General features: G+C 47.7%; 1 long non-coding RNA gene and 1 pseudogene across 4 annotated transcripts; one reads left to right on the top strand and one right to left on the bottom strand.

The window, feature by feature from the left end:
- Window positions 1-2852: 2852 nt before the first annotated feature.
- On the bottom strand, window positions 2853-64534 carry LOC308618941. Of its 3 annotated transcripts, none has more exons than XR_014016103.1 (4): window positions 64344-64534; window positions 63099-63195; window positions 18334-18410; window positions 2853-3142 (listed from the first exon to the last, which is right to left on the bottom strand). It is a non-coding gene; the product is annotated as an uncharacterized lncRNA (long non-coding RNA). The 3 variants fall into 3 exon arrangements; XR_014016104.1 differs by lacking the exon at window positions 2853-3142 and adding an exon at window positions 11098-11158; XR_014016105.1 differs by lacking the exons at window positions 2853-3142; window positions 18334-18410 and adding an exon at window positions 49090-49538.
- Window positions 20782-26679, top strand: LOC308618939 (putative ATP-dependent RNA helicase DDX28; annotated as a pseudogene). Its single transcript, XR_014017888.1, has 2 exons — window positions 20782-22520; window positions 26485-26679. The product of XR_014017888.1 is annotated as a putative ATP-dependent RNA helicase DDX28 (transcript).
- Window positions 64535-121896: the final 57362 nt, after the last annotated feature.

Below are 121896 nucleotides of genomic sequence, written 5' to 3'. Positions count from 1 at the left end.
TCGGGCGACCAGAGGTCCGAGGCTTAGGGGAGACCAGTGGGGGGTTCTGTAGGAAGCAAGGTGTAAGGACCGAGGAACATTTGGTTTGTGGCCACCCGAGAGACGTCCTCCATGCGCCTGCGAAGGAACCTAAGAAAACGGGGCAAACATGAGCAAGATACAGATGAGAATTAAGGGGCCTAAGATTGGTGTTAGCCAGGTATAGAGGGTGGATCGCCACCAATCGGGAATTGGGGAGGCGGACTGTTGGTGTTTGCGTTGGAGTTCTTCTCTTAAGCGATGGAGGGCGTTTACAGCAGCATTCCTCCTGTAGGAAGAGGCAGGTACCTCCTTTGTCGGCCGTCAGGAGATCCAGGGCTCGTCGATTCTGGAGAGCGACTCGGGCTATGGAGGTGATTTGGCGCTGGAGAGAGGAGATGGAGGCGGCGGAGCCTTCAATGGCTAGCTGGAGTTTATGTTCTCAGTCGCGGGATGTTGAAACACTATGTGTTAGAGCTCCCCGCCCACCCCCCCCCAGGCCTGCAGCGACCAGGGAGGAGGCGAGAGAGATGCCTGCGACTAGAGGAAGAAAGATAGCTCTTTTCTGTCGGGTAAAGGGCGGCGTGATGAGCGAGGAAAATTTGGCTTGGCTATACAGTGTGAGTTGTGGGACGAGAGTAACGGGGATACATGGGAAGGGGGAGGGAGAATTGATCTCTTTTGTGAGGGAACCATTGCACCAGAAAAACATGCCTGGTGGTGCTTCAATTGATGTGTTTACCGTGAGGGATGGGTTGCAAAGAAACCCAGTATCAGCTAGATTTGGGCGGCTGCCGTAACAGATGGTGAGATTTTTGAATCAAGGAATATGGGGACTTTTAACGGGGAAAAAGGTGAGTTTGGGGAGGTGTAGGAAGTAGAATTGAAGGGCTGGTCGAGTGGGATAGCAGCCAAGGGTGGCCGGCCAAGCGAGGCACGTAGAAAGCAGTCGGAGATGTTACCTATTCCTGTGTGGTTGAGTATCTGTAGTGTTTGTTTGGTCAGTTCGGCTGCTGCTGCTAGGGCCCGAAGGCATGGTTGCCATCCCTGAATGGTTGGGTCTAGCTGTTTGGAGAGGTAAGCCACGGGGCGGTAGGAAGGCTCTACAGGCTGGGCAGGGAGTCCAGTGGCTATTCCGGCCCGTTCATCCACAAAAAGGTGAAAAGGCCGGTTTGGGTTGGGCAGAGAAAGGGGAGGAGAAGATATCAGAGCGTTACGGAGGGTGAGAAAGGCCTGTTGAACGGCGGAAGGAGAGGTGAGGGGTCCTTGAGGGGTTTCTTTAGCGGCTAGATATAAGGGTTTAGCGAGGAGAGCAAAGTTAGGGATCCAGTGTCGGAAAAATCCTATAAGGCCCAAAAAAGAGAGAATTTGTTCCGCTGTTTCCGGAGGCTGGAGTTCACGGATAATCCGGGTGCGATCGGCTGTTAGACCTTTGGTGGTGGGGGTAAGGTGGAGCCCCAGGTAGGTTACAGAAGATACAGATAACTGAACCTTGGCTGGGGAGACCCAATAACTGCGAGAGCCAAGGTAATTGAGATCTGCAGTATGTTGTCTTGAGAGGCTGAGAGATGGGCTACAAAGGAGGAGGTCATCTACATATTGAAGGAGTGTGCTGGGGGTAAGGGAGCAGGAAGTGAGGTCCCGTGCCAGCGCCTGACCGAAGAGGTGAGGACTGTCGCGGAAGCCCTGGGGAAGAACTGTCCAGGTGAGCTGACTGGAAGTATGAGTATCCGGATCCGTCCAGGTAAAGGTGAAGAGGAAATAGGAGTCGGGATGTAGGGGGATAGTGAAAAAGGCATCTTTGAGATCCAGAACCATAAACTGGGTTGTGGATGGGGGGATATGGGAGAGCAAGGTGTATGGGTTTGGTACTACTGGGTGGAGAGGAATTATGGCCTCATTGATTAGTCGGAGGTCCTGGACCAGGCGATAATCCCCAGAGGCCTTGCAGACAGGCAGGATGGGGGTGTTGCAGGGAGAGTCAGTGGGGATAAGGAGTCCCTGGTTTAGGAGTCTGGTGATAATAGGTCGTAGGCCCCTAAGGTGAGTCTCAGAGATGGGAAATTGGGGCCTTGATGGAAATTTGGAGGGGTCCTTTAGGCGGATGAGGACGGGGGAATGGTGTGTTGCTATTATGGGCTTAGAAGTATCCCAGACTTGGGGATTGATTGGGTTCAGTGTGATTGGAAGAGGGGGATAGGAGGGGGAGGGTTCTAGAGACAGGCCGAGAAGAGGAAGCAGGAGTTGGGAGGGGACCTTAGGGTCAAGTCTAACCAGCTGGAGGGAGGCCCCTAAGTGGAAAAGGACATCTCGGCCTAGCAAGGGAACTGGGCAGGTTGGTATGACTAAGAAGGAATGAGTAAAAGGGAGTCCTTCGATATGACTTGGGAGTGGACCGGTCTGGAGTGGGAAGGATGGTTTGCCATCAGTACCCATGACCGAGATCTGGGAAGGAGAAACTGGCCCGGAATAAGTAGGCAGGACCGAATAGGTAGCCCCCGTGTCCACCAGAAATGAGATGGACTTACCCGCTACCTGTAGCATTACCCTGGGCTCGGCGATGGTGATGGGGGCCTTCGAGTCCGGGTGCCGTCAGTCGTCAGCCAATCCCAGCAGTTCGAGTGGTCATGCCGTTGGGTCGGCCTGCCCCCCGCGTGGAGACGCTGAGGGAGGGCCAGTCGTAGGGCAGTCACTCTTCCAGTGGCCCGTTAGCCCGCAGCGGCGACAGGGCTTAGAAGGAGGTCAGGGATTGGGACATCGGCGAGCCCAGTGGCCTTCTTTTTGCATTTGAAGCAGGCCCCCGGTGGGGTTGCCTTTTGCGGACCCCGTGGATGCTGTGATCCATGGGAGATGGCCGGCCTTAGGGCGGCTACAAGAGCTTGGGTTTGGAGGGCCACCTTCTGGTGCATCCGATCCTGTCAGCTGGATTCTGCCAAATCCTCACGGCCATTGTAGACTTTAAAGGCTATCTTTACCAGATCTCGAATAGGGGTTTGAGGGCCGTCTTCTGCTGGTTTTAATTTCTTTCGGATGTCCGGGGCTGATTGGGTGGTAAAATGGGTGGCTAGGACCGCTGCCCCTGCCGGGGTGTTGGGATCCAGCCGGGTGTAGAGAGTTAAGGCCTCTGTAAGGAGATTGAGAAAGATAGCTGGATTTTTGTTAGGTTCTTGGGTTATCTCTTTTAGTTTTTCAAAACTGACTACCTTATGAGCGGCAGCCTGCATGCCAGCCAGGAGGCATTGGATCATGAGGTCGTGTTTACGACGGCCATCTTGGCCATCCTGGTAAGTCCAGCCTGGATTGGTACCAGGTACGGCAGTCACTCCGACAGGCATGGAGTTGTCGGTAAGGTGAACCTGATCTGCATGGTTTGAATTCTTTCCCTCTCGTCAGGGGTCAGAGTAGAAGATAGGATCACAGAGATATCATGCCGGGTTAGATCATAAGCTTGAGAGAGGTAGCGAAATTATTTGATGTAGCGGGAAGAGTCGGCTGAAAAGGAGCCTAATCGTGTTTCTATTTGAGAGAGATCTTGGAGGGAAAAGGGAACATGAACTCTAATCCTTCCGCTCCGCTCCTGCTACCTCCCTCAGAGGGCAGAGGAGATTTGGATCTTGGGAGTCGTGAGAGCGTGTATGTGCACTAATTGGCGAAGCAAAGGGCAAGGGAGGAGAAACCGTTGAGGGAGGTGGGGGAGCGGTTGGATGGGCTGGAGCGGTTTTGGGATGAGGAGGGACCACCTCAGGGTAGGGTGGAGGCTGGAGAGGAGCTCTGGAGGGGGGAGAGGCGAGAGATTCGGGTGGGTCGCCTAGTGGAGAGGAGTCATCATCAAAGGAAATTAGGGGCTTGGATGTAGGAGATGTCTGTTTGGCAAGAAAGATCTGGGAAGTGGAATAATCGCTACAGAGGGAAGGGCGGGAGCGTAAATACCAGAAGGCCTGAACATAGGGGACCTCGGACCATTTGCCCGTCCTGCGGCAGTAATTATCTAGATCACGGAGGATGTTAAAATCGAAAGTCCCTTCAGGAGGCCATTTGGATTGATTGCCTAGAGGATATTGTGGCCTGGCCACAGTGGAAAATAAGCCGTCGGCAACGGAGATCTTGGGAGAAAGATCTTGGGAGAAAGGGCTGTAAAATTGGCTAGGAGACACCCCAGGGGGTGTCTTAGAATCTGGTTTCGATTCTGAGGTTCCCATGACCCCCAGTCTGTCCCTGAGTGAATGGAGAAGGAGAGGGGCGTGCCTGGTCTCAGTCTCCAATTCATGGCAGGTCGGAGGGCGGTCAGGCGATTGGGACGTCTCCACAATCACCCGAGGCCCGGCGGGTCGGAAAGCGGTCAGGCAATTGGGACGTCTCCACAGTTCTGTAGACCTCACTTGCTATATGGTCGGTCTTTTGATACAGGTATTTAATAGGTATTTGTACACGTATGGTAACCCTAATCTTAATTTTTCCATTCACCCCACCTATCCTTTTAGATAAGCATACTTCTAAGTCTATGAGTGTCTTTCTCTGTGGAAATATGTTCATTTGTGTTAGTTATTAGTTAACGCCTATAAGTGATATCATAGGATATAGGTCTTTTGCTTTCTGACTTCCCTCATGTTCTGTGATTATCTCCAAGCTCATCTATGGTGCCTAAAATAGCAGTGTTTCACTGTTTTCCATGGCTAATATTCTGTTGTATACATAGACCACTTCTTCTTTATCCATTCATCTGTTGATGGACATTTTGGTTGCTTCACTGTCTTGGCTATTGTGAATAAGGCTGCAGTGCAGCTTTTGCAGCCCGGGTCTTCTCGACTCAGGTCTCAGGTGAGAGGCCCAGTGGTGTGACTGCTGGATTGAATGGTACCTCAATTTTTATTTTAATTGCAGCTCCCTTCTGTTCTCATTATTGGCTGTTACCACTTTACATCTCACCAGCAGCTAGAGGGTACACAGTTCTCTAAAACCCCTTCAATATTTATTGTTTGTAGGCTTTTTGTTGATGGCCAGTCAACTGGTGTGAGTTGAAACCTTTTGGTAGATTAGAGTTGCATGAGTCTAATAATTACTGAGGTTGAGCTTTTATCCATTTTCCTTTTTTTTTTAAAGAGAGTGAGCCAAATTTACCTCTTCATATTAATTTTCTTGAAAAATTTGCCAGTTTTGAATTTTTCTGGCCATTCCCTACCTCCGCACAGTTGTTTAGGGCAGGTGTCCTTTACAGCCCTGAGTCCTCGCGAATGTTAAGTGACCATTAGATGTGGGTTTAAAGCCGCTCTTGTGGGAAACGGCCACAAGGCGACAGCATTTCTACATTTCCAACTCTGGGTTTTTGGGCAACAGAGCTTTCCTGGAAATCGTGTTAGTAAGCTTCAAATTAGAGTGGAATGTGCCAGCGCAAACCCCCAAGAGCTTATATCTCCTAAATTGTTGTTTGCTTTTTAAATTTATTTTTTATTAATTATCAGAGCAAATTTGATAAAAATGTAGATTCTCCTAGGTGTACAGTTTCTGGTTCATCCTATCAATGTATCTGTCTATTCCTCTTTGGATTCTTTCCTGTGTATGTTATTATAGAGTGTTGAGTAGACCTCTCTTCGTATTCCATAGGTATTTTGTGATTATATGTTTCATATGTATTAGTACATGTCTGTTAACCCCCATATCCTAATTCATACATTCCTTGCACCTTTCCATTTGGTTAAACATAATTTGGTTTTCTGAATCTATGCGTGTCCTTCTCTTGGAAATTATTTCATGGGTATCAATTTTTAGGTAACACCTATAAGCGATGTCATAGGATGTCTGTCTTTCGGTTTCTTTCTTACTTCAAGTTGGGTGATTATCTCTAGATCCTTCTATGGTGGTGCCAACGGCACTGTTCCATGCTTTTCCATGGCTAATATTCCATTGTGTACATGGACGACTTCTTCTTGATGCATTTTTCTGTTGATGGACATTTTGGTTTCTTCCAGGTCTTGGCTATGGTACATGTTGCTGCAGTGCAGGATTGCCGGCCTGTGTCTTTTTGATTCTGGTCTACTCAGGTGATAGGCCCATGAGTGGGCCTACCAGATCACATGGTAGCTCCATTTTTACCCTTAAACGCACCTCCATTCTGTTCTCACTACTGGCTGTTACCAGGTTACATCCCACCAGCAACTAAAGGGTACACAGTTCTCTAAAACCCTTTCAGCATTTATTCTTTGTAGACTTTTTCTGCTGATGATCATCCTGAAGGCTGTGAGGTGAACGTTTTTGTACACTGGATTTGCATGGCTTTATTAATTCCTGATGTTCAGCCTTTTTCCATTCCCGTTTTTTTTTTTTTTTTTTTTTTTTGGCTGTATGTGGGCCTCTCACTGTTGTGGCCTCTCCCCTTGTGGAGCACAGGCTCCGGACGCCAGGCTCAGCGGCCATGGCTCACGGGCCCAGCCGCTCCACAGCATGTGGGATCTTCCCGAACCGGGGCACGAACCCGTGTCCCCTGCATCGGCAGGCGGACTCTCAACCACTGCGCCACCAGGGAAGCCCTCCCGTTTTTTTTTAACAAAGAAAGAAAGAAAGAAAAAGAAACAGAACACAAATGTGCGTAAAATATGCCTCTTGAGACTGTCGTTTTGAAATGTAGACGTCTTTTGAATTTTTTGGTCGATATACGACCCCAGGATTTGTTTTCAGGGCAGGTGTGATTTACAGGCCTGCAATTATTTTGAAGCGCTGGGATTAAAGCTGCTGTTGCGTGAAACGGCCACAAGGTGGCAGCAGTTCTCCTTTACCAAATCTGGTTACTAGGGCAACAGAGCCTCAATGGAAGTCGTGTTCTAGGTTGTAATTTAGAATGGAATGTGCCAGGAAAAAGCCCCTTATGTTTATGTCTCACTACTTCTTGTTCGTTTTTTTAATATTTATTTTTTATCACAGCAAGTTTGATTTCAATGTTTGGTTTGTTCTAGGTGTGCAAGATGTCGTTCTTGTACACATAAACATATGTCTATTCTTCCTGGGATCGTTTCCCATGTACGTTACGACAGAATGTTGAGTAGTCTTCTCTTGGTATTCCGTAGGTCTTTGGTGATTATATATTTCACCTGTGTTTGTATATGTCTGTTAACCCCAATATCCTAATGTATCCAATCCTCACACCTTTCCATTGGTGAACCATAAGTTTGTTTAATGAATCTGTGATTGCCCTTCTCTGTGGGAATATTTTCACTGGTATCAATTTTTAGGTAACACCTATAAGTGATATCATACGATATATGTCTTTCTCTTTCTGACTTACTCCAGGTTGTGTGATTACCTCTAGACTCATCTACGGTGCTGCATATGGCATTGTGTCCTTTTTTTCCTTGGCTAATATTCCGTCGGTACATGTACCAGTTCTTCTTTGTCCACTCATCTGTTGCTGGACTTTTTGGTTACTTTTATTAATTATCAGAGCAAATTTGATAAAAAATATTTTGTTTCTCCTAGGTGTACAGAATCTGGTTCATTATATCAATGTATCTGTCTAGTCATCTTTGGAGCCCTTCCCGTTTAGGTTATTACAAAGTGTTGAGTAGACCTTCCTTGGTATTCCATAGGTATTTTGTGATTAAATATTTCATATGTATTAGTACATGTCTCTTAACCCCCATATACTAATTCATCCATTCCATACAACTTTCCATCGGGTTAAACGTAATTTTATTTTCTTAATCCATGCTTTTCCTTCTCTTGGAAATAAGTTCGTGGGTATCAATTTTTAGGTAACACCTATAAGTGATGTCATAGCATGTCTGTCTTTCAATTTTTTTCATACTTCAAGTTGGGTGATGATCTTTAGCTCCTTCTATGGTGGTGCAAACGGCACAGTTTTATTCTGTTCCGTGGCTAATATTCCATTGTGTACATGGACCACTTCTTCCTTGTCCCTTTTTCTGTTGATGGACATTTTGGGTTCTTCCAAATCTTGGAGATGGTAAATGTTCCTGCAGTGCAGGATTGCCAGCCGGTATCTTTTTCATTCTAGTGTGCTCAGTGATAGGCGCATGAAAGGACATACCAGATCACATGGCAGCTCAATTTTAACCTTTAAACGCACCGCCATTCTCTTCTCACTACTGGCTCTTACCAGTTTATCTCCCCGCAGCAGCTAGAGGGTACACAGTTCTCTAAAACCTTTTCAGCATTTATTAATTGTACACTATTCTCCGGATGATCATTCTGGTGGCTGTGTGTACGGTAAAAGTTTCTGTAGATTGGATTTGCAATCTTTATTAATTGCTGATGTTGAGCATTTCCATTCCCTTTTTCTTTTTAAAGGAAAACAAGAAAAGACAAAATGTGCATAAAATATGCCTCTTGAAATTGTCTTCTTGAAATGTTGACATCTTTTGAATTTTCTGGTCGAGTTACGACCCCAGGATTTTTTTTGATGGCAGGTGTCTTTTACAGGCCTGCAATTATTTTCAATATTAAGTGACCATTAGCGCTGGGTTTAAACCTGCTGTTGTGTGAAACGGCCAGAAGACAGAAGCATTTCTCCTTACCAAATCTGGTTACTAGGGCAAGACAGCCATAATGGAAGTTGTGCTGTAGGCTGTAAGTTAGAATGGAAAGTGCCAGGAAAATCCCCTTAAGATTATGTCTTATTCCTTCCTGTTCGTTTTTTAATTTAATTTTTACTTTTGATCACAGCCAGTTTGATCACAATGTTTTCTTTGTTCTAGCTGTGCAAGATGGGGTTCTTTTACACATATACATATATCTACTTTTCTTCAGATCCTTTTTCCATGTAGGTTATGACACAACGTTGAGTACTCTTCTCTTGGTGTGCCATAGGTCTTTGGTGATTATATATTTCACATGCGTTCGTATATCTCTGTTAACACCAATATCGTAATGTATCCAATCCTCACACCTTTCCTTATGGTGAACCCTAAGTTGTTTAATGATTCTGTAATTGCCTTTCTCTGTGGAAATATCTTCATTGGTATCAACTTTTAGCTAACACCTATAAGTGATATGATAGGATATGTCTTTCGCTTTCTCACTTACTACAACTTGCGCGATTACTTCTAGACACATCTATGGTGCTGCAAATGGCATTGTTTCATTTTTTCCCCAGCTAATATTCCATCTCTACATGTAGCAGTTCTTCTTTGTCCACCCATCTGTTGCTGGACTTTTTGGTTACTTCCATATCTTGGCTATTGTAATACTGTGCAGTGCACATGTGCCCTCCTGTGCCTTTCCAATTCTGTCTTCTTTTGTTATAGGTCCAGGAATGGCCCTGCTGAATGATATCGTAGCTCAGTGTCTACCTTTTAAAGGCATATCCATTCTGTTCTCATTAGTGGCTATTTCCAGGGTACGTCCCACTGAAAGTTGAGGGTTTGCATTTCTCCACAACACCTTCAGCATTTATTGTTTATAGGTTTCTTGCTGATGGTTATTCTGAGGGGTGTGAGCTGATACCTCTTTGTGGTTGAATTTGTGTGTGTCTCATAATCCACTGAAATTAAGCTTTAATGCATGTCCTTTTTATTTTTCAAACTGTGATTACAGCTTAGCTCTTCAAAGTGTTTTCTTAAAGTATGTGTCACATTTTGAAATTTTTTGGCCCTAACCTCCCTCAAGACATTCTGAGGGCAGGTTTCATTTACAGCCCTGCACTACTTGTTCACATGAAGTGACCATTAGCACAGGCTTTAAAGCTGCTTTTGCAGGTAACGGCCAGAGGGTGGCAGCCTTTCTACGTTCCCCACGCTGGTACTAGGGAAACAGACCTTCCTGCCAGTGGTGTTCCTCGGTTATAAATTAGAGAGGAATGTGCCCGGATAAACCCCCAAATGCTTACGTCTCCTTACTTATGTTTGTTTTTAAATTTAAGTTATACTTTTTATTGGAGTAATATTCCATTGTGTACATGGACCACTGCTTCTCGGTGCATCCCTCTGTTGATGGACATTTTTGTTGTTTCCAAGTGTTGGCTATGGTAAGTATTGCTGGAGTGCAGAATTGCCAGTCTGTGAGTTTCTGATTCTCATTTTCTCAGGTGATGGGTCCAGCAGTGGGTATGATTGATTGACTGGTAGCTCAATGTTTCCCTTTTCAAAGCACGTCCATTGTGTTTTCATTAGTGGCTCTTACCACGTCCCCCTTAGAACGGAGGGTACGCACTTCTCCACAATCGCTTCAGCATTTATTGCTTGAAGCATTTTTGCTAATGGCCATTCTGACTGCTGTGAGCTGATAGGTTTTTGTAATTTGGGTTTGCATGTCTTTATAAATTCCTAAAATTCATCCTTTTTCCAAGCCCTTGGTTCTGTTTAAAAAAGTGGAGAAGTGTGCATACAATATACCTCTTGAAATTGTCTTCTTGGAAGGTGGCCCTCTTTTGAATTTCTTAATCGATTTTCGACACCAGGAGTTTTTTGGTGGACAGGTGTCATTACAGAACTGCACGTTTGGTGAATAGTTAGTGGCCATTAGCATTGGGTTTAAAGCTGCTGTTGTGTGAAACGGCCACAAGGAGGCAGCACTTCTCCATTCCCCAATCCTGGGTAGTAGGGCAGCAGAGCCTTTCTGGAAGTCGTGTTCCTAGGTTTTAAATTAGAATGGAATGTGCCGGGAGAAACCCCCATAAGTTTATGTCTCATTACTTCTTGTTGGTTGTCTTAATTTTTGTAATCAGGGTAATGATTAGAATATTGTTTGTCCTAGCTGTACACAATCTGGTTCATTTGTACCTTATATATGTCTATTCACGTACAGATCCTCTTCCCATCTAAAATATTACACAGTGTTCCATAGACCTCCCTTGCTATAGGGTCGGGCTTTTTGACATATGTATATAATATGTATTGGTGTACGTAACACTGACTTTAATGTATCCATCCCCACCACCTTTCCTTTTAGATAAGTATAGTTTTCTCCTACATCTGTGAGTGTCTTTCTCTGTGGAAATATTTTCATTTGGGTCCGTTATTAGGTAACGCCTATAAGTAATATCATAGGATATAGGTCTTTTGCTTTGCAACTTACCTCATGTTCCGTGATTATCTCTAGGCTCACCTGTGGTGCCTCAAAGAGCAGTATTTCATTGTTTTCCATGGTGAATATTCCATTGTGTACATGGACCTCTTCTTCTTTATCCATTCACCTGTTGATGGACATTTTGGTTGCTTCACCGCCTTGGCTATTGTGAATAAGGCCGCAGTGCAGCTGTTGCAGCCTGTGTCTTCCCGATTCTGGACTTCTCAGGTGAGAGGCCTAGCGCTGGGCCTGCTGCATCGAATGGTACCTCAATATTTACTTTTCTAACGCAGCTCCCTTCTGTTCTCATTATTGGCTGTTACCACTTTACATCTCACCAGCAGCTACAGGGTACACAGTTCTCTAAAACCCCTTCAGTGTTTACTGTCTGTAGACATTTTGCTGATCGTCAGTTGACAGGTGTGATTTGTAAACTTTTTGTAGATTAGAGTTGCATGAATCTAATAATTCCTGAGGTTGAGCTTTTATTCATTTTCCTTTTTTTTTTTTAAGAGAGTGAGTCAAACCTCTTATACTGTTTTCTTGAAACATTTGCCTCTTTTGAAATTTTTTGTCCATTCCATACCTCAGGACAATTTTTTTAGGGCAGGTGTCCGTTACAGCGCTGAGTCCTTGTGAATGTTAAGTGACCGTTAGCTGTGGGCCTTAAAGCCGCACTTGTGGGAAATGTCCACAAGCCGGCAGCATTTGTACATTTCCCACTCCCTTTTTGGGCAGTAGACCTTCCTGGAAATCGTGTGGAATGTGCCAGGGAAAACCCCCAAGAGCTTATATCTCCTTTCTTCTTGATTGATTTTTAAATTTAATTTTTATTAATTATCAGAGCAAATTTGATAAAAAATACTGTGTTTCTCCAAGGTGTACAGAATTTGGTTCATTATATCAATGTATCTGTCTATTCATCTTTGGAGCCCTTCCCGTGTAGGTTATTACAGAGTGTTGAGTAGACCTTCCTTGGTATTCCATAGGTATTTTGTGATTAAATATTTCATATGTATTATTAGTACATGTCTCTTAACCCCCATACCCTAATTCATCCATTCCATACAACTTTCCATCGGGTTAAACGTAATTTTATTTTCTTAATCCATGCTTTTCCTTCTCTTGGAAATAAGTTCGTGGGTATCAATTTTTAGGTAACACCTATAAGTGATGTCATAGGATGTCTGTCTTTCAATTTTTTTCATACTTCAAGTTGGGTGATGATCTTCAGCTCCTTCTATGGCGGTGCAAAGGGCACAGTTTTATTCTTTACCATGGCTAATATTCCATTGTGTACATGGACCACTTCTTCCTTGTCCATTTTTCCTTTGATGGACATTTTGGGTTCTTCCAAATCTTGGCGATGATAAGTGTTCCTGCAGTGCAGGATTGCCAGCCAGTATCTTTTTCATTCTGGTGTGCTCAGTGATAGGCGCATGAAAGGACCTACCAGGTCACATGGCAGCTCAATTTTTACCTTTAAACGCACGGCCACTCTCTTCTCACTACTGGCTCTTACCAGTTTATCTCCCCGCAGCAGCTAGAGGGTACACAGTTCTCTGAACCCCTTCAGCATTTATTGTTTGTAGACGTTTTGATGATGGTCACTCAACTGGTGTGAGTTGAAACCTTTTTGTAGATTAGATTTGCATCAGGCTAATAATTCATGAGGTTGAGCTTTTTGACAAAAGGATCCAAAGAAGAATAGATATATGTGTACATGTAAAAGAAACACATTTTGCACACCTAGAACAAACAAGAGATTGTAGTGAAATTTGTGTGATGAAAAATAAAAATTAAATTAAAAAAACAAACCAGAAGTAAAGAGACATAAACTTCAGGGACTTTTTGCTGGCACATTGCATTCTAATTGACAACCAACAACACAACTTCCATTATGGCTCTTTTGCCCTAGTAACCAGATTTGGTAAGGAGAAATGCTGCCGCCTTTGGCCGTATCACACAACAGCAGCTTTTAAACCAGCGCTAATGGTCACTTAATATTTAAAATAATTGCAGGCCTGAAAATGACAGCTGCCATCCAAAAAAATCTAGGGTCGTTAATCGACCAGAAAATACAAAAGATGTCAACATTTCAAGAAGACAGTTTCAAGACGCATATTTTACACACATTTTGGCTTTTATTTTTCTTAAAAAATGGGGGAATGGAAAAATGCTCAACATCAGGAATTGATGAAGCCGTGCATATCCAATCTACAGAAACGATCACTTCACAGCCGTCAGAATGATCTTCAGCCAATAGTCTACATACAATAAATGCTGATGGGGTTTTAGAGAACTGTGTACCCGCCAGCTGCTAGGGGGATGTAAACTGGTAACAGCCAGTAGTGAGAAAATAATGGAGGTGCATTTAAAGGTAAAAATTCAGCTACCATGTGATCTGGGAGGTCCTTAGATGCGCCTATCCCATGAGCAGACAAGATTGAAACAGACACAGGATGGCAATCCTGAACTGCAGGAATATTTACCATAGCCAAGACTTGGAAGAAATCAAAATGTCCAACGACAGAAAAATGCACACAGAAAAAGTGGTCCATCAACACAATGGAATAGTAGCCATGGAAAACAATGAAAGAGTGCCGTTTGCACCACCATACAAGGACCTACAGATAATCACCTAACTTCAAGTAAGAAAGAAACTGAAACACAGCTATCGTATAACATCACTTCTAGGTGTTACCTAAAAATTGATACCCACGTATTTCCAAGAGAAGGAAACGCATGGATTAAGAAAACAAAATTATGTTTAACCAAATGGCAAGTTGTAAGGAATGCATGAATAAGGATATGGGGCTTAACAGACATGTACTAATACATATGAAATATATAATCAGAAAATACCTATAGAATACCAAGAAAGGTCTACTCAACACTCTGTAATAACCTACATGGGAAGGGATCCAAAGATGAATAGACAGATACATTGGTATAATGAACCAGATTCTGTACACCTAGGAGAAGCAAAATATTTTTTATCAAATGTTCTCTGATAATTAATAAAAATTAAATTTAAAAAACAATCAAGAAGTAAGGAGATATAAGCTCTTGGGGGTTTTCCCTGGCACATTCCACTCTTATTTGCCGCCTACTAACACGATTTCCAGGAAGGCTCTACTGCCCAAAAACCGAGTGGGAAAAGTACAAATGCTGCCGGCTTGTGGACGTTTCCCACAAGTGCGGCTTTAAGCCCACAGCTAATGGTCACTTAACATTCACAAGGACTCAGCGCTGTAAAGGACAACTGCCCTAAAAAAATTGTGCTGAGGTAGGGAATGGACAAAAAAATTCAAAACAGGCAAATGTTTCAAGAAGATAGTATGAAGAGGTAAGTTTGACTCACTCTCTTTAAAAAAAAAGGAAAATGAATAAAATCTCAACCTCAGGAATTATTAGATTCATGCAACTCTAATCTACAAAAAGTTTACAAATCACACCTGTCAACTGACGATCAACAAAAAGTCTACAAACAATAAATACTGTAGGAGTTTTAGAGAACTGTGTACCCTCTAGCTGCTGGTGAGATGTAAAGTGGTAACAGCCAATAATGAGAACAGAAAAGTGCTGCATTAGAAAAGTAAAAATTGAGCTACCATTCAATGCAGCAGGCCCACCGCTAGGCCTCTCACCTGAGAAGTCCAGAATCGGGAAGACACAGGCTACAACAGCTGCACTGTGGCCTTATTCACAATAGCCAAGATGGTGAAGCAACCAAAATGTCCATCAACAGGTGAATGGATAAAGAAGAAGAGGTCCATGTACACAATGGAATATTCGCCATGGAAAACAATGAAATACTGCTCTTTGAGGCACCACAGGTGAGCCTAGAGATAATCACGGAACATGAGGTAAGTTGCAAAGCAAAAGACCTATATCCTATGATATTATTTATAGGCGTTATCTAATAACGGACCCAAATGAAAATACTTCCACAGAGAAAGACACTCACAGATGTAGGAGAAAACTATACTTATCTAAAAGGAAAGGTGGGACGAATGGATAAATTAAGATCAGTGTTACGTATACCAATACATATTATATACATATGTCAAAAAGCCCGACCCTATAGCAAGGGAGGTCTATGGAACACTGTGTAATATTTTACATGGGAAGAAGTTCTGTACATGAATAGACATATATAATGTAAAAATTTTGGTTGCTTTAAATTTACAACCTAGGAACGCGACTTCCAGAAAGGCTCTGCTGCCCTACTACCCAGATTTGGGGCTGGAGAAATTCTGCCTCCTTGTGGCCGTTTCCCACAACAGCAGTTTTACTCCCATTGCTAAAGGTCACTAAATACTCATCAGAGGTGCAGCTCTGTAAATGACACCTGCCCTCCAAAAAAAATCCTGGGGTCTAAAATCGGCCAAAAAATTCAAAGGAGGGCAACCTTCCAAGAGGACAATTTCAAGAGGTATATTGCACTCACACTTTTTTCTTTGCTTTCCTTTTAACAGAAAAGAAAAAGGCGTGGAAAAATGATGAATTTTAGGAATTTTTAAAGACATGCACACACAAATTATAAAAACCGAACAGCTCACACCAGTCAGAATGGTCAAGAGTAAAAATGCTGCAAACATTAAATGCTGAAGGGGCTGTGGAGAAATGTGCACCCTCGGTTCTGAGGGGGACGTGGTAAGAGACACTAATGAAAACACAACGGAAGTGCTTTGAAAAATTAAACATTGATCTACCACTCAATGAAGCATACCGACTGCTGGTCCTATTATCTGAGAAAATGACAATAAAATAGTCATAGCCTGGCAATCCTGCACTCCACCAATATTTACCATAGTCAACAGTTGGTAGCAATGAAAACGTACATCAAAAGACGAATGGACAAAGAAGTGGACGATGTACTCAATGGAAGAGTATTCCAAAAAATATATATAATTTAAATTTACAAAACAAACATAAGTAAGGAGACATAAGCTTGTGGGGGTTTATCAGGGAACATTCCAGTCTAATTTATAAAAGTGTCCATCGACAGACGATGTGGCACATACATACAATGGAATATTAGCCATAAAAAGAAACGAAATTGAGTTACTTGTAGTGAGGTGGATAGACCTAGAGTCTGTCATACAGACTGAAGTAAGTCAGAAAGAGAAAAACAAATACCGTACGCTAACACATATATATGGAATCTAAAAATATAAAATGGCTCTGATGAACCTAGGGGCAGGACAGGAATAAAGACGCAGACGCAGAGAATGGACGTGAGGACCCGGGAAGGGGGAAGGGTAAGCTGCGACCAAGTAAGAGAGTAGCACTGACATATATACAATACCAAGTGTAAAATAGCTAGCTAGTGAGAAGAAGCTGCACAGCACAGGGAGATCAGTGCCTTGCGCCCACCTACAGGGGTGGGGTCAGGAGGGTGGGAGGGAGACGGAAGAGGGAGGGGATATGGGGATATACGTATGCATATAGCTGATTCACTTTGTTATACAGCAGAAACTAACACACCATTGTAAAGCAATTATACTCCAATAAATATGTTAAAAAAAAAAACAAAAGCAAAACAAGGATCCGCCTGCCAGTGCAGGGGACACGGGTTTGCTCCCTGGTCCAAGAAGATCCCACATACCTCAGAGCAACTAAGCCCATGAGCCACCACTACTGAGCCCATGCGCCACAACTTCTGAAGCCCGTGTGCATAGAGACCATGCTCCGCCACAAGAGAAGCCACTGTACTGAGAAGCCTGTGCACAGCAACCAAGAGTAGACCCTGCTCGCGGGAACGACAGAAAGCCCACGCACGGCAACGAAGACTCAACGCGACCAAAACTTAATTAATTAATTAATTAAAATGTAGATTAAAAAAAAAACAAAGAAAAAATCACTGCTGGGAATTCCCTGGTGGTCCAGGGGTTAGGAACCCGTGCCTCCAGTTCATTGGGCCTGAGATCAATCCCTGGTTGGGGAAGTAAGATCCTGAAACCCGGCATCACAGCCCAAATAAAAACGAAATAAAATAAAATACATGAAAATAAGAAAAAGAAAGAATCTGATTCAAGGTCTAAAGGGTGAGAAGGTGTTTATCAGGCCAATATGTGGGGAGAAAATCTTTCCCATTTCAGTAAGTAGCACCTCCATTTACCCAGTTACACACCATTAACCCACACTCCCCACATCCAATTCATCACTTACTCCTATTCGCCTCCAAGCCATCACTAACCTTCCAAATATGACTCTAACCTGCCTGCCTTACTCCACCTCCAAGGCCACCACTGTGCACAAAGCCAGCCTCCTAATGAGTCTCCCCAAATCTTCTCCTGCCCGCTCCTATCCATTCTCTTACAATAGCCACTATGGTGTCTGAAAAAGGCATCTCTGCTAACATCACTTCTCTGTTTATACCCTGCAATGGCTTCCCACGAAGTTTAGGATAAATCCCGAACAGATGATGGACTGGAGGTTGAAAGACCAGAAGGAGGTAGGGTGTTGGGTTAGAAAGAGGGATAAAGGGTCTAGGCAAACAGCGAAAAGGGCTGAAAAGAAAATGATCAGCACTTGTACAACAGTCCTGCTGCAGGCAGGAGAATGCAGGAATAGCGAAGGAATACCAATAGCCACTTTTTATTTCTGCAGTGCCTTTGCAATTCCCAAAGTGCTTCACTTATGACTGTGATGCTCAAACCTAGCTGTACATTAGAATCATCTGGAGAGATTTTTAAAACTACCAATGGCCAGGCCTCACCCGAAGCCAATTAAATCAGAATATACAGTTCACTAGGGCAGGAATTTTGTCTGTTTCGTTCACTGTCCATATGAAAAGTACCTGGCCTATACATGGTACTCAGAAAATATATACTGAATGAATAAATGAAGGAAGGAATGTACCACTATCACCTGAGATCCAAAGAAGAATTCTTTTCAAAACTGAGTAACCAGGCAACGTCAGTTACCATGGCAGCCCTGGGAAAAACATTACCAAGTGACACTAACACTCCCAGGGGCCTACATTTGTTTCCACAGTAAGTAAACTTTTCTCATTTCTAAAGTACTATACTGTGAAATATGCATCTCAGTCACAACTAGAGGTTACTCAATGTCTGCTGTGAGCAGGAGGAAAAGAGAAGGGCCTTACACAGTATCTAAAGCAATGACACGAAGAAACTAGGGGCCACGGGCAGAGACACACAGGCTCAGACAGGCTCCAACCTCTATGACATGCTGAGGAGATTCACTTTGTAAGGGCTCGAGCACGAGAAAGCAGCCACTAACCAGCTACCCTGTCTCAACTATGTGGAGAAAGTCAATGTAAATGCTTACCTATGTATTATTCTTTTCTGATCATTCTTTCAGTGTATCCCTTCTGGCTTTGTGCAAAGCGATTCTTCGTTTTGTACCTGAAAAATGAGTGGCACATGTAAATGGATGAAACTTGTCAGAGCAGACATCCAAGGAGCTCTTCAGCTAACGAACGAGGAGCTCCGAGTTCTGGGAAAGAATCGCAAAAGTGGTGTAGAATCACAATATCTTAGAGCATCCTTTATATGAAATCCCCTCTTTCATATCACCAGTCACTGGTCATCAGCCTATACATGAACTTTGCAGTGACAGGAAACCCAGCACTGTCTAGACAGGTCTAGGCACTTCTAGTTGCTACAGCAGTCTATATCAAGTTCAGAATCTGACTCCCTGTCACGCATCAGTCCCAGTCTGCCTTCTGCAATGGTACACCCCATGGCACACCTCATCTCTTTTCCACCTGGCACATTTCCCAAACACATGAGGACAATTTTGTTCTTCCTAAAGCTCTCTTCTCCCACGTCACCCTCCTAAATCACTCCTTCCTTCCTGTGTTTATGACTTTGAGGAGCCCCCAAGGTTTTCTCATCCCAAGGCCGTGACAAGCAATGGCATCAGTGTGCCTGCTACAGATTCTAGGAAAGGGGCAGGGCCACACAAGGGTCTGGCAAATGTGACTGACAACCTGAAGGGAGAGTACATGTGAGAACCTCAGCCTCTCTTCAGTCCTCAGCCTCTATCCAAGGTTTCTCCATAGCACACTATTGACATTTTGGGCCAGATAATTCTTTTGGGGTGGTGGGGAGGGCTGTCCTATGCCTTGTACGATATGTAGTAGCATCCTGGCCACTACCCACTCGATGTCTGCAGCACCGCCCCACCCGCCCCCACACCCCGGATGTGACAAAGAAAAATGTCTCCAGCCATTGTCAAACGTTCTGGAGGACGGGTGATGGCAAAATCACCCTCACTCAAGAGCCACTGCTCTATCCAATGACTCTGTTCACCCATGAGTACTCAAAACTCTCTCCTCGGGCTTCCCTGGTGGCGCAGTGGTTGAGAATCTGCCTGCCAATGCAGGGGACACGGGTTCGAGCCCTGGTCTGGGAAGATCCCACATGCCGTGGAGCAACTGGGCCCGTGAGCTATAATTACTGAGCCTGCGCGTCTGGAGCCTGTGCTCCACAAGAAGAGAGGCCGCAATAGTGAGAGGCCCACACACCGCGATGAAGAGTGGCCCCGCTTGCCACAACTAGAGAAAGCCCTCGCACAGAAATGAAGACCCAACACAGCCATAAATAAATAAATAAATAAAAATAATTTAAAAAAAAAAGAACTGAATTTGTAAAAAAAAAAAAAAAAAAAACTCTCTCCTCTGCTGGCTTAACAGGTAACTCTCCAGAACGTCTATCGTATAGCAAAATGCTATCTGAAACTTAATAGTATGTATCTCTATAACGGTATCTGATGAAAGTAAAACTCTTTCTCCAGATGTTAAGAACCTCCCAGGTGGTTAATCCACGTTAACCTTATCTCCTACCCCAGGCCCTGGAAATTACAGAAATGATCAGACACCCATTTTCGGGATCCGTTCAAGAAGGACCAGTAGTGTAAGGCTTTTTGGCAACCTGAACAGCTGAATTCAAGTAAAATATTCTGCCTGACCATGGCTTTGTGAGACAGGCCACAAACCTGTCGCAGGACCCTCCTCGCTGCTATTTACAGAATTGTGCTATCTGACTGGGAAGCCGGTGGAGGTGAACTACCCAAGAAAGCAGTGGGTTCAGGATGAGAAGTTGGAAAGGGTGACAAGGGAGGGGAGAATGAACCTCAGCTGAAAAGAAAGGGGAAAAGTACCAAGAGATGAGTTCTCTTGACTTTAGAGAAGATACGCTGAAAGCCATCAGCTTGCCCTCGGGGCCCTCAGCTCTCTGGGGAGCTCTAAGGGAAGGGTGAGCCTGGACCTACGACTCCGGACTCCTGGTCTCGGCCCCCAGGCCTGACCATTCACTCAGACTCTCAATAAATACTTGTATTCAAAGACCTTACACGGGGACCACATCTGGGAAAACATCGTCGCACCCTCATAAGTCACAGCGGGAGACCCGAACTGGCCAAGCCATGACAGGAGCTGTGAGGGCGACAACAGAGCATGGCAGGGATCGGACATCAGATCGCCAGAAGCCCTCCTCCGCCCTCCTGGTTCGTAATGCCAGGGCCCCATCGCCGCATATCGCCGGACCCCGGTCCTGCCTCCGTCGCGCACCCTTCCCCAAGGTTGGCCGGGGTCTGGAGTCACCATCCCGTTCGGACCTACAGACCTCGCCGCTGCTGAGCTCTACAGATACCGCTCCTTCCACACAGTTCGCCGATTCCGCGGGCCTTCCTGAGCCACGCCAGCCACCGTCCGCGAGGCCTTGGCGCGCCCGTGACGTCACTGTCGTGCGCCTCTCCCGCAACAAGGGGAGTATGGCTCTGGCAGGGCAGCTGTGGCTGTGGTTGCTCGCGGCTCGTTTGCTTCTGGCGCCTCGCCGGGACCTGATGGTCTGCGGTCCCAACGAGCCCCTACCCGTGGTGCGCATCCTGCGGGATCTACAGCGGTGGCAGGAAGAGAGGCAGAGTGGGCAGCGGAGCCCCCCGCGGCCGGTGCTGGCGCGACCTGGGCTGCTGCTTATGTCAGCGCGGCGACCGGAGTTGAACGAGCCGTCACACCTCACGCTGGGCCCTTGGAACCCGCGCCACTCTCTTCGCGCGGCTGGAGGAATCCGCGCACCCACGCGGACCATTTCTCCATCGAGTGCGCGCAACATGAGACTCCAGCGCTGCGGAACCTTTCGCCCAAGGGCAGCTGAACCGAACTGGGTCTGGAGCTCCGCGTTCTGAGTGCACTACAAGAGGCTGCTCTCGAAGTTGTTCGGCCCACAACCGTGGAGTCGAGTACCATCCCCCCACTCCTTCGCAGCCGCCACATCCTCTGCGCCGCAGAAGCCGGCAGTGGCAAAACTGTCAGCTACATGCTACCTCTCCTTCAACGGCTGTTGGGCCAGCCAAGCCTGGACCCCTGTCGTATCCCTGCTCCTCGAGGCCTGGTTCTTGTGCCTTCTCGAGAATTAGCCGAACTGGTGCGTGCCGTGGCCCAGCCCTTGGGCAGCTCCTTGGACCTCCAGGTGCGGGAGTTAGGGGGAGGCCATGGCACGAGGAGGATCAGGCTGCAACTGTCCAAACAACCTCCAGCAGATATTCTGGTGGCCACTCCGGGGACTCTGTGGAAGGCCCTGAAAACTCAACTGATCAGCCTGGAGCCGCTCTCCTTCTTGGTGTTGGATGAAAGCTTCCTGGAACTGGTGGATTACATCTTGGAGGGGAGCCATACAGCAGAAGGCCCAGCTGACTTAAAAGACCCCTTCAATCCCAAAGCTCAGTTAGTGCTGGTGGGTGCCACATTTCCCGAAGGTGTAGGCCAGCTGCTGAGTAAAGTTGCCAGCTTAGACTCTCTAACCCCCGTTACCAGTGACAAGCTCCACTGCATCGTGCCTCATGTCAGACAGACATTCATGAGGCCGAAGGGAACAGAGAAGGTGACTGGGTTGGTACAGATCCTCAGGCAGCATGACAGAGCATATAGGACTGGCGCCACAGGAACTGTTCTGGTGTTCTGTAATTGCTACAGCACTGTGAACTGGCTGGGGTATATATTCTGGATGACCACAAAATCCAACACTTAAGACTGCAGGGACAGATGCCAGCCTCAATGAGAGCAGGCATCTTCCAGTCCTTCCAGAAGGGCTCCCGAGACATTCTTCTCTGCACAGACATTGCCTCTCGGGGCCTGGACAGCACCCAGGTGGAACTAGTCATCAATTATGATTTCCCTCTCACCCTGCAAGACTACATCCACAGAGCAGGGAGGGTGGGCCGGGTGGGGAGCGAGGTGCCAGGCACCGTCGTCAGCTTTGTGACCCATCCCTGGGACGTGAGCCTGGCTCAGAAGATTGAACTGGCAGCTCGCCAGAGGAGAAGCCTTCCAGGACTGGGGTCCTCAGCGAGAGAGCCTTTGCACCAGCAAACCTTATTGCAGCAGGCTTATATATGATGCCATAACAGGGACCTTTCCCTCTGTGCTGGATGGGTGAGCACACTTGTCAGTAGGGTGCTCTGGGCTGCCTAGTCACCTTCTGAAGACCCGGGCTGCTGTCTGGCTTCAGAAGGTAAGTTGCTGGCTAACACTTGAGGGTGAACTACTGAGCTTGGCTCTCTGTAGTCTTTCACGTGAAGAATAATGTCGATCTTGGCTCTGTATTATGTCATGGTTTCTAACAATAAGAGATGTTTCTATGGGTGTCCCTTAATAACAGTTTCCAATGGGGCAGAATTCAGTAGACTCTGAGAAGATTCACACTCCAAACTACCACACTTAGGACGAAGGCTCTTTCAATTGATGTTTTAGTTTAAATTTTGTTTCCTGCCCCCAAACATCCATTAAGCCTCCAAGAGAAGGAAAAGGGGATGTGACTAGCAATAAAGAGAATTTTTCTTCACAACAATGGCCATGGCAAGCTTAGGCACTTTTGGTGAAATCTCTCTGGGAAGTACTGGCAGAGGAATAAAAGGCAAACTGACACAGAAATATTGCTTGGTGTGCATTTCCAGGCTCTGCCTTCTTTCTCATCTCTTGGTGGCAGGTGGAGGAAGAGGAGAAAAGGTTAAACTTTTTTATAAACCGGCAGAATAAGCTTATAACGTCCTCTCACTATCTCTGCATAGGTTCTAGTCTCTGCAGCATTATATAAGCTTTGCCCAAAGTAATGAACTGTTGAAAGTCAAAATGTAATACTCCACCAAACAACTTAAAAATGCTTGCGCACTGGAAAGGGTTAAGTTGCAGAGAACACAAATGGACCCAGAGCAACCTTTGCCGAAAGAGAATATTGTGCTAAATGTACAGTCATAGCTCTTTTCCATATGAAGCAACAGTCAGAAGGATAAAAGAACTTGGTCAAAATCACACAAGTCAGTAGGAAAGAATCTGGTCTGTCTGTCCTAAGGGTTGTGTTCTTTAACCACCAGGCTAGCTTTTCTCAAATCTGATTCATGCATAGAATAACTATACACCTCTGCTTGCCTTGAATATTCCGTTTATACATATGCCTGCTGCAGTTTTTAATATTGCCCACTTTGACTCCCAAAAGCAACCGAGAATACACAATAATTTGGTCTCTCTATCCATGGACCACTGTGGTGGGACTGCCCAGGAAGCTTATTAAAAGTGCAGCTTCCTGAGCCCTACTCCAAATCTAGATAAGTTTTCTGAGGGTTGGCTCAAGAATCCAGGTACAAGGCTTTTTAAGTGGTTTTGTGGAACCCCCAAGGTGATTCTCTCGCTCTCTTAAGTTAATAAACCATTTATTCTGCCTCCCCCAGATGCCCAGCCAGGTCCTGTTAAGGTAGGAGTCCCCACACCACATCAGAGGGATGCTCCCAGCCAAGTAATCTCTGGAGCCTTGGAGATTCTGAATGGTCTCATGCTGGCCCACCTGCCGTGACAAACCTCCGCCAGAGCATTCCCCTTCACATTTTACCTTCTACCACTCCAAAAGGCAGTCTGCTCCAATGAGGCCTGACTTCGTCTGTCCTAACGGGCACCCACTGATTCAAGCAGTTTAGGGATAGAAGGTGCTGTGGTTCTCAACCAGGGTGGCCCAACCTCTAAAAGGGTAGTCCAGTCTCTACCTCCTGGGCACATCCCCTCTGCAACAGCCCCAGTAAACGAAGGTCCCATCTTTGCTTTTTCAAGGTCGGCAACAGGGAGTCTCCTCCTAAAGAAGGTTCTCTCTCATTGCCACACTATCAAAAGCTGCCCCAAATGTGGTTCCTTCCTGTGGGCCTGATCAGGCTAAGGGCAGAGTTGTCTATTTCCTTCTCTGAGTCGGACCAAGTCGTCTTACTAACCCCTCTTCACAGTGTTGACCATGATTTTCACGGGGGCTGCTGCTGAGCCTTTATCTCATCCTTTCATGGTGGAGAGAGAGAGAGGATTATAATGATTTTTACTTCTAGGGGAGAGGGGAGTGTAATGATTATGTTGTCATTTTGTATTATGTCCTTTTGTCATGAATTTGTTTTGAATTTCATATTAAAATGGGCCCACCATTCCCACTTTATGAGGTCATTCAGCACCCTCATTTTGCACCTTTAACATCTCTCTCAGTATCACTTGGAAATGTTTGAAATGGCATGAGCTTGTCCTCACATTCCTATCAGCTGTAAATCCGGAGCCCCGGCATGAACGTAACCATTGAGCAGAACCCCTCTCCACTAGCTGTGTAACACTGGGTAGGCTCCTTAACATCTTGGTTTTTCTAAGCCCTCAGGTGTAAAAATGTGAGGGTTCTATGAATTTATATTTGGGGCAGGACAAGGTCGAGAAGAGTGTGTCTTTGCTTGTATTCTTCCAAACTGGAATGTCTTCCCTCTCTTCCCCATGGGTCCAAATCTCACTTGTCCTTCAGGCCCACTGCCAAGGAGCCTTCCCTGACTCCCCAGTCCACACAATTCTCTGCCTCTTAGGGTCAGTGCCATATAACCTAGCTGTCTCTTAACGTTAATCTTGCCTCTCAAGCCAATTTCAGAATGTGGGTCTCTCTTGCCCTCCTGGGGCCCCTGGGGCTGTACCAGCCCACCTGCAGGCCCCACGTGGGGTGTCTACTAGACTAGGGCATGGGTGGGCAAGCCCAGGTGTGAGGGACCAGGCAGAGTACCTCTGCCTCCACCCTGCTCTCCTCCACAAAACTGCCCCTCCTCCTGAAGCCTGACCCGCAAGTCACAGGTTCCTTATTATGGCCTCACTGGGTAGTGATGACCTCACAGGCCTTCTCACAGTTTCCATGGCAGCGTAACTATGGAAATGTGCTGCCCTCAGAGAAACTTCCCTACCAGTTCTCCACCAGATACCAATCTCTTTGGTTGTCTGAGAGAGAGTGTCTGACCGGATCGTCTATATTTACTCAAACCTGTGCTCTGTTCCCTGGCTGGGCAGTGCAGCAGGTACACCGAGACCGGGCATCTGTAGAAGAGGCATGGTGTACACACAACCTCACCTGGCTGCCACATGTTCCTGTGGGGCTTGCCCACTACGTAAACCTCAGCACTTTCCCAGCTGTAAGTAATACCAGTGACCTGGGACACCTTCAGGGTCCCACAGTGCTCACTGCTGAGGACAAGTGAAAGGTCATCCCTGAACTAGTGTTCAGGAAGCTTCTGATCTTTATAAATGTTGCCTTCTGCTTTGGGCTACAGGATGCTTCCATTCAGACCCTTTCCTGATTGGCCTCTTAGCAAAAGACAAGCGCATTTTTGTTGGCAGATGGTAAACGGAGCAGTTTGAGGAAGAGGGCCACTCTTGAACCGCACCTTCCAACCCAGGCGCCTCTGTGCTGTCCTGTACACATCTATATCGGTCCCCTCAGACACATCCCATACTGAGCTGCTGAGTACTAGGGGAGAGGGTGGTGCCCTATTCATGGGAAGACCGGAAGGACCAAGGGGGGTGATGAAGCGCTAGTGAGACTGGAGGGCTGAGCAGACGGTGTCCCAGGAGGCTGGGTGGATATGAGCCTACACTTGGTACCCAGAACCCGGTTCTGAGTCTCCTGATCACTTCTGCCTCAGTATTTGGCCTTGTTCTAATCTAGATAAAAGTATCAGAGGGCTAGAGTTCAGTGTGGTTGTAACAGGCATTATAAATGGGGCCCAAGAGGGGTTGCCAAAGTGGGAGGGGTCCTTAACCAATTTATATTAGATTATCTTTTTCCAAAACTTGAAAGACGTTTCCATTAAAGCTTCAGAAGTGACACACTGCAAGAAGTGTTTTCCCTGTTGTGGAAGGGAGAGATGGAGAGGATCATGGTTGCAATTTCTTTCGGGTTCTACTGTTTTCCCTGGAAACAGTGAAGAGACTACCTCACCTGATGCAGCCGTAGGCTCTAGGAATTGCTTTTGCAGCCAGTGTCCCTTCTCTAGGGACTCATAGAGGTGATGGGCCAAGTCTGTGTTTTGGATGCCAAGTAGATTAAAGGTCTTCAGCCAGAAACTGGGAGAGACATGAGAGAGGGAAATTCTGGCAGGAGACTGTGTACAGCAGAAGTGACTGATCAGTTCTGATTTTCTTTGCAGCAGCTGTGGCTCCCATTACTCCTCCTACACCTGGTCACTACCATGTCCTCAACCGAGGGTGTGGAGAAATGCAGTTGGGCCGGCATGGGGAGACATACTGCCTGGTTGGTGGCTACCGGGCCTACGGGGATGCTCCTTTGGCCACGCCAGCAAAGGCGGAAGCCGAGAAGCCAGTCCCCAGGTGTGCTCCCGAGAGAAAGCATGCTCCAGAAGAGTCGGATGAAGATCTCGGTTTCTCCAGACCCCAAATCCGGCGATTGTAGCATGGTGCCAGGAGGCGGACTCCACAGAATCTTGCTGGCTGAACCATTCTGAAGACAGGGCAATGGTTTAACTGCCTAAGACAGCGAATGCCTCTTCCTGCAGTGACCCCTCCCGCCCCCCTCAACTGCCCACTGCCACAGATTAGAACCTGCGTCATTCTGTCTGAGTCTTTCTCAGCCAGGAGCCTCCTTGCACACTCAATGGCCATAAGCAAGGAGCCTCAGAAACTGAAGTTTGAAATGAGAGTCTGCCCTGAACATCCCAGGGCGGAAGCTGGCCTGGAAGAAAACCTGACATTCCTCTGCTCAATCCTCAGGGGCCCCTTTGTGAGCTGAAGAAAGTCAAGTCTGCACTCTGGAAGCCGAGGAGGATGCAGGAGCAGATACAGGGTGCAGAGAAGCCTTAGCAGTCTACCACATGGGCTCCTGCCCTGAGCCATTGTCAGCGGCCACCACCACAAACCAGGGGGGAGCTGGGCTTTTTGAAACTGAAAGCAGCAATCTGTGGCTTCCCAAAGAGCCTCCTGCCTGGGGTCTCAGGAGGCAGGATAGAGAGGCCCAGGAAGCCCTGCTCCCTGAAGCAAGAACAGGATGGAGAGTCGAGCAGCACGCACCCTGCCCCGAGGTTCACATGCTCCTTTATTGCCAGCCCTTTCCGTCCCCAGTGGGGTCCCTTACTGCTCAATAAAATGTTTCTCTGTAACAGATTTCTAGGGTCGCCAGTGCTCAGACTTAGGTCACTACCCCTGTACTAGGCACTCCTGCCACCCGGCAAAGATTCCAAAGGTGGAACAGCTCCAGGGGGTGCCAGGGATCAGAGCAAAAACTTGAGAGGCTGGGGATGCAGGAGTTTGGGCACAGTCCCTAAATCATCTCAGTGGTTGAGCTTCTGTGAGAAGGCACATCCCCAGTGTGCATGTGTGTGTGTGTGTGTGTGTGTCGGGGGGAGGGGGTCCCTAGAGGAGGCAGCTAGCGGGAGGGCCTGAGGCTGGAAATGGGGAATGGCGTGTGGCCCCTGAGCAAGCACAGGCACTTAGCCCTTGAGGTTTCTGGGAAAGCTAGAGCCACAAGGGCCACGAGATAAGGCAAGTGTAGCAGCAGAACCCAGGTGCCAGGTCTTTCTTCAGAACCTATACTTCTCCACGAGGCTGGGCCTTCCACGCTGAGGTAGGAGGGATCCTGGCCAGAAGGTCAGCCAGCAGCTCTGGGACAAAGCTTGCTGCGGCGGGGGCTCTTCTGCCATGGAAGCGACTTCATTTCCTTCCACACAAATAGCCTACTGACTGAGTTCCTGCTCTGTTGAGTAAAAGGGTCGTTGACTCTCCCCAGAAGGTTGTTCAGTTCACATCCCAAAAGTCCCTCTATTCAGGCCCTGGGGAGGTGTAGCAACTCCTGATGGCGCTCTTTCATGAGGCTGGCTGACAGAAGTGGGGGAGGTTCCTGATAGTTCCCAGGTGCTGGTTCAAGTCCCCAGAGAATGGTCATGCAGGCTGCGGAGTCAAGTAGGTGGAGAGAAAAGGTCGGGGGCAGAAGGCCCCTCCCTGAATCCAGAGCTCAAAAGGTTACCCCCCCCCCCATTTCCAGAAACTATCTCTTCCCCCACACCAGCCCCCATGGCCCAGTACCGGGAAACCGGGAGCCCAGAGCACTTGTGGCTACAGAGACCCTCGCACGCAGCCCTCGGTGTGGGCGGGGCCGGCTGCAGGCAGATGGGGATGAGGTGTGCTCCCGGGAGGCCTCGGGCTGCAGGTGGCCTTCTGAGAGAAGCACCCCAGCTTGGACAGGAAGGTTAGAGGCGAGGGAGAGCAACCTAGGGCGAACCCTCAGAGCAGTGGGTGTGGGAAGAGGGGCGGGGGCGGAGGGAACCCGCGATGGGAGGCGAGTGGGCTCTCAGCAGAGGCCAGCTTAGCCCGCGGGAGCTGCCTCTGAGCAGGGGGCGGGAGGGCAGTGCCGTCCTGTGGCTGCCGGGCTTCCCGGATCGCGGCTCTCCGCACACGGGTCGCAGGGTCCTGTGACTCTGTATCCCCTCCCTCACCCCGTCCCCCTCACGAGGCCGTGCCACTGGGTGGCCTGTGTCGACGGGCAGAACCCCATCGCCCGCCCCTCTCAGACCCGCCTCTGCCCGCCTGCCTTGCCCTGCGCAGCTTGCGGCCCGGGGGCCTCGAAAGTCCCCGTGCACGCAGCCAGCGGCCTCTTCTGTGCCTGCTGCTCCTGCTGGGTCTGCTGCTGTGATCGGTAACCCGCGTGCAGACCATGCCGGGCACCTCCAGCACCCCAAGTCCGCGGGAGCACACACAGGCCCTGATGCGGGACTTCTCACTTGTGGAAGGGTGCCTGCAGTGTGTGTGGGCTGCTGGGGGCCGGTGGGGGGCTAGCCTGGTCCTGGGCAGGGGAGGAAGTCCGGAGTATGCAGCGCTAGTGGGGAGGCTCCCTCACACCACCCCTGGATGTCCTCTCCATTATCTATGGATGCCCTTCCCCTTCTCTGTCACCCCTCCCTGGTGGGAACCCCTCAGCCCAGGCCTCAGCTGCTCCCAGTATAGTCTGTGTGACAGTGTGAGGTGGGGGACCCCCAGGCTGGCCCAGGCCAGGCCATGTGTCCTGCCTGATCCCAAGACCTATGGAGCCCACCCATTTGCCTTGACCTCCCTCCAGCCACACCAACATGCCCCTGGTCCTGAGGCAGTTTTACCACAATGGGCTACAGCATGTTAATCTGCGCAATTTCAGCCATGGCTAGACCAGCTTGGACAGGCTGAAAGATGGTCTCGTGGGTAGCCAGGTACCAAAGGGACACACAAGGTGCCACCATGGCTGCTGGGGAATGTGGGGCAGTTTGGGGGCCACAGAGACCACAGGTTAGTCACATTGGAACAAAGTTACCACAGTGGCCTAGAAAGTGCCATGCCATGGATGCTGGGGGCTACAGGGGCCACAGTGAGCCCACCTGATGGGCTTCCAAGTACCACAGAAAAAGCAACGCATTACATGTGACTTATGGGCACAGTAAGTGCTGTGCCAGCTGAGGAGGCTATGAGAAGCCCAAGGAGTTCCAAAGCCCAAACTAAGCCCTGGCCTTCCCTCAGTTCTGGTCAGCCTACGTCCCATGCCAGACCCACGAACGGGATGCTGTGCGCCTCACCCTGGAACAAATTGACCTCATCCACCTCGTGTGTGCCTCCTATTCTGAGCTGGAGCTTGTGACCTCAGTTAAAGGTAGACGGGGGACTTCCCTGGTAGTCTAGAGATTAAGACTCCACGCTTCCACTGCAGGGGGGGGTCAGGTTTGATCCCCGGTGGGGGAACTAAGAGCCCTCATGCTGTGCAGCACGGCCAAAAAAAACAGACTGGTGGTGGTGGGTGTTAGGGACTTCAGTAAGCTACCCCTGCCTCTGAAAATGATCATCTGACCCACGTGCCCCCAGCTCTCAACAATACCCGGAAGTTGGCTTGCCTTACTGGTGTGGAGGGCAGCCACTCACTGGACAGTAGCCTCTCCATCTTGCGTACCTTCTATGTGCTGGGTGTGCGCTACGTGACACCTGCTACATGCCCTGGTGAGCACCTGAATATATTCAGGAAAAAACGCATTTGCCCTTTTTGGCCAACCAAACAAGCGGGCAATGCAAATCAACACTGCAAAGAAGTCTCACTAGGCATTGGTCAAAAGGGCCATGCTGAAAAAGTGTAAAAACCAGAAATGCAGGACAAGTCAAGGAGAAAAGGGAGCTTTTTTACGCTGATGGGCGGGATGTAAATTGCCAACGGCCACTCTCGAAAATTGTATGGTGTTTCCTAAAACATCGAAAAAACAGAGCTACAGAGCACAGGGCACTTCCACTCATGGGCGTATATCTTGAGAAAACCAAAAATCGACAGGACACAGGCACCCCAAATTTTAGGGCTGCTGTGTTCACAAAATCCTCGACCCGGGTACACCTTAAGTATCTCATGAAAGAGAAAAATGGATAAACAAGTTGTGGTACTTATGTACAATGGAATATCACTCAGCCATGAAATCAATGTCCTAAGGCTAGTAGCAGCATAATGAGTGGATTTAGGTACAAAGATTCTAAGAGAAATACGTCACACAGATAAAGAAACTTATCATAAGATATCAGTTATAGACGGAATGTAAAAATCGCTACATGAACTAAATTACAAAATAGAACAGAGTCACACATTTAGAAAACACACTTATGGCTGCTTAAGGGGAAAGGTGAGGTGGGGTGATACATAAAACAATAGTTTGAAATTAGCACAGATACCGTTCCATCAACCAAATATGTAATAGAGAAGACCTACTCATTGCTCAGTGAACTGGACTCAACACACCCTATTCACCACAGAAGAATATATCCGCGTAGTAAGAATCTTAAAAAGTATTGATATTTCTCGGTAAGTGAATATAGTGGGTGTAAAGGGGCACAAACACAGCACTGAAAATCAGCTAAATCCCATTATAAATACAAATTACACAAAAAGCAAAGATAGTGAAAGAGAGAAATTCTTACAAAATTCGTTCAGTGGCTGTGATGCAACCTGGATTGACCACATCTAGACCCACAGCTGGAAGAGACATAAGGCTGGACACTCTTGGGGGCGACTGGATTGGTGAGGTTGGGTGAGCAAATGCAGACCCTTTAAAGTAATACTGCGTGCTACCCATTCCATGGGTCAGAAATCTCCAGGTTCAAGGGACTCTTCCTACAGCTAAAACATGCATGGGAAACCCAGAGGATGGTACACCGTATGATCGGGAAACGTTTCTAAAACGCACCTCATTTTTCATCTCGTAGTGCTCGGGTTCGCCATTCCAGCTGCTTTACCAACAATCTCCCCACTTGGAGAATCAGCACCTTTAACCTCCTGTTTCGTACAGTTTGCAATCTGTCCAGAGGTTGAACGGGAAGAGGGGGAACCAATGAGAGATCAGCTCTAGGTGTTTGGACAGACACATGTCACTCTAATTTCCAATCAGGAAGAAGAATTAACCAAAGGCTCAGCCTGCCCCCCAGAATCAGAATAGGGCCTGAAGCAATCCTGCGGTTTGGAGGCCAGCTCCCAAAAAGGAGAGCTGAAAAATGGATCTCAGGGGCACTAAAATTCACAAACCTGCAGGATAATAAATGATAACTTTCGTACCTTATTGAGGTAAGGCAACAAAGAGGATTTGAAAACAAGGCAGAATTGCAGGAAACCGTTTTCAAGAGGTAGATCGGAGTCGCCTTTAAAGCACATGAAAAGCGGCAGAACTTCGACAATGATGCAGTTGGCCAAAAAGGGCGTACGTTTTTTTGTCCTGAATATATTCAGGAAAAAACGCGTAGGCCCTTTTTGGCCAACCAAGCAAGCGGGCAATGCAAATCAGCACTACAAAGAAGTCTCACTTCGCATCGTTCAAAAGGGGTTTTACCATGTTTGAAATTCCAATATTTTAGCCTGACACGTTTTTGCATTTTAGAAAAAAAATATTTTAAATGAGACAAAAAATCTTTTTTATGACCCCAAAAGACAGCAATAGTTTTATATTTTTATCTATTTCACTTGCACACAAAAGTCTCATGGGGTTATGTAAAGCAGTCCTGTTGGATGCTGTGCATGGTGCAAATATAGATTAAAGCTTTGGAATCTTAAGCTTCACTCACCTGAAACTTTTAAGTTAGGATGCAAGCAATCCTTTCCAACATTTGAACAGAGAAAGACACTGTCTTTATTTTATTTGTCAGGTAATTAATCTGTCTTTTGCCCCAAGGAGAGAAACACCTGGCACTTCTATCAATGTGTTGTACAAAAATCTTTGAACACAGAGTGCAAGCAGAGGCTGATACGAGATGTGAAAAAAAAAAAAGAGAGACCCCTGGGGCATTTTCTCCTAACTTACTGCAATCTCCCATTTAAAATGTGGGAATGATCAATCTTCTGAGGAAAAAGGCCCAAGGAAGCTTTTTGCTTTTGTGGAATAATGTGATGCCTAAAGATTTCACGAGGCAAGAAGAATTAATGAGAATGACCATGAGAAATCAAGAAAAGTCAGATCGATGGATGAAGTGATGTTTACCTCTGTGAATCAATGAGAAGTAGGAGCAAATGAAAAGAAAGCTGAATACAACATTTTCTGAATAAATGTAACCTTTCAACTGTCATAGATAAATTAATGCTCACTATGATACAACATATTTAGTTTAGAAAGTTAACTTAAATTTAAAGCTTAATAATTAGATTTATTGAAGAAACAAAAACATATTTGTGGTTTAGAATATATAATGTGTTCTGCAACAGATAAGAAGATTACATAAATAAATAGAAATAAGACTAAATAGAGGAAAATAACAAATTAGATGTTATTAACATTAAAAACTGACACTCATCTAAAGAAAGAGGAGAGAGAGAAAGAGAGAAGAACTTATATCAAGCATATATTTAAAACTCCTAAATAAGAAGTCTTCAGATGTTAAAAAAAAGTCTTCAATAAGAAGATAATGTAATAGCAAAGATGGGAAAAATATACCAAAAGATATTTCAAGAAAGAGAGTACAGAATGTTAAGTAAACATATCAAAAGATGCTTGGCTTCCAAGTAGTCAATTAAATGCAAACAAGTCATACCTGGAATTATCACTCACCAACCAGAAAGTTCAAATGAAAATGACAGGTATTATCAAGTTTGACAAGAACGTGTGTAATCCTTGAATCTCATTCACTGCTGCTGAAGATGATAAATCATACAAATGTTTTGAAAATATTTAGAAATATCTAAAAAGATAAACAGATGAAAGCTATGAGTCAAAAATTTTACTACTACATGTATATTGAACAATAATTTATACACATACCACCAAAGCTCAAGTTCTAATATTTATATACAAGTGCAATTCTCAATAGACCCAAACTGAAAATCACTCATATTGTAATACACTTTGGAAAAAAATAATTAATAGTTAAATATTTACACTATGGAATCCTATGCAACGGTGTCAATGCATGACAACAACAACAGGCAACCATATAGGCATATTCATAAACAACATAAAATAAAAAAGCCCAATCCAAAAGTGATTTTACTGTGCCATTACATTTATATAAAATACAAAATACAGGTAAAGTGATCTTTTTGTTAGATACCAGAACAATATTAAACCTTAAGGGGAGTCACTAGAATTGGACAAGGGGGGCTCTGAGTATCTGGCAATTTTCTGTGTCTGTATCTAGAAGCTATGTATAGAGTGTATGCAGATTCAGAATTTTCTGAAATTTGTCATTTCCTTACAAACCATGCATGTTTTTAGTTGTTTTTTATACATAACAAAAAGTAAGAATGATAGAATAGGGAAGGTAATTATATTAGCACTTTAATATCCATGCTTTTCAAGGTGGAAGTGAAAGGTATTAAATACTTGACATTGTGATTACTTCTTAAAAGTAAGGTGAAAATTTCAGATTAATAAATAAGACATACTTCTTCATATATAATCCTCAAAGATGAGGGGTAGAAAAGAGTATTATTATTTTTTATTTAATATAGAATAGTTAAGATAGAAAATAATGAAAACAGACTAGGTTTAAAAAAGAGCACACTGGACTTCCCTGGTGGCTCAGTGGGTAAGAATTTGCCTGCCAATGCAGGGGACAGGGGTTCAATCCCTGGTCTGGGAAGATCCCACATGCTGCAGAGCAACTAAGCCCGTGTGCCACAACTACTTGGCCTGTGCTCTAGAGCCTGCAAGCAACAACTACTGAGCCTGCGTGACACAACTACTGAAGTCCATGCACCTAGAGCCCATACTCCACAAGAAGAGAAACCACCGCAAGGAGAAACCCGTGCACCACAATGATGAGTAGCCCCTGCTCGACACAACTAGAGAAACCCTGTGCAGCATCAAAGACCCAACGCAACCAAAAATAAATAAAATTAAGTATTGTGACTTGTGAGATGACTCACTCATGTGGCTGTAAGTAAGAGGCCTCAGCTCCTTGCCACATGAGTCTCTCCTTAGGGCTGCTTGAGTGTCCTCATGACATGGCAGCTGGCTTACCCCAGGATGAGTGATCTAGCAGAAACCAAAGCAGAAGCTCCAATATCTTTTATACCTTTGGAAGCTGCACTTTGTCATTTCTGCAATGTCTTATTAGTTAAAATGTCAGCCCTTTTCAAGTGTGAGGAGGCACACAGGTGCATGACGACTGGGAGATAATTAGGCTATGATTAGGGCCATCTTGGAGGCGGGCTACCAAAGTGGCTGACTCACCGAACACTGAATTTTGTTTTCTTCGCTGATGGAGAGAAAATGGTGAGTGAATCTCATTGGTGTTCTTTGAGATGTACCAAAGCTAGCTCTTGCTCTCACCCCCAGCTGTGTGGCTGAGAGGGTCTTGGTGCTCCGACCGGGTGTCAGGCCTGTGCCTCTGAGTTGGGAGAGCGGAGTTCAGAATATTGGTCTACCAGAGACCTCCGGCACCTTGTAATATCAAAACGGCAAAAGCCTCCCAGAGATATCCGTCTCAACGTTAAGACCCAGCTCCACTCAAAGACCAGTAAGATCCCGTGCTGGACATCCAATGCCAAACAACTTGCAAGACAGGAATGCAGGCCCACCCATTATCAGAGAGGCTGCCTAAAATCCTAATAAGGTCACAGACACCCCAAAACACACCATCGGATGCGGACCTGCCCAACAGAAAGACAAGATCCAGACAAACCCACCAGAACACAGGCACCAGTCCTCGCCACCAGAAAGCCTACACAACCCACTGAACCAACCTTAGCCACTGGGGGCATACACCAAAAACAGCGGGAACTACGAATCTTCAGCCTGTGTAAAGGAGACCCCAAACACCGTCCCCAAAGCCAAATGAGAAGACAGAGAAACACACAGCAGATGAAGGAACAAGGTAAAAACCCACCAGACCAAACAAATGTAGAGGAAATAGGCAGTCTACCTGAAAAAGAATTGAGAGTAATGATACTAAATATGATCCCAAATCTTGGAACTGGAATGGAGAATATAAAACACACGTTTAACAAGGACCTAGAAGAAGGAAAGAGCAAACAAACAATGATGAACACAGTAAATGGAATTAAAAATTCTCTAGAAGGAAACAATAGCAGAATAACTGAGGCAGAAGAATAGATAAATGACCTGGAAGATAAAATAGTGGAAATAACTACCACAGAGCAGAATAAAGAAAAAAGAATGAAAAGAATTGAGGACAATCTGAGACACTTCTGGGACAACGTTAAACACACCAACATTCGAATACAGGGGTCACAGAAGTAGAAGAGAAAAAGAAAGAGACAGAGAAAATATTTGAAGAGATTATAGTTGAAAACTTCGCTAATATGTGAAAGGAAATCGTTAATCAAGTCCAGGAGGCTCAGAGAGTCCCATACAAGATACACTCAAGGAGAAACATGCCAAAACATATATTAATCAAACTATCAAAAAATAAATACAAAGAAATAATATTAAAAGCAGCAAGGGAAAAACAACAAATAACATACAAGGGAATCCCCATAAGGTTAACAGCTGATCTTTCAGCAGAAACTCTGCAAGCCAGAAGGGACAGGCAGGACATATTTAAAGTGAAGAAAGGGAAAAAGCTACAACCAAGATTACTTACCCAGCAAGGATCTCATTCATATTCAACAGATAAATTAAAACCTTTACAGACAAGCAAAACCTAAGAGAATGCAGCACTACCAAACCAGCTTTACAACAAATGCTAAAGGAACTTCTCTAGGCAGGAAACACAAGAGAAGGAAAAGACGTACAATAACAAACCCAAAACAATTAAGAAAATGGTAATAAGAACATACATATCAATAATTACCTTAAATGTAAATGGATTAAATGCTCCAACCAAAAGACATAGACTGGCTGAATGGATCTGAAAACACGACCGGTATATATGCGGTCTACAAGAGACCCACTTCAGACCTAGGGACACATACAGACTGAAAGTGAGGGGATGGAATAAAATATTCCATGCAAATGGAAATCAGAAGAAAGCTAGAGTAGCAATTCTCATATCAGACAAAAGAGACTTTAAAATAAAGACTATTACAGGAGACAAAGAAGGACACTACATAATCATCAAGGGATCAACCTAAGAAGATATAACAATTGTACATATTTATGCACCCAATAGAGGAGCACCTCCATACATAAGGAAAAGGCTAACAGCCATAAAAGGGGAAATCGACAGTAACACAATCGTAGTAGGGGACTTTAACACCCCTCTTTCACCAATGAACAGATCATCCAAAATGAAAATAAATAGGGAAACACAAGCTTTAAATGATACATTAAACAAGATGGACTTAATTGATATTTATAGGACATTCCATCCAAAAACAACAGAATACACTCTTTCTCAAGTGCTCGAGGAACATTCTTCAGGATAGATCATATCTTGGGTCACAAATCAAGCATTGGTAAGTTTACAAAAATTGAAATTGTATCATGTATCTTTTCCAACAACGCTATCAGACTAGATATCAATTACAGGAAAAAATCTGTAAAAGAATACAAACACATGGACGCTAAACAATACACTACTTAATAACCAAGAGATCACTGAAGAAATCAAAGAGGAAATTAAAAAATATCTAGAAACAAATGACAATGAAAACATGACGACCCCAAACCTATGGGATGCAGCAAAAGCAGTTCTAACAGGGAAGTTTATAGCAATACAATCCTGCCTCAAGAAACAAGAAACATCTCAAATAAACAAGCTAACCTTACACCTAAAGCAATTAGAGAAAGAAAGAAAAAAAAAAACCCAAAGTCAGCAGAGGAAAGAAATCATAACGGTCAGACCAGAAATAAATGAAAAAGAAATGAAGGAAACAACAGCAAAGATCAAAAACACTAAAAGCTGATTCTTTGAGAAGATAAACAAAATTGATAAAACCATTAGCCAGAGTCATCAAGAAAAAAAGGAAGACTCAAATCAACAGAATTACAAATGAAAAAGGAGAAGTAACAACTGACACTGCAGAAATACAAAGGATTATGAGAGGTTACTGCAAGCAACTATATGCCAATAAAATGGACAACCTGGAAGAAATGGACAAATTCTTAGAAATGCACAACCTGCCAAGACTGAACCAGGAAGAAATAGAAACTATAAACAAACCAATCCGAAGCACTGAAATTGAGACTGTCATTAAAATCTTCCAACAAACAAAAGCCCAGGACCAGATGGCTTCAAAGGCAAATTCTATCAAATATTTAGAGAAGAGTTAACACCTAACCTTCTCAAACTCTTCCAAAATATAGCAGAGGGAGGAACTCTCCCAAACTTATTCTATGAGACCACCATCTCCCTGATACCAAAACCAGACAAAGATGTCACAAAGAATGAAAACTACAGGCCAATATTACTGATGAACATACATGCAAAAATCCTCAGCAAAATACTAGCAAAAAGAATCCAACAGCACATTAAAAGGATCATACACCATAATCAAGCTGGGTTTATCCCAGGGATGCAAGGATTCTTCAATACATGCAAATAAATGTGATACACCATATTAAAAAACCTGAAAGATAAAAACCATATGATCATCTCAATACATGCAGAAAATGCTTTCGACAATATTAAACAGCCATTTATGATAACCCTCTAGAAAGTAGGCATAGAGGGAACTTTCCTCAACATAGTAAAGGCCATATATGACAAACCCACAGTCAACATTGTTCTCAATGGTGAAAAAGTGAAACCATTTCCACTAAGATCAGGAACAAGACAAGGTTGACCACTCTCACCACTATTATTCAACACACTTTTGGAATTTTTACCTACAACAATCAGATAAGAAAAAGAAATAAAAGGAATCCAAATCGGAAAAGAAGAAGTTAAGCTGTCACTGTCTGCCACTAGATGACATGATACTATACATAGAGAATCCTAAAGGTGCTACCAGAAACCTACTAGAGTTAATCAATGAAGTTTGTAAGGCTGCAGGATACAAAATTAATGTACAGATATCCCTTTCATTCCCATACACTAAAGATGAAAAGTCTGAAAGAGAAATTAAGGAAACACTCCCATTTACCCATGCAACAAAAGGAATAAAATACCTAGGAATTAACTTACCTAAGGAGAGGTTTATTATAAAGAGTCTTTATAAAAGACTTTTACTCAGAAAACTATAAGACACTGATGAAATAAATCAAAGATGACACAAACAGGTGGAGAGATATACCATGTTCTTGGATTGGAAGAATCAACATTGTGAAATGACTATACTACACAAAGCAATCTACAGACTCAATGCAATCCCTATCAAAATACCAATGGCATTTTTCAGAAAACTACAACAAAATATTTCCCAATTTGTATAGAAACACAAAAGACCCCGAACAGCTAAAGCAATCTTGAGAAGAAAAACAGAGCTGGAGCAATCAGGATCCCCGACTTCAGACTATACTACAAAGCTACAGTAATCAAGACAGTATGGTACTGGCACAAAAACAGAAATATATATCAATGGAACAGGAGAGAAAGCCCAGAGATAAACCCAGACACATATGGTCACCTTATTTTTGATAAAGGAGGCAAGAATATACAATGGAGAAATCACGGCCTCTTCAATAAGTGGTGCTGGGAAAACTGGACAGCTACAGGTAAAAGAATGAAATTAGAAGACTCCCTAACACCATACACAAAAATAAACTCAAAATGGATAAAAGACTTAATGTAAAGCCAGACACTATAAAATTCTTAGAGGAAAACATAGGCAGAACACTATGACATCAATCACAGCAAGATCCTTTTTGACCCACCTCCTAGAGAAATGGAAATAAAAATAAAAATAAAAACATGGGACCTAATGAGACTTAAAAGCTTTTGCACAGCAGAGGAAAACGTAAACAAGACGAAAAGACAACCCCCAGAATGGGAGAAAATATTTGCCAATGAAGCAACTGACAAAGGATTAATCTCCAAACTTTACAAGCACCCCCTGCAGCTCAATATCAAAGAAACAAACAAGCCAATCCATACATGGGCAGAAGACCTATTAGACATTTCTCCAAAGAAGATATACAGGTTGCCAGGAAACACATGAAAGAATGCTCAACATCACTGATCATTAGAGAATTGCAAACCAAAATTACAATGAGGTATCATCCCACACAGGTAAGAATGGCCATCATTCAAAAAATCTACAAACAATAAATGCTGCAGAGGTGTGGAGAAAAGGGAACCCTCTTGCACCACTGGTGGGAATGTAAATTGATACACAGACACTATGGAGAACAGAATGGAGGTTCCTTAAAAAACTAAAAATAGAGCTACCATATGACACAGAAATCCCACTACTGGGCATATACCTGGAGAAAAACCATAATTCAAAAAGAATCATGTTCCACAATGTTCATTGCAACTCTATTTGCAATAGCCAGGACATGGAAGCAACCTAAGTGTCCATCAACTGATGAATGGATAAAAAAGATTTTGCACATCTTCAATATAAAATGGAATATTATCAGCCATAAAAATAAATGAAATTGAGTTATTTATAGTGAGGCGGATGGACCTAGAGTCTGTCATACAGAGTGAAGTAAGTCAGAAAGACAAAAACAAATGCTGTATGCTAACACATATATATGGAATCTAAAAAAAGAGAAAAAAATGGTTGGGAAGAAACTACGGACAGGACAGGAATACAGACGCAGATGTAGAGAATGGACTTGAGGACATGGGGAGGGGGAAGGGTAAGCCAGGATGAAGTGAGAGAGTGGCATGAACTTATATATACTATCAAGTGTAAAATAGATAGCTAGTAGGAAACAGCTGCATAGCATGGGGAGATCAGCTCAGTGCTTTGTGACCACTTAGAGAGTCGGGATAGGGAGGGTGGGAGGGAGATGCAAGAGGGAGGAGAAATCGGGATATATTTATATGTATAGCTGATTCACTTTGTTATACAGCAGAAACTAACACACCATTGTAAAGCAATTATAGTCCAATAAAGATGCTATAATAAATAAATAAATAAATAAATAATTTATACCTCCCCCAAATTAAATCTTTTTAAAAATAAATAAATAAAAAAGAGTACTCAATAACATGGTAACTCTAAACCTAAGTATTTTCAATACTACAGCAAAGGTAAATGGATTAATGTCTCCTATTAAAGTGTAATTTTTTATATTATGTGCAACTAAAATTTTTCCCAATATACAGGTAAAATAAAAGAATTACTTTAGAAAGGTGAAAACATTCCATGTATTTAAAAACAGTAAAACGATAAGCATATGATATGCATCTTAGATAAAGTAGTGTTTAATTTCAGAACAATCTGTCATTATTGTAACTAGTATTATTATCCCAATTTCTTTTTTTTTTTTTTTTTTTTTTTTTGTGGTACGCGGGCCTCTCACTGTTGTGGCCTCTCCCGTTGTGGAGCACAGACTCCGGACGCGCAGGCTCAGCGGCCATGGCCCACGGGCCCAGCCGTTCCGCGGCATGTGGGATCCTCCCGGACCGGGGCACGAACCCGTGTCCCCTGCATCGGCAGGCAGACTCTCAACCACTGCGCCACCAGGGAAGCCCTATCCCAATTTCTTAAAAATATTTTAATACTTTTTCTATTTGAAAAAATACTTTAATATTTTTTTCTTTGCTCTTTTGTGGTCTAATACATGGTAAGTATTTAGCTGCTAACATAACTTAAAAATATATGTTGTTTTTTACAGCCAAACAAAACTGAATCAAGAAGAAATAGATAACTTGAACAGACTGATCACTAAAAGCAAAATAGAAACTGTAATTTACAAAAACTCCCTACCAACAAAAATCCAGGATCAGATGGTTTCACAGGCAAATTCTACCAAATGTACAAAGCAAGACTTACACTGATTCTTCTCAGACTCTTCGAAAAGATTGAAGAGTAAGGAATACATCCAATGACATTTTATGAAGCCACCATCACCCTGATATCAAAACCAGATGGGGGAGACTTCCCTGGTGGCACAGTGGTTAAGAATCCATCTGCCAATGCAGAGGACATAGTTTCAAGCCCTGGTCCGGGAAGATCTCACATGCCGTGGAGCAACTAAGCCTGTGTGCCACAACAACTGAGCCTGTGCTCTACAGCCCACGAGCCACAACTACTGAGCCTGACAGCCACAACTACTGAAGCCCACACACCTAGAGCCCATGCTCTGCAAAATAGAAGCCAGTGCAGTGAACAGCCCACACACCACAACGAAGAGTAACCCATACTCGCCACAACTAGAGAGAGCCCGTTCACAGCAACGAACACCCAATGCATCCAAAAATAAATAAAGAAAGAAATTTACTGAAAAAAAACCACAGATGGGGACTTTTCTGGTGGTCCTGCAGTTAAGATTTCGCCTTCCAGTGCAGGGGGTGTGGGTTCAATCCCTAGTGGTGGAGCTAAGATCCCACATGCCTCACAAATAAGAAACCAAAACATAAAACAGAAGCAGTACTGTAACAAATTCAATAAAGACTTAAAAAAAAACAACACAGAGAAAGACACTACCAAAAAAGAAAATTGCAGGCCAATATCTCTGATAAATATGGATGCAAAAATTCTCAACTGAATATTAGAAAACCAAATCTGACAACACATAAGAGGATCATACACCATGATCGAATTTGATTCACCCCCGTGTCACAAAGTTGTTTCAACATATGCAAATCAATCAACATGATACACTCCATCAACAAAGGAAAAACACAAAACAAATGATCATCTCAATAGATGCCGAAAAAGCATTTGAGAAACTTCAACATCCATTCATGATAAAAACGCTTACCAAAATGGGTATAAAGGAAACATATCTCAACATAATAAAAGCAATTTATGACAAACCCACAGCCAATATAATACTCAATGCTCATGACAAAATATCAAAGAAGCACGGAAAAGTGATGGAGGAGATGGAGAAACTTCTCAGTGTGCAGGTGCAGGATCAACATCAGTGCTAAATCCTGCTCAGCTTAATGGTGATTCAAGAGAAAGCTAAAAGCCTTTATGAAGACTTGAAGAAGAAACACGGGAAAGAATCAGAGGGCATATTTTTTAATGCCAGCCATGGCTGGTTTCATCGGTTCAAGGGTAGAGCCAACCTCAACAAGGTAAAAGTAAGTGGAGAGGCAGCAGGTGCAGATAGGGTAGCTGTCCAGGAACTTCCTGAAACACTTTGAGAAATTATTGATAATGGTGTGCATTTACCCAACCAGGTGTTTAATGTGGATGAGACACAACTGTACTGGAAGAGGATGCCAGACCGAAGTTACATCAGTAAGAAGGAAAAGTTGATGCCGGGCTGTAAAGCAGCAAAGGATAGGCTAACTGTTGTTTGGTGGCAATTCTTCCAGTGATATGAAGCTGAAGCCTCTCTTAGTTTATCATTCAGAGAACCCAAGAACCCTTAAAAACATAGCCAATGACTCTCTTCCTATTGTGTGGAAGCGTAACCTCAAATCCTGGATTACACAGGACACGTTCCAGGACTGGTTTTGCCAACACTTTATCCCAGATGTAGAGAAATATTGCTCGGAGAAGGACGTCCCAGAAAAACATTCTTTTGCTGCTTGACAATGCTCTGGGCCACCCCCCTTTCATGGATGACTTTTCCCAACGTCAAAGTAGTGCATCTGTCACCGAATACTGCATTGCTCATCCATCCTATGGACCAGGAAGTTATAGCGACTTTCAAGAAATATTATTTATGTCACACTTTTTGTCAGGCAGTAAAGGTAAGTGAGAAATCAGGAAGAACCTAGGGACAATTTTGGAAGGACTATAACATCTACAAGGCCATAAAAAACATTGACTTTGCATGGTGTGAGTGTATGTTGGTCACCATGAATGGGGTTTGGAAGAACCTTTGCCCACAGTTTGTTCATGATGTTTGTGGATTTGAGAAGGCAGATCAGAAGTCTGAAGAGGTCTTCAAGTGACCCTCAGCGAGAAGCTGGAGCTAGATCTGCAAGAGGACGATTTCATTGAACTCCTTGCTGTGCAACATGAGGAGCTTACTGATGGAATTGGAGGCGCAGAGAAAGGATGAAGAGGGACAGGAGGAAGAAGAAGTAACTGAAGAACTGAAGAGATTCATGACACAGAAAATGCCAAGGGAATCTTCTAAATTTGAGGAGGCACTGTTAGTTTTTGAGGCACAGGGCTCGAACCTACAATGGTACCCAAAGGTGGCAGCAGCCATTCAGAACGCAAACCAGTGCTACCGTGTCATCATCTATGATGAGAAGAAACGAGCTACAACCCAGACATCAATGGATCAGTTTTTCAAGAGGGTAGATAGAATTAAATCCAGCAAGGAACCAGAACCTGTGTCATCAATGTCAGGTATGAGTGAAATTGGAGCTTGCCCCCTGTCTCCCACTGCTGATAATCCTTCACCTCTACCACCTCCCACCTCCTCTCCCTCCTCCAATCAGTAACTCTTCTCGCCTGTTCCCTCGACGCCAGCCCCAGTATCCCAGCTGTTGTACTGTATTACTGTACTTTTCAAGTTACTGTACTGTAAGACCAAAAATGTCTTCTTTGTTTTTGTGTTTGTTTCTTATATACTGTTTGTGTGAAAAGTATTATAAACCTATTATGGTACAATACCATATAGCCGACTGTGTAACCTGGGTACCTCGGCTAACTTTGTTGGACTTACAAACAAATTGGACTTACAAACGCACTCTTGGAACAGAACTTGTTCATACGTAGCGGACTTACAGTAAAAGCAAAAAAGAAACAGGAACTAATCAAACTTATAAGCTTTTGCACAGCAAAGGAAACCATAATCAAAATGAAAATACAACCTATGGGCTGGGAGAAAATATTAGCAAATGATGAGACTGACAACGGCTTAATTTACAAACTATACAAACAGCTCCTACAACTCAATAACAATATAACAAATAACTCAATGGAAAAATGGGTAGAAGACCTAAATAAACATTTCTCTAAAGAAGACATACAGATAGCCAATAGGCACATGAAAAGATGCTAATCATCACTAATTATTAGAGAAATGCAAATCCAAATTACAATGAGGTATCACTTCACACTGATCAGAATGGCCATCATTAAAAAAAATCTACAATTAACAAATGCTGGATGGGGTATGGAGAAAAGGGAACCCTTCAGCACTGTTGGTGGCCATGTAAGTTGGTGCAGCCGCTATGGAAAACAGTATGGAGGTTCCGCAAAAAAACTATAAAGAGAGTTGCCATATGATCTAGCAATCCCACTTCTGGACATATATCTAGACAAAATTATAATTCAAAAAAATATATAAAACCCTATGTTCATAGAAGCACTATTTATAATAGCGAAGACATGGAAACAACCTAAATGTTCATTAAAAATGAATGTATAAAGAAAGTGTGGTATACGTATACAATAGATATTACTCAGACATAAAAAAGAATGAAATAATGCCATTTGCAGCAACATGGATGGACATAGAGATAATGATACTGAGGTAAGTCATAAAGAGAAAGACAAATACCATATAATATCACTTACATGTGGAATCGAAAACAGGACACAAATGAACATGTCAGCAAAACAGAAACAAACACACAGATATAGAAAACAGAGTTGTGGTTGCCAAGGAGAGAGTGATGGAAAGATTGGGAGTTTTGGAATAGCAGAAGCAAACTATTCTACATAGGATGGACAAGCCACAAAGACCTACTGTACAGCAGAGGAAACTATATTCAGTATCCTGTGATAAACCATAATGGAAAAGAATATATATATATATATATATATATATATATATATATATATATATATATATGACTGAATCACTTTGCTGAACAGCAGAAATTAATACAATAATGTATAAAGGCTGCAGAGGGTGTGGAGAAAAGGGAACCCTCCTGCACTGTTGGTGGGAATGTAAACTGATACAGCCACTATGGAGAACAATATGGAGGTTCCTTAAAAGCTAAAAATAGAACTACCATATGACCCAGCAATCCCACTACTGAGCATATACCCGGAGAAAACCATAATTCAAAAAGATACATGTATCACAATATTCACTGTAGCACTATTTACAATAGCCAGGACATAGAACCAACCTAAATGTCCATCGACAGATGAATATAGAAAGAAGATATGGCCTATATATATAATGGAGTATTACTCAGCCAGAAAAAGGAATAAAATTGAGTTATTTGTAGTGAGGTGGTTGGACCCAGAGTCTGTCATACAGAGTGAAGTACGTCAGAAAGAGAAAAACAAATACTGTATGTGAACACATATATATGGAATTCAGAAAAATGGTACTGATGAACCTAGTGACAGGGCAGGAATAAAGACACAGATGTAGAGAACGGACTTCAGGACACAGGGCTGAAGGGGACACAGGGACGTAGTGAGAGAGTAGCACTGACATATATACACTACCAAATGTAAAAGAGCTAGTGGTAAGCTGCCACATAGCACAGGGAGATCAGCTCGGTGCTTTATGTCCCCCACAGGGGTGGGATAGGGAGTCTGGGAGGGAGCCTCAAGACGGGGGGATATGGGGATATATGTATACATATAGGTGATTCACTTTGTTGTAAAGCAGAAACTAATACAGTGTTATAAAGCAATTATACTCTAATAAACATGTATTTTAAAATACCACAACGTTGTAAATCAACTACACTAGAAAATATTTCTTAAGTGAAAAAGATTTTTTGAATGTCTGTTTTATTGTGTGTGTGTACCACAGGTTCAATATATATGAATTATGTCAAATTGATTACATTGTTTTTCAAAATAAAGAATTTTTGATATTCTACATCAGCTGCATAATATAAATGCAGAAAAACTATATTATTTTTTTCTAAAGTTCAGAAATACCCATTTTGCTCATTCGGTATACTACAAACCACTAACTGTTAAAAAGGGATTCATGACCTCTTTCTTCCAAAGAAATATTTCTGCACTCACACAAGTTTAATAGAATGTTCCACCATGAACTGGCTTCCCACCTTAGAGACACGAGATTTGCAGCCTGAAATCTCTTTCTTGCAAAAATGTCCAATTAGCATCCTAGCATTACAGAAAAGAAATGCTTTTTGCCAGATCTCAAATTACATACAACTTTATCACGACATCATGTATGGTTTTTTTCCACACACACAGACTGCATTTTATTTTTACAAGAGAAAAATCAACTGACACCAAACATTGTAAATGGATGACCACAGCAAAAGCAACAATGATTGTAATTACCAAACATGAAACACACTCATACTATTGTCATAATATTGACATTCATTCCAGGAATCCTCCACAGCTCCTTTATTTTGCAGTGAAAGACACCATGTTTTTTTGTTTGTTTGTTTGTTTGTTTGTTTTGCAGTACGCGGGCCTATCAGTGTTGTGGGCTCTCCCATTGTGGAGCATAGGCTCCGGACGTGCAGGCTCAGCGGCCATGGCTCACGGGCCTAGCCGCTTCATGGCATGTGGGATCTTCCTGGACCGGGGCACGAACCCGTGTCCCCTGCATCGGCAGGCGGACTCTCAACCACTGCACCACCAGGGAAGCCCGACATCATATATATTGAAATTATCAGCACTCACCTGAGATCTTCAAAAATCAACAAAAACATAATTTTGTGCTCTCTTTCATTTATTCTGGTTCTAAGTGGTCATTTCTAAACGAAAGTATTTAAGTATGTTAACGTCATCTTATAACATCATATTTCAAATGACTACCGTATCTCCAAAGATGCAATATGAAGAACTCATAATTAGGCTCTCCAAAGTTTTACTCTTTGAATCTGTATTACACTTCTGCTGAACTTCACACTGTTCATTATTCTCTGAGAATATTCTTTTTCTTGTATGCCCATCTCACATGCTCTTTCATTTCATGAAGTTTTTTCCTACAATTTTATGCCTAGTTTATTTCTGAGAAAATGCATTATTCCAGATTGATAATTATAGACACAAAGACTTCTATATAATTCCCTGAGAGTTTCAAAAACTACTTCTTTTTTTTTTTAAATACCTAGATTCTGAAGCTCTCCACAAAGCATCACTAAAATTGCATTTACATAGTATCTACATATTAATCACACATTAATGCATTTACAATTGTATTATGCTTTATTGCTAATTTTGGAGCATAAACGTAGCTGTCTTATTTACCACCCTCTTGGAAATCACTTTAATATTTGCACTTAGGACTTGAAAGAGAATGGATAAATAAAAACCTGAAGAATATGCAAATACAATTTATATATTTCTCATAAAATTAGGTGATTATCTAACCTTTATCCAGAAAAGAGAAGAGCCCACATACTCTGCAGTCATGATACTCGAGAATGTGTGGTCTTCCAGCAGGAAAACATGCAGTAATCCACGTGGCAGAGTTTACCTGTGACCAGCTGGGGTTAGTGTCCTATGCATTCCTTACATGCAACATATCAGGAGTGGCCAAAGTGAATTTGTCAGTTGTGGCAATAAGTATAATGAAGATTTGTAGCAGGTCATGCTCATATATGCAGCACAGGTACAATCAACATTTTGCTCAATTCTGGTAGATCTAAATCTGTATCTGTTACCTTGTCTTTAACGAGGAAATGTCAGAACTGACTTACCAAAAAAAAGTGTTTTGTTTGTTTGTTTGTTTTAATTACAGTCACGTTGAGTAAGACATAGCTCAGAACAACTAATGTGACTTAGTGATTCTCTCATCAGGAAATGCAGTTTCTACTTCCCTGTTTATTCTCCACATCTTGTAGTAAGTTAAGTTTCAGTGAAAGATAAATCTACAGGGTGAAAAGAAAAGAAAACTTACATGTGTTGATAAGATCATTCTGACAGGTTTTACCACGTATGTCAGTGTTTCTGGTGATGGACACAAGCTAGAGCTCCCTACTCTGACATTTTCACTGATGTCATTCCCCTTGATCCTCAATTTGAAAGTGGATAAAAATGTTTTCTATGTTTTCTTCTTTAAGAAATTAAATAAAGAATGCTGTCTAGACATGATCCTCTAATGACTTTCAGTCAGTGGTCATCAAGAGAAGAAAAGCACAGAATCTCATCCCCACAGAAGGGTGACATTCAGTCAGGTAAGAAAATTCTCCCCAAAATCAGAGCTTCATCTTTAACATGAAATCAGAGACTTTCACAGGTTCTTCATCACTCTGCACCCAGCCTTACCATATGGGATTGGCTCTGAGAATCTCACACCAGATGACTGACCAACATGTCATAGTACACTGATCTGGGACCAGATTCTGCCTCTCTTAATGATCTCCCGCAGGGACATTGCAATATTCTAGGATATTTCCTGGAGCCATCTACTCTATACAGGTACACTTCCAAGTAGAAACAGAAGCTTTGATTCTCACTGGGACCCCTGCTCTGTCCCACCAACCTCTCTAGAAATATGATGTTCTAATCTCTCCTGATTAGAACATTGCACGGTCTCTCACTGTGCTAATTTAGTAAAGGTAAAAGAGAAACAAGAAAGAGCAAACTATGCAGGGAGCAATATATAAGATTCCTTTACTTAATGTATTTATCTGATATACACAAATATTGAGAAATATAGATTCATTTCATAATGGTCAAGAAAAGAGGAGGAGGAACCTCCATGCCAACAGTATATATAAATTGGAATCAATCCTGCATAAGCTCCAGCTAAAGCTTAGCTACGAGGTACTAACTCTTCTCATAAAGAAGCAATAGTTCTCCATCATTTGAAGCACACTGAGGACTCAGACAGCTGGATGCTGAGGGTGTAGTCTCCTCACTCGAATTCTGTACCTGCATCACAGAGCAATGAAATATTCCCAAAGAATTATTAAGGATGAGGTGGGGAGCCGAAATAAAAAAGATGAAACCACAGTCTGCCCTACCATCCGTTCTGCTGGATATTACCACCATCTTGGCCCAGTATGACCTTCCCACTTTTCTCTGGGCCTCCCTACTTCCCACCTCCATCCTCTCATTATATCTTACCTACACTTGGAAACGACTCTAGTTTTTCCACTGATCTTCATCAACAAGCAATCCAAATAGCAACTGTGTATATAACTCCTTAGAAACCTCAGGTATGACTCAGTAATACATGACCTTCGAAGTCAAAAGTTTTCCTAATTCCCTTTATTATTATTTTTTCCAATTTCCATGTACTTACACTCTCAGGACCTCCACTGTTCTCAGGTTCGTCTTCCTTGCAAAATCTGTCAACTTAGACATAGACTTAAGTACCACCCTCTAATTATCTCCTAGGGAATCCAGTTTTTAAAAAAGCCTCAGCAAGCCTTATGGACTTTATTAAAGACTCTTAAAGATAACCCATGGGAGATAGCAGTACACCCACAGATATCTATTTAATACACCCTCAGAGGAATTTTTTTTCTTTTTTTTTTTTTTTTTTTTTTTTTTTTCTTTTTGCGGTATGTGGGCCTCTCACTGCTGTGGCCTCTCCCGTTGCGGAGCACAGGCTCTGGACGCGCAGGCCCAGCGGCCATGGCTCACGGGCCCAGCCGCTCCGCGGCATGTGGGATCCTCCCAGACCGGGGCACGAACCCGTATCCCCTGCATCGGCAGGCGGACTCTCAACCACTGCGCCACCAGGGAGGCCCTTTTTTCTTTTTTATAAAGTCTCTTCTGTCCAATGAAGACTCTCAGCTCTTCTTCTTCAACATATGCAGTGTCTCACCCTTCTGATTACTCTCTGCTGTATCCCAGGGCCACTCCCTTTCCTGATATTACATTCTTTCCCAATTTTGTATGTTATTAACATCAAATAACATAAAGTATAACATGTTCATTATTATAAAGTGCACCGTTCAGTGATATTAAATACATTCATATTATTGGGCGATCAACATTGCCATTTATCTTTCTAATTCTTTTCTACGTTTTAAAACTGTAACTCTATATCCTTTAAACATAACTTTCCTTTTTATTCCATAACCACCTGAAAAGCATCATTACCCTCCCAATTTCTATGGTTTTGACTACACTAAGTACCCCATATAATTGAAATAAGTAGTTGCATTGTTATGACTCACTAAAAGTCACAAAAATCGCATATTTGGTAGCTAAATTTCCTCAGGATTCATCCATGTTGTAGCATATTCCTAGATGTTTTCCTTCTTAACACTGAATAATATTGTATTATATGGGTATACCACATTTTGCTTATCCAGGAACTAGTGGATGAACATTTAGGTTGCTTTCATATTTTAGCTACTGTGATTATTACTGCTCTATACACTGGAGTACAAATATTACTTTAAGACCCTGATTTCAATTCCTTTGGGTATACCTCATAGTAAAAACTTCCTGGATCATGTAGTAATTCTATTTTTCAATATCTGAAAAATTGCCGTACTCTTTTGCAAAGCAGCTGTATCATTCTACATTCCCACTGACAGAGCACAATGCTTCCAACTCCCTCACATCCTCACCAATACTTGTTTTCTGCTTGTGTATGTGTGTGTGTGTATGCATGCACACAAATATATAAACATGCATTTAATGATATGGAGCATCTATTCAAGTGCTTAGTCATTTGTACATCTTTTTGAAGAACCATCTATTCAAGTCTTTTATCCATTTTTGAATCAGGGTGTTTGCTTCTTGTTGAGTTGTAGGAGTTCTCTGTATATTCTGAATAGAAATCTCTTGTCAGATAGATGGCTTTCAAATATTTTCTCCCATCTTGTGGGTTGCCATTTTATTCTGTTTACATTCCTTTGATACACATTTTTTTAAATATGTACTGCAAATTGTTTATTTCTTTGTTAGCTGTACCTTTGTTGTTCCTTCATTTCATATTGAGGAAATCACTGCCAAATACAATGTCATGAAGCTCTTCTCCTGTGTCTTCTTCTAAGACTTTTTATTTTATTAGGTCTTATATTTAGTTTTTTGATATGTTTTCATTAATTTTTGCATATGATGTTAGGTAAGGGTCCATCTTCCTTCTTTTGCATGTTGACAACGAGACTTCTCAGCATCATTTGTTGAAAATACTATCCTTTCTACTTTGAAAAGACTTGGCAACTTGTCAAAACCCATTTGGCCATATATCAGGGTTTATCTCTGGGTGTTCTATTCTATTCTATTGGTCTTGAATAAGGGAAAAAATAATATAACCTATCCAGGTTGATGAAGAACATAAAGAAAGACCAGGACTGAGAATTAGGAGGGCAATATAAAAAAGCAGGGAGTAAAAGACAGTGTGAGAGAAGATCTTGTACTTGCAAGTTCATGGAAATATGATCATGTTAAATCACTAAACGCCTGACTTTGAACAATACCGTAAATGTGCTAGCAAGAAACGTAACACTTACCCATCTCTGGGAAATACAGTATGGGCAAAAAGATAAACTACACACAAATATATTAAAAAGGGAAGGGTTTTCATGGTGTGAGAATATTGTGGGATTTGAAATACAATTTACTTCTGTTCTACCATTGTCTCTAAAATTTATCAAAGTGTATATACAAGCAATTCCAATTCTGGTAATGTGCTTGACAGGTTTAATATGAACTTCAGCAGACCAGTAAATGTACATTCATAGTAGGACTGTTCCCTAATCCAAAAAACAAAACACAAGAACTGGAAAGACTAGAGTTCACTTTGTCAACACACGTACAGATGCAGCGATGGTTAACGGTCCAAAAAAAGAAGGTGAGCATGGGTGCAAGAGGTTAATCCCCAGTCTGGTGTGGGGTGCAGAGTTTGAGGGTAAAACCGGTAGAAAATGCTTTTGTTCTATCCTTGATTTTTGAGGTATGGAAATTCACAGGTCACTACCTTCATTTCAAAATGAATGAATGCACTATTCAATTTTTTTTAAAACAGGAGAAGTAAACATGAGTGATAATAAATTTTAAACTGTTGCTAGTCAAATAAGATACTAAGAAAAATTAAATCATATGATTTAAGAATGAAGTGGAGAGATTGTCTAAGATGGTAGCATTCAAAGACCCAGAGCTTGATGCCTCTCATGGGCACACCAAAGTCACAACTGTTTACAGAACAGCAATTGATGAAAAAGGCCGGGACCTACCATAAAAGATGTTTTAGAGCTAAAGATACAAGGAAGGCACCTCGGCAAGACAGGAAGGAAGGGCAAAATCTCAACAGAGTCAAGACACATCCCCCCAGGTGGGTGGCCCACAGATGGGAGAATAATTACAATTTCTGAGGTGCACCCAGGTGGCAAGGGGTATGAACCCAACATCAGGCTCCCAAGCCCAGGGACCCTGTGCTGGAAAGAAGGGTTCCTAGAAAGTTGGGCTTTGAAGACCAGTGGTGCTTATTTTCCAGAGAGCCAGAGGGTTGTGGGAAATAGAGATTCCACACTTAAAAGATGCTCACAGGGCTTCCCTGGTGGCTCAGTGGTTGAGAGTCCACCTGCTGATGCAGGGGACACGGGTTCGTGCCCCGTTCCGGGAGGATCCCATATGCCGCGGGGCGGCTGGGCCCGTGAGCCATGGCCGCTAAGCCTGCACGTCCGGAGCCTGTGCTCCACAACGGGAGAGGCCACAGCAGTGAGAGGCCCGCGTACTGCAAAAAAAAAAAAAAAAAAAAAAAAACCTCACAAAATCCCACATGACCCGAGAATCAGAACAGAAGCAGTCATTTGAACAGACCCTGGGTCACACCTACCTCCTGATCTTGGAGAGTCTCTCAGAGTCCAGAGGCAACTACAGCACAGCCTCAGGGACATAGACACTGGCAGCAGCCACTTGGGGGAGCTCCTTCTACCTCGTGGCCACTGGTACCAGCAAGCATAATTTCAGAGTCCTCCCTCTATCTTTTTAGCCTCAGGGTCTAGCCCTACCCATTTCCACCAGACTATAGACACAAGTACTAGGATGCTGCAGGCCAAGCAACTAACTGAGCAGGGGCATAGCCCCATCCACCAGCAAACAGGCTGCTTTCAGACCCTCTCAATGCACAGCTGCCGCTGGACATGGGCCCAGCAACCAAAAGCCCCAGGACCAGCCTCCACACCTAAGTGGAGAGGCACCAGCCCCAGAGTCCTTGGCCCCTCTGACAAGTGAGCCTGCTCTGGCCTTGGAATCAGTCTCACCGTCGGCAGGTGATTACTGCACAGGGACTGGATGGAGCTTGGACCTACCCAACAGCAAATCTGCTCTAGCAGTGGGATCAGCCTCATACACCAACAGGCACACACCAGCTCCAGGAATACCACAGCCCAGCAGCCTGTGTGACCAGAACACTCACTTGCAGGCCAGAAGCAGCCATGGACTCACTTGGGTCTTGACCCTGCCCATCAGAATGACACCACAAGATTAGGGATACCCCAGACCCTGCAGATAGCTGTGTGAGGAACAGTGATCCAACACCAACTCTGAGACTCCTGGGCCCTGCAGCCAGAACTCAGGACCTGTGTCTTCCTCCCAGTAGCCAGCATCACCCCAGTGACTGGGCACTAGCCCTGATATCACCTGGACTGCAATTCTACCCATAAGTGAACCAGCACTAGATTTGGTGTCCCACAGAGTCGTGCAGCCAACTGCCTTATGATTTAGCCTCATCAAGCAGCACAGACAGCCTCCATACAAGGCAGAGTCTGTCAAACAAGCAGTCTGGGGCAGCCAAGCCTACCAGACCACCCACAGTAGTCAGCCCACCACAATAGAAGAGCCCAAGTAGCCAACATAGGGGGTACACCTAGAACAAATAGTTCTAGTGACCAGGGGACAGTGGGCTTCTGGGACACATAGGACCTCTCCTACAAAAGGCCACTTCTAGAAGGTCAGGAAATGTAACGAACATACTACATACATAGCAATAAAAACAGCAAGTTAAGAAAAATGAGGTGACACTGAAACACGATCCAAATGAAGGAACAAGATAAGAACTCAGAAGAAGATCTAAGTGAAGTGGAGGTAGCCAATCTCCTCAAAAAATAGTTCAAGGTAATGACTATAAAGATGATCAAAGAACTCAGGAGAAGAATGGACGACCAGAGCAAGAAGGTAGAATTTTTTAAAAAAGAGCTAGAGCATTAAAGAACAACAAAACAGAGATGAGGGATACAATAACTGAAATGAAAAATACACTAAAAGGAAACTACTGTAGACTAAATGACACAGAGGAATGAATCAGAAAACTGAAGGACAGAGTACTGGCAATCACTGAAGATGAACTGTAAAACAATAGATTAAAATGAAATGAAGAAAGTTGAACAGACATGTGAAACATCAAGTGTACTAATATTTGCATTATACTGGTCCCAGAAGCAAAAAGGAAAGAGAAAGCAGTGTAGAGCATACCTGAAGACATAAGAGCTGAAAACTTCCATAACCTGGGAAAGAAAACAGACATCCAAATCCAGTAAATACAGTAAGGCCAAAACAGGATCAACCCAAAGAGGACCACACCAAGACTCATTGTAATTAAAATGGCAAAAAAATAAAGATAAAAAGACACTATTAAAAGGAGCAAAGGAAAAGCAACAAGTTACAAACATGCGAACTTGCATTAAGTTATCAGCTGACTTTTCAGGATAACCTCTGCATGCCAGAAGGGAGTGGCATGGTATATTTAAAGTCATGAAAGGGAAAAGCCTATAACCAAAAATACTCTACCCAGCAAGGCTCACCTTCAGATTTGATGGTGAGATCTAAAGTTTTACAGAGAAGCAAAACTAAAAGAGCACAGCATCGCCAAACCAGCTTTATGAGAAATCTTAAATGGGCTTTTCTCAGTGAAAAAGAAAAGGCCATGACTGAAACATAAAAATTAGAAAAGGAAACTTACTAACGGAAGAACCTCATTGGATAAGGCAAATATTCAACAAAGGCAGTAAATCAACCATGTACACAGTTAATAGGAAGGATGAAAGAAAACAGTAATAAAATCATCTATATTCACAATAAGAAGTTAAGGGACACACAAAACAAGTAGATGTAAAATATAAGGTCAAATTCAGTAACTGTGGGGGAGCAGAGTAACAATGCAGGGTTGTTAGTGTCCATGTGAAACTAAGAGCTCAGCAACTTAAATAATCACACACACACACACACACACACACAACTGAAAGAAATCCAAACATCATATTAAAGATAGTCCTCACATCACAGATGAAGGGAATAAAAGGGGAAGAAAGGAACACTGAAGAAATTAAAGAGGGATTCTAAAAATACCCAAGAGAAACGAAAATGAACACACAGTGGTCCAAAATCTATGGGACACAGCCAACACAGTTCACAGGGGGAAGTTATAGTGATACAAGCTTATTCTTAGGAAACAAGAAAAATATCAAATAAACAACCGAACATTACACCTGAAGGAATTAGAAAAAGAAGAAAAAAACAAAACTCAAAGCTGTCAGAAAGAAAAAAATTAAGAAAACAATACCATATGCAATCACACTAAAAATAATAAGATACCTAAGAACAAACACACCTAAGCACGTAAAAGACATGTACTCAGAAATGTATCAGCCATTGGTGAAAGAAGTTGAAGGCAACAGAAAAAGATGAGAAAATATAGCAGGTGTATGGACTGGAAGAATTAATACTGTTAAAATAACCATACTGCCAAAGACAATCTACAGATTTAATGCAATCCCTATCAGAATACCAAAGCATTTTCATAGAACTTGAAAAAGTAATTTTAAAATTTGTATAGAAACACAAAGACCCCAAATAGCCAAACAATCTTGAGAAAGAACAGAGCTGGAGGCATCAGGCACCTTTACTTCAGATTATACTGCAAAGCGACAGTAATCAAAGAGCATCGGACCGGAGCAAAAACAGACACAAAGATCACTGGAATAGAACAGAGATCCCAGAAATAAGCCCACACACGTATATTTAATTGATTTATGACAAAGCAGGCAATATGGAGAAAGAACTGTCTCTTCAATAAGTGGTACTAGAAAAACTGGTCAGCTACATGGAAAAGAATAAAATTAGAGTATTTTAGCACACCGTATATAAAATTAACGCAAAACTGAATAAAGACCTAAATGTAGGACCATAAAACCCCGAGAGGAAAATACAGAACATTCTTCAACATAAATGATAGCAACAGTTTTGCGTTCAGTCTACTAAGGCAAATGAAACAAAAGCAAAAATAAACAAATGGGACTTCACTAAACTTAAAAGATTTTGCACAGCAAAGGAAACCAAAGACAAAATGAAAAGACAACCTGCTGAAGGAGAGACAATATTTGCACATGATAAGAGGTTAACACCAAAAAGATGACCAAGCAAGGGTTCATATCTAAACTACAGAAACAGCACATACAACTCAATATCAGAACTGCACCCAAAATATTTTTTTTAAAAAATGAGAAGACCTAAATAGACATTTTTCCAAGGAAAAAACACAGATAGACAGCCAGAATGCACAAAGATGCTAAACATAGCTAATCGGCAATAAAATGCAAATCAAAACTATGAGATATATCACCTCAGTCTTGTCAGAATGGCTGTCATCAAAAAGGTCACAAATAACAAAGGGTAGTGAGGATGTGGAGAAAGGGAAACTCTTGTAAACTCTTGATGTGAATGTGAAGCAGTGCAGCTACTGTGGAAAGAAGAATGGAGGTTCCACAAAAAACTAAAAATAGAACAATAGAGCAATTTCCCTCTTGGGTATATCAGAAGAAAACAAAAACACTATTTAAAAAAAAAATAACTGCACACCAATGTTCATAACAGTGTTATTTGCCATAGCCAAGATATAGAGTCAAACTAAGTGTTCATCAATAGGTTAGGGGATAAAAAATGATATTTATGATGACTTCAGCAAAAATGAAATTTTGCTATTTGCAAGAACATGGATGGACTTGGAGGGTATTATGCTTAGTAAAATAAGCTGCAGAGGAAACAAGCCTGGTAGGTTATCACTTACACGTGGCATCTAAAACATTGAATACAACAACAACAACAACAATGAAACAGACTCACAGATTAAAGAACAGACTCGTGGTTACCAGCAGGGAGAGACAGGGTGGAGGAGCAAAATAGTGGTAGGAGATTCTGAGGAAGAATCCACTATGTATAAAATCAATAATCTACAGTGACGTTCTGTATAGCATGGGGAATAGAGCCACTCTTTTATAATAAGTATAAATGGAGAAGAACCTAAACATTTATGAGTCACTATGTTGTACCTCTGAAACTAATATAATAATGTAAATTAACTATAGATCAATAAAATATAAAGAAACAATAAAGGAGAGACAGATTATTAGATAGAAATCAATTAAATAAACACAAGTTTTGGAAATCAAGGAATTAAAAAACAACATGTAAGACAACATTGGCCTTTAAAGTGTACGATCTATTCATTTAAAAGAAATCATTTAAGTGGTGAAAAATGGTACCCATTCTCACAATTTTGTATATCTAGGATAAATTATTATCTACAAAAATATGTTACAAATATTCACTCAAAAAGAAAGAGAAAATTTGGATTAACCCATTTTAGTATACAAATTTAGTATCAAAGTCTCTATGTAACATTGATGTGAATAAGTTCTGTTAGCCACTTCTAGTTTCTTTGTGATGTAAAACCTTTTAAAGCATAAAAATCAGCCTTTCTACATCATTCCATTAGACATACATAGAAGTTAAAAGAAATGAGAAGACAGAAAAATCAACCAGGAAGGTGAATTTACTGAGAAACAGCCATTCGTTCTCCCTCCTCCTTTGCTTTTCCTCCTTTTCCAGGTCTCTTTCGGGTCCAATCAAGAGAAGTCCTGAGAATTCTGAGAATATTTCTTTGAGGGCTTCAAACCACCATACCTACGTCCTCTGCCACAACTACACACACGGGAACAAAAATAAACCTCTGCTATCTACTCGTGTAGGAGAGATTCACGCAAAATAAACTCCTACATGGAGACCAACAGGTGGGTTTTCTACCTGTTCTTTATAATGTCCTTCCATTATAGTAAATCCCACACATTATGAGGCAGAAGGGGTTATGTGAGCTCTTCCTTGAAGTCAAAAACCTTGCATTCATTTCCAGTACCTGGTGATCATAGGGTACAGCCAGGGAAGGTGCCATCACCCTCGGGGGGGCCGGTGAATGGGCTTCTGCAACCATGCACCTCCTGATGAACAGATTCTGAAGAAACAAAGGGCGGTCACACCGCAGCGAGCCTGTCAGACTGTCGGGCCACTGGGCAACCCCACCAGCCTGGAAGTGCCCCATAAGTTGCTCAAAGCAAAACTCTGCCCCCCCGTGAAGCCAGGCAATTTGGGCCAGAGAGTCAGAGGAGACCGGTAATCAACTCCTCCTACTCTGCTCACCTCCTTGGGGTTACAGCAACCCCATCTCCAAACCCAACTCTGATCCTGGAGTGCCAAGGTGGGAGCGCAGGTGGGCTCTGCCGGTGCTTCAGCACCTTCTGGGAAGCCCCCTAGTTTGAATATGATTTGAGTTTGATCCTGAGAAACCATTAGAACTTCCCACCAGAGATAAATGAGGAGATTCTGGCCTTTATTAGTGTGCACGGTGAGCCTGGTTGTCCTGGCTGTACTTGCCAACCCTCCTATTTTACGCATCTATGTTTATCCACCTTCCTCCCTGTGAGTACCTTTGACTAACCCTGAGCTCAGACTCCTGACCTATTACAGTGACTTTTTCAGTCTTTCTTTAAAAATGTACTGGTAGGGCTTCTCTGGTGGCGCAGTGGTTGAGAGTCCGCCTGCAATGAGGGGGACACAGGTTCATGCCCCAGTACGGGAGGATCCCACATGCCGCGGAGCGGCTAGGCCCATGAGCCATGGCCGCTGAGCCTGTGCGTCCGGAGCCTGTGCTCCACGACGGGAGAAACCACAACAGTGAGTGGCCCACGTACCGCAAAAAAAAAAAAAAAAGGACAGGTAATAAAATGAATTTAACCTAGAAGCAGCAGCTCAGTAAGGGAAATAAAATCATCAGAAGTTATCTAATCACAGCCACAGCCATCCAGGGCCCTGTCTTATCTGCTGGGGCATAAGAATGGGACCTTCCTAAACTTGAAGGGCATCCAATCAGATAAGTTGATTACGCTCACCTCTGGCTCTTAGAGGGACTGCTAGGCAGTCTACCCAGTGTATACTGACTGCAAAACACGGTCATGGTTTTGAAACACCTATGCTCCAGGAAAGATTTTTGCAGTGCATGGGGAAGGTTTCTTTTTGACATCAAGCAAAAAATAAGTCACCAAGCCCTTTGAGCACAGGGCTTCTTAAGAGGGAAGTAGAAGGAAGGAATGGGCAGAAAACATGATCTCGGAAGTGCAGGGCGTTTTCCCAAAAGAGTAGGATTTAGTCTCAGTTTAAGGAGAACACCTTTAAATACCTGGGACAGCTCCAAACTGCAGTTTAGGGAACGAGTGCTCCAAAAGAACAGTGCTTTACAAGTCCTGGCCAGGCAGCAAGAGGATGAAGAGTTGGTTTTGCATAGTTTTGAACGCAGGAGTAAAGAAACCGAGGCATCTCTGACTAAAAGGGCCTGAGATCCTATGGCATCAGTGCGTCAGTCAGTTGCAGGGGGCAGGGGGTGTGGGGGGCGATATTTCTCTCTCAACGTCTCCCAGGGCAGCCACCCCTCCCAACCCCACCCCCCTACTCCCTTCACCCTTCCTCCCTCCACTGTTGGGTCCCCAGGGACAGCACTTCTTAAGCTGGAGCGCTCAAGAACCACCTCTGCAGTCTGGATTCTTCCTGGAGCCTGGCAAGTTCTGGGACAGGAAGCCAGGTCTGCAAGGCCGCTGGGGTGCAATCAGCCCTGGAGGTCTGGAGGGGAAATGGAGCCCTGAAGCCCACCCAGGTCCTTGAAGCTGAGGGAGGAACACATCCTTCTAACAGTACTTCTCAGGGGTCAGGATGCTCCCCACCCGACGGTGATCCATACTCACTTGAGGCAACAAGGACTGCCTCTAACTGGCCCCCTCGATTGCGCCTTAAGGGTCCTCGCACATGTGTGATAGCGCAGGCCCTGGACCTCTTTAGTCAGCCTAGGCCAGTGCTGCCGGGGTCCCTCCAGTCCCATCCCCCAGCCCCTCCCTCTGGGACTGTATCTAATAGAAGAAAGAGCACAGAGGAATTGGCTAAATCAAGGGACCTGGGAGCCTGGGTATGAGTTTGAAGACTGAGAACCTAAGGCACAATTACATATTATTGGAGACTCTTGTGGGGTGTGTGGGGTGAGGTTAGGAGGCTGAGAGGCTGAGTCGACCTGGTGAGTCCAGCCCCAGGACACCACACAGCCCCGTCCCCCCTTCCCTGCCATCAGACAAGGGGTGCCGCAACTCCAGCCGGGACTCTGCACTTCCCCCTCCCTGATTCTCCTCCAGAAGAGCAGGTGGTCCCGCTCTGAGGGCAGCGGCAAGACAACGGACCAAGTCCCCCCGCACTAAGGCACTACTGGAAGCTCTTCCTGCACAGCAGTGCTGGCTTGGAGCAAACCCGAGCAGCGCCAAAGTTGGTCTCGTCCTGTAGCGGAGGGACGCAGGGTTTAAGCCAGCTGCCCTGGCTTTAAAGCAACCAGCCCCGCCTTTAAGTCAGGTGACCCGACTTTAAATCACTGTGTGCCCCTCAAGCCTGCAACTTCAAAAGTTGGGAACTTCACTTTGATCCCAGCACCTCACATAGCTGAATGCACACTAGTCACCCCCAAGCCTGGCTTAGAGGCAGGATATAAGGTAAGGGGATGGGCGTGCACTCATGGTGATGAGGGTGTACTTCATGTACCAGAAGGGTCTAGGCACTCTGGGGTACAGCGAGCAGTGCACGATACAGCAGCTCCCTGGCAAAGCTGGTGAGGCCCAGGGAGAGCAGACACACCCATGCGTGCAGAGGTTCCAGGATGGGAGCTGGGGCACAGCCAGCCAGAAGGGTGTGAAAGTGGAGGATCTGAGCCTTTTGTGAAAGGCAGACACAGAGGATGGATGAGAAACAAAGACCAGATGAAATATGGATTTGAAAAACACACCCTGCTCTTGAAATTGGGGTGGGGGGGCACCCCAGACTTGAGACTTCTTACTCCCCAGTACCTAGTGCTTTGGCCTTTGCCCAATTACTTATAAAATTTACTGATAATATCTAACCCATAGAATACTGCATTTGTAGTGGTATTGCATGTTAATGTTTCTGTAGTGGAAAAATCTTTTCTACAAGAAACATGTACACTATCTGAAATCAATTAAAACCCCTCTTTATAAAGTACTATATTGGACTTCCCTGGTGGCGCAGTGGTTAAGAATATGCCTGCCAACGCAGGGGACATGGGTTCGAGCCCTGGTCAGGGAAGATCTCACATGCTGCGGAACAGCTATGCCCATGCGCCACAACTAGTGAACCTGCAGGCCACAACTACTGAAGCCCGTGTGCCTAGAGCCGGTGTTCCACAACAAGCGCAGCAAGAGAAGCCACTGCAATGAGAAGCCCGTGCACCACAACAAAGAGTAGCCCCCGCTCTCCGCAACTGGAGAAAGCCCGCGCACAGCAACGAAGACCCAACACAGCCAAAAATCAATTAATTAATTAATTAATTTTAAAAAGTACTATATCCTTCTGTACAACTTCTCTGGGAAGAACAGAGATGGCGTGGGAGAGTGAGAAAGACCAATATTTAGTGCACATCTCTCATGCAGGTGCTCTGCTGACTCAGATACATTTATCCCCACTTTGCAAAGGAGAAAATAAGCTCAGAGAGGTTTAGTAATTTTCCCAAAGCCAAACAGCTATTGAGTGGCAGAACCAAGATCTGAACCAAGTCTGTTACCTCCAAAGCCTAAGTCTTCATCACAACAAAACTCAATTAATATTTACATTTATCGAATTACATTACAGCCTGGGGAGTTCTTGGCACAATCCTGAATAAGAGTGAGAAAGAAAGAAATAGCATTGTTCCTACAGTCAACCAAAATTTTTGGAGCAGCGGCTAGATGCCTGGTCCTTTTTGGGGTTCAGCAGTGATCACGACAGGAAAAGTCGTGCTTTCATGAACCATGTAGTGGGGAGGAGAGACGGGTGCAACTTGGGTGAGGGATTTCACCTTGCTGGGCCTCTGTTTTCTCATCTGGAAAATGGGATGGGTGTTCCTCATTTTCTGGGATTGTCCGGCTGGACATTCTCTGATTCCATAAGAAGCATTTGTTTTCCTGTTTCTTTAAAATTCATTCAAGCCATGAGCCGTGATGCATGTTGTTAGCTGCTGCCCAAATCACTCTTCCCCACCCTTTTCCTGTGATCAGGTCTTTCCCGAAACATGACTCACAATCAGTCAAGTCACAGAACCTAAGGGGCACCCAGCAGAAAAATTCCAACCCTTGCTTCTCAGGAGCTCTGTGGTCTACCTGCCAGGTAAACTTAACTCACCTGGGACAAGGTGGCCATCCCTGGTTTCACATCAACATGATCTCAGGCACAAACCTCCTTTTTTTCCATTTGGTCTTTAAGTTACTTGTTGAAACAACTGTACAAATATGACAAAGGTATAAAATCAGGCATCTTCTGCCCCCAGTGCCTACTAATACATGATGTTCTGCCACTTTAATGATAAAGATAGAACATTTCAACATTCTGCTGCCCTCATTATTTGTCATTTTTGTTGATATTTCTATTGAATACATCTTTCAATATTTTAACAATGGAACATTTATTTAGGTTGCTCCAGACCCAGCCTTTAGTGGTAAGGGATTTGTTGTCATATTTCTATTATGTTTCCTTTAAAAACCATTATCCTATTTAAATGGATTAAGTCAATTCTATAGGCATTTATCTTATGATATTCATGAAATGAATACATAGAGGGCAGTAGTACAAGTTGATCACACTTGAGAACCTCTAGTAGCACAGTTAAGTGTACATATTATCTATGTGTAAACCAAAGTACATGCTGAGTGAGATTCTCCTACCCTTTTCACTCTGTGCCCCTCAAGCCTGTGAGAAATGGAATATTTCTTGCCATCTCAGTAAACAAAGGATATCACAGTCATCAGCCCTTGCAGCCCTCCAGTGTGAGCCGCGAGCCCTGAGGATCTCAGGATATGCAAATACAGAATGCAGGCCCCAGAGCGCTGAGGTGCATATGAAAGGAAGGAATTCAGGGAGCCCAGACTCTGGCATCTCCGCAAACAAAGAAAAGCGCTGCATTCCTCACGTTGGGAGAGCCGGTTTTCCTTAGTTAACAATCACCTGCTGATGGTCCCCATTACCTGCGCCAGTGCCCTGCCCTATCTCCTCCCCCGGTCCTTTAGCTCAGGGAGGAAGGAGGGCAGAGGGATTCCGCTGAATAAGGGGCCTGCGAGCCTCGGGAGGAGTTTTTAGCCGCCTTCCCCGCAGTCGGGGGGAGGCGCGCTGACGCTGCAGCCGGGCCTTGCGCCTCCCTTGCCCCGTTTCCCCTCAGGACACTCAGGCCGACCCCCTCCCCACGCCCCCCAGGCCCCGCGAGCCAGGCCGAGGGCAGGGCCGAGAGGAGGGACCGAAGTTCCCGGGACCAGACGCTGGGGGCCGCCCTTTCTGCACAGCAGCGGCGGGTGGCAGCGAACCCCTGCCCCTCAGAAGCTGGTCTTGCCCTGCCGCCAGGGCACCGTACCAGGCGGAGGGTCGGCGCCCACTTACCCGGCCCGCCGTCCGCACGACTGTCGCGGCTTCGGCCTCCGGGGCCCCTCCAGAGCCGGCAGCGTCAGTGAGGCCGCCCTCGCCGCGGGCTCCGGGGCAGTTCCGTGAAGGCGGAGGGAAGAGACCCCGAGCCGGGAGCTCCAGCTCTGCGGAAACGCGGGCTCCGTTCTGGGCGCAGCGGGTGGGACCGCTCTGCCCCAGGGCCTTCTGGGAGGGACGGAGGCGCCGGGGGAGGGAGCCGCCAGGGGGGCTCCTGGAGGGGCGGCCCGGCCTGAGGGCCCCGCCCACTGTGACCGCAGCCCAGGCATTTTTCCTGGAGTCCTACACTACAAAGTTAGAAAGATACACGGTCTATAGTAAATATTCACAAATGACTGTTGCTGCTGTGCTTACTATCCTATTAAAGGTGTAAAATCCATAAAACACTTTAAGTTCAAAATTAAATATGAATTTTTACCTTTCTAATTATGTCTCTGCTATTCACAATTGTCGTTAATGAATCAGAGACTGTGGCATCACTAGTTAAAAATGAGCTTGTTAAAAAAATAGAACTCAGGCCCACCGGACCTACTGAATCACAATCTGAACTTTTACAATCTCCCCAGTGTACTTGTGTACCCATGAATAGTTGAAAGGTACATTTCTACCTCGACACGTCTTTTCTGTCTGAGAAATACACACATTTTATCCAATTTGATATAAATAAAACACTCAAAAATGCATATGCCTGTGTTGAAACCATCATTTTATCATTTGTTTTCCAGATAAGTATAGTCTCTATACTGGTTTTGTGGATCACATGCCACACTCTTTTCTTGTAGTTAGAAATAAGATAGAGAAACTTACTTTGTAAAAAAAAAAAAAATATATATATATATATATATATATATATATATATATATATATATATATATAAGTGGGTAATTGATGACATTCTTCTAAATTAAAACCAGTTCTCTTAACTTGCTCTTTTCTTCTTGGGTCACATTATGAACTCTTCCCGTGGCCACACGGTATGTGTACTTTTAATTTCAGGGACTGCTGACATTCCAGGATATGGCCATAGTTTTCTCTCAAGAGGACAGGCAATGCCTGGACCAAGATCAGTGGGAACTGTCCAGGTATGTGATGTTAGACAAGTATAAGAACCTGCTCTCCTCGGGTGAGGATACCTTCCTTCCAGAATTCCTTATCCCACCACAGGGTTTCGAGTCCTTCATTTGTAGAATGTCTCCTGGAATCTTCTGCTTCCTACAATAGGGTTCCAGATTGCAACGTTTCAGGAAAGATTGGGAGTTTGTGGGTATAATTTATCTTATTCTTTTAACATTGCAGCCTCCCTCAGCCGCATAGCACAGGGAGACCAGCTCAGTGCTTTGTGACTACCTAGAGGGGTGGGATAGGGAGGGTGGGAGGGAGGGAGATGGAAGAGGGAAGAAATATGGGAACATAGGCTTATGTATAACTGACTCACTTTGTTATAAAGCAGAAAATAACACATCATTGTAAAGGAATTATACTCCAATAAAGATGTTAAAAAATAATAAAAATAATAAAATAAAATTGCAGCCTCCCTTTTAATATACTTTGTAACTGCTTGGGCTGTGTCTATATGAACTGTGTACTATATGCTTCTGTCACAGTCCTTACAATATTTTATTGTCTTATTTTCTGTAACAATTCTCCATGGATTCTTTGGGCTTAAGGTATACTAAAAGGGAGACTGCGATTCTGGGACTTCCCTGGTGATGAAGTGGTTAAGAATTCGCCTGCCAATGCAGGAGACACGGATTCGATCCCTGGTCTGGGAAGATCCCACTTGCCACAGAGCAACTAAGCCAGTGGGCTACAACTACTGAGCCTGTGTGCCACAACTACTGAAGCTGGTGTGCCTTGGGCCCGTGTGCCATTTATTTTTTGGAGAAGCAACCACCTCTGAGTGATCAAAATTTAGACCAACTAGGCAAAATGCTTTATCACCTGTTCTAAAACACTGATCAACAGAACAAGTTTTACTAGGGATAACAGTGTAATTGTATTCTGGAGTTCATAGCGGCAATATGGTTTATGACCTTGATGCTGGATCACGACATTTCAATGGTATAACTGCTTTTAATTGTTCAACGATTAAAGTCTCACGTGATCTGAGTTCAGACTGGAGTCATCCTGGTTGCTTTCTGTCTATTGCAGATTTCTTCCAGTAGGAAAGGACAAGAGCATTACGGCTTACTTTACAAAATGTCTGGAAACTAAATGATGATATAATCTACATTCAATTAATTTATACATACCCTACTGTAGAACCATGTTTGTTACGGTGGCAGAGCCCGGTAATTATGTAAAACTGAAACCTTTATCTGCACTGGTTCAAGTCCTCTTCCTAAGAATATGTTTATAATCAGCATTCTTTCACAAATGACCCAATTTAATTCACCATAGCATTCCTCATATTAATTAAATGGAAAATCCTAGGCTATATAAAAATCCAGAAAGGGCCAACAATCCTCAGCCCCCATGGATGATTACAAACCATTGCTGAGGCATACAAATTACTTATTAAAGAACCACTATGTCCATCAACATCATCAATTTATATATTATTGCCCCAATGCTAACCTTAACCCTGGCTCTCAAAACACGAATTCCTCTTCCCATATCTTACCCACTAATTAATATAAATGTTGGCATATTATTTATATTAGCCATATCACACCTAGCCATTTATTCCATTCTCAGATCTGGATGAGCTTCACATTCAAAATACTCACTCACTGGAGCCCTAGGGACAGTAGCACACACAATCCCATATGAAGTAATGTAGCAGTTATTCTATTCTCAGTCTTACTGATAAATGGATCATTGACCTTTCAACAGTAATTATTACACGAGAACGCCTATGACTAGTTTTCTCCTGACCCCTACCCAGAATTTGATTATCTCCGCGGTAGCAGAAATCCAATGAAGCCCCACTTGATTTAACAGAAGTAGAATCAAAACCTGTATATGTCTTCAATGTAGAAAATGTAGCAGGCCCATTCACCCCGTCCTTCCTAGAGAATATGTTAATTTCCTTATAATAAACGTTTCCACAACAATCTATTTTGGGGAGCATTCGACAATCCGTAGGTGCCAGAATTATAGATTCTTTCATCTTGTGAATATAGTTTTTTTAAAAAAATAATTTTTTATAGTTTTACTGCCTTTAAACAAAATGTACTCCATTGCTGTGGAATATTCCTTCATAGGAGCGTGCATGGTTCATTTCTGCATCTGCTTGTGATGGTCTTCAGGTTCTTTCAGGTTTGGCTCCTGTGGCTGCAGAGTCCATGTCGTGTGTCCTGGTGCAGGGCTGGGGGGGTTGTGTTCAGCTGGGAGGAACACTGTGGGTCTGTGTGCACGGACTTCGCTCTCTGAGGCCCGATTGTTTCAGAAGTGGTTGCACCCCCCGCTGCGCACCGGGCTTTCCATTGCTCCACATCCTGCTGATATTTGATACTGTGTCTTCATGTCTGCCATTCTGGTAGGTGTGTGCACAGTAGTTTTCTTACGGTTTTAATCCCTCGGTTGTTAGTGAAGTTGTGCATCTTGTGTTATTCACGGACTACTTCCTGTTGTTTTTTTTTTAAAGTTTTAAAAATTGTGGTCCAATACACAAAACATAAACTTTACTATCTTAACCGTTTTTAAGTGCACATTTCAGGGTCCAGAATTAATTCGCACTGTTGTGCAAACCTGACCGCCATCGTCCTCCAGAATTTTTTCATCCTGCAAAATTGAAACAGTCCCCATTAAACACTCAGTCGCCATTGTCCCTCCCTCAGCCCCTGGCACTCACCATCCTACTTTCTGTCTCTATGTTTCCGACTGCTCTAGGGGCCTTGTATGAATGGATCAAGCACTGTTTGTTTGTTTGTGTCTAGCTTACATCACTGAGCTTTAATGCCCTCAAGGTTCATCCCTGCTGCAGCCTGTGTCAGAACTGCCTTCCCTTTTAGGCTGAATAACATTCCCTTGTATTGATGGACCATGTTTTTCTTCTCCATTCATCCATTAGTGGACACATGTACTATCTACATTCATTTCTCCTGTCATAATATTTGTGGAATAACGTCAGAAAGTCCTATGAATCAAAAGTCATTTGCCATTAACTTTTTCCTTAAACTTTTTATTGTGAAAAACATCAAAGCTAAGAAAAGGGAAAAATACATGTCAGCTTCACTTGTGTTCAGGACTTAATGCTTTACGGACTCACTTTATGGATTCACTTTATTCCCTGTGTGTGTGCTATGTACATGCGTGTGCATGCGCCTGTTTGCATACCTATGCTGTGCATGTGCATAGGTATGTGCACTTGCACACGTTCGTTAGTGTGTACTTGTTCACGTTAGTGTGTGCATGGGCATATGCGTGCATGTGTGTTCATATGCTAGTGTGTGAATATATTTGTGCTGTGCACCTACATATGTTTGTGTGTGTGCTGTGCCCGCCTGTGTGCACAACTGTGTGTTTGCTGGAACCACTTGCAGATATATCCACACGCAGCTGCTCTAACAATCCTGCGTAGCCACGTAAAGGTCACAGATCTCAGGGATTTAAATGGATGGAGCAGGATGTCCTGACACAGAGTCTGTCTTCCAATGACTGTCACGGTCTCAGTAACATCCTTCACACCTTCTTTAAGCCCCATTCAGGGTCCAGTTTAGACCCCCATTACATTCAGTCACCTGCCCCAGGTCCCCTAAAGCTACAATGTCACAGTTGGAGAGCCCGGCCAAGGCTGGGGATGCCCCTCCTGTTGGCCTGGCCTCCAGGCCCTGCACTTGGCTCCTGTGTTCCCATCTCTCAGCCAGGCCCCGACTTGGATGGGGCCGCCACCTCTTTCCTCACAGTGTCCCATTACCCAGTCAAGGGGGTTCATTCTCCCAAAGTCAGCATCAGGAGTGGGGGCGTGACAGTCCCCACTGGGTCTCCTTCATGTGAGACCTTGTCCTTTTGAAAGAGCAGGCGCCCTGCCCTCGGGGGTGGGGGCTGGGGGGTGACATGCGGCCCACGATGGGCAGGCGGGTCACCAGGTGGGGCGAGCCAGTGTGCAAGGAGCTCCGCGGTGGGTTCTCCTCTCCAACAGCTTCTGTGCCCCTACCTCTCCCCGTGATTCCCCTCGAAGACAGCGCGGTGCCCGGGACGGGAGCCATGGGAGCCGTCAGCCACCGCCCCCTCTACACACACCCACACGCACACGCACACACACACGCACACGCACATGCACACGCTGCAGGGAAGCAGGACCTGAGTGCAGGGCTCTCAGCGGCCCTGAGCGCCCCGCCCGGAATCGGCCAGTGGAATGGACAGACCGGATCTCCCGGCCCGGACCATGCAGGACTGTCCTGCCTGGGCTTCCAGTGCGGCCGCCTCCTTCTGGAAACCTGGGAGGCTGGAATCAGGCCACTTCTTGTCTGTCCTGGCAGCAGATGGGGCTGCACTCTCAGAAGTTCGTGGCTCACCCATGGATCCTGACCATCAGGTGGCCAGAGATATTGGTAACATTTTGGTTTTGCCTGTTGAAATGCTTAATGACAAAGATTTTGTTCAGTTTCCTGATGTGGGTGTCCAAAGATGAGAGACCCATGTGTGTGATCTGTACCTCCTATGAGATCAGCCCTAAGCTAATTTAAACATGGTCAAGTTCTGTCTACACGGTAGATTTAGACCTCTGCATGTCCTTTCTACTGATTATGTTCAGAGCTGACCATGTGTTGTCTATAAGAAGAAGATTTAGGCCTGACCATGTTCTGTGTACGCTAGGACTATGGGAACCTGGGTAGAAACCCGGCCTGGCCTCAGGACTGGGAAGCTCCGTGCCTGCATCTGAAGGTGAGTGCTTAAATGTCTGGGGTCTGGAACTGAGGTGGGCTTCTCTAAGTAACAGCCTCTCTTCTGAGTGTGGTTACTTGGTCCTCCCAAGGGTCAGTGCTGTGGTCGGGGCCTTAGTCTTAAACCCTGTAAGGTTCACCTTCCCTGGGGCTCGTGGAGAATCCACAGGAGGGCTACCTGGCAATAATTCCAATTCACCAGCACATGCATGGTGCGTAGGGAGGCAGGTTTAGCTGGTGAATTGATTGCAGGGCACGCAGATCGGGCAAAAGCCCGATGGGTAACAGCTGAGGCTGCTGCTGAGCTCTCCTTCCATTCTACCGTCCCTACTCAGAAGCGTCCAGAGCTGCCCCTCTGCTTTCAGCCCTGCTGTCCTGTGAGTTATCTCAACAAGCATGTGAGACAAGAAAGGACTGAGCCTGCCAGAACCAAGTAGTGTGTTCAACTTTAGCATGAAAGCTTTAAAAACAGGTAAAATCAACAGAATCAAACTGAAAAGAGGAGGACTTCTCTGGTACAAGTGTGGGGAGAGGAGACCCACCTGCCACATTTTCCCATCCCAGGAGGCCCCAGGAACACAACTTGTTTCCACATGAGGGGATCCACCAGCAGAGCCATGGTGTCCTGACCAAGGGGACATGTCACCCCAGGTGCAGGGTCTGGGGAGGTGAGGTCACCCTGGAGACTGTGCACGTGTGACCCCAGTTGGGGGAGTCTGGGGAGGGTGGTTCACCCTGGGACTGTGGACATGTGACTCAGATGGAGAGGTCTGGGTAGGAGGGGTCACCTGTTGAGAGAGAATGTGTGACTTTAGGTGCAGGGTCTAGGGAGGTGGGGTCACCGTGGTGAGTGTGGACGTGCGACCCCAGGTAAAGGGTGTGGGGACTGTGTGGCTCTCACCACATCTGCATGGGTCAGGATCACATGTACGGGGAGATCCCATATGTGCTCTTTGCCTGCAATGTGTCTTTTCCCCTTTGAGATTTCCAACCTCTGCATCAAGGGTGTTGACCTGATTAACCTGTGGTACCTTTTCTTCTCTTAGTCTTCTCACATTCATGTGAGGTCAGGCATGTTTGAGTGGGTTGCTGCTCTGTGTTCTGGTGAGTGACAATGCTTGGTAGTATCATATTAATAACATATCATATCATATGTCTAATCTATGGGGGTCACCACTGCCTGGGTCCCCCTGGACAGAGGTCAGGTGAGCACAGACTAGCCGCCCCTAAGTATGGTCTCCCATGTGCCATGTGAGGGTACCGTGATGGCCCCTAAGGTAGGGGACTGTGTCTGGGCCTCTGACATCTGTGATGAAGGGGAGTCGAAATGGAATCACAGTGAACAAGACATTATTTTAAGAATTTATTTTAAGTGAAATAAAACACACGTCACATACCCCTTACCATCTTCACCATTTTAAGTGCACGTTTCTGAGGCATCAGATCTATTCACTTTCTCGTGGAGCCATCACCACCATTCCTAGAACTTTTCATCTTGCAAAACCAAAATTCCACAACCACGAACGTCTCACTCCCCATTCTCTCCCACTGCCCCTAGCACCGATATCCACTTCAGTCCCTGAGTTGTGGACTCCAGGGCACCCACTGGAGTGGAATCCTGCAGTGTTTGCTGAGGGGTCACTTTGGAAGAGCTGACTTTCAGTCTGAAGCTCTGCCTGTTTGCATCTGAAGAATCTGCATTTAAGGAGAGGGTGTATGAGGAAGGGGCTGTATGAGGGACAAAGGTGTCTGGGGTACAGATGAGCCAGGACCTGACCAGCTGCCTTTTGGGTCCTCTGGATCCATCTCTTGGTCTGTGCCTCATCTGCATCATCACTGTTCCCGCTGGCACCCCTGGGGTGTTCTCTGAGTGAGATTCCCCTGGTGCCCCTGCTCTCCTCCCCTCCTCCTACTGGTTGGGGAGGAAACTGCTTGCTGTGGGGTCTCTACTCCTGAGGCAGGAAGGACCCTGCAGCGTGGACCTGCAGAGTGTGGGTGTGGTCCCAAGAACATGGGACCCACATAGGACACAGCATTGGGGCGTGACAAGTGCTAGGGCTGCCTCATCACTGACAGGGAATGTTGCCAAGATCCTGCTCGGGAGGGTGTGGTGGGTGGCCTGGGACCCCAGAGGCCCCATTCCTATCCTGGAGCTTGGAGGGTGCATCCCCATGGGCTCCAGATTCACCCCATATCTCAGCCATATCCCTCTGTCCTGTCTTTGACCTCAGGAAAACGACCTCTATTGATCATTGTCCACAACATAGGCCTGGTCCTGTCTGTATTAGGAGTCTTTAATTTAGGCGTCCTGGGATAGCAGCTCTTTTTAGGCCTGAGAAGGAACAGCTCAGGAGTGTACAACAATTTCAGATGAAACTAATCTTCAATGACTGTCTCTATAGTGCTAGGTTGTTGACTTCTATTAATCACTATTCTCCTGGTTTTAGCTCTGATGTGGGGATTACAGAGCAGTCAACATTTAAATCTTCATAATCTGTGTATTTGTAGCATCAGTATCATTACTGACCCATAGTTTTTATGCTTTGGGAAGAGTTATTGATTTCATGTATCATGTAAAGGATTCACAATGATGATAGAGCAGCTAAGATTACAATAATGGCTGGTAAAATGTTCAAATTTTCTCTACCTGTGCATCTATTGTCCATATATGAGTTAGTTTAATTGTCAATATTAGTGAAATAATATAGAGGACTAGAGAACTTCTTTTAAAAATCACTATTAATATGTGTGATGAAAATGTAAAAGTTCTTCCATAATCGGTGATGTTGTATCTTGAGAGCCTAGATGAAATTGATATGCCTTCATGACATACACTATTTTAGCCTATAATTTCACTTTGAAAATTTTACATCACTTTTTACTTTTATCTCATTTATTGAGAAAGACATAATTGTTATGCTGTTGGCTTCAAACTGCTTGAAAAGGACTTGAGTCCTACCTTATTTTACATTTACATAGGTAGGACTTCAAATATAGGATATGGTGGAGGGCATCCGTGCAACCATTCTAGGTTAGGAGCAGCAGTTTCCACTGCTGAGACTTCTCGTTTGGACACAAATGGTTTTCACAGTATGAAGATTATTAGCATTACTGCTGCTACTGAGACGAATGAGCCTAAAGACAAAATATTTCATGTTGTGTGTGCCTCAGAGGAATGTAGTAACCTCCCTGAGAGGCCAAGAAAGTGCTGCAGGAAGTCATATTTACTACTACAAATATACCTGTGAAGTGAGTTTTGCTACTGCTGAGTTAACTGTGTAACCTGAGAATAGTGGGAATCAGTGTAGGAAGCCTCCCATAATAGTGAAGACTGCTCCCATGGACACTACGTCATGGAAGTGTGCTACTACATAGTATGTATCTTGGAGGACAATGTCTGGGGATGAGTTGGCTAAGATGATTCCTGTCAAACCACCTACTATAAAAAGGAAAATAAAGCCTAAATCTCATAATAGAGTGGGATCTCATATAATATTACCTCCGTGAAGAGTTGCTAATCAGGGACTTCCCTGGTGATGCAGTGGTAAAGAATTGGCCTGCCAATATAGGTGAAACGGGTTTGATCCCCGGTCCAGGAAGATTCCACATGCCGCGGAGCAAAAAGCCCGTGCGCCACAACTACTGAGCCTGCCCTCTAGAGCCCGTGAGCCACAACTACTGAAGGCCACATGCCTAGAGCCTGTGCTCTGCAACAAGAGAAGCCACCGCCATGAGAAGCCTGCGCATGGCGACGAAGAGTAGCTCCCGCTCACTGCAACAAGAGAAAGCCGGTGTGCAGCAATGAAGACCCAACGCAGCCAAAAATAAAAAAATAAAAAAATTAAATAAAGAGTTTCTAGTCGGCTAGATACTTTTACTCCTGTAGGGATAGAAGTAATTATGGTAGCTGATGCAAAGTATGCTCCTGAGTCGACAGCTACCCTTATGGTAAATATGGGCCCACGAGAGAAATCCTAAAAGGCCAGTGGACATGACTCATAGTATTCCCAAATAGCTGAAAGGCAGTTTTTGTCCTAAATCGTATGTAATGATATGTGAAATTATAACAAACCCTGGTAGGCCATGAATACACACTTCAGGGTGACCAAAGAATCAAACTAGGTGTTGCTATAGGATTCGATTTCCTCCTGCAGGGTCAAAGAATGTAGTGTTGAGATTTCTATCTCTTAACAGTGTGGCAATTCTGGCTGCTTGGACTGAGAGTGGTAATTATAGTAATATGGCTATAGTTAGGGAAGAGTAAACAAATAATGGTGTTTGGTATTGGGATTTGACCGCTGGTTTTGGATTAAAGACTATAGTAATACAAGAAATAGCACGAAGAATTGAAGAGACACCTGCTAAAGGTAAGGAGGAAATGGTTAGGTCGACAGAGGCTCCTGCGTGGGCCAGATTGCAGGCTAGAGCTGAATATACAGTTCCACTTGTACCAGAACCAGCTTCTACTATTGGTAATATGAGTAGGAGTAAGAATGATGGGGGAAGTAGTCAAAAGTTTACATGATTTATTTGGGGAAATGCTACCTCAGGTGTCCCAGTTATTAGTGGCCCAAGTCAGTTTCTGAACCCTGCAGTATAATGGGTACAACTATAAAGAAAATTATTATAAGTGCAGGGACTGTTATGACTACGTTAAAGATTTGGGCATCTCCAAGTAGCGCTCCAGGTTAGCATAGCTCAGCCAGGATTAATATACTCAAGGCGCTGCCTGCTACTCCAGCTCAAGCGCCAAATAGTAAATATAAAACACCGATATCTTTGTGATTTGTTGAAAATAATCAGCAGTGTATGAACAGAGGTAAAATGACTTGAGCTCGCATTAGACTGTAAACGTAAAGACAGAGATGAAGACCTCTGCTCTTGTCCCGTTTAGCTGTGGATCTAGATGGGGTCAATGCAGGTTTCATCTCAGCCCCTGAACGAATTTTGTAACAGTTTCTCCTTGGTTTTTTTTTTTTTTGTAATTTATTTTTATAATGGGGTATAGCTGATTTTCAATGCTGTCTTTCTTGCTGCTGCACATCCACTTGATTCACTTACAGAGAGACATCCATAAATTCTTTTTCAGATTCTTACCAGTCGTATATATTCTTTTATGGTGACTAGAGTGTGCCCAGTCTATTTTATTGAGCTATAGAGTAGGTCTTGTCAATTACCTATTTGGTCTTTGGAACCCTATCTGTGCTAATTTCAACCCTCTGCTTTATGCCTCACCCCACCCCACCTTTCCCCTTTAGCAGCCTTAAGTTTGTTTTCTAAATGTGTGACTGTCTTTTGTAATTTAGTTCATGTGTAGCCATTTTTAGATTCCACCTATAAGTGATACCTTATGCTAAGTGTCTTTTTGTGTCTGACTGATGTCACTTAGAATGATTGTACCTAAATTCACCTGAGTTGCTGCAACTGGCCTTATTTCATTGATCTCATGACTGAGTAATATTCCATTGTACATAAGTACTATATCTTCTTTATCCATTTTTTCCTTCCAAGGACATTTATATTGTTTCTAAGTCGAGGCTCCTGCAAAAGGGCTGCACTAATAGTTGAAGTGCCTGTGTCTTATGGATTTATGGTTATCCCGAGATATACACCCAGGAGTGGAAATGCTGTATGCTCTGTAGCTCTATTTTTTTTAATTAATTAATTTTTTTGGCCTGTGTTGGGTCTTTGTTATAGCACGTGGGCTTTCTGTAGTTGCAGCAAGTTGGGGTTACTCTTTATTGAAGTGTGTGGGCTTCTCATTTCAGTGGCTTCTCTTCTTGCAGAGCATGGGCTCTAGGCTTCGGGCTTCAGTAGTTGTGGCTCACGGGCTCTAGAGCACAGGCTCAGTAGTTGTGGTGCACGGGCTTAGTTGCTCCGCAGCTTGTGTTATCTTTCTGGACCAGGGCTCGAACCCGTGTCCTCTGCATTGGCAGTTGGATTCTTAACACCGCGCCACCAGGCAAGTCACTATAGCTCTGTCTGTATTTCTGGCATGGTATGACATGGCTGTTTTGATAAGTACTTTATTTTCTAGTAAATTTCAAGTGTATAAAAAACTTTAAATAGCAGTATAAAGTTTTCCACATTCACAAAATACTCCAGTTTGTTTTACCCTGTGAGAGTAGGAGGGCCACTCTCCCAGGGAACGAGCACATAACCCCAAAATGAGGAATAATTATGGTTTCCACATTATAATCCTATCTACAGACCTGCTTCAACTTTCACCAGCTGCCCCAGCTTTGTGGAAATGTATTTTTCTATTCAAATCCAGTTTTCTTTTCTTGGAACCATCACTGGGGCTTTTCCTCACTTAAAAAACCTTGCTGGGTTTAAAGTGTACAAGATGAGCATGATCTGGGTGGTTTTTCTGTATGGCTTCTTTCACTTAGGATGTTTTCAGTGTTTATCCACATTGTAACATTGATCATTATTTCATTCATTTTTTCCATTGTGATTAAAAACACATAACATTTACCATTTAAATCATTTTTTAAAAGCTTTTAAAAAATTATTTTATTTTATTTTCTATTTTTTGGCTGTGTCGGGTCTTTGTTGTTGCACGCAGGCTTTCTCTAGTTGCGGCGAGCGGGGCTACTCTTCGTTGCTGTGTGCAGGCTTCTCATTGCGGTGGCTTCCTTTGTTACAGAGCACGGGCTCTAGGCGCACAGGTTTCAGTAGTTGTGGCACGAGGGCTCAGTAACTGTGGCTCACGGGCTTAGTTGCTCTGCAGCATGTGGGATCTTCCAGGACCAGCGCTTGAACTCGTGTCCCCTGCATTGGCAGGCAGATTCTTTACCACTGTGCCATGGGGAAAGCCCCATTTAAACCATTTGTAAGTACACAGTTCTGTGGCATTAACTACATTCACATTGTTGTAAAAATATCCTCACCATCCATCTCCAGAGCTTTATTTTCCCCATGTGAAACCGTAACCATTAAACACGAACTCATCTCAACCCCTGGCAACCTTATTCTTCTTTGTCTTTGAGTTTGACTTATCTGGATACCTCATACTAGTGGAATCATAGAACGTTTGTCCTTTTTGTGTCTGGCTGGTTTCACTTAGCATAATGACTTCAAGGTTCATCCACGTTGTAGCATGTGTGAGAATTACCTTAGTTTTAAGGGTTGAATCATATTCCATTGTGTATATACTACACTGTACTTATCCATTCATCTGTTGAAGGATGTGTTGTGTTGCTTCCACCCTTTGGCTATTGTGAATAATGTTGCTATGAATATGGGGTACAAATGTCTGTTCCAGCCCTTGCTTTCTAATATTCTGGGTGTACACCCTGGAGTGGAATCAAGGGATCACATCCATGTTTTTTAGGAGCCACCATACAGTTTTCCACAGCGGCTGTATAATTTTACTTTATTCCTTTATATGACAGAATAATGTAGCTTATGAATCTACCTTATTTTGCTTATCCGTTTACCTGCTGATGGACATTTAAATCTTTTCTACCCTGGGCTATTGTGAACAGTGCTGCTATGAATAATTGGTGTACAAGTTTTTGTTTGAATGCCTGTTTTCCATTTTTTTGGTATATATCTAGGAGTGGAGTTGTTGAACCACATGGTAATTATATTTTATATTTTTAAGTAAATGGTAAAGGTTTGTATGCATAGACTGCACCATTGTGCATCTTCACAAGTAACTTTTAAGGGTTCCAATTTCTCTGCATTGCTGCCAACATTTGTTATTTTTATTTATATATTTTAAAATTGATTTTAAAGTTTATTTTTATTCTAGTGTGTGTGAAGGGGCATCACACTGTGGCTTTCATTTGCATTTTCATCATGACTACTGACGTTTGACATCTTACCATGTCCTTGTTGACCATTTGTATGTCTTGCCTGGAGAGCAGTCCATGCAGCCATTTGTGTGTTTCAAAAATGTTATTGTCTTTTTGTTGATGAGTTGGAAAAGTCCTGGGTATATTCTAGGTAAAGAGTCTTATCAGATATAGAATGTGCCAATATTGTCTTCCATTCTGTGGGCTGTCTTCTTCCTTTCTGGATAGCCTCTTTTGATGCACAAAGGTTTGTAATTTTGAAGAAATCCAATTTATCTATTTTTTTTTCTTTCTTATGCTTTACTGTCAAATCTAAGAAACCATTGCTAAATTCATGGTCAGGAAGATTTAATTCCTTGGTTTATTTGAGAATTCATACAGTCATCCCTCGGTACCCACTAGGCCAGGCTTTAGGCCTAGGTTTGAGTCAGTGTGAGGGTTCAGGGGTCACGGTTTAGGTTTAGGGGTCATTGTTGGAGCATCCTGGTAGAGAGCTGTGGCTAAAGGGTCGGGGGTTAGAGTTTAGGGGTCAGGGGCAAGGGTCTAGGGCTCTGGGGCTAGGGTTGTTAGGGGGTTATGGTTAGAGGTTAGGGTTCTTAGGGTGAAGGCTAGAGTTAGGTTTAAGCACAATTGGCCCTCATTGCCCTCCCCTCTCTTTCTCTCTGAAGCCTCCAGAATGGATAGGACTTGCCCAGGGTCAAACAGGAGTCAGGGAGCTGAGGTCAATAACTGTTTTTCTGGCCTCCCTTCCCCCAGTCTTGGGCTCTGAGAGAAGAATGAAATGTCTGTTCTTGTCTCGGACTGTTTCTTATCCAACTCAACCTCTGTCAAGGATTGGGGAGGGTGTCAGAAGTCATGCATGGTTTCCTTCTGCCCTCCTACCTGGGAAGGGTGATGCTGGCCCTACTCTGTCTGGGCAGCCCCAGGTTCCAGCACAGCCAAGACAGGAGGGCACTCAGCGGACACGTGTGGATTTATACAGGACTGGGTGCAGTGACCTGCCAGACCCCAGATGCTGCCTTCTTAAGGGCTGGTGGGGACCTCCTGGCCCTGGAGGCATCCTTTGTTCCATCTGAGTGGGCATGAATATATGATCAAGTCTCAGGCAGGACAGCCTTTGACCTCGGACTATCCAGGCAGGCATCTGTGGTCCTCTAGCTCAGTCCAGCCTGGGCATTGTCAGGCCCTCATGTACAGTTACGGAGCTGACCATGATGCCGGGCAATTCAAGAGCTACCTGGGCAGTGTAGACATTCCTTTGAGAAGTTTCAACTACCAACATGCATGTGGCTGAGAAAAAGGCCTCCCGCTCACAGCCTCATAGGCTGCCAAGAGAAGCAATAATCCTCTAAACATTGGAGTGTGTCCCTGACACAACACCCATACAGCAGACCATGGCCCTGCAATCCTTTGTCCTTTCAGTCGTTAGAAACTTTTGACATGCATATTCATTAAGAATCAAAGATATGGGAGCACCTGGACCTCCCAGTGGGAGGTTTACACTGACACTGCCATTGTCTTGGAGAGCCATATGCATCCATGTGGCCTCTGGAAGCCTGCCAATTATGGGTTCCATGGCATGGAATAATTCTTGAGCCTCCCATTACTTCACTGCACAAGAGTTTCCTTACCACCCTAGCATTTGGTTTCTTCCCTTAGAAAAGGAGAGAGAAGAAACTGGAAAAGGAGCAGTATTGTTTTTCAGGGATGGGTAGTTAATATGGCCAGGGAGGTGGCATAACTCAAGGGCTCCCACCTCTCAGGGGCAGGAATGAGGTCTGTGGGTCTTCTGAGGGCACATGGGCTGTTCTGGGCCAGCCTCTGAGATGTGAGGGCCTGATGCCCAAGGAGAGAGACTTGAGTTTACCACCACCAATGATCCTGACTTTTCAGCAAGTGAAAGAACTTCTTGCAGTCTTGGGAGGGACAGTAAGAGCACTGGATGAGTAGCTGCAGCCCCTGACCCTAAGTGAACCCCTTTCTTCCTTTTGTGTCAGATTCTGTGCCGTGCAGTGAGCTGTCATTGACTTGGAATCTGTTGCTTTCTCCCAGCGAACATCTGTTCTCAGGCCCGAGTGCCTCAGTTTTACTTTGGGAATTACATCTCACCTGCTTCCAGTCCAAACAGTTGCAGAAGGGTGACCCCATGTTCCATCCAGCTCGAAGAAGGGTTTACAACCCACATCTAGCCAGTCCCATTTTCCATCTTCTGGTGTTGGGTCAAGGATGAGAATGCAACCCAAGCCAGATCAAAGGCATTTAAAACCATGACTTTTTGGAATCCAAGAAAAGGAGAAACTCTTTCTCAGAAAATGGATGGTGAGTTGTTGTCAGCCTAGAACTGCTGTTGGCCCAAGGGCAGTGAGAGAGCCTGTGCCTGTGAATGGGGTCCCCCAAAGGCACTGAGCGGGACAAAGATTTGGAGAGAAGCAAGATCACACTGAGACAGTGTGAGCCGCTGGACCTGCCAGGTCCAAACCCATTCTTCAACTTGTCACTTGCAAGTGTTAATGTATTTCTACTCTTACAATAAATACTAATTTATTTTACTTCCGTAAGTGTGTCCAGTCGCTGGGAAAAGAAAAAGTCCTGGTTGATACATCTGAGTCAATAATCCCTGATCCTTCCTCAGGTGTCCTCACTGGGTAGGCGTGGCTGGGGGAGGTGAAGACACTGGGTGAGGTCATATACTAAGGGAGCTGCCAGACATCTCTGTCCCTGCTCCTTCCCTGTCCCAGGAGAGGGAAACCCTGGAAGAGTGATAGGATAACCAGTAGAGGAAGAGGTTCCTCAGTGATTAATTGGCCTTTTTGTGTTTTCCTTAATTTAGGGACCATTTTGGTAATGTGTTTTTACAAAGAAATCCCCCTTTTACTCTAGGTTTCCAGTTTGTTACAGTAGGTTTCTCTTATTTGATGTTTACTTTTTCCTGTCTAATTTTCTACAGAATCATGACAAATAATGAACAAATACTGATACTTTACTATTAACTGAAGTCCTTATTCACGTTCCTTTGTTATACCTTTCCTTGTTCCAGGGTCTCAAAGGACATGGGGTCATCATGTCTGTTTAGTCTCTTCTGGGCCCTGACAGTTGCTCAGACTCTCCTTGTTTCCATGACCTTGACAGTGTGGAGGAGGACTGGTCAGGTATTTTATAGACTGCCGGGCACTGGGATTTGCTTGGTGTTTTTGTCGTGGTTAGACTTGGCTTTGAAAAAGCAGATCACAGAGGTGAAGTGCTTCCTCTTCACTATATATCAAGAGGACAGGCTCTTAAGGAAACTTCTCACTTATATTCTTAACTTTGGTCACCTAGCTGAAGTAGTGTTTGTCAAGTTTTCCCACAGGTTAATTTTTTTCCCATGTCCATCCTGTGTGTCTTATTTAGGAGGAAGTCATAATGCAGAAGCCACACTTGAGGAGAGAGGGGTTGGCTTCACATCCTTGATGGACAGCTGAGTGTCTATATGAATTGTTTAGAAGCTTTGTGCATAGGAGATTTCTATTTAACACCATTCATCGAAAACTATGTAATTTATTTTTACCAGTTTGGACACGTGAATGATTATTGTAAACTTTTGGTTATAATCCAGCACTAAATTATTAGACTGCTTAGTTCATTCTTGCTTTGGCTGTTGAGAGCTTTTTCCATTTGCTCCTGTTTTCATTTTACATAATTTTTCTTTTGTGGGTTTTTAAAATTTGGGGTACTTCTTTACTTTCTGATATTTTAAGATTACGCTGCTTCATATATTTACTGTCTCAGTCCTAGCATCAGCCCTTTCTTCAAAGAGCCCTTGTTCCTTTTATTAAAGAATGGTATTAAAAACTTACATGTGGGAGCTAAATATGCTCAGCTGACAGTACATAGAAATACATGCATGTATCCCAGCCTATGCATATACACATAATTATAAAGATATCCATATGGAACTATGTGTAGGCTAAAGATAGTTTATACCGATGTCTCCAACCGGATCTGTTATGACATGGATATCGTAACCTTTTCCCTTTGTTTGACTGTAACATCCCACTCCAGTGGTAAGAAACCTGGCTTACACTACTTGTCATTTATTAAATTCAGTGCTTCTTCCATTCGATTACTGATATAGTAGTTTCAGTACTGTTAGCTACTACCCCTCATGGGAAAGAACTTAGAGTCCACTGTGTATGTATGGCACATTTTGTCTTTGGCCTACAGATTCTGTACATTTCCAAAGTTAACTTAGGTCAGCCCATTTGTCCCACTACCAACAGTCAGTTTTTCCATACATTTCTGAAACAGTTAGATTCTTTGTTACATTCTGTATTCCAGTCTTTGACACTCCCATATCCTAAGTAGCTAAGTTTGAATAGATTGTAAATTACTTGTTGTGTTGTAAAAATCTGTGGGTGTAGACAAATGCATAGTGACAGGTATTCACCACTAAAGTATCATATGGACTATTTCAACCACATATTCCTTAAACTCTTTACCAGTGTCAGTTTTACCTTTTCTAGAATGTCATATAAATGAGGTCATACAGTGTGTAGCACTTCAGACTGGATTCTTTCACTTAGCACTGTGTTAGTTGCATCTATATCTATCTATATATATTTGCATGGGTATGATCCATTCCTTTATATCTCTGAATACTATTGCACTGCATGTATATGAGAGGAAAAATATTTTTCCCTCTACACTTCTATGTTCTTTATTGAGATCTCCCTTGTAATGAAAAAGAGACAAACTGGAGAAAACAATCAGAAGTTTAATATATACCATGCGTACCTCCTGTATACTTGAAAGATACCCAGGAAAACTGAGTCACTCCCTGAAATGGCCCAAGCCATTACCTTAAATGCTATCTTCTGCTGAGAACAAAAGAAAGATGTTAGGGAATGGAGGAAGCCATTTAAGGGATGTTATTAGTCAAAGCCCAGTAAACAAGGGCATGGTTGTTACACAGATTTACCTGCAGGCCTATTTCATTGACAAGCTTTGTTGTTTTTTTTTTAAACATTTATTTATTTGGCTGCACCGGGTCTTAGTTGCGGCCTGTGTAATCTTTAGTGGCGGCATGCGGGCCCTTAATTGCAGCATGTGGGATCTAATTCCCGGACCAGGTATTGAACCCTGGTCCCCTGCATTGGGAGTGTGGAGTCTTAACCACTGGACCAGCAGGGAAGTCCCAACAAACTTTTCTTGACATTTAGTCATCATTCAATTCCTGGTCCAAAGAGGGACATACCCTTACAAATGGAGATATCCTTAATAAGTGGAAATTTACCTCCTAAAAGGGCATTTTCTACTTTATTTGTTTATTTATTTTTTTGCGGTACGCGGGCCTCTCACTGTTGTGGCCTCTCCCGTTGCGGAGCACAGGCTCCGGACGTGCAGGCTCACCGGCCATGGCTCATGGGCCCAGCTGCTCCGCGGCATGTGGGATCTTTCCGTACTAGGGCACGAACCTGTGTCCCCTGCATTGGCAGGCAGACACTCAACCACTGTGACACCAGGGAAGCCCTCTACCTGGTTTTGAAAGATTCTCCTGGGTCTGCTGTTTCTTAAATTAATCAGTCCAAAATAATCCTTTTGTCAAATGGGCATATTTTGGGGTGGTGTATTCTGCTCCCCTTGACATGTATGTGCCCTAATTTGCTTATGAATTCATCTACAGAAGGACATCCTGATATCTTAAGTTTTTAGCCACTATGAATAGAGCTGCTGTGCATTACTTGATGCTAGTTTTGGTTTGAACAGTTTTTCAAAGCAGTTGTCTAAATACAAGAGGTACAGTTCTTGGATCCTAAGGTGAGACTTTTTAGATTTGGAAAAAACTGCCAAATTGTCTTCCAAAGTTGGTTGTACATGTATTCCACCAGCATCTTCAGTATATTCTTGTATGCTTATTTACTGCCTGTTTATCTTCTTGGGCCAGGTGTGTGTTTCAATCTTTACCAAATTTTAAATGGCGTTGTTGGCATAATTTGAGTACAAATCCTTTATCAGATATGTGTTTTGGAAATAGTTTCTTGCAGTTTGTGGTTTGTCTTCCTGTTTTCCGAATAGGGTCACCAGACCCAAAGTCATGTAGATTATCTTTTTTTTTGTCTAGGATTTTTATAGTTTGGTAATTTAAATTTGTCTATGGGCAATTTTGAGAGAATTTTGGTTTAAGTTGTAAGGTTTGTGTCTACATTCATTTCATTACATATGGTTTGTAATTAATTGCTCCTTAACCAATTTTGGAGAAGATACAGTGAGACACTTGGCTCCATTTCAGTTTGGATTTCCAAACTTAGTATATATAGCAGAACTGCCTTCCGGATGAGGCCTCTGGGTTTGTGAGTGCGGCACTCCCGGCACTTTTCTCACGTCCCACAGGGGGCGCCAAACCCACCTGTCTGACCCTGGGGGCACAGGTGCACCCTGCCCACAGACTTTGCTCTGTGACAAGCAGACGGGAGCTTTGTCTCCTGTCAGGGCTTAGGTTTCTGGAACATGAGGCATTGTCCACACTGACAGGAGCTGGGTTTTCTCAGGAGCCACTGGTGAGGAGACTCCACAAGAGGAAAAAATGAGCAAGTGTGGAGAATCTTCCTATGCAACTGACTGCTGGCTGGGTGGGTGCATCTTCAGGGGACTCAGGAGAGAAAGAGTTTAATGTGGAATACGGTGTGCTTTTAGTTAGCTTTATATGCAGTGTAGATGGTGGCCACTGTCGTTCTTTGGAGTCCGGTGTCTACTTTTCCTGGCACGGTTTGTTGATGGCTTTAGGTAGAATAAACATTTTTTTTACAACTTTATTGGAGGCTAATTGCTTTACAATGGTGTGTTAGTTTCTGCTTTATAACAAAGTGAATCGGTAAAACATATACATATGTTGCCATATCTCTTCCCTCTTGCGTCTCCCTCCCTCCCACCCTCCCTATCCCACCCCTCTAGGTGGTCACAAAGCACCAAGCTGATCTCCCTGTGCTACGCGGCTGCTTCCCACTAGCTATCTCTTTTACGTTTGGTAGTGTATATATGTCCATGCCACTCTCTCACTTTGTCACAGCTTCCCCTTCCCCCTCCCCATATCCTCAAGTCAATTCTCTAGTAGGTCTGTGTCTTTATTCCTGTCTTAACCCTAGGTTCTTCATGACATTTTTTTCCCTTAAATTCCATATATATGTGTCAGCATACGGTATTTGTCTTTCTCTTTCTGACTGACTTCACTCTGTATGACAGACTCTAGCTCCATCCACCTCCTTACAAATAGCTCAATTTCGTTTCTTTTTGTGGCTGAGTAATATTCCATTGTATATATGTGCCACGTCTTCTTTATCCACTCATCTGATGATGAACACTTAGGTTGTTTCCATCTCCGGGCTATTGTAAATAGAGCTGCAGTGAACATTTTGGTACATGACTCTTTTTGAATTATGGTTTTCTCAGGGTATATGCCCAGTAGTTGGACTGCTGGGTCATATGGTAGTTCTATCTGTAGTTTTTTAAGGAACCTCCATACTGTTCGCCATAGTGGCTGTGCCAATTCACATTCCCACCAGCAGTGCAAGAGTGTTCCCTTTTCTCCACATCCTCTGCGGCATTCACTGTTTCTAGATTTTTTGATGATGGCCATTCTGACTGGTGTGAGGTGATATCTCATTGTAGTTTTGATTTGCATTTCTCTAATCATTAATGATGTTGAGCATTGTTTCATGTGTTTGTTGGCAATCTGTATATCTTCTTTGGAGAAATGTCTATTTAGGTCTTCTGCCCATTTTTGGATTGGGTTTTTTTTTGTTTTTTTGTTATTGAGCTGCATGAGCTGCTTGTAAATTTTGGAGATTAATCCTTTGTCAGTTGCTTCATTTGCAAATATTTTCTCCCATTCTGAGGGTTGTCTTTTCATCTTGTTCATGGTTTCCTTTGCTGTGCAAAAGCTTTGAGGTTTCATTAGGTCCCATTTGTTTGTTTTTGTTTTTATTTCCATTCATCTAGGCGGTGGGTCAGAAAGGATCTTGATGTGATTTATGTCATAGAGTGTTCTGCCTATGTTTTTCCCCGAAGAGTTTGATAGTGTCTGGCCTTACATTTAGGTCTTTAGGCCATTTTGAGGTTATTTTTGTGTATGGTGTTAGGGAGTGATCTAATCTCCTACTTTTACATGTACCTGCACCACTTATTGAAGAGGCTGTCCTTTCTCCACTGTACATTCCTGCCACTTTATCAAAGATGAGGTGACCATATGTGCATGGGTTTGTTATTATAGGTCTTTTCCTTCTCTTGTGTTTCTTGCCTAGAGAAGATCCTTTAGCATTTGTTGTAAAGCTGGTTTGGTGGTGCTGAACTCTCTCAGCTTTTGCTTGTCTGTGAAGGTTTTAATTTCTCCATCCAATCTGAATGAGATCCTTGCTGGGTAGAGTAATCTTGGCTGTAGGTTGTTCTCCTTCATCACTTTAAATATGTCCTGCCAGTCCCTTCTGGCTTGCAGAGTTTCTGCTGAAAGATCAGCTGTTAACCTTATGGGGATTCCCTTGTGTGTTATGTGTTGTTTTTCCCTTGCTGCTTTTAATATGTTTTCTTTGCATTTAATTTTTGACAGTTTGATTAATATGTGTCTTGGCATGTTTCTCCTTGGATTTATCCTGTATGGTACTCTCTGTGCTTCCTGGACTTGATTAACTATTTCCTTTCCCATATTAGGGAAGTTTTCAACTATAATCTCTTCAAATATTTTCTCAGTCCCTTTCTTTTTCTCCTCGTCTTCTGGAACCCCTGTAATTCGAATGTTGGTGCGTTTAATGTTGTCCCAGAGGTCTCTGAGACTGCCCTCAGTTCTTTTCATTCTTTTATCTCTATTCTGCTCTGCAGTAGTTATTTCCACTATTTTATCTTCCAGGTCACTTACCCGTTCTTCTGCCTCAGTTATTCTGCTATTGATCCCTTCTAGAGTATTTTTAATTTCATTTATTGTGGTGTTCATCGTTGCTTGTTTCATCTTCAGTTCTTCTAGGTCCTTGTTAAATGTTTCTTGCATTTTCTCTATTCTATTTCCAAGATTTTGGATCATCTTTACTATCATTATTCGGAATTCTTTTTCAGGGAGACTATTTCCTCTTCATTTGTTAGGTCTGGTGGGTTTTCATCTTGCTCCTTCATCTGCTGTGTGTTTTTCTGTCTTCTCATTTTGCTTCTCTTACTGTGTTTGGGGGTCTCCTTTTTGCAGGCTGCAGGTTCGTAGTTCCCGTCGTTTTTGGTGTCTGTCCCCAGTGGCTATAAAGGTGGTTCAGTGGGTTGTGTAGGCTTCCTGGTGGAGGGTGCCTGTGTTCTGGTGGATGAGGCTGGATCTTGTCTTTCTGGTGGGCAGGTCCACGTCTGGTGGTGTGTTTTGGGGTGTCTGTGGACTTATTATGATTTTAGGCAGCCTCTCTGCTCATGGGTGGGGTTGTGTTCCTGTCTTGCTAGTTGTTTGGCATAGGGAGTCCAGCACTGTAGCTTGCTGGTCATTGAGAGAAGCTGGGTGTTGGTGTTGAGATGGAGATCTCTGGGAGATTTTCGCCGTTGGATATTACGTGGAGCTCGGAGGTCTCTTTTGGACCAGTGTCCTGAAGTTGGCTCTCCCACCTCAGAGGCACAGCACTGACTCCTGGCTGCAGCACCAAGAGCCTTTCATCCACACGGCTCAGAATAAAAGGGAGAAAAAGGAGAAAGAAAGAAAGAAAGAGGATAAAAGAAAATAAAGTAAGGTCAAATAAAATAAAGTTATTAAAATAAAGAATTATTAAGAAAAAAAATTTTAAGTAAAAAAAACAAAAACCAAAAAAAAAAAAACGGACGGATAGAACCCTAGGACAAATGGTGAAAGCAAAGGTATACAGACAAAATCTCACACAGAAGCATACACGCACACACTCACAAAAAGAGGAAAAGGGGAAAAAACTCATAAATCTTGCTCTCAAAGTCCACCTCCTCAATTTGGGATGGTTCGTTGTCTATTCAGGTATTCCACAGATGCAGGGTACATCAAGTTGATTGCGGAGCTTTAATCCGCTGCTTCTGAGGCTGCTGGGAGAGATGCCCCTTTTTCTTCTTTGTTCGCACAGCTCCCGGGGCTCAGCTTTGGATTCGGCCCCGCCTCTGCGTGTAGGTCGCCGGAGGACGTCTGTTCTTCGCTCAGACAGGACGGGGTTAAAGGAACCGCTGATTCGGGGGCTCTGGCTCCCTCAGGCCGCGGGGGAGGGAGGGGCACGGAGGCGGGGCGAGCGTGCGTCGGCGGAGGCCGGCGTGACGTTGCGTCAGCACGAGGCGCGCCCGTGCGTTCTCCCGGGGATGTTGTCTGTGGAGCCCGGGACCGTGGCGGTGGCGGGCAGCACAGGCTCCCGGGAGGGGAGGTGTGGAGAGTGACCTGCGGTCGCACACGGGCTTCTTGGTGGCGGCAGCAGCAGCCCCAGCGTCCCACGCCCGTCTCTGGGGTCCGCGCTTTCAGGCGCGCCTCGCGCCCGTCTCTGGAGCCTCCTTTCAGCAGCGCTCTGAATCCCCTCTCCTCACGCACCAGGAAACAAAGAGGGAAGGAAAAGTCTCTTGCCTCTTCGGCAGCTCCAGACTTTTCCCCGGACTCCCTCCCGGCCGGCCGTGGCGCACTAACTCCCTTCAGGCTGTGTTCACGCCGCCAGCGCGCCCTGACTGAAGCCCGAGCCTCAGCTCCCAGCCCCGCCCGCCCCGGCGGGTGAGGAGACAAGCCTCTCGGGCTGGTGAGTGGCGGTCGGCACCGGTCCTCTGTGCGGGAATCTCTCTGCTTGGCCCTCCGTACCCCTGTGGCTGCGGTCTCCTCCGCGGCTCCGAAGCTTTCCCCCTCCGCCACCCGCAGTCTCCGCCCGCGAAGGGGCTCCTAGTGTGTGGAAACCGTTTCTCCTTCACGGCTCCCTCCCACTGGTGCAGGTCCCGGCCCTATCCTTTTGTCTCTGTTTATTCTGTTTTCTTTTGCCCTACCCAGGTACGTGGGGAGTTTCTTTCTTTCTTTTTTTTTTTTTTCGGTACGCGGGCCTCTCACTGTTGTGGCCTCTCCCGTGGCGGAGCACAGGCTCCGGACGCGCAGGCTCAGCGGCCATGGCTCTCGGGCCTAGCCGCTCCGCGGCATGTGGGATCTTCCCGGCCCGGGGCACGAACCCGTGTCCCCTGCATCGGCAGGCGGACTCTCAACCACTGCGCCACCAGGGAAGCCCCGTGGGGAGTTTCTTGCCTTTTGGGAGGTCTGAGGTCTTCTGCCAGCGTTCAGTAGGTGTTCTGCAGGGGTGGTTCCCCGTGTAGCTGTATTTCTGATGTACCTGTGGAGAGGAAAGTGATCTGCGTGTCTTACTCTTCCGCCATCTTCCCCCTCTCCCAAACATTTTAATAATAGTAATTTTTCTGACGCATGAGCATGGAATATTGTTTTCTATTGTGTCTTCAGTTTCTTTACCAGTGCTTTATAGTTTTCTGAGTATAGGTCTTTCGTGTCCTTGGTTTTTTTTTTTTTTTTTTGCGGTATGTGGGCCTCTCATTGTTGCGGTCTCTCCCGTTGCGAAGCACAGGCTCCGGACGCGCAGGCTCAGCAGCCATGGCTCACGGGCCCAGCCGCTCCGCGGCATGTGGGATCTTCCCGGACTGGGGCACGAACCCGTGTCCCCTGCATCGGCAGGCGGACTCTCAAGCACTGCGCCACCAGGGAAGCCCCCTTGGTTAAATTTATTGCTAAATAGTTCGTTCTTTTTGATGGAATTGTAAATGGGATTGTTTTCTTAATGTTTCTTGCTGGTGGTTCATTATTAGTGTATAGAAACGAAACTGATTTGTGTATATTGAGTGCATATTTTGCAACTTTACTGAATTTATTTTTTAACATATATTTTGAAGTAATGTGAAAAATTGCAATACTAAAATCTCACCGTTTCTACTGCCCCCCAGGTGATCCACAGGACCCACGACATGGTAGCTACTAATACACTCTTCCCACGGTGCCTCTTAATCCCGTGCGGACTCCTACAAGGGAAATAAGTATCACAACTTTGGTTGAACGTGGTCTGGGTAAGTCTTGGCCTCTGTAAGAAAAATTTGATGTCTGTCTTCTCTGATTTTCTGGCATGATCCTGACATGGTTGTCTAGAAAAGTAATTTACTTTCCAGCAATTTAAAATGTATAGAAAAGTCGCAATAATGTCAAAAAGTACTCACATTTGCCACTTGACACAAAATGCTCAGTGTGTTTTGCCCAAGGCACCAGCACATAACCCCTAAATGAAGAAATCCTGATGTCCACATTATAATTTAATACTCAGCCCCACTTCAACCTTCACCTACTGTCCGAACGGTATGAAAATGTCTTTTTCCATCCTGATCCAGTTTTCTTTTTCTGGAACCATGACTGAGTTTCTCCCTCATTTGGACAACCTTGATGGATTTGAAGCAGACAAGATGAGTATGGGATCTAGGGGGCCTTTTCTGTATGGCTTTTTTCACTAAGAATGTTTTTAACGTTCATTTTTGTAACAAATACCAGCGCTACACTTTTTTTTTTCATTGTCATTAAAAATACAAAACACGACTTTAGCATTTAATTCACTTTATGTATACAGTTTTGTGGTATTAACTACCTTCATTTAGTTGCACAAACAAGTTAACTAACATGTGTACAGGGCAGATACCCAGGAAATGGAGTAACACCCTGAAACGGCCCAAGACATCACCTTAAGTACCGTCTTCATCTAAAAGGGAAAAAAAGGAAGGCTATAGTTGTTTCTGTCTACATTCATTTGATTGTATATGGTTTCCAATTGATGTTGTATAACTAGTTGTGGAGAAGTCATGGGATAGGTAGCTTCATTTCAGTTTGAATTTCCAAATTTAGTGGATTCTGCAGGCTTGTTACAAGGTTTACAAACTTCATATTGGATCAGGACATCCCCTGGTGTAACTGGTATTCACGGTTTGTTCAACAGTTAAAGTTCTGTGTGATATGAGTTCATCCGGGAGTAATCCAGGTTAGTTTCTGTGATACATTTGTCCCAGGTTGAAAGGACAAGAGAACGAAGACCTAATTTATAAAAGTGCCTTCAAACTAATTGATACTGAAGTATAGTTAACCTACAATGTTGTGTTAATTTCTGCTGCACAGCAAAGTGATTCATATATACGTACATACATATATACATATTTTTCATATTCTTTTCCATTATGGTTCATTACAGGGTATTGAATACAGTTCCCTGTGCTGTACAGGAAGACCTTATGTATCCATCCTATATCTAATAATTTGCATCTACTAATACCAAACTCCCAATCCATCCCTCTCCCCTGTCTTCCCCTTGACAACCACAAGTCTGTTTTCTATATTTGTGAGTCTGTGTTTGTTCTGTAGATAGGTTCATTTGGGTCTCATTTTATAATCCACATAGAAGTGATATCATATGGTATTTGTTGTTCTCTGTCTGACTGACTTCACTTTGTATGATAATCTCTAGGTCCATCCATGTAGCTGCAAATGGCATTATTTCATTCTGTTTTATGGCTGAGTAATGTTCCGTTGTATATATGTACCACATCTTCTATATCCATTCATCTGCTGAGGGACATTCAGGTTGCTTCCACGTCTTGGCTATTGTGAATAGTGCTGCTGTGAATGCTGGGGTGCGTGTATCTTTTCGAATTATAGTTTTGTCTGGATATGTGCCCAGGAGTGGGATTGCTGGGTCATATGGTCATATGGTAATTCTAGTTTTAGTTTTTGAGGAACCTCCATACTGTTTTCCATAGTGGCTGCATCAATTTACATTCCCACCAGTAGTGTGTGTAGTAGGGTTCCCTTTTCTCCACACCCCTTCCAGCATTTCTTTCTAGACATTTTAAGGATGGCCATTCTGACCACTATGAGGTGATAACTCGCTGTAGTTTTGATTTGCGTTCTCTAATAATTAGCGATGTGGAGCATCTTTTCATGTGCCTGTTGGCTATCTGTATGTCTTTGGAGAAATGTCTGTTTAGACCTTCTGCTTATTTTTTGATTTTTTTTTCTTTTTTGAGCTGTATGAGCCGTTTGTATATTTCAGAATTAAGACCTTGTTGGTCGCATCATTTGCAGGTATTTTCTCCCGAACAGTTAGCACAGGTAGTGGAACAACTGGATACCCACATGCAGAAGAGTAAAGTTGGACCCTTACCTCCCCCCACCCCACATACAAAATCAACACAAAATGGACCAAAGGCCTAGGTGCAAGAGCCAAAATTATAAAACTCGTAGAAGAAAACATGAGAGTAAATCTTCACGACCTTGGATTTGGTCATGATATCTTAGATCTACCGAGAGCACAAGCAACAAGGGACAAAATAGATGAATTAGACTTCCTCAAAATGAAAAGGAGTTGTGTGTAAAAGGAGCAAGGAATAAGATAATCCACCATCCAAAATGGCGCAGGATGTTTGCAAACCATGTATCTGATAAAGGACTGTATGTAGCCCACCGGCCAAGCCCCCGGTGGTCCAGTGGAGTGTCTGTGCGGCCCCTCCCGTCCTCGGTGATCAGGGAATTTCAGGCCCCACGGCACCCGAGGGGTGGTCACTGGTCATCCTCGGCACCCTCAAGGAGTGAGTGAGTGCTGGATGGTGTTGAGCCCCGATGCACTCCCATTACTGCCCTCAAAGGCTGAAGCCTTCAGCATGCCTCCAGAAGGACACAGAGTATTTGCAAGTCTTTGAGAGCCAAGAGAACAGTCTTCACTTTTCTGAAAAGGGCATCTTACTATCTCACAGCATGACCATTTTCAATCTGGCTCTCGGGGTGCCCTCCCACCTTCTTTATTTCTCTGAGAGTGGCCATGGTGGTTTGGCTGTCCCCAGTCCCCCACCAGGTTGACAAGGCCAGTGGGGCCAGATCTGGTGGTCTTAGCTCGTTGGAGATTAACCCAGACCCTCGGCCTGCGATTGAACGGGATGCCCTGCTTCTCCCCATCACCGATTCTCATCTCCTCCTCTCTCTCTTTTCTCTTGCTTTTCAGTGTCAGATTTACCGGATGGTCACCACTCACAGCTCCCGCAGAGCCCAGAGATTTCTCCTTGAAGGAAAGGTTCTGGAAAATCAGAGGGATAAATAAAGGATGCAGCTGATTTCCGCCTTGTGCTGACACCCAAGGGGGTGAGGAGAGTGAGTGTTTTCTCATTAGAATTTTAACTCCTCCAAGTAATAGATCATTGGGGGTGGGGGGCATCCAGTGTTTTCCTGCTCATTCTCATAATGTCATTCCTGAATTTTTATGTGGTAAGTAATTTATATTATTTATCAGTAATTTGATTATTGATATAATCAAATTATTATCAAATTATCCTGAGGGGGATATCCATTTAAAAAATGTTAGAGGTAACTCCAAGGGATTTACAACAAACAAGGACACAGAACCCGTTCTCCAGACACTGGCTGAGAGATTCCCCCTGAGCCGCAGTCCCCTGGAGGGCGGAGTGGCCATGACTCTCCTCCCACAGGTGAGCCTACACAGGCACATCCCACGTGGGACCACTGCATCGCAGAATCTTAGAGTGGCCAATGGCCGGGCTGCTGGCCGGAGATGCGGACAAGAGAAAACTGCCCAGCAGCCTGGGACAACCCCGGGGTGAGGCCTTAGGAAGGGCCAGTGTCAGAGCCTCAGAGATAACTTGAAGAGAGTTCAGGCTGTTAAGGACATCGTCAGAGATGCACTTAGGGACATATTCAGGGCCTTAGTTGTGGACAGGATCAGGGCATTATTTAGTGACAGCTGAGACTATAGGGGAGAGCATCAGGGCCTAAGTTAGGGACAGTGTCAGTGCTTCAGTTAGAGATAACGTGAGAGCCTTAGCTAGACACAGTTCGGGCTGTTACTTAGGGATCTCTTCAGGGCCTTAGAGCCAGCATCGTGGCCATAATTAGAACCAGTGTGGGGGCGTTAGGTAGGGCCAAAACTGCGGTGTTAGTTAGGGAAAGAGGTCATTAGTTACAGACAGCGTCAGGGTTTTAGGTAGGGACAGCGGCAAGTCCTTAGTTAAGAAGAGTGTCAGGGCCTCACTTAGGGGCAGCGTCAGGATGTTAGGGAGAGTCGGGACATGAGAATTTCAGATTCTGAGGTAGAGACGGCATCCGGGCCTTAGTTAGGAAGAGGGTCAGGGCCTTGGTGAGGGACAGGGTCAGGACAACGGTGAGGGACATCTAAGACTATTAGGGACATCGTCAAGGCCTTAGACTGGGCCAGCATCAGGGCTGTGGTGTCGACCAGTGTCAGGGCATTAATGAGGGACAAAATGAGGGTGTTAGTTAGGAAAAGAGTCAGGTCATTAGTTACAGCCAGTTTTAGGGCCTCAGGTAGAATGGGCATCAGGGCCTCAGTTAGGTTCAGCATCAGGACGTTAGTTAGGGCCAGCAACGGGGCCTTAGTTAGGGACAGTGTTGTCAGGCCCTCAGAGATCACTTGAGGGCCTTCGTAAGAGACAGTTCAGGCCGTTAGTTAGGGACACTTCAGAGACTTTCTTGGGGGTATATTCAGGGCCTTAGTAATAGAATCAGGGTGTTATTTTGTCACCGCTTAGGCACTAAAGGACAGCATCAAAGCCTCAGGGAGGGTGTCAGCGTGCTGGGGATAGTGTTAGGGACTTTGTAAGTTATAGCTTAGGCCATTAGCTAGGGACAGTGTCAGGGGCTTATTAAGGGCAGTGTCAGAGACTTCATGAGGGACATCTTCAGGGCCTTAGTTATGGACAGGACCAGGTCCATACTTGGGACCAGTGTCAGGCCGTTACTTAGGGGCAGTGTCAGGGCCTTCTGTAGCAACAGCGTCATCCAGGTGTGAATGTCCATGTTGCCTTGCAAAGATACTTTCTAGGAATTGAAAGCAATGAGGAATGAACAAGTAGCAACAAGGTGCAGGATTTTGCCAAAGAATCATTTTTTTTTAACATCTTTATTGGAGTCTAATTGCTTTACAATGGTGTGTTAGTTTCTGCTTTATAACAAAGTGAATCAGTTATACGTATACATATGTCCCCATATCTCTTCCCTCTTGCGTCTCCCTCGCTCCCACCCTCCCTATCCCACCCCTCTAGGTGGTCACAAAGCACCAAGCTGATCTCCCTGTGCTACGCGGCTGCTTCCCACTAGCTATCTATTTTACGTTTGGTAGTGTGTATATGTCCAAGCCACTCTCTCACTTTGTCACAGCTTACCCTTCCCCCTCCCCATATCCTCAAGTCCATTCTCTAGTAGGTCTGTGTCTTTATTCCTGTCTTAACCCTAGGTTCTTCATGACATTTTTTTCCGTTAAATTCCATATATATGTGTCAGCATACGGTATTTGTCTTTCTCTTTCTGACTGACTTCACTCTGTATGACAGACTCTAGCTCCATCCACCTCATTACAAATAGCTCAATTTCGTTTCTTTTTGTGGCTGAGTAATATTCCATTGTATATATGTGCCACGTCTTCTTTATCCATTCATCCGATGATGGACACTTAGGTTGTTTCCATCTCCGGGCTATTGTAAATAGAGCTGCAGTGAACATTTTGGTACATGACTCTTTTTGAATTATGGTTTTCTCAGGGTATATGCCCAGTAGTTGGATTGCTGGGTCATATGGTAGTTCTATTTGTAGTTATTTAAGGAACCTCCATACTGCTCGCCATAGTGGCTGTACCAATTCACATTCCCACCAGCAGTGCGAGAGTGTTCATTTTTCTCCACATCCTCTCCAACATTTATTGTTTCTAGATTTTTTGATGATGGCCATTCTGACTGGCGTGAGGTGATATCTCATTCTAGTTTTGATTTGCATTTCTCTAATGATTAATGATGTTGAGCATTCTTTCATGTGTTTGTTGGCAGTCTGTATATCTTCTTTGGTGAAATGTCTAGGTCTTCTGCCCATTATTGGATTGGGTTGTTTGTTTTTTTGTTATTGAGCTGCATGAGCTGCTTGTAAATTTTGGAGATTAATCCTTTGACAGTTGCTTCATTTGCAAATATTTTCTCCCATTCTGAGGGTTGTCTTTTCATCTTGTTTATGGTTTCCTTTGCTGTGCAAAAGCTTTGAAGTTTCATTAGGTCCCATTTGTTTGTTTTTGTTTTTATTTCCATTTCTCTAGGCGGTGGGTCAGAAAGGATCTTGATGTGATTTATGTCATAGAGTGTTCTGCCTATGTTTTTCCCCTAAGAGTTTGATAGTGTCTGGCCTTACATTTAGGTCTTTAGTCCATTTTGAGCTTATTTTTGTGTATGGTGTTAGGGAGTGATCTAATCTCCTACTTTTACACGTACCTGTCCAGTTTTCCCAGCACCACTTATTGAAGAGGCTGTCCTTTCTCCACTGTACATTCCTGCCACTTTATCAAAGATAAGGTGACCATATGTGCGTGGGTTGGTTATTATAGGTCTTTTCCTTCTCTTGTGTTTCTTGCCTAGAGAAGATCCTTTAGCATTTGTTGTAAAGCTGGTTTGGTGGTGCTGAACTCTCTCAGCTTTTGCTTGTCTGTGAAGGTTTTAATTTCTCCATCCAATCTGAATGAGATCCTTGCTGGGTAGAGTAATCTTGGCTGTAGGTTGTTCTCCTTCATCACTTTAAATATGTCCTGCCAGTCCCTTCTGGCTTGCAGAGTTTCTGCTGAAAGATCAGCTGTTAACCTTATGGGGATCCCCTTGTGTGTTATTTGTTGTTTTTCCCTTGCTGCTTTTAATATGTTTTCTTTGCATTTAATTTTTGACAGTTTGATTAATATGTGTCTTGGCATGTTTCTCCTTGGCTTTATCCTGTATGGTACTCTCTGTGCTTCCTGGACTTGATTAACTATTTCCTTTCCCATATTAGGGAAGTTTTCAACTATAATCTCTTCAAATATTTTCTCAGTCCCTTTCTTTTTCTCTTCTTCTTCTGGAACACCTATAATTCGAATGTTGGTACGTTTAATGTTGTCCCAGAGGTCTCTGAGACTGTCCTCAGTTCTTTTCATTCTTTTTTCTCTATTCTGCTCTGAAGTAGTTATTTCCACTATTTTATCTTCCAGGTCACTTATCCGTTCTTCTGCCTCAGTTATTCTGCTATTGATCCCTTCTAGAGTATTTTTAATTTCATTTATTGTGGTGTTCATCGTTGCTTGTTTCATCTTTAGTTCTTCTAGGTCCTTGTTAAATGTTTCTTGCATTTTCTCTATTCTATTTCCAAGATGTTGGATCATCTTTACTATCATTATTCTGAATTCTTTTTCAGGGAGACTGCCTATTTCCTCTTCATTTGTTAGGTCTGGTGGGTTTTCATCTTGCTCCTTCATCTGCTGTGTGTTTTTCTGTCTTCTCATTTTGCTTCTCTTACTGTGTTTGGGGGGGGGTCTCCTTTTTGCAGGCTGCAGGTTCGTAGTTCCCGTCGTTTTTGGTGTCTGTCCCCAGTGGCTAAAGTTGGTTCAGTGGGTTGTGTAGGCTTCCTGGTGGAGGGTGCCTGTGTTCCGGTGGATGAGGCTGGATCTTGTCTTTCTGGTGGGCAGGTCCACGTCTGGTGGTGTGTTTTGGGGTGTCTTGGACTTATTATGATTTTAGGCAGCCTCTCTGCTGATGGGTGGGGTTGTGTTCCTGTCTTGCTAGTTGTTTGGCATAGGGAGTCCAGCACTGTAGCTTGCTGGTCATTGAGATAAGCTGGGTGTTGGTGTTGAGATGGAGATCTCTGGGAGATTTTCGCCGTTGGATATTGCGTGGAGCTCGGAGGTCTCTTTTGGACCCGTGTCCTGAAGTTGGCTCTCCCACCTCAGAGGCACAGCACTGACTCCTGGCTGCAGCACCAAGAGCCTTTCATCCACACGGCTCAGAATAAAAGGGAGAAAAAGGAGAAAGAAAGAAAGAATGGAAGAAAGAAAGAGGATAAAAGAAAATAAAGTAAGGTCAAATAAAATAAAGTTATTAAAATAAAGAATTATTAAGAAAAAAAATTTTTAAGTAAAAAAAACAAAACCCCCCAAAAAACGGACGGATAGAACCCTAGGACAAATGGTGAAAGCAAAGGTATACAGACAAAATCTCACACAGAAGCATACACGTACACACTCACAAAAAGAGGGAAAGGGGAAAAAACTCATAAATCTTGCTCTCAAAGTCCACCTCCTCAATTTGGGATGATTCGTTGTCTATTCAGGTATTCCACAGACGCAGGGTACATCAAGTTGATTGCGGAGCTTTAATCCGCTGCTTCTGAGGCTGCTGGGAGAGATGCCCCTTTTTCTTCTTTGTTCGCACAGCTCCCGGGGCTCAGCTTTGGATTCGGCCCCGCCTCTGCGTGTAGGTCGCCGGAGGACGTCTGTTCTTCGCTCAGACAGGACGGGGTTAAAGGAGCCGCTGATTCGGGCGCTCTGGCTCCCTCAGGCCGCGGGGGAGGGAGGGGCACGGGGGCGGGGCGAGCGTGCGTCGGCGGAGGCCGGCGTGACGTTGCGTCAGCACGAGGCGCGCCCGTGCGTTCTCCCGGGGATGTTGTCTGTGGAGCCCGGGACCGTGGCGGTGGCGGGCAGCACAGGCTCCCGGGAGGGGAGGTGTGGAGAGTGACCTGCGGTCGCACACGGGCTTCTTGGTGGCGGCAGCAGCAGCCCCAGCGTCCCACGCCCGTCTCTGGGGTCCGCGCTTTCAGGCGCGTCTCGCGCCCGTCTCTGGAGCCTCCTTTCAGCAGCGCTCTGAATCCCCTCTCCTCACGCACCAGGAAACAAAGAGGGAAGGAAAAGTCTCTTGCCTCTTCGGCAGCTCCAGACTTTTCCCCGGACTCCCTCCCGGCCGGCCGTGGCGCACTAACTCCCTTCAGGCTGTGTTCACGCCGCCAGCGCGCCCTGACTGAAGCCCGAGCCTCAGCTCCCAGCCCCGCCCGCCCCGGCGGGTGAGGAGACAAGCCTCTCGGGCTGGTGAGTGGCGGTCGGCACCGGTCCTCTGTGCGGGAATCTCTCTGCTTGGCCCTCCGTACCCCTGTGGCTGCGGTCTCCTCCGCGGCTCCGAAGCTTTCCCCCTCCGCCACCCGCAGTCTCCGCCCGCGAAGGGGCTCCTAGTGTGTGGAAACCGTTTCTCCTTCACGGCTCCCTCCCACTGGTGCAGGTCCCGGCCCTATCCTTTTGTCTCCGTTTATTCTGTTTTCTTTTGCCCTACCCAGGTACGTGGGGAGTTTCTTTCTTTCTTTTTTTTTTTTTTTTTCGGTACGCGGGCCTCTCACTGTTGTGGCCTCTCCCGTGGCGGAGCACAGGCTCCGGACGCGCAGGCTCAGCGGCCATGGCTCACGGGCCTAGCCGCTCCGCGGCATGTGGGATCTTCCCGGCCCGGGGCACGAACCCGTGTCCCCTGCATCGGCAGGCGGACTCTGAACCACTGCGCCACCGGGGAAGCCCCGTGGGGAGTTTCTTGCCTTTTGGGAGGTCTGAGGTCTTCTGCCAGCGTTCAGTAGGTGTTCTGTAGGGGTGGTTCCCCGTGTAGCTGTATTTCTGATGTACCTGTGGAGAGGAAGGTGATCTGCGTGTCGTACTCTTCCGCCATCTTCCCCCTCTCCCAAACATTTTAATAATAGTAAGTTTTCTGACGCATGAGCAATGAATATTGTTTCCTATTGTGTCTTCAGTTTCTTTACCAGTGCTTTATAGTTTTCTGAGTATAGGTCTTTCGTGTCCTTGGTTAAGTTCATTGCTAAGTAGTTCGTTCTTTTGGATGGAATAGTAAATGGGATTGTTTTCTTAATGTTTCTTGCTGGTGGTTCATTATTAGTGTATAGAAACGAAACTGATGTGTGTATATTGAGTGCATATTTTGCAACTTTACTGCATTTATTTTTTAACATATTTTTTGAAGTAATGTGAAAAATTGCAATACTAAAATCTCACCGTTTCTACTGCCCCCCAGGTGATCCACAGGACCCACGACATGGTAGCTACTAATATACTCTTCCCACGGTGCCTCTTAATCCCATGCGGACTCCTACAAGGGAAATAAGTATCACAACTTTGGTTGAACGTGGTCTGGGTAAGTCTTGGCCCCTGTAAGAAAAATTTGATGTCTGTCTTCTCTGATTTTCTGGCATGATCCTGACATGGTTGTCTAGAAAAGTAATTTACTTTCCAGCAATTTAAAATGTACAGAAAAGTAGCAATAATGTCAAAAAGTACTCACATTTGCCACTTGACACAAAATGCTCAGTGTGTTTTGCCCAAGGCACCAGCACATAACCCCTAAATGAAGAAATCCTGATGTCCACGTTATAATTTAATACTCAGCCCCACTTCAACCTTCACCTACTGTCCGAACGGTATGAAAATGTCTTTTTCCATCCTGATCCAGTTTTCTTTTTCTGGAACCATGACTGAGTTTCTCCCTCATTTGGACAACCTTGATGGATTTGAAGCAGACAAGATGAGTATGGGATCTAGGGGGGCTTTTCTGTATGGCTTTTTTCACTAAGAATGTTTTTACCGTTCATTTTTGTAACAAATATCAGCGCTACACTTTTTTTTTCATTGTCATTAAAAATACAAAACACGACTTTAGCATTTAATTCACTTTATGTATACAGTTTTGTGGTATTAACTACCTTCATTTAGTTGCACAAACAAGTTAACTAACATGTGTACCTCCTGTGTGCATGGCAGATACCCAGGAAATGGAGTAACACCCTGAAACGGCCCAAGACATCACCTTAAGTACCGTCTTCATCTAAAAGGGAAAAAAAGGAAGGCTATAGTTGTTTCTGTCTACGTTCATTTGATTGTATATGGTTTCCAATTGATGTTGTATAACTAGTTGTGGAGAAGTCATGGGATAGGTGGCTTCATTTCAGTTTGAATTTCCAAATTTAGTGGATTCTGCAGGCTTGTTACAAGGTTTACAAACTTCATATTGGATCAGGACATCCCCTGGTGTAACTGGTATTCATGGTTTGTTCAACAGTTAAAGTTCTGTGTGATATGAGTTCATCCGGGAGTAATCCAGGTTAGTTTCTGTGATACATTTGTCCCAGGATGAAAGGACAAGAGAACGAAGACCTAATTTATAAAAGTGCCTTCAAACTAATTGATACTGAAGTATAGTTAACCTACAATGTTGTGTTAATTTCTGCTGCACAGCAAAGTGATTCATATATACGTACATACATATATACATATTTTTCATATTCTTTTCCATTATGGTTCATTTCAGGGTATTGAATACAGTTCCCTGTGCTGTACAGGAAGACCTTATGTATCCATCCTATATCTAATAATTTGCATCTACTAATACCAAACTCCCAATCCATCCCTCTCCCCTGTCTTCCCCTTGACAACCACAAGTCTGTTTTCTATATTTGTGAGTCTGTTTTTGTTCTGTAGATAGGTTCATTTGGGTCTCATTTTATAATCCACATATAAGTGATATCATATGGTATTTGTTGTTCTCTGTCTGACTGACTTCACTTTGTATGATAATCTCTAGGTCCATCCATGTAGCTGCAAATGGCATTATTTCATTCTGTTTTATGGCTGAGTAATGTTCCGTTGTATATATGTACCACATCTTCTATATCCATTCATCTGCTGAGGGACATTCAGGTTGCTTCCACGTCTTGGCTGTTGTGAATAGTGCTGCTGTGAATGCTGGGGTGCGTGTATCTTTTCGAATTATAGTTCTGTCTGGATATGTGCCCAGGAGTGGGATTGCTGGGTCATATGGTAATTCTAGTTTTAGTTTTTGAGGAACCTCCATACTGTTTTCCATAGTGGCTGCATCAATTTACATTCCCACCAGTAGTGTGTGTAGTAGGGTTCCCTTTTCTCCACACCCCTTCCAGCATTTCTTTCTAGACATTTTAAGGATGGCCATTCTGACCACTATGAGGTGATAACTCGCTGTAGTTTTGATTTGCGTTCTCTAATAATTAGCGATGTGGAGCATCTTTTCATGTGCCTGTTGGCTATCTGTATGTCTTTGGAGAAATGTCTGTTTAGACCTTCTGCTTATTTTTTGATTTTTTTTTTCTTTTTTGAGCTGTATGAGCCGTTTGTATATTTCAGAATTAAGACCTTGTTGGTCGCATCATTTGCAGGTATTTTCTCCCGAACAGTTAGCACAGGTAGTGGAACAACTGGATACCCACATGCAGAAGAGTAAAGTTGGACCCTTACCTCCCCCCACCCCACATACAAAATCAACACAAAATGGACCAAAGGCCTAGGTGCAAGAGCCAAAATTATAAAACTCGTAGAAGAAAACATGAGAGTAAATCTTCACGACCTTGGATTTGGTCATGATATCTTAGATCTACCGAGAGCACAAGCAACAAGGGACAAAATAGATGAATTAGACTTCCTCAAAATGAAAAGGAGTTGTGTGTAAAAGGAGCAAGGAATAAGATAATCCACCATCCAAAATGGCGCAGGATGTTTGCAAACCATGTATCTGATAAAGGACTGTATGTAGCCCACCGGCCAAGCCCCCGGTGGTCCAGTGGAGTGTCTGTGCGGCCCCTCCCGTCCTCGGTGATCAGGGAATTTCAGGCCCCACGGCACCCGAGGGGTGGTCACTGGTCATCCTCGGCACCCTCAAGGAGTGAGTGAGTGCTGGATGGTGTTGAGCCCCGATGCACTCCCATTACTGCCCTCAAAGGCTGAAGCCTTCAGCATGCCTCCAGAAGGACACAGAGTATTTGCAAGTCTTTGAGAGCCAAGAGAACAGTCTTCACTTTTCTGAAAAGGGCATCTTACTATCTCACAGCATGACCATTTTCAATCTGGCTCTCGGGGTGCCCTCCCACCTTCTTTATTTCTCTGAGAGTGGCCATGGTGGTTTGGCTGTCCCCAGTCCCCACACCAGGTGACAAGGCCAGTGGGGCCAGATCCTGGTGGTCCTTAGCTTCGTTGGAGATTAACCCAGACCCTCGGCCTGCGATTGAACGGGGATGCCCCTGCTTCTCCCCATCACCGATTCTCATCTCCTCCTCTCTCTCTTTTCTCTTGCTTTTCAGTGTCAGATTTACCGGATGGTCACCACTCACAGCTCCCGCAGAGCCAGAGATTTCTCCTTGAAGAAAGGTTCTGGAAAATCAGAGGGATAAATAAAGGATGCAGCTGATTTCCGCCTTGTGCTGACACCCAAGGGGGTGAGGAGAGTGAGTGTTTTCTCATTAGAATTTTAACTCCTCCAAGTAATAGATCATTGGGGGTGGGGGGCATCCAGTGTTTTCCTGCTCATTCTCATAATGTCATTCCTGAATTTTTATGTGGTAAGTAATTTATATTATTTATCAGTAATTTGATTATTGATATAATCAAATTATTATCAAATTATCCTGAGGGGGATATCCATTTAAAAAATGTTAGAGGTAACTCCAAGGGATTTACAACAAACAAGGACACAGAACCCGTTCTCCAGACACTGGCTGAGAGATTCCTACCCTGAGCCGCAGTCCCCTGGAGGGCGGAGTGGCCATGACTCTCCTCCCACAGGTGAGCCTACACAGGCACATCCCACGTGGGACCACTGCATCGCAGAATCTTAGAGTGGCCAATGGCCGGCCGCTGGCCGGAGATGCGGACAAGAGAAAACTGCCCAGCAGCCTGGGACAACCCCGGGGTGAGGCCTTAGGAAGGGCCAGTGTCAGAGCCTCAGAGATAACTTGAAGAGAGTTCAGGCTGTTAAGGACATCGTCAGAGATGCACTTAGGGACATATTCAGGGCCTTAGTTGTGGACAGGATCAGGGCATTATTTAGTGACAGCTGAGACTATAGGGGAGAGCATCAGGGCCTGATACTGTCCCTAACAAAGTCCGTAACCCTATGCCTGACTCAGGCCCTGACAGTGTACCTAACAGAAGGCCCGGACGCCAGTCCTAACCAAGACCCTGACACTGTCCCTAACAAAGGCTCTGATGGTAGTGCTAACCAAGGCCCTGACACAGTCCCAAAGTAGGGCCTGAGACTACGGCTAACTCAGGCCATGACACGATACCTAACCAAGGCTCTGATGCTAATCCTAACTCAGGCCCTGACACTGTCCCTAACTAAGGCCCTGACACTACTCCAAGCTCAGGTCCTGACACGATACCTAATGAAGGCTCTGATGCTAATCCTAACCAAGGCTCTGATGCTAGTCCTTAGTAAGGCCCTGACACTGTCCTAATTTATGCCCTGACACTACACTGAACACAGACCCTGACACTGTTCCTAAGAGAGGCAATGATTCTATTCCTAACTCAGTCCTTGAGACTACTAGAAGCTCAGGCCCTCACACGATACCTAATGAAGGCTCTGATGCTAATCCTAACTAAATATCTGACACTAATCCTAAATAAGGCCTTGACTGTACTCCTAACTAAGCCCCTGACACTGACCCTAACTAAGGCCTTGACACTACTACTAACTCAGGCCCTGTCATTATACCTAACGAAAGCTCTGATGCTAAACCTAACTAAGGCCCTGACAGTGACACTAACTAAGGCCCCAGCCCTAGCCGCAGCCCTAGCCCTAGCCCCAGCCCCAGCCCCAGCAGTAGCCCCAGCCCCAGCACTAGCCCCAGCCCCTGCCCTAGCCCCAGCCCCAGCCCGAGCCCAAGCCCCAGCCCTAGCCGCAGCCGCAATCCCAGCCCTAGCCCCAGCCCCAGCCCCAGCCCCAGCCCCAGCCCCAACCCTAGCCCTAGCCCCACTCCCAGCCCCAGCCCCAGCACGAGCCCCAGACCCAGCCCTAGCCTTAGCCTCAGCTCCAGCCCCAGACCCAGCACTAGCCCTAGCCCTTGTCCCAGCCCCAGCCCCAGCCCTAGCCCCAGCCCTAGCCCCAGCCCCTGCCCTAGCCCCAGCCCGAGGCCGAGCCCAATCCCAGCCTCAGCCCTAGCCCTAGCCCCAGCCGCAGTCCCAGCCCTAGACCCAGCCGCAGTCCCAGCCCTAGACCCAGCCCCAACCCCAGCCCCAGTCCCAGCCCCAGCCCCAGCCCCAGCCCAAGCCCCAGCCCCAGCACTAGCCCCAGACCCAGCCCTAGCCTTAGCCTCAGCCCCAGCTCCAGCCCCAGCCCAAGCCCCAGCCCCAGCCCCAGCCCCAGCCACAGGTCCAGCCCTAGATCTAGCCCCAGCCACAGCCCCAGTCCTAGCCCCAGCCCAAGCCCGAACCCCATCCCCTGATGCTGATCCTACAGAGGCCCTTATGCTCCTCCTACGCCTTGCCCTGACACTGTCCTTAACTCAGGCCTTGACACTACTACTAACTCAGGCCCTGTCATTATACCTAACGAAAGCTCTGATGCTAACCCTAACTAAGGCCCCAGCCCTAGCCCGACCCCTAGCCCCAGCTCCAGCCCTAGCCCCAGCCCCAGCCCTAGCCCCAACCCCAGCCCTAGCCCCAGCCCCAGCCCTAGCCCAAGTCCCAGCCCCTGCCCCAGCCCTAGCCGCAGCCACAGTCCCAGCCCTAGCCCCAACCTCCGCCCCAGCCCCAACCACAGCCCTAGCCCCTTATGCTGATCCTATAGAGGACCTTGCGATCCTCCTAGGCCTTCCCCTGACAATGTGGTAACTAAGGACTTGACACTATTTCTAACTGAAGCCCCAGGTCCAGCCCCAGCCTCAGCCCCATCCTCTGATGCTGATCGTATAGAGGCCTTTGTGCTCCTCCTAGGCCTTGCCCTGACACTGTCCTTAAGTAAGGCCTTGACCCTATTCCTAACTAAGGGCCTAACCCTAAACCTAGCCCCAGCCCCAGCCCTACCCACAGCCCTAGCCCTAGTCCCAGCCCCAGCACTAGCCCCAGCCCCAGCCCTAGCCCCAGCCCCAGCCCTAGCCGCAGCAGTCCCAGCCCTAGCCCCAACCCCAACCCCAGCACTAGCCCCAGACCGAGCCCTAGCCTTAGCCTCAGCCCCAGCCCCAGCCCCAGCCCCAGGTCCAGCTCCAGCCCCAGCCGCAGCTCCAGCTCCAGCCCCAGCCCCAGCCACAGACGTAGCCCTAGCCATAGCTGCAGTCCCAGCCCTAGCCCCAACCCCCGCCCCAGCCCCAGCCCAAGCCCTAGCCCCTTATGCTGATCCTATAGAGGCCCTTGCGATCCTCCTAGGCCTTTCTCTGACAATGTGGTAACTAAGGCCTTGACACTATTTCTAACTAAGGCCCCAAGTCCAGCCCCAGCCGCAGCCCCATCCTCTGATGCTGATCGTATAGAGGCCTTTGTGCTCCTCCTAGGCCTTGCCCTGACACTGTCCTTAAGTAAGTCCTTGACCCTATTCCTAACTAAGGGCCTAGCCATAAACCTAGCCCCAGCCCTAGCCCCAGCCTGAGCCCCAGCCCCAGCCCCAGCCCTAGCCGCAGCCGCAGTCGCAGCCCTAGCCCCAGCCCCAGCCCCAACCGCAGCCTCAGCGCTATCCCTAGCCCCAGTCCCAGTCCCAGCCCCAGTCCCAGCCCCAGCCCCAGCCCCAGCACTAGCCCCAGCCCCAGCACTAGCCCCAGGCCCAGCCCTAGCCCCAGCCACAGCCCTAGCCGCAACCCCCGCCCCAGCCCCAGCCCCAACCCCAGCAGTAGCCCCAGCCCCAGCCCTAGCCCCAGCCCCTGCGCTAGCCCCAGCCCCAGCCCGAGCCCAAGCCCCAGCCCCAGCCCTAGCCCTAGCCGCAGCCGCAGTCCCAGCCCTAGCCCCAGCCTCAGTCCCAGCCCCAGCCCTAAACCTAGCCCCAGCCCCAGCACTAGCCCCAGACCCAGCCCTAGCCTTAGCCCCAGCCCCAGCCAAAGCCCCAGCCCCAGCCCCAGCCTCAGCCCTAGCCACAGTCCCAGCCCCAGCCCCAGCCCCCGCCCCAACACTAGCCCCAGACCCAGCCCTAGCCATATCCTCAGCCCCAGCTCCTGCCCCAGCCCCAGCCATAGCCCCTGATGCTGATCCTATAGAGGCCCTTGCGATCCTCCTAGACTTTCCCCTGACAATGTGGTAACTAAGGCCTTGACACTATTTCTTACTGAAGCCCCAAGTCCAGCCCCAGCCGCAGCCCCATCCTCTGATGCTGATCGTATAGAGGCCTTTGTGCTCCTCCTAGGCCTTGCCCTGACACTGTCCTTAAGTAAGGCCTTGACCGTATTCCTAACTAAGGGCCTAACCCTAAACCTAGCCCCAGCCCCAGCCCCAGCACTAGCCCCAGCCCCAGCCCTAGCCCCAGCCCCAGCCCTAGCCCCAGCCCTAGCCCTAGCCGCAGCCGCAGTCCCAGCCCTAGCCCTAACCCCCGCCCCAGCCCCAGCCCCAACCCCAGCTCTAGCCCCAGACCCAGCCCTAGCCTTAGCCTCAGCCCCAGGTCCAGCCCCAACCCCAGCCCAGCCCCAGCCACAGCCACAGCCACAGACCTAGCCCTAGCCATAGCCACAGTCCCAGCCCTAGCCCCAACCCCCACGCCAGCCCCAGCCCCAGCCCTAGCCCCAGCCATAGCCCCTGATGCTGATCCTATAGAGGCCCTTGCGATCCTCTTAGACTTTCCCCTGACAATGTGGTAACTAAGGCCTTGACGCTATTTCTTACTGAAGCCCCAAGTCCAGCCCCAGCCGCAGCCCCATCCTCTGATGCTGATCGTATAGAGGCCTTTGTGCTCCTCCTAGGCCTTGCCCTGACACTGTCCTTAAGTAAGGCCTTGACCGTATTCCTAACTAAGGGCCTAACCCTAAACCTAGCCCCAGCCCCAGCCCCAGCCCTAGCCGCAGCCCTAGCCCTAGTCCCAGCCCCAGCACTAGCCCCAGACCCAGCCCTAGCCTTAGCCTCAGCCCCAGCCCCAGCTCCAGCCCCAGCCAAAGCCCCAGCCCCAGCCCCAGCCACAGATGCAGCCCCAGCCCCAGCCCCAGCCCTAGGCCCAGTCCCAGGCCTAGCCCCAGCCCCCGCCCCAGCCCAAGCCCCAGACCCAGCCCCAGCCACAGGTCCAGCCCTAGCCCTAGCCCTAGCCCCAGCCCCAGCCCCAGCCCTAGCCCCAGTCCCAGCCCCAGCCCCAGCACTAGCCCCAGACCCAGCCCTAGCCTTAGCCTCAGCCCCAGCTCCAGCCCCAGCCAAAGCACCAGCCCCAGCCCCAGCCACAGGTCCAGCCCCAGCCCCAGCCCTAGCCCTATCCCCAGCCCTAGCCCCAGCCCCAGCCGCAGCCGCAGTCCCAGCCCTAGCCCCAGCCCCAGCCCCAGCCCCAGCCCTAGCCCCAGCCCCAGCCCTAGCCCCAGCCCCAGCACTCGCCCCAGACCCAGCCCTAGCCTTAGCCTCAGCCCGAGCCCAAGCTCCAGCCCCAGCCCCAGCCCCAGATCCAGCCCCAGCCCCAGGCCTAGCCCTAGCCCCAGTCCCAGCACCAGGCCCAACCCCCGCCCCAACACTAGCCCCAGACCCATCCATAGCCATATCCTCAGCCCCAGCTCCTGCCCCAGCCCCAGCCCTAGCCCCTGATGCTGATCCTATAGAGGCCCTTGCGATCCTCCTAGGCTTTCCCCTGACAATGTGGTAACTAAGGCCTTGACACTATTTCTAACTAAAGCCCCAAGTCCAGCCCCAGCCGCAGCCCCATCCTCTGATGCTGATCGTATAGAGGCCTTTGTGCTCCTCCTAGGCCTTGCCCTGACACTGTCCTTAAGTAAGGCCTTGACCGTATTCCTAACTAAGGGCCTAACCCTAAACCTAGCCCCAGCCCCAGCCCCAGCCCCAGCACTAGCCCCAGCCCCAGCCCTAGCCCCAGCCCCAGCCCTAGCCCCAGCCCTAGCCCTAGCCGCAGCCGCAGTCCCAGCCCTAGCCCTAACCCCCGCCCCAGCCCCAGCCCCAACCCCAGCTCTAGCCCCAGACCCAGACCTAGCCTTAGCCTCAGCCCCAGGTCCAGCCCCAGCCCCAGCCCCAGCCCCAGCCCCAGCCCCAGCCACAGACGTAGCCCTAGCCATAGCCACAGTCCCAGCCCTAGCCCCAACCCCCACGCCAGCCCCAGCCCCAGCCCTAGCCGCAGCCATAGCCCCTGATGCTGATCCTATAGAGGCCCTTGCGATCCTCCAAGACTTTCCCCTGACAATGTGGTAACTAAGGCCTTGACGCTATTTCTTACTGAAGCCCCAAGTCCAGCCCCAGCCGCAGCCCCATCCTCTGATGCTGATCGTATAGAGGCCTTTGTGCTCCTCCTAGGCCTTGCCCTGACACTGTCCTTAAGTAAGGCCTTGACCGTATTCCTAACTAAGGGCCTAACCCTAAACCTAGCCCCAGCCCCAGCCCCAGCCCTAGCCGCAGCCCTAGCCCTAGTCCCAGCCCCAGCCCCAGCACTAGCCCCAGCCCCAGCACTAGCCCCAGCCCCAGCCCTAGCCCCAGCCCCAGCCCTAGCCCCAGCCCTAGCCCTAGCCGCAGCCGCAGCCGCAGTCCCAGCCCTAGCCCTAACCCCCGCCCCAGCCCCAGCCCCAACCCCAGATCTAGCCCGAGACCCAGCCCTAGCCTTAGCCTCAGCCCCAGCTCCAGCCCCAGCTCCAGCACCAGCCAAAGCCCCAGCCCCAGCCCCAGCCCCAGCCCCAGCCCTAGCCCCAGTCCCAGCCCCAGGCCCAGCCCTAGCCCCAGTCCCAGCCCCAGCTCCAGCCCCATCCCCAGCACTAGCCCCAGACCCAGCCCTAGCCTTAGCCTCAGCCCCAGCCCCAGCCCCAGCTCCAGCCCCAGCCAAAGCCCCAGCCCCAGCCACAGATCCAGCCCCAGCCCCAGCCCCAGCCCTAGGCCCAGTCCCAGCCCTAGCCCCAGCCCCCGCCCCAGCCCAAGCCCCAGACCCAGCCCCAGCCACAGGTCCAGCCCTAGCCCTAGCCCTAGCCCTAGCCCCAGCCCCAGCCCTAGCCCCAGTCCCTGCCCCAGCCCCAGCACTAGCCCCAGACCTAGCCCTAGCCTTAGCCTCAGCCCCAGCCCCAGCCAAAGCACCAGCCCCAGCCCCAGCCACAGGTCCAGCCCCACCCCCAGCCCTAGCCCTATCCCCAGCCCTAGCCCAAGCCCCAGCCGCAGCCGCAGTCCCAGCCCTAGCCCCAGCCCCAGTCCCAGCCCCAGCCCTAGCCCCAGCCCTAGCCCCAGCCCCAGCCCTAGCCCTAGCCCCAGCCCCAGCACTCGCCCCAGACCCAGCCCTAGCCTTAGCCTCAGGCCCAGCCCAAGCTCCAGCCCCAGCCCCAGCCCCAGATCCAGCCCCAGCCCCAGGCCTAGCCCTAGCCCCAGTCCCAGCACCAGGCCCAACCCCCGCCCCAACACTAGCCCCAGACCCATCCATAGCCATATCCTCAGCCCCAGCTCCTGCCCCAGCCCCAGCCCTAGCCCCTGATGCTGATCCTATAGAGGCCCTTGCGATCCTCCTAGGCTTTCCCCTGACAATGTGGTAATTAAGGCCTTGACACTATTTCTAACTAAAGCCCCAAGTCCAGCCCCAGCCGCAGCCCCATCCTCTGATGCTGATCGTATAGAGGCCTTTGTGCTCCTCCTAGGCCTTGCCCTGCCACTGTCCTTAAGTAAGGCCTTGACCGTATTCCTAACTAAGGGCCTAACCCTAAACCTAGCCCCAGCCCCAGCCCCAGCCCTGGCCGCAGCCCTAGCCCTAGACCCAGCCCCAGCCCCAGCACTAGCCCCAGCCCCAGCCCTAGCCCCAGCTCCAGCCCTAGCCCCAGCCCTAGCCGCAGCCGCAGTCCCAGCCCTAGCCCCAACCCCCACCCCAGCCCCAGCCCCAACCCCAGCTCTAGCCCCAGACCCAGCCCTAGCCTTAGCCTCAGCCACAGCTCCAGCCCCAGCCCCAGCTCCAGCTCCAGCCCCAGCCCCAGCTCCAGCTCCAGCCCCAGCCCCAGCCCCAGCCCCAGCCCCAGCCACAGACCTAGCCCTAGCCATAGCCACAGTCCCAGCCCTAGCCCCACCCCCGCGCCAGCCCCAGCCCCAGGCCTAGCCCCTTATGCTGATCCTATAGAGGCCCTTTCGATCCTCCTAGGCCTTCCCCTGAGAATGTGGTAACTAAGGCCTTGACACTATTTCAAACTAAGGCCCCAAGTCCAGCCCCAGCTGCAGCCCCAGGCCCAGTCCCAGCCCCAGCAGTAGCCCCAGGCCCAGCCCTAGCCCCTGCCCTAGCCCCAGCCCGAGCCCAAGCCCCAGCCCCAGCCCCAGCCCCAGCCCCAGCCCCAGTCCCAGCCGCAGCCTCAGCCCTATCCCTAGCCCCAGTCCCAGTCCCAGCCCCAGCCCCAGCCCCAGCACTAGCCCCAGACCCATCCCTAGCCTTAGCCTAAGCCCCAGCTCCAGCCCCAGCCAAAGCCCCAGCCGCAGCCCCAGCCACAGGTGTAGCCCCAGCCCCAGCCCCAGCCACAGGTGTAGCCCCAGCTCCAGCCCGAGCCCCAGCCCTAGCCCCAGCCCTAGCCCTAGTCATAGCCCCAGCCCCCGCCCCCGCCCCAGCAGTAGCCCCAGACCCAGCCCTAGCCTTAAACTCAGCCCCAGCTCCAGCCCCAGCTCCAGCCCCAGCCCTAGCCCCAGTCCCAGCCACAGCCCCAGCAGTAGCCCCAGCCCCAGCCCTAGACCCAGCCCGAGCCCTAGCCCCAGCCCCAGCCCGAGCCCAAGCCCCAGCCCCAGCCCCAGCCCCAGCCCCAGTCCCAGCCCCAGGCCCAGCCCTAGCCCCAGTCCCAGCCCCAGCTCCAGCCCCATCCCCAGCACTAGCCCCAGACCCAGCCCTAGCCTTAGCCTCAGCCCCAGCTCCAGCACCAGCCAAAGCCCCAGCCCCAGCCCCAGCCCCTGCCCCAGCCCTAGCCCCAGTCCCAGCCCCAGGCCCAGCCCTAGCCCCAGTCCCAGCCCCAGCCCCAGCACTAGCCCCAGACCCAGCCCTAGCCTTAGCCTCAGCCCCAGCTCCAGCCCCAGCCAAAGCACCAGCCCCAGCCCCAGCCGCAGCCTCAGCCCTATCCCTAGCCCCAGTCCCAGCCCCAGCCCCAGCCCCAGCACTAGCCCCAGACCCATCCCTAGCCTTAGCCTCAGCCCCAGCTCCAGCCCCAGCCAAAGCCCCAGCTGCAGCCCCAGCCACAGGTGTAGCCCCAGCCCCAGCCCCAGCCACAGGTGTAGCCCCAGCCCCAGCCACAGCCACAGGTGTAGCCCCAGCCCCAGCCCCAGCCCTAGCCCTAGCCCCAGCCCTAGTCCCAGGCCCAGCCCCCGCCCCCGCCCCCGCCCCAGCAATAGCCCCAGACCCAGCCCTAGCCTTAAACTCAGCCGCAGCTCCAGCCCCAGCCCCATCCCCAGCCCTAGCCCCAGCCACAGGTCCAGCCCTAGCCCTAGCCCTAGCCCCAGCCCAAGCCCCAGCCCCAGCCACAGGTCCAGCCCTAGCCCTAGCCCTAGCCCCAGCCCCAGCCCCAGCCCCAGTCCCAGCCCCAGCCCCAGCCCCAGCACTAGCCCCAGACCCAGCCCTAGCCTTAGCCTCAGCCCCAGCTCCAGCCCCAGCCAAAGCCCCAGCCCCAGCCCCAGCCACAGGTCCAGCCCCAGCCCCAGCCCTAGCCCTAGCCGCAGCCGCAGTCCCAGCCCTAGCCCCAGCCCCTGTCCCAGCCCCAGCCCTAGCCCTAACCCCAGCCCCAGCCCAGCCCCAGCCCCAGCCCTAGCCCCAGCCCCAGCACTCGCCCCAGACCCAGCCCTAGCCTTAGCCTCAGCCCCAGCCCAAGATCCAGCCCCAGCCCCAGATCCAGCCCCAGCCCCAGGCCTAGCCCTAGCCCCAGTCCCAGCACCAGGCCCAGCCCCCGCCCCAACACTAGCCCCAGACCCAGCCCTAGCCATATCCTCAGCCCCAGCTCCTGCCCCAGCCCCAGCCCTAGCCCCTGATGCTGATCCTATAGAGGCCCTTGCGATCCTCCTAGGCTTTCCCCTGACAATGTGGTAACTAAGGCCTTGACACTATTTCTAACTAAAGCCCCAAGTCCAGCCCCAGCCGCAGCCCCATCCTCTGATGCTGATCGTATAGAGGCCTTTGTGCTCCTCCTAGGCCTTGCCCTGACACTGTCCTTAAGTAAGGCCTTGACCGTATTCCTAACTAAGGGCCTAAACCTAAACCTAGCCCCAGCCCCAGCCCCAGCCCTAGCCGCAGCCCTAGCCCTAGCCCTAGTCCCAGGCCCAGCCCCAGCCCCAGCACTAGCCACAGCCCCAGCCCCAGCCCTAGCCCCAGCCCTAGCCCTAGCCGCAGCCGCAGTCCCAGCCCTAGCCGCAACCCCCGCCCCAGCCCCAACCCCAACCCCAGCACTAGCCCCAGACCCAGCCCTAGCCTTAGCCTCAGCCCCAGCTCCAGCCCCAGCCCCAGCTCCAGCTCCAGCCCCAGCCCCAGCCCCAGCCCCAGCCACAGACCTAGCCCTAGCCATAGCCGCAGTTCCAGCCCTAGCCCCAACCCCCGCGCCAGCCCCAGCCCCAGCCCTAGCCCCTTATGCTGATCCTATAGAGGCCCTTGCGATCCTCCTAGGCCTTCCCCTGACAATGTGGTAACTAAGGCCTTGACACTATTTCTAACTAAGGCCCCAAGTCCAGCCCCAGCCGCAGCCCCAGGCCCAGTCCCAGCCCCAGCCCCAGTCCCAGCCCCAGCCCCAGCAGTAGCCCCAGGCCCAGCCCTAGCCCCTGTCCTAGCCCCAGCCCGAGCCCAAGCACCAGCCCCAGCCCTAGCCGCAGCCGCAGTCCCAGCCCTAGCCCCAGCCCCAGGCCCAGCCCCAGTCCCAGCCCCAGCCCCAGCACTAGCCCCAGACCCAGCCCTAGCCTTAGCCTCAGCCCCAGCTCCAGCCCCAGCCAAAGCCCCAGCCGCAGCCCCAGCCACAGGTGTAGCCCCAGCCCCAGCCCCAGCCACAGGTGTAGCCCCAGCCCCAGCCACAGCCACAGGTGTAGCCCCAGCCCCAGCCCCAGCCCTAGCCCTAGCCCCAGCCCTAGCCCTAGTCCCAGCCCCAGCCCCCGCCCCCGCCCCAGCAGTAGCCCCAGACCCAGCCCTAGCCTTAAACTCATCCCAGGCTCCAGCCCCAGCCCCAGCCCCAGCCCTAGCCCCAGTCCCAGCCCCAGCCCCAGCAGTAGCCCCATCCCCAGCCCTAGACCCAGCCCCTGCCCTAACCCCCAGCCCCAGCCCGAGCCCAAGCCCCAGCCCCAGCCCCAGCCCCAGCCCTAGCCGCAGCCGCAGACCCAGCCCTAGCCCCAGCCCCAGTCCGAGCCCCAGCCCTAGCCCTAGCACCAGTCCCAGCCCCAGCTCCAGCCCCAGCCCCGGCACTAGCCCCAGACCCAGCCCTAGCCTTAGCCTCAGCCCCAGCTCCAGCCCCAGCCAAAGCCCCAGCCCCAGCCCCAGCCACAGATCCAGCCCCAGCCCCAGCCCCAGCCCCTGTCCCAGCGCCAGCCCCAGCCCCACCCCCGCCCCAGCCCAAGCCCCAGCCCCAGCCCTAGCCCCAGCTCCAGCCCCAGCCCCGGCACTAGCCCCAGACCCAGCCCTAGCCTTAGCCTCAGGCCCAGCTCCAGCCCCAGCCAAAGCACCAGCCCCAGCCCCAGCCACAGGTCCAGCCCCAGCCCCAGCCCTAGCCCTAGCCCCAGAGCTAGCCCCAGTCCCAGCCCCAGCCCCAGCCCCAGCACCAGCACTAGCCCCAGACCCAGCCCTAGCCTTAGCCTCAGCCCCAGCCCCAGCCCCAACCCTAGCCCCAGTCCCAGCCCCAGCCCCAGCAGTAGCCCAGCCCCAGCCCTAGACCATGCCCTAGCCCCAGCCCCAGCCTGAGCCCAAGCCCCAGCCCCAGCCCTAGCTGCAGCCGCAGTCCCAGCCCTAGCCCCAGCCCCAGTCCCAACCCCAGCCCCAGCCCTAGCCCTAGCCCCAACCCCAGCACTAGACCCAGCCCCAGCCCCAGCCCTAGCCGTAGCCGCAGTCCCAGCCCTAGCCCCAGCCCCAGTCCCAGCCCCAGCCCTAGCCCCAGTCCCAGCCCCAACTCCAGCCCCAGTCCCAGCACTAGCCCCAGACCCAGCCCTAGCCTTAGCGTCAGCCCCAGCTCCAGCCCCAGCCAAAGACCCAGCCCCAGCCCCAGCCACAGATCCAGCCCCAGCCCCAGTCCCAGCAACAGCCCCAGCCCCAGCCCCAGCCCTAGCCCCCGCCCCAGCCCCAGCCCCCGCCCCAGCCCCAGCCCCAGCCCCAGCCCCAGCCCCAGTCCCAGCCCCAGCCCCAACACTAGCCCCAGCCCCAGCCCTAGCCTTAGCCTCATCCCCAGCTCCAGCCCCAGCCAAAGCACCAGCCCCAGCCCCAGCCACAGGTCCAGCCCCAGCCCCAGCCCCAGCCCTAGCCCCAGCCCCAGAGTTAGCCCCAGTCCCAGCCCCAGCCCCAGCCCCCGCCCCAGCACTAGCCCCAGACCCAGCCCTAGCCTTAGCCTCAGCCCCAGCTCCAGCCCCAGCCCCAGCCCTAGCCCCAGTCCCAGCCCCAGCAGTAGCTCAGCCCCAGCCCTAGCCCCTGCCCTAGCCCCAGCCCCAGCCCGAGCCCAAGCCCCAGCCCCAGCCCTAGCTGCAGCCGCAGTCCCAGCCCTAGCCCCAGCCCCAGTCCCATCCCCAGCCCCAGCCCTAGCCCTAGCCCCAGCCCCAGCACTAGTCCCAGACCCAGCCCTAGACTTAGCCTCAGCCCCAGCCCCAGCCAAAGCTCCAGCCCCAGCCCCAGCCACAGATCCAGCCCCAGCCCCAGCCCTAGCCCCTGATGCTGATCCTATAGAGGCCCTTGCGATCCTCCTAGGCTTTCCCCTGACAATGTGGTAACTAAGGCCTTGACACTATTTCTAACTAAAGCCCCAGTCCAGCCCCAGCCGCAGCCCCATCCTCTGATGCTGATCGTATAGAGGCCTTTGTGCTCCTCCTAGGCCTTGCCCTGACACTGTCCTTAAGTAAGGCCTTGACCCTATTCCTAACTAAGGGCCTAACCCTAAACTTAGCCCCAGCCCCAGCCCTAGCCGCAGCCCTAGCCCTAGTCCCAGCCCCAGCCCCAGCCCCAGCCCCAGCACTAGCCCCAGCCCCAGCACTAGCCCCAGGCCCAGCCCTAGCCCCAGCCACAGCCCTAGCCGCAACCCCCGCCCCAGCCCCAGCCCCAACCCCAGCAGTAGCCCCAGCCCCAGCCCTAGCCCCAGCCCCTGCGCTAACCCCAGCCCCAGCCCGAGCCGAAGCCCCAGCCCCAGCCCTAGCCCTAGCCGCAGCCGCAGTCCCAGCCCTAGCCCCAGCCTCAGTCCCAGCCCCAGCCCCAGCCCTAACCCTAGCCCCAGCCCCAGCACTAGCACCAGACCCAGCCCTAGCCTTAGCCCCATCCCCAGCCAAAGCCCCAGCCCCAGCCACAGATCCAGTCCCAGCCCCAGCCCCAGCCTCAGCCCTAGCCACAGTCCCAGCCCCAGCCCCAGCCCCCGCCCCAACACTAGCCCCAGACCCAGCCCTAGCCATATCCTCAGCCCCAGCTCCTGCCCCAGCCCCAGCCATAGCCCCTGATGCTGATCCTATAGAGGCCCTTGCGATCCTCCTAGACTTTCCCCTGACAATGTGGTAACTAAGGCCTTGACGCTATTTCTTACTGAAGCCCCAAGTCCAGCCCCAGCCGCAGCCCCATCCTCTGATGCTGATCGTATAGAGGCCTTTGTGCTCCTCCTAGGCCTTGCCCTGACACTGTCCTTAAGTAAGGCCTTGACCGTATTCCTAACTAAGGGCCTAACCCTAAACCTAGCCCCAGCCCCAGCCCCAGCCCTGGCCGCAGCCCTAGCCCTAGACCCAGCCCCAGCCCCAGCCCCAGTCCAAGTGCCAGCCCCAGCCCCACCCCCGCCCCAGCCCAAGCCCCAGCCCCAGCCCTAGCCCCAGCCCCAGCCCCAGCACTAGCCCCAGACCCAGCCCTAGCCTTAGCCTCAGGCCCAGCTCCAGCCCCAGCCAAAGCCCCAGCCCCAGCCCCAGCCACAGGTCCAGCCCCAGCCCCAGCCCCAGCCCTAGCCCTAGCCCCAGAGCTAGCCCCAGTCCCAGCCCCAGCCCCAGCCCCAGCACCAGCACTAGCCCCAGACCCAGCCGTAGCCTTAGCCTCAGCCCCAGCCCCAACCCTAGCCCCAGTCCCAGCCCCAGCAGTAGCCCAGCCCCAGCCCTAGACCATGCCCTAGCCCCAGCCCCAGCCCGAGCCCAAGCCCCAGCCCCAGCCCTAGCTGCAGCCGCAGTCCCAGCCCTAGCCCCAGCCCCAGTCCCAACCCCAGCCCCAGCCCCAACCCCAGCACTAGCCCCAGCCCCAGCCCCAGCCCTAGCCGTAGCCGCAGTCCCAGCCCTAGCCCCAGCCCCAGTCCCAGCCCCAGCCCTAGCCCCAATCCCAGCCCCAACTCCAGCCCCAGTCCCAGCACTAGCCCCAGACCCAGCCCTAGCCTTAGCGTCAGCCCCAGCTCCAGCCCCAGCCAAAGACCCAGCCCCAGCCCCAGTCCCAGCGCCAGCCCCAGTCCCAGCCCCAGCCCCAGCCCCAGCCCCAGCCCCAGCCCCAGTCCCAGCCCCAGCCCCAACACTAGCCCCAGACCCAGCCCTAGCCTTAGCCTCATCCCCAGCTCCAGCCCCAGCCAAAGCACCAGCCCCAGCCCCAGCCACAGGTCCAGCCACAGCCCCAGCACCAGCCCTAGCCCCAGCCCCAGAGTTAGCCCCAGTCCCAGCCCCAGCCCCAGCCCCCGCCCCAGCACTAGCCCCAGACCCAGCCCTAGCCTTAGCCTCAGCCCCAGCTCCAGCCCCAGCCCCAGCCCTAGCCCCAGTCCCAGCCCCAGCAGTAGGCCAGCCCCAGCCCTAGCCCCTGCCCTAGCCCCAGCCCCAGCCCGAGCCCAAGCCCCAGCCCCAGCCCTAGCTGCAGCCGCAGTCCCAGCCCTAGCCCCAGCCCCAGTCCCAGCCCCAGCCCCAGCCCTAGCCCTAGCCCCAGCCCCAGCACTAGTCCCAGACCCAGCCCTAGACTTAGCCTCAGCCCCAGCCCCAGCCAAAGCTCCAGCCCCAGCCCCAGCCACAGATCCAGCCCCAGCCCCAGCCCTAGCCCTAGCCCCAGTCCCAGCACCAGCCCCAGCCCCCGCCCCAACACTAGCCCCAGACCCAGCCATAGCCATATCCTCACCCCCAGCTCCTGCCCCAGCCCCAGCCCTAGCCCCTGATGCTGATCCTATAGAGGCCCTTGCGATCCTCCTAGGCTTTCCCCTGACAATGTGGTAACTAAGGCCTTGACACTATTTCTAACTAAAGCCCCAGTCCAGCCCCAGCCGCAGCCCCATCCTCTGATGCTGATCGTATAGAGGCCTTTGTGCTCCTCCTAGGCCTTGCCCTGACACTGTCCTTAAGTAAGGCCTTGACCCTATTCCTAACTAAGAGCCTAACCCTAAACCTAGCCCCAGCCCCAGCCCCAGCCCCAGCCCCAGCCCTAGCCGCAGCCCTAGCCCTAGTCCCAGCCCCAGCCCCAGCCCCAGCACTAGCCCCAGCCCCAGCACTAGCCCCAGGCCCAGCCCTAGCCCCAGCCACAGCCCTAGCCGCAACCCCCGCCCCAGCCCCAACCCCAACCCCAGCAGTAGCCCCATCCCCAGCCCTAGCCCCAGCCCCTGCGCTAGCCCCAGCCCCAGCCCGAGCCCAAGCCCCAGCCCCAGCCCTAGCCCTAGCCGCAGCCGCAGTCCCAGCCCTAGCCCCAGCCTCAGTCCCAGCCCCAGCCCCAGCCCCAGCCCTAACCCTAGCCCCAGCCCCAGCACTAGCCCCAGACCCAGCCCTAGCCTTAGCCCCAGCCCCAGCCAAAGCCCCAGCCCCAGCCCCAGCCTCAGCCCTAGCCACAGTCCCAGCCCCAGCCCCAGCCCCCGCCCCAACACTAGCCCCAGACCCAGCCCTAGCCATATCCTCAACCCCAGCTCCTGCCCCAGCCCCAGCCATAGCCCCTGATGCTGATCCTATAGAGGCCCTTGCGATCCTCCTAGACTTTCCCCTGACAATGTGGTAACTAAGGCCTTGACACTATTTCTTACTGAAGCCCCAAGTCCAGCCCCAGCCGCAGCCCCATCCTCTGATGCTGATCGTATAGAGGCCTTTGTGCTCCTCCTAGGCCTTGCCCTGACACTGTCCTTAAGTAAGGCCTTGACCGTATTCCTAACTAAGGGCCTAACCCTAAACCTAGCCCCAGCCCCAGCCCCAGCCCCAGCACTAGCCCCAGCCCCAGCCCTAGCCCCAGCCCCAGCCCTAGCCCCAGCCCTAGCCCTAGCCGCAGCCGCAGTCCCAGCCCTAGCCCTAACCCCCGCCCCAGCCCCAGCCCCAACCCCAGCTCTAGCCCCAGACACAGCCCTAGCCTTAGCCTCAGCCCCAGGTCCAGCCCCAGCCCCAGCCCCAGCCCCAGCCCCAGCCACAGACGTAGCCCTAGCCATAGCCACAGTCCCAGCCCTAGCCCCAAACCCCACGCCAGCCCCAGCCCCAGCCCTAGCCGCAGCCCTAGCCCTAGTCCCAGCCCCAGCCCCAGCACTAGCCCCAGCCCCAGCACTAGCCCCAGCCCCAGCCCTAGCCCCAGCCCCAGCCCTAGCCCCAGCCCTAGCCCTAGCCGCAGCCACAGCCGCAGTCCCAGCCCTAGCCCTAACCCCCGCCCCAGCCCCAGCCCCAACCCCAGCTCTAGCCCGAGACCCAGCCCTAGCCTTAGCCTCAGCCCCAGCTCCAGCCCCAGCTCCAGCACCAGCCAAAGCCCCAGCCCCAGCCCCAGCCCCAGCCCCAGCCCTAGCCCCAGCCCCAGTCCCAGCCCCAGGCCCAGCCCTAGCCCCAGTCCCAGCCCCAGCTCCAGCCCCATCCCCAGCACTAGCCCCAGACCCAGCCCTAGCCTTAGCCTCAGCCCCAGCCCCAGCTCCAGCCCCAGCCAAAGCCCCAGCCCCAGCCACAGCCACAGATCCAGCCCCAGCCCCAGCCCCAGCCCTAGGCCCAGTCCCAGCCCTAGCCCCAGCCCCCGCCCCAGACCAAGCCCCAGACCCAGCCCCAGCCACAGGTCCAGCCCTAGCCCTAGCCCTAGCCACAGCCCCAGCCCCAGCCCTAGCCCCAGTCCCAGCCCCAGCACTAGCCCCAGACCCAGCCCTAGCCTTAGCCTCAGCCCCAGCTCCAGCCCCAGCCAAAGCACCAGCCCCAGCCCCAGCCACAGGTCCAGCCCCAGCCCCAGCCCTAGCCCTATCCCCAGCCCTAGCCCCAGCCCCAGCCGCAGCCGCAGTCCCAGCCCTAGCCCCAGCCCCAGTCCCAGCCCCAGCCCTAGCCCCAGCCCCAGCCCTAGCCCCAGCCCCAGCCCTAGCCCCAGCCCCAGCACTCGCCCCAGACCCAGCCCTAGCCTTAGCCTCAGCCCCAGCCCAAGCTCCAGCCCCAGCCCCAGCCCCAGATCCAGCCCCAGCCCCAGGCCTAGCCCTAGCCCCAGTCCCAGCACCAGGCCCAACCCCCGCCCCAACACTAGCCCCAGACCCATCCATAGCCATATCCTCAGCCCCAGCTCCTGCCCCAGCCCCAGCCCTAGCCCCTGATGCTGATCCTATAGAGGCCCTTGCGATCCTCCTAGGCTTTCCCCTGACAATGTGGTAACTAAGGCCTTGACACTATTTCTAACTAAAGCCCCAAGTCCAGCCCCAGCCGCAGCCCCATCCTCTGATGCTGATCGTATAGAGGCCTTTGTGCTCCTCCTAGGCCTTGCCCTGACACTGTCCTTAAGTAAGGCCTTGACCGTATTCCTAACTAAGGGCCTAACCCTAAACCTAGCCCCAGCCCCAGCCCCAGCCCCAGCACTAGCCCCAGCCCCAGCCCTAGCCCCAGCCCCAGCCCTAGCCCCAGCCCTAGCCCTAGCCGCAGCCGCAGTCCCAGACCTAGCCCTAACCCCCGCCCCAGCCCCAGCCCCAACCCCAGCTCTAGCCCCAGACACAGCCCTAGCCTTAGCCTCAGCCCCAGGTCCAGTCCCAGCCCCAGCCCCAGCCCCAGCCCCAGCCCCAGCCCTAGCCCTAGCCATAGCCACAGTCCCAGCCCTAGCCCCAACCCCCACGCCAGCCCCAGCCCCAGCCCTAGCCGCAGCCATAGCCCCTGATGCTGATCCTATAGAGGCCCTTGCGATCCTCCTAGACTTTCCCCTGACAATGTGGTAACTAAGGCCTTGACGCTATTTCTTACTGAAGCCCCAAGTCCAGCCCCAGCCGCAGCCCCATCCTCTGATGCTGATCGTATAGAGGCCTTTGTGCTCCTCCTAGGCCTTGCCCTGACACTGTCCTTAAGTAAGGCCTTGACCGTATTCCTAACTAAGGGCCTAACCCTAAACCTAGCCCCAGCCCCAGCCCCAGCCCTAGCCGCAGCCCTAGCCCTAGTCCCAGCCCCAGCCCCAGCACTAGCCCCAGCCCCAGCACTAGCCCCAGCCCCAGCCCTAGCCCCAGCCCCAGCCCTAGCCCCAGCCCTAGCCCTAGCCGCAGCCACAGCCGCAGTCCCAGCCCTAGCCCTAACCCCCGCCCCAGCCCCAGCCCCAACCCCAGCTCTAGCCCGAGACCCAGCCCTAGCCTTAGCCTCAGCCCCAGCTCCAGCCCCAGCTCCAGCACCAGCCAAAGCCCCAGCCCCAGCCCCAGCCCCAGCCCCAGCCCTAGCCCCAGCCCCAGTCCCAGCCCCAGGCCCAGCCCTAGCCCCAGTCCCAGCCCCAGCTCCAGCCCCATCCCCAGCACTAGCCCCAGACCCAGCCCTAGCCTTAGCCTCAGCCCCAGCCCCAGCTCCAGCCCCAGCCAAAGCCCCAGCCCCAGCCCCAGCCACAGATCCAGCCCCAGCCCCAGCCCCAGCCCTAGGCCCAGTCCCAGCCCTAGCCCCAGCCCCCGCCCCAGCCCAAGCCCCAGACCCAGCCCCAGCCACAGGTCCAGCCCTAGCCCTAGCCCTAGCCACAGCCCCAGCCCCAGCCCTAGCCCCAGTCCCAGCCCCAGCCCCAGCACTAGCCCCAGACCCAGCCCTAGCCTTAGCCTCAGCCCCAGCTCCAGCCCCAGCCAAAGCACCAGCCCCAGCCCCA

Source organism: Mesoplodon bidens, assembly GCF_964165515.1.
Source record: "Mesoplodon bidens genome assembly, chromosome: 6".
NCBI lineage: Eukaryota > Metazoa > Chordata > Mammalia > Artiodactyla > Ziphiidae > Mesoplodon > Mesoplodon bidens.
This window is presented reverse-complemented; position numbering and strand designations above follow the sequence as displayed.